This window comes from Taudactylus pleione, unplaced genomic scaffold, assembly GCF_031769625.1.
Source record: "Taudactylus pleione unplaced genomic scaffold, aTauple2 ptg000386l, whole genome shotgun sequence".
NCBI classification, from domain to species: domain Eukaryota; kingdom Metazoa; phylum Chordata; class Amphibia; order Anura; family Myobatrachidae; genus Taudactylus; species Taudactylus pleione.
Window position 1 is genome coordinate 17747988 of NW_028284787.1, and position 144179 is coordinate 17892166.

The window sequence follows — 144179 nt, forward strand, 5'->3', positions numbered from 1 at the left end:
TATTTTTATTGTTTGTGGAGCACACTTTGAGGGTTACACCACCCTTTAACAGACAGACGCACGCTTGTCGCTGCTGCTTTGAGGATGCAAGTGCGGCTACAGCCCACACAATTCACAAAGACAGAAAAAAGAAGAAGAATATTTTAATTGTTTGTGTAGAACACTTTGAGGTGTCACCACCCTTTAACAGACAGACGCACGCTTGTCGCTGCTGCTTTAAGGATGCAGGTGCGGCTACATCGCACACAAGTCACAAACACATTAAAAAAATAGTTTTTTATTTTTTGGAGCACTTTGAGAGTTACACCACCCTTTAACAGACAGACGCACGCTTGTCGCTGCTGCTTTAAGGATGCAGGTGCGGCTACAGCCCACACATTTCACAAAGACCAAAAAAAAAAGAACAATATTTTAATTGTTTGTGTAGCACACTTTGAGGGTGTCACCACCCTTTAACAGACAGACGCACGCTTGTCGCTGCTGCTTTAAGGATGCAGGTGCGGCTACAGCCCACACAATTCACAAAGACAGAAAAAAAAAGAACAATATTTTAATTGTTTGTGTAGCACACTTTGAGGGTGTCACCACCCTTTAACAGACAGACGCACGCTTGTTGCTGCTGCTTTGAGGATGCAGGTGGAATCTAGACGGGATTTGGAACCGAGGACACACTACCTCCATCAATTGTCTAAATCCCACTGCACTAATGTCGGATACCGGACGCACGTCTAACACCAACATAGCAGTCAAGGCCTCAGTTATACGTTTTGCTTCAGGATGACTGCTGTCGTACTTCATCCTCATCGCTAGGGACTGTTGGAGGGTCAATTGTTTAGTAAAAGTAGTGATGTTCCTACTTCCTCTCTGGGATGATGAACAACTCCCAGCAGCAGCAACAGCACTAGGAGGAAGTGGTTCTTGATCTTTCCCTATTTTATTTTTATCGGAGAAAGTTTGGTCCTCCATTTATGTTATATTGATATATATACGTGCGGCTAAAGCGCACACAAACACAGAAAATATTTTTTTATTTTTGCTGGAGAGTAGTGCACTTTGTGGGTTACACCACCCTTTAAGAAATGAGCCAGCCGGCTCTTTACTTATGGGACACAGGCGCACGCTTGGCGCTGCTCCTTTGTTGATGCACGTGCAGCCACAGTGCACACAATTCACAAACACAGAAAATAATTTTTTTTTTGGTTTGGACTGGAGTGTACTTTCGGGGGTTACAGCACCCTTAACGGTCAAGCCAGCCGGCCCTTTACTTATGACACAGGCGCACGCTTGGTACTACTTTGTTGATGCACGTGCGGCTACTGCGCACACAATTCACAAACACAGAAAATAATTTTTTTTTTGGTTTGGACTGGAGTGTACTTTCGGGGGTTACAGCACCCTTAACGGTCAAGCCAGCCGGCCCTTTACTTATGACACAGGCGCACGCTTGGCACTACTTTGTTGATGCACGTGCGGCTACTGCGCACACAATTCACAAACACAGAAAATAATTTTTTTTTTGGTTTGGACTGGAGTGTACTTTCGGGGGTTACAGCACCCTTAACGGTCAAGCCAGCCGGCCCTTAACTTATGACACAGGCGCACGCTTGGCACTACTTTGTTGATGCATGTGCGGCTACTGCGCACACAATTCACAAACACAGAAAATAATTTTTTTTTTGGTTTGGACTGGAGTGTACTTTCGGGGGTTACAGCACCCTTAACGGTCAAGCCAGCCGGCCCTTTACTTATGACACAGGCGCACGCTTGGCACTACTTTGTTGATGCACGTGCGGCTACTGCGCACACAATTCACAAACACAGAAAATAATTTTTTTTTTGGTTTGGACTGGAGTGTACTTTCGGGGGTTACAGCACCCTTAACGGTCAAGCCAGCCGGCCCTTTACTTATGACACAGGCGCACGCTTGGCACTACTTTGTTGATGCACGTGCGGCTACTGCGCACACAATTCACAAACACAGAAAATAATTTTTTTTTTGGTTTGGACTGGAGTGTACTTTCGGGGGTTACAGCACCCTTAACGGTCAAGCCAGCCGGCCCTTTACTTATGACACAGGTGCACGCTTGGCACTACTTTGTTGATGCACGTGCGGCTACTGCGCACACAATTCACAAACACAGAAAATAATTTTTTTTTTGGTTTGGACTGGAGTGTACTTTCGGGGGTTACAGCACCCTTAACGGTCAAGCCAGCCGGCCCTTTACTTATGACACAGGCGCACGCTTGGCACTACTTTGTTGATGCACGTGCGGCTACTGCGCACACAATTCACAAACACAGAAAATAATTTTTTTTTTGGTTTGGACTGGAGTGTACTTTTGGGGGTTACAGCACCCTTAACGGTCAAGCCAGCCGGCCCTTTACTTATGACACAGGCGCACGCTTGGCACTACTTTGTTGATGCACGTGCGGCTACTGCGCACACAATTCACAAACACAGAAAATAATTTTTTTTTTGGTTTGGACTGGAGTGTACTTTCGGGGGTTACAGCACCCTTAACGGTCAAGCCAGCCGGCCCTTTACTTATGACACAGGCGCACGCTTGGCACTACTTTGTTGATGCACGTGCGGCTACTGCGCACACAATTCACAAACACAGAAAATAATTTTTTTTTTGGTTTGGACTGGAGTGTACTTTCGGGGGTTACAGCACCCTTAACGGTCAAGCCAGCTGGCCCTTTACTTATGACACAGGCGCACGCTTGGCACTACTTTGTTGATGCACGTGCGGCTACTGCGCACACAATTCACAAACACAGAAAATAATTTTTTTTTTGGTTTGGACTGGAGTGTACTTTCGGGGGTTACAGCACCCTTAACGGTCAAGCCAGCCGGCCCTTTACTTATGACACAGGCGCACGCTTGGCACTACTTTGTTGATGCATGTGCGGCTACTGCGCACACAATTCACAAACACAGAAAATAATTTTTCTTTTGGTTTGGACTGGAGTGTACTTTCGGGGGTTACAGCACCCTTAACGGTCAAGCCAGCCGGCCCTTTACTTATGACACAGGCGCACGCTTGGCACTACTTTGTTGATGCACGTGCGGCTACTGCGCACACAATTCACAAACACAGAAAATAATTTTTTTTTTGGTTTGGACTGGAGTGTACTTTCGGGGGTTACAGCACCCTTAACGGTCAAGCCAGCCGGCCCTTTACTTATGACACAGGCGCACGCTTGGCACTACTTTGTTGATGCACGTGCGGCTACTGCGCACACAATTCACAAACACAGAAAATAATTTTTTTTTGGTTTGGACTGGAGTGTACTTTCGGGGGTTACAGCACCCTTAACGGTCAAGCCAGCCGGCCCTTTACTTATGACACAGGCGCACGCTTGGCACTACTTTGTTGATGCACGTGCGGCTACTGCGCACACAATTCACAAACACAGAAAATAATTTTTTTTTTGGTTTGGACTGGAGTGTACTTTCGGGGGTTACAGCACCCTTAACGGTCAAGCCAGCCGGCCCTTTACTTATGACACAGGCGCACGCTTGGCACTACTTTGTTGATGCACGTGCGGCTACTGCGCACACAATTCACAAACACAGAAAATAATTTTTTTTTTGGTTTGGACTGGAGTGTACTTTCGGGGGTTACAGCACCCTTAACGGTCAAGCCAGCCGGCCCTTTACTTATGACACAGGCGCACGCTTGGCACTACTTTGTTGATGCACGTGCGGCTACTGCGCACACAATTCACAAACACAGAAAATATATTATTTTTTTAGCATTTGGGGGGAGCACCCCCTGGACAACACTACAGCACCTCTTTAGGACTGGGACACTGCACAGGACTTTGGAGTGGACACAGCCCCTATGGAGAACTGACTGCACAACACAGTCCAGCCAGCCCCTATGGACTTTGAAGTAGTGGACACAGCCCCTATTAACAACAGCAGCACAGCACAACACAGCCAGCCCCTATGGACTTTGAAGTAGTGGACAACAGCAGCACTACACTACACTACACTACACAGCCCTAACTCCCACCCTCCCTCTTCACTGTCCACAGCCGAGTGAGAAAATGGCGCCGACGTGGGTACCTTATATAGGATCCAAAACCCGCGAGACTCGGAAGGCGGGATGATGACGTTTTGCCTCGATTTCAGATCCGAGTCAGGCGGGAAAAGTCGAGCCTGACTCGGATCGGACTCGGATCGGGGGGGCTCGGGGGGGTTCGGATTTCAGAAATCCGAACCCGCTCACCCCTACTATAAACTAGCTTTGCTTCACAAAACAAAAGACAGGTGAATAATGTCACTAGGAATTATCTGTGTGACCGGAGCCTCAGTAACAGAGTATGATCAGAACTCCCCAGCTTCTAATAACATTACATCCAGGGTGACCTTAGCCTTACATGTAAAAAATATGTTAATCTAAAATATGCAGCCAAATTTTCAGTAAGGGAATATGCAAAAATCGTTTGTAGCTCTAAAAAATCGTTCATTACATTTAAATGAACATAGGCCCTCATTCAGAGCCGTTTGCAAGCTTTTTTTGACTCGTTCGTCAAATTGCGAACAGGAAGTGACATGTGAAATGTGATTGACAGAACAGGCCATTTTTGGGCATTGACGGGGGTGGAGATGGGAAAAACGCAGGCGTGGCGAGGCGTTTTTGGGGCGTACATAAATTAGCTCATGCGAACGTCAAATGTGTTCGTACCAAGTCATACGTCACTGGCTGATCCTCTTTCCGTTCAAACTGCTCGCACAGCTTGGGGTGTGGATTACTCGACCACAATGGCGATGGTCTTGTCCTCCGGTCCGGGCCTCCTCGATGTTTCCTCGATTTATCACGGCTTGTCAGAAAAACAATCAACTTTGAATTGAAAACCAGCTTGTAATGTGTTTTGAAAAGAGTTTTTTTGGTTAGCACAAAACCGAACGCAGGTGAAAATCTCAGCTGCTAATTTCAGGATTACACAATCAATTAGCGTACATTTTTAGGAATGTTCTTTACAATTTTTATTTTAATTTGTGATATTGTAACAATATTGTCATCATGTTTGTGAGTATTTTAACATTTTCCTTTGGCCTGGCGAATTTGCATCCTTTTTTTAATTTCAAAGTGTTCCTTAAAGAAACCATTTTTTTTTTAACCCCTTTTTTTTGGGATTTCGTTTTTTGCTTGTGGGCCAGGATTAACTCTAAACCATTTTTCAAATAATGTCACAATACAATTGAGAACATTTGTATTTTTTTTTATTTCAACAACACATTTTGTAATATTTCATGTGCATTTGGCAATTAAAGTTTTTGGTCATTGTTAGCCAATAATAAATGAAAGAATTATCCAAAAAATATTGCCAGTTTTGGCAAAATTAAAAAAACACATTAAAAACAATTCACAAGAAAGGAGAGGGAAGTTTTGGCCCTAAAGGAATATGGGGCAAGCACAGAAGGAGTGTGGGAAAAGTAGCCAGTGCTGTCATCGTTTTTTTCCCCATTTGGCTGGGGTAGGGTGGGCGCCAGACCGGGTCCGGGATGTCCTCTGGCTGGCCTGTCCAGAGGCAGATGTTGTGGCCTCTGGACTAGGCACAGGGCTAGGCACATTTGGAGGAATGGCTGTTGTTGTGCCAGAGGTGGAGGATCCTGATGTTCCGGCAGGAAGGGAGGTTGGCTCCACCATGTGCTGGCGAATGAGCTGCTCCAGGGCATTGGCTATTCTTATGTTGGCCCTGGTATTTTCAGCCAGGGCCTGACCAATGGTCACGTTGGCCGCAGCATTTTGCTCCAGGGCCTCAGCCACCCGTAGCAGACTGGCGTCCATCCTCTGCAGAATATCCGTATGGTAATCCGATTTAAAATTGAGTTCTGTGAGGAGTGCTACTGCCTGCGAGGGGGATTGCCCTGGACTGGCTTCTGCAGGGTCCTCAGCCGGATGTACTGGTTCCTCCCCTGCAGAGCCAGCAGAAATTCTGTGACCAAGGCTCCCCTCTGGAGCAGACTCATCCGCCTGTGTCTCTGTGAGAAAAAAGAGAAAAGAGGAACATTAGAATCTACATATTGACACAAAAACATTTCAGAGTTGGTTATATCACAACATTTACCTGGGACAACATGAGGAGCCGCAAAGTCTGGCATGTCCGTATCCCTGTTGGACACGCCAAACACCTCCACATCCTGCACACACCCCTGTGCCAGCTCTTCCAAATCAGTCAGCTCCAATGACACAGGGGTGGCACCCCCACCTGTCCCCCTTGCATGTCTAGCCCTGTCAGCCAGTTTTTGCTTCAGCCGATATTTGAAGTCTTGCCATCTGTGGGTGAAAAAGTCAGCATTATTCCTGCATTATTGGCCCTGTATCCACTTTTTCTTAAATTTTTTTTTTAACTTACCGGCGTTTGACATCCTGGGCTAGACGGACCACCTCACCCACCTTATTGACAGCACTGGCTATCTCCTCCCACATTCTCCACTTCTGGCTTACACCCATATTCCTGTCTGCCTGTGGCAGGATGTCCACACACTTCTGAATCAAAACCTCCATCTCCTTTCTTGTGAATTGTGGCTGCCTTATCTTTTTGCCAGCTTTGGCCGGAATACTGGGCCCAGCAGCCTCTTCCATGTCATCCTCAACACCTATTTACATTAAATTATTTAAAATTTAGATGTCAATCTTTCACTATATTCTGGTTCTAAATAATCCTTGAATAGAAAAGAGAGAAATACTTACCGGGCGCCTCTTGGCCATTGTTTGGCTGTCTGTAGCCATTTTGCTTGTTAAAACTTGAACTACACCAGACCGTTTGTGTTTTTCCGTGACGTATTTATAAATGCGTCCTTATTATTCGACCGCATCATTGATTATGCGTTCCTATGATCCGTCCTTAATTTGAGTGGGAAACTAAACACTATTTATGGCTTTTTACGACTCGAGTCGAGGTGGCGGGTGTTGTTTTGTTGGAGGTTGCGTGGTTTGGAGTGTATTGTTGGAGGGAGTAGTGTTTGGAGGCGGTTTTTTGGAGTTGGTTCGAGGCGCTTTTTTTTTCAAATTTTCCGTTCGCATTTTTTGGTGTGGTTATTTTATTGGTGGTTTATTTTTGGAGTAAGTTTTTTCCCGTCATCCTTGTTTAAATTATGGATCTACAAAATAGATGTTTTTTTTCGTAAAATATTATGTATGTTTTTTTGTAGTTTTTTTTTGGCTGTGCCCCAATGAAGTTTTAGGACTGTGACTTATTTATCGTGTATTGGTAAGTTTTGATTATAACTGGATTTTAAAATGTTCATGTATTGTTCTTCGCATATTTTGGACTCAGTAAGTTTTTTTTTTGTTTTTTGGTTATGTTAAAAATGCGAACTATTTAGCGCACTTTTGTTTGCTTCTTCCCCCTTGTAAAAATGCTAACTATTTAGCTCACTTTTGTTTGCTTCTTCCCCCTTGTAAAAATGCGAACTACTTAGCGCACTTTTGTTTGCTTCTTCCCCCTTGTAGAAATGCGAACTATTTAGCACACTTTTGTTTGCTTCTTCCCACTTGTAAAAATGCAAACTATTTAGCGCACTATTGTTTCCGTCTTCCCCCTTGTAAAAATGCGAACTATTTCGCGGTCCAATTTTTTGGAGGTATTTTTATTTGCAAATTTTGTAAGTCCTCTCAATGTAGGTTTTCATTTTTTCAAAATGTGTGCTCCCCCCCTATAATTTTGCCCATTTTCTAAATTCTGAAGAATACAAAATGACCACCCAAAATTCTAAACTAATTTTTTTATGTTGAAATGTAGGTTGTTGCAATCATGACAATACCCCGGCATGTAAGCATCTTTGGATTTTAATGGAAAGATAAGTATTTTTTTTTTATTTTAATTTCAACATACATTAACTACATTACTTACCATTTCAGGTTGATGTTGGTCGTATTATTTTGGCCATGCTGTCGGAAGCCGACCAACCTCAATCTCGTCCCAGGCATAGGCATCATAGGTGTGCAAGACCCCAGATATATCGAACATGTGTCACCCTTTTTGGAATACCAGATGATGAGGTGTTAAGGCGCTACCGTCTTCCGCCACAAATCATCATAGACACTCTCTCATTAATAGAGAGTGATCTTGAGCGGCAAATTGATAGTCCTACAGCAATACCACCACTTACGCAATTAATGTCGGTGTTACATTTCTGTGCCTCAGGATCCTTTCAAACCACGGTGGGAATAGTTGCGGGAATCTCCCAATCCTCCTTTTCAAGGATCCGGAGGGCAGTGATGGAGGCCCTTTTCAAGCACCTCCATCATTTTATTAAAATGCCTTTGGATATGGCTTCCCTTAGTGTGGTGAAGGCCAATTTTTACGAAATAGCTGGCTTCCCACACATCATAGGGGTTGTGGATGGTACTCACATACCACTTCAGCCTCCAGCACGGCTGGAGGCAATTTTTAGGAACCGAAAACACTATCACTCACTGAATGTAATGGTGGTATGTGATGCCACCCTCCAGATCCTGTCCCTGAACGCAAAATTACCCGGGAGTGCACATGACTCATTTGTCATCCAGCAATCAGGGATTTGGCATAAATTAAACAACCTACAAGCTGGTGATGCATGGCTTCTGGGTAAGTGGAGACCTTTCTTAGATACCAATGCAAAGCTTGATACACAGTGATCCCGATTTTGTAACTTCTTTTTCACAGGAGACAGTGGCTACCCTTGCACGCCCTGGCTGCTCACTCCTTATTTGGCTCCCACACCAGGCCCACAAAGTGATTTTAATTCTGCACTTACAGCCACCAGGCAAGAGGTGGAGCACTGTATCGGCCTTTTAAAAGGCCGATTCAGATGCCTCTACCGCTCTGGTGGCGAGCTCATGTATTTGCCGGATATGGTTTAGAAAATTGTGGTCCTGTGTGGGATATTTCACAACATCGCCATAAGGAGTGGTGTCCCAATGCAGCCAGAGGATGCCTTGCCTGAGGATGGCCCCCCCGAGGTTGGTCGGAGGTCAGTATGTGGGGGGGCTATACGCGATGATGTGGTGGCCTGATTTTTTAGGTAATTATTGTCCCAAATGAAGTTATTTGACACAATGTAGACATGTAATACTTTAATTATAAATTTTAACTTTTTTTATCTTTTTGTGTTTTATTCCATAATATTTTTCGGAAAAACGATGACTACTACCTGATCCTAAAAATTGACTTCATGTGGACACATTGGATATAACTTCTGGAACAAATTTGTCGTCACCTCATTTGTGGAATCATGTTGGCATGCTACTTCGTAAAATAATTCTTGATTGTTGTTGTAATGTTTTTTTTGGGTGTAGGCTGTATTTTTGAGAGTATTTTCACTGTGTGTATTGATTGTGAAAAATCACTTTGTGTTTCTTATTTGTGACTAATACATTTTTTGTTAAGTTTAAACAAACATTTAATTTCTAAATTACATGCAAGTGTAACCTGGTTCATAAAAGGGAAACTTGCTTAATGGCTAATCCTGTAATTAATAAAATTGTTCAGTATTTTACCATGCTTTGTGGCTAAAAACAAACCCCAAAAGGTATTATGGTGAATCAGTATGTTTTCTAATCTCGGCCTAAGCAGGTTTCATTTAATATTTACCTTACCCACCAAATAATTTTAACAACAAATGCTGGTAATTCTACAAACCTATTGGTATTGTTAGGTGTTTAATGTGCCAGCTTACATAATTCAGCTTTCTACAATCTAAGTTACATTACTTTAAAAACTTGCTGCAATAGTCGACTTATGTAAGGTTAAACAATCTAATATTTACAGAGAAGGAATGAGTCTTTAAACCAAAATTTAAATTTTTTATTTTTTAAAACAGGAAAAATTCAGGGTAAAAAAAAAAATTAGTGGCGCAAGATACCCGACATCTGATTGAGGACCACCAGCAGGTCTATAACATGGCTCCTCAGCCTCTGCACACAAGCTGCTAACTTGGTCAGACGGCCTCTGGTCCTCTGTGGGTTAAAAAATTGTGGTGCTTAATAAAATGAAACCTTAATTTTTGTTTCCAAACAGCTTCAAAAGCAAATTGGACTTTACAAAAAGTGACAATTTTATTAAAAATTACAAATCAAACCAAAATTCTTTGCCAAAGTAAATTTAAAAAAATTACTCATAAAAATAAAATTTAAAAAAATGGAGTACGCCCAAAAACTACATTTGTTGGTACCATAAACAAGAGATACAAGTATGAGTGTTTGGACATGTGTGATATGTGTAAGGGGAAAACATCATAGACATTTTTAAAAAAGATATATCTAACAAACATTAGAAACACCTAAAAATGTAAAAATGCACAGGCAAAGGATAACATCCCCCAAAATCCAAAAATATTTAAAAAAAACATAGTTTAAAAAGGAAACATACAGTTCAAAATGACGCCTGGACCTGTAGCCCCACCATCGTCCACCTCGGAGGTAGGCCAATGCAGGTCAGATGAAGGAGGGGTTATTTAGGAAGGTGGTGAGGGGGTGTAAAAGAGAGGGGTGGGTGGAGGGGAGGGTGATGAAAAGAGAGAGGGGGGTTGAGGGGAGGGGGAATTTTGAGGGATGGGAATTATCCGAGAGGGAGGGGCGTCCGGGTCTGGCCAGGCTGGGGTGGAGGTTGAGGTAGGGGAAGGTTGGGGAGAGGAGGATTGGCTGGGAGTTGGGGATAGGGGACGAGACCGATGTCGTCGCTGGCAATGACGGCGTAGTCTGCGCTCTGCCCCTAAATGATGGATAACAATTTAACTTGTGTTTAATTTTTTTCCTTTCGAAAATCCTAAAAAAAAAAAAAAAAACGCGAAACGGTAAACATGCACACGCAGATATGTACTAAATAAAGAAACAGGGCAAGAATGAAAACATGCACACGCAGATATGTACTAAATAAAGAAACAGGGCAAGAACGAAAACATGCACACGCAGATATGTACTAAATAAAGAAACAGGGCAAGAATGAAAACATGCACACGCAGATATGTACTAAATAAAGAAACAGGGCAAGAATGAAAACATGCACACGCAGATAGGGCCGCAAAAAAAATCAGGAAACCTAAAAAAAATAGACTAACTTTCAGCTATACGCTGTATAAAACATGCCAGCAAGCGTGGCATGCGGCGTTGCAGATCGGACCACCTGCGCTCGAGCTGGCCGATCTGTCGGCGTGAGCCGAAGGAGCGCAGGTGGTGGCGAACCTCCACATAGGCGGAACGCTTCTCTCTATTGCTGATGGGGGGAGGCTGGCTGGTTATCCGCCAGTCCATAACCTCCGTAAGTACCAGAAGCTCCCGCCTGGTGAACGCAGAGGCTCTCATGATGGCAATGGTGTATTTTTAAAAAATCAGTTTTAATAAAGACCAGATAATAATTTTGATTGGCTAATGTAGTTGGAAAATTAACAGGAACCATTCTATTGGTCAGTGTATGAGTCATGTGTTCTACAGGCAAAAAAATCTAATGTGAGTTATGATAGGCTTAATGCAGTGACATGCGTTAGCTAATTTAAATAAAGAAATGAAACAAGTAAAATATGCGTAAGACAAAACACGGAAAACAATAGGCTAATTGGATAAAACATGTATTTTGGATAAAGTAAACCATTGTTTAAACCGTACGTATTCTGCGAGAAAAAAAAAACACGGACAAGAGTAAAGTTTATTGAAAAAGAAAAAAAACGATTTGCAAACATATGAAGAGCAATTAAGCTAATTGATATATTGATTGGCATGATACGATTGAAGTATGTATGCAGAATGTACGAGCAGGTAATCGAAATCTGACAGGCCCACTTCCGGTTTGTACTTGTGCGAGCGTTCCCTGCAAGCAAAATTGGAGATGTACGGTCGCAATTTGGCTCGCTCGTTAGCTAGAGGAGGGGTTGGGAGACTATGGGGCGGAAGATTAGCTGCGTACAAAATTACCAGCGAGCGCTTGAATTTACATTTTTCGGCACGTACGCCGAACGTGCGAACGGCCACTTGCGTCCGGGTCTGAATCAGGGCCATAATAAATGAACAACTTTAGTAAACGATTTTAGTTAATTTTTTCAAGGGAGAAAATCGTTTACTAAAATCGTTCATTAACTAAATCGTTGTGTGTGTATGCAGCTTTAGAATTTAAAACAGTTCTATTCTAATCAGGTGCCCAAAGAAAGCCTGATTTGTCCCCATAGGGATCAATTAGCAAAATGTGCATTTCAACAGAAATTCAATTAAATGACATGCATTTAGTTTTCAATAAAATTCTCTTCACCTGCTATAATTATTTTTAAAATATATTTCCTAATGTAATGATATTCTTTTTATGTTTTTTTTCTAATGTTTTTCATATCATTGAATTATTTCCATTATAAAATATATATATGTGTGTGTGTGTGTGTGTGTGTGTGTGTATATATATATATATATATATTTTAATGATTTCATGAACGATTGATCTGACAGTATTAAAATGAGTGAAATTGTTAAAATCTGGCTGCAAACACATCAGATTTCAGAGATCATTATCTGATATGCAGGAACGTGCATTGTTCATCGATGCATGTCCCACATGTCAAAGATATGAATGATTGAACGATTTTTACAATCGTTATCATTCACATCTGAAACAAAATCTGACTTTGTGTATGCAGCAGAAGAGCAGAGCCATAACTAGACTTTTTACGCACGCCAAACGCAATGTCACGTTTGTCATGAGATTTGAATTTCTCCCTGTATGAGGGATTATCTGGGCAATAGACAGTGCCAGAGTATAGGCTCCCAAACCATACTCTAGCATTACTACCTCTTGTTATCCCTACTGCTCATTCCTGACCCTTGGCTTTGCTTGTGATCTGAATGTCTATTCACTGTGACCTGTTTCTGTCTGATCCCTGGTACTGCTTCGTCCGGCTGGTTCTGACCCGGCTTGTTGACCACAAGTACGGTTACTATGTAGCCTACTACACTCCAGTGTACACCGACACCTGTATTAGGGAACCAAGTCAGAGGACTGAAACCTGCGTGTTGGACTCAGCTAAGTAGAAACCTCCTTACGGGGGTCCCTGGTCAGTGGCGAGCTGGGCCGGGGGGCAGGGTACCATGTTCCCCCCGGGCCGCAGCGTCATGCGGGCCGCGGGCCGGTGCAGTCTGTGTCACTGTGACACAGACTGCGCCGCGTGTGTAGCGCTGACCGGTAGGAGTCTGGTCAGCGCTACACAGCACAAACACACAGCTGCCGTAGCCGGCAGCTGCGTGTTTGCTGTAATCAGCAGCCGCTGAGAGTCTGTCAGACTCTCATCAGCTGCTGCTGCTCCCACTGCGGGAGCCATCTTCCGGCTCCCGCAGTGGGTAATGGGAGAGCCGTCGTCATGAGGACGTCTCTCCCATAATGCACAGCGGCCAGAGGAGCCGATGGAAGCGTCGGGACCAGGAGCGGGAGTTTCAGGTAAGTGTTTTTTTATTTATTTATTTTTTATTGTCTCTCTCTACTGGGGGCACTACCAAGGGAGGGTTTACTATGGGGGCACTACCAGGGGGGGGATTACTATGGGGGCACTACCAGATGGGGGATTTCTATGGTGGCACTACCAGGGGGGGGATTACTATGGGGGCACTAGAAGGGGGGATTACTTCTGGGGGCACTACCAGGGGGTGGATTACTACTGGGGGCACTACAAGTCGGGGGACTACTACTACTGGGAGCACTACAAGTGGGGGACTACTTCTACTGGGGGAACTACAAGGGGGACTACTACTACTACTGGGGGCACTACAAGGGGGGGCTACTACTGTGGGCACTACAAGGGGAGGGGACTACTACTAGGGGCACTGCATAGGGGGGAGGGGACTACTACTAGGGGCACTACATAGGGGGAGGGGACTACCACTGGGGGCACTGCGAGGGACCACTGCTGGGGGCTCTATATAAAGGACAATACTGGGGGTACTGCATAGGGGGGAGACTACATCTGGGGCCACTATTTAAGGGACATTGCATAAGGGTTACCACTATTGGGGGCACTGCATGGGGGGGTGGACTGCTACTGGGGGCACTGCATAGGGGGTACCACTATTGCTGGCACTATATAAGGGGCTTACTACTGGGGGCACAAGGGGCACTGAACAGGGGGGACCACTACTGGGGGCACTGCATAAGGGGGGGATCACTACTGGGGGCACTACTGGAGGCCAGCATAAGGGTGTTATCTCCTGTGGCACACGGGGGCACTGCATATGGGCACTATGACAGGGGGCTGCCCCTAATCTTTATTTTTACCTTACATTAATCCCATATGGGCCCGCCTCCTCCCTGAAACACTTGAGGGGGGGCGCCGCCATAGCACGGACGTTCTTCGGGCACCCTGGCTACACGCTACTCCTCTGCCAGGGCCGCCTGCATGCATTTGCCCCCCAGGCTAAAAGTTGCCAGCCAGCCTCTGTCCCTGGTGAATACTGCCGGTATGTTAGACCTTACACCTCTGTACTGGATCTTAGTCAATCCCAAAGTACAGGTAAGCATCTACTATCTATCTAAGAGTTTGTCACACTGAGGCCCTGATTCAGAGCCGGACGCTCTGAATCAGGGCCATCCTTCTTCATTTTTAGAGCAGCCTCCTGGCCGCTCATATAGCTGTGGGTGACCACCCACAGCTATAACGAGCAGCCAGGAAGATGGGCGCGATGGTCAAAACCATCACGACCATCGGACTTGCGACGAGACCCTTATGGTAGGGTCTCATTGCTGCAAGCCCTGGAGTGCTTTCAGCTCTATCAGAGCGGAGAGCACTCCCACTGACATCACTTGTGATGTCAGTGAGGTAGGCCCCAGACAGTAGGCATTCCCATGGGAACGCCTCAATCTGGGCAGCCACGCCCCCGGCACGCCCACCAAAGGGGGCATGTTGTCACTCACTATCGACAGCACGACCCCTTTGTAGCGAGACCCATAGCGACGGCTTGCCCGTCGCTATCCGGGTCTCGTGCATGCACATGACGGAGCCGGGTCCGTCGTGCGCATGCGCAGTGGGCCAACATCGACCTGCTTGCGAGCGCTCAGCACTCGCGAGCGGGTCTGAATTAGGCCCTCTGTTCTAAGGAACAAAAGTGAAGTAACTGATTAGTAAAAAGAGAACAGTAGTCTCATAGAAAACCAAACAGGTCTGAAGCTAAATATACTAAGATCTGTTAATGGCAGAGAATATAAGAACATAGGCCCTCATTCAGAGCCGCACGTTAACAACAGTACGCTCGTTGCGTTCCGATGTTGACTAACCGCGCATGCGTCGGTGTTACACTGCGCATGTGCGTACGGCAGATTGCAAGCTTTTTTTCTCTCGTTCCTAAAATAGCGTACAGGAAGTGACATGTCAAATGTGATTGACAGAACAGGGCGTTTTTGGGTGTTGACGGGGGTGGAGATGAAAAAACGCAGGCGTGGCGAGGCGTTTTTGGGGCGTACATACATTAGCAGATGCGAACGTCAAATGTGTTCGGACCGTCTCATACGTCACTGAAACATCCGCTTTCCCTTCAAAATGCTCGCACAGCTTAGGGTCAGGATTACTCGACCACATTGGCGATGGCCTTCTCCTCCGTCCCGGGACTCCACGATGGTGCAGCGATTAATCGCGGCTGGTCAGTAAAGTAATTAGTGTTGGATTGAAATCCGGCTTGGTATGTGTTTGGAAAGCAGTTTATTGGGATAGCACAAAAGCGTACGCAGGTGGAAATCAGAGCTGCTAATGTCATGATTACACAATCAATTAGCGTACATTTTTGGGGTTTTATTTTGGCCACAATTTGGTGGTTATGGCCTATTGTAACAATAATGTCATCATCTTTTAATTAGCTCCCCTTTCTTTTGGTTTACTGTGGAATTAGCATCGCTATGTGATTTTTTAAACGTTCCTTAAAGAGGCCTTTTTTTTTTTTAAAGAGGGTCAGTTTTTGCCTTTAAGGCCATGATTAAATGTGACCCATTTGTACAATAATGTCACAATACAATGTCAGTGTTTTGTTTTTAATTTATTGTTTACACACAAACAAATTGGCCTAATATTTTGTTGCCTTTTTTTGTGGCCAAGATATTTGATCCAAAAAAAAAAAAAACATAACTACTAACATAAGCGTAAATACAAAATTTAAAAACATTTCACAAGAAAGGAGAGGGAAGTTTTGACCAGAAAGGAATATGAGCCAAGCACAGAAGGAGTGTGGGAAAAGTCGCCATTGCTGTCACCGTTTTCTCGCCCGTTTGGCTGGGTGAGGGTGGGCGCCAGACCGGGTCCGGGATGCCATCGGGCTGGCCTGTCCAGAGGCAGATGTTGTGGCCTCTGGACTAGGCACAGGGCTAGGCACATTTGGAGGATTGGCTGATGTTGTGCCAGAGGTGGAGGATCCGGATGTTCCGGCAGGAAGGGAGGTCGGCTCCACCATGTGCTGGCGAACGAGCTGCTCCAGGGCATCGGCGATGCGGATGTTGGCCCTGGTATTTTCCGCCAGGGCCTGACCAATGGTCACGTTGGCCGCAGCATTTTGCTCCAGGGCCTCAGCCACACGTATCAGACTGGCGTCCATCCTCTGCAGAATCTCCGTATGGCAATCCGATTTAAAATTGAGTTCTGTGAGGAGGCCCACTGCCTGCGAGGGGGCACGCCCTGGACTGGCTTCTGCAGGGTCCTCAGCCGGATGTACTGGTTCCTCCCCTGCAGAGCCAGCAGAAATTCTGCGGCCAAGGCTCCCCTCTGGAGCAGACTCATCCGCCTCTGTCTCTGTTAGGAAATTGGAGAAAAGACTCACATTAGAATCTACATATTGGCACAATAGCATTTCTGAGTTGGTGACATCACAAGACTTACCTTGGCCAACATGAGGAGCCGCAAAGTCTGGCATGTCCGTATCCATGTTGGACACGCCAAACACCTCCACAGCCTGCACACACCCCTGTGCCATCTCTTCTAAGTCTGTCAACTCCAATGACACAGGGGTGGGACCCCCACCTGTCCCCCTTGCATGCCTAGCCCTGTCGGCAAGTTTTTGTTTGAGACGATATTTGAAGTCTGCCCATCTGTGGAATGAATTTGGAACCATTATCCTTTTTTTTACAATGGGGTTTGTTTATAGGATGGGAAAGTGTTTACTTACCGCCGTTTGACATCCCGGGCTAGACGGACATAATCACCCACCCTATTGACAGCAACGGCGACCTCCTCCCACATTCTCCACTTCTGGCTTTGGCTCATATTCCTGGCTGCCTGGGGCAGGATGTCAACGCACTTCTGGATCAAAACCTCCATCTCCTTGCTTGTGAAATGTGGCTGCCTTTTTTTTTTGCCAGCTTTGGCGGGTTGACTGGGGCCAGCAGTCTCTTCCATGTCATCCTCCTCACTTATTTGGGTAAATATGCAGATGTAGCCACTTCACAACTTGCACAATATTATGTTTTAAAAGAATCATTGACACAAAATTCATGAAGGCCTTACCGCCGCAATTTTGACCATTGTTTCCCTGGTTTGAAGCCATGTCTCTGCTTCCAGCATGAAATCATCCAGAAATTCTATGTGATTTCGTGACGTATTTATACATGCGTCCTTAGTTTGCGGCCGCATCATTGATTGTGCGTCCCTATGATTCATCCTTAATTTGTGCGGGAAAATAAACACTATTTATGGCTTGGTGTGTGTGGAGTCGAGGTGGGGTTGTTGGAGTGTTGTCGGTTAAGTGGTTTGGATTTTGTTGTTTGCGGTTGGAGGATTTGGCCGAGTTGGTTTTTTGTTTGTTTTTGCTACATTTCTTTGGTTTTTCCGTTCGCATTTTTTTCATTTTTTCCACATCCTTTCCTGATTTGGTAAGTTTTGTGCAGTCAAATTTGTGGCCAATTGGTGTATTCTTCTGTTTTGTGGTTCGTTAATTTGTTTAACACTCATTTCATCTTTTTTAGTTTTTTTTGGTTTTCGGACCCAAAGAAGTTTTTTGGGGAAATCTTATATATTCGAGTTGGGTAAGTCCATTTTTTGTCTTGCATTTGCGAATTAATTACCGCATTTTTGACTGTTGGTGTAGTGACTTGCATTTGCGAATTAATTACCGCATTTTTGACTGTTGGTGTAGTGACTTGCATTTGCGAATTAATTACCGCATTTTTGACTGTTGGTGTAGTGACTTGCATTTGCGAATTAATTACCGCATTTTTGACTGTTGGTGTAGCGACTTGCATTTGCGAATTAATTACCGCATTTTTGACTGTTGGTGTAGTGACTTGCATTTGCGAATTAATTACCGCATTTTTGACGGCTTATTCATCATATAATCCAGTTTTGCTTTTCCCTTTTCCATTTTTTGGGTCCATTTGAACCCTATTTGACGTACGGTGTGCAATGTCGTTTTCATCGATGGCCAAATGTGTGTTTCCGCTATTTTCTGTGTTGGCTTGCAACAATTTAAAAAAAAGTCTCATTGTTGGCTTTTTTACAGTTTATACGTATCATGACAATACCCCGGCATGTAAGCAGCTATGGATGGTATCAGAAAGCTAAGTTGTTTTTTGTTACTTTTGGGGTGGGTCAAAAGCCTTACATTGTAAACTTTGAATTTCAGGTAGATCTGGGGCGAATTGTTCTGGCCCTGCTCCCGGAAGACGACCAACCTCAAACTCGTCCCAGGCGTAGGCATCGTAGGCATGCAAGGCCCCAGATATTTCGAACACGTGTCACCCTTTTTGGAATGCCCGATGATGAGGTTTTAAGACGCTACCGTCTACCTCCCAAAATCATCATAGACACTCTCTCATTAATAGAAAGTGATCTTGAGCGGCAAATTGACAGTCCAACAGCAATACCACCACTGACGCAATTTATGGTGGTGTTACATTTCTGTGCCTCAGGATCGTTTCAAACAACGGTGGGAATAGTGGCGGGCATCTCCCAATCCTCCTTTTCCCGGATCCTGAGGGCAGTGATGGAGGCACTTTTCAAGCACCTCCATCATTTTATTAAAATGCCTTTTAGATATGGGTGCCCTTAGTGTGGCCAAGGCCAATTTTTACCAAATAGCTGGCTTCCCACACATCATAGGGGTTGTGGATGGTACTCACATACCACTTCAGCCTCCAGCACGGCTGGAGGCAATATTTAGAAACAGGAAACACTATCACTCCCTGAATGTAATGGTGGTATGTGATGCCTCCCTCCAGATCCTGTCCCTGAATGCTAAATTACCCGGAAGTGCTCATGACTCCTTCGTCATCCGGCAATCAGGGATATGGCAGAAATTAACCAACCTACAAGCTGGTGATGCGTGGCTTCTGGGTAAGTGGAGACCTTTAGTACATAACAATGTTAAGCTTGATACACAGTGTTCCTGATGTGGTCTATTTTTGTTCACAGGAGACAGTGGATACCCTTGCATGTCCTGGCTGCTCACTCCTTATTTGGCTCCCACACCAGGGCCACAAAGTGCGTATAATTCCGCACTTACAGCCACCAGGCAAGTGGTGGAGCGCTGTATCGGCCTTTTAAAAGGCCGATTCAGATGCCTCCACCGCTCTGGTGGCGAGCTCATGTATGTGCCGGATATGGTGTCGAAAATTGTGGTCCTGTGTGGGATATTTCACAACATTGCCATAAGGAGTGGTGTCCCAATGCAGCCAGAGGATGCCTTACCTGAGGATGGCCCCCCCGAGGTTGGTCGAAGGTCAGTATGTGGGGGGGCCATACGCGATGATGTGGTGGCCAGATTTTTTAGGTAAGTTTGAACAAAACTCCAGTGTTTATACCTAATGTGTTTGTGTTTTTTGGCGAACATCTAATTTATTTTTATTTTTCTCACCATCTTCTGTTTGTTCACATAATCTTTGGCACTCCAACGCTCACTACTTCCTGCTACCCTTACCAAACCTGGATCTGGTCCTTTTGGGCATATATTCTGGAACCCATATCGCAACGCCATGTTTGTGGAATCATGTTGGCATGGTCCTTCGTCAACCAGTTCTTGATTTTGTGTTTTTATTTAATTATTTCTTGGTATGTGTTGTATTTGAATTTATCACTGTGTATTTTTTTGGGGAGTGACCACTTTGTTTTCTCTGTTATGTTGTGAATAAATGTTTGAAGAGTGAAATGGTCTTCCTTTTTTGGGACGTTAACAGCAAGTGTAACCAGGTTAACACAAGTTACATTTGACTAAGGGGTAAACCAGTACTGACGCCAGTTGAGCAAAACTGAAATATGTTTTCAGCTTCCCAATCCACACCAAAAGGAAGCCTGGCCCAACCTTGGGATTTGTAAGATTGGCCTAAGCAGCTTGCGCACCAAGTAGGAACCTGGAAAATTTAGAAATCTGTAATTGACACTACACCAAAAAAGGGAAATGACATTGTTACTGTTATGTGTTTCTGGTGTCTGTTTGACATACAAAGACAAAACGCAATCTAACTTTTAAAAAAGGGAAATCCTTGCAGGAACAGTCTACTTATGTCAGGCTAAACTATCTTGGTTTTGGTTTTTAAAAATGAGCCACAACGTATATTTGTCTTAATAAATTTAATTGGAAAATAGAACCAAAAAAAAAAAACTAATGCCGAAGGAGGCCAGACAGCCGGTCGAGGGCCACCAGAAGGCCGATTACATGTTGGCGCATCTGCCCCACAACATCCGCCACCTCTTGCCGACGCCTCTGTTCCTCTGTGGGTGAGAAAAGTGTGTGGGTTAATACAACAATAGGGAATCCACAGAAATTTTTTTAAAAAAAACCAAATCACTCCTAAACCCAAAAACAAAAATAAAAAGGGTGGGCTGGCAAAAATACAAGGCCTAGGTACAAATTCCCACAGGTATGATATGTGTATGCTTAAATCACCAGGAAGAGGTAAAGGCAAACCTTCACAATCAACAAAAGTCAAGCCACAAAAACACGAAGAAAGGCACGACACATGATTACATACAAACAGTTTGTGCTTTAAAAAAAAAATTAAAAAAACATACCGGGAGACAAAACGGGAGCTCCGGCCAAACCTCCATGATCCTCCTCGGAGGATCCGTCATTCCCCAAAGAATGGGGCGGAGTTATGCTGGACTCCGGGGAGGGGGTAATTGGAAGAGGGGTGGGTGGAGGAGAGGGGGAAGTGGGACGGAGGGGAAGGAGGCCCGACATTTCCGGGAGAGGGTCTGGGAAGGATGGGGAGGAGTGGGGAATAGGGGAAAGATTTGGGGTGGAGTGTTGGCTGGGGGTTGGGGAGAGTGGGCGGGAACGCCGTCTGGACGGACGGTGACGGCGGAGTCTTGGCTGTCCCCCTAAAATATGTCAAAGAAATTGCGTTTAGTTTATGGACAAATCCGGGCAACCAAACTAAAAAAAATAAAATAAAAATAAAAAAAACAAAAAAAAATAGCAGTAGAATTAAAAAAACAGAAATAGAGGGGAAACATGCAGACGCAGATATGAGTACAAATAATAAATAGAACAGACAGGAAAACATGCAGACGCAGATATGAGTACAAATAATAAATAGAACAGACAGGAAAACATGCAGACGCAGATATGAGTACAAATAATAAATAGAACAGACAGGAAAACATGCAGACGCAGATATGAGTACAAATAATAAATAGAACAGACAGGAAAACATGCACACGCAGATATGAGTACAAATAATAAATAGAACAGACAGGAAAACATGCAGACGCAGATATGAGTACAAATAATAAATAGAACAGACAGGAAAACATGCACACGCAGATATGAGTACAAATAATAAATAGAACAGACAGGAAAACATGCACACGCAGATATGAGTACAAATAATAAATAGAACAGACAGGAAAACATGCACACGCAGTTTGCCCCACAAACACAAACATTAAAACCACAATACATAACACTTACTTGCCAGGATCTGCATGCGAAAGCATGCCAGCAAGCGGGGCGTTCGCCGTTGCAGGTCGGACCACCTGCGCTCCAGCTGCCCGATGTTGCGGCGTGAGCCGAAGGACCGCAGGCGGGACCGTACCTCCGCATACGCGGAGCGCTTCTGCCGGTTGGTCATGGGTTGAGGCTGGCTGGTGATCCGGCGATCCATGACCTCCGTAAGCACCAGCAGCTCACGCCTGGTGAATGCGGAGGCTCTCATGATGGCAATGGTGTTTTTTTTAAAAATCATTTTTTATAAAGTGTGTAAAAATTTTCTGATTGGCTAATGTATTTTGGAAATTAACAGGAGCAATTTTATTGGTTAGTGTATGAGTCATGTGTTCGACAGGGCCAGAAGTCTCTGGAGAGTTATGATAGGCTTGATGCAGTGACATGCGTAAGCGAATTTAAATAAAGAAATCAACCCAGGGAAATATGCGGGGATCCACAGCAATAGTACAATTGTTTAATTGTGGTTCACATGTTTTTTGAACAATAAAAGCGAATGTTTCATCCGTACGTATTCTGCGGGTAAACATAAACATGGACAAGAGTAAAGTTTCTTGCATTGTGTTGAAAAAAAACAAACAATTAAGCTAATTGATACATTGATTGGCATGATACGATTGATGGAGGTAGGCAGAATAAAGGAGCAGGTAATCGACATCTGACAAGGCCACTTCCTGTTTATACGTGTGCGTGCGTTCCTTTCAAGCCATTTCGGGGATGTACGCTCGCTATTTCGTACGCTCGTTAGTTAGAGGAGGGGTCGTCAGAGTTTAGGGAGGAATTTTAGATGCGAACGAAAATACGAGCGAGCCATTGAATTTAAATATTTTTGTACGTACGCCTAACGTACGTGCGCCCGCTTGCGAGTGGGTCTGAATGAGGGCCATAGATCTTGCCAATGAACTTTAAGGACAACAATTCAAAGAACTCAAGCTATGCTAAATGATGCAAGTCTTGACAAAATATTTTGGGCTAAAGCATTACAGAAAACTGTTTTCCTCAAAAATCGAACACCTACAGTGCACTGGTAAAATACCAAACATCATTCATTTACATGTATTTGGAATCAGAGCTAATTCTCATATACTCAAAGAGAGAACACATAAACTTGATCCAGCAGCCTTGAAATATGTCATGCTAGGATATTGTAAACAAAGCAAAGGTTGTGGAACATCAGTGACCGAAAGCTTATACTATTAAGACATTGTGTTTCATGAGACTACTTCAGCTAAAGACAAGCAGAGTATTGTACAGCCAAAAGAGACAAAGTATGTCAGGGATTGAGCCATTTACAGATAACCATTTGAAGAACAGGAGTTCCTTGAGGAGCAATAAAGGAAACCTCCAAGAAAGTATAGTGAGGAGTTTGCTGGACTTGTTCACTGTGTACCTCAGACAAAAAACCTTTACGGTTTCACATGTCCCATTAAGGCTGCTTAGACATGATCTGAAAATTCACAAACCTATTGAGTTTCTACCACTCAAACTCCAAAATGCAATAAAATTACAATCATTAAGGCTGACGCCTTAATAGACAAATTCCTTGCGTAATACAGATATGGTATGCCATGACACCATGTGGTTAACTGTAGAGTCAGCACTCTCACAGAGTGAGATTGCTATCACTCACAAAATGGTGGAGCTGCTAATTCACAGAATTGTGTGCTCATTGGAATACACACATGCCGTCTATGCTACTGAGGTCTGAGCAGTTATGTGGCACACACATCACATTCAGTGCCCACAATCTTCCCATTCAGTCACCACAATAATCCCTCTGTGTTCCAACATCCTTCTAACTCAATACATCTATCTCATTTATTATACACATTCAGCTTCCTAATTGCTAAAACTATCATACTCTGTCTATGCATGTACGCTAATTTCGCCTCCTTGCTCCTATAACTTCCCCAATCCCTAAAGTTGTGTGTTCTCCCAACTGTGCTAGTCTGTATTCCTCATCCACACCAATTTGTCTTTACCTATCTGCCCTGCTCTATCTTCCTGCATCCATGCTAATCTGTATTCCCCATTCATGTTGCTCTCGTCCCACAAACAGTGCCACTCTGTCTCCCCCCATGTGCACCACTGTTTTCAAACCATCTTCATCACTTTGGCTCACCCCCATCTGTACTGCTTAATCATTCCCTCTGCATACCCCATCTGTACTGCTTAATCTTCCCCTCTGCATGCTTAATCTTCCCCACTGCCCCATCCACAACACCCTGTCTTCTCCCACCATCCACCATACTCTGATCTCATCTGCACAGCTTTATATTCTGCTCAGACCTCAGTTGCATAGACTGCATGTGTGTATTCCAATGAGCACATCATTCTGTGAATTAGCAGCTCCACCATTTTGAGAGTGACAGCAATCTAACTCTGCGAGAGTGCTGAATCTGCAGTTAACCACATAGTGTCATGGCTTACCATATCTGTATTATGCAAGGAACACATCCATTAAGACGTTAGCCTTAATGATAGTAATTTCATTGCTTTTTGGAGTTTGAATGGTGGAAATTCAATAGGTTTGTGAATTTTCAGATCATGCCTAAGCAGCCTTAATGGGACATATGAAACCATAAAGTTTTATTGTCTATGGAATTTCATAGCTTTTTTAAAAATGTATTGACTATCAGGGTTTGGATGAGCAAACTGGGCCACCTGCAGGGGAGAATGGCAACAAAATGGTATACTAACACAAGTGGAAGAGGGGACAGCACACAGGAGGTGGTTTGGGACATGCAGAGTATGAGATGACGGCAGGAGCAGGCTGTAGGCATGTGGCATAGCAGCAGCAGCATTGGTGCAGAGCAGTGGCAGCAGTGCAGTGCAAAGGGGGTATCAGTGGGCAACAGAAGGCTCACTGGTAGTGCACATGCACTAGATAAAATAAAATCAATTAGTCACAGATGCACGAATACAGCAGTGAGATCCTTCTATGCATCTATGTTAAAAATTTAATGAGTAAAGTAAAAAAAGGGGCCCCCCTCCCCTAAAGCACAACCAGCATTGGGCTTTTAACAGCCAGCCCTGGTTGTGTTTAATTACAGGGGTGATAGCCCCGGGCTATCCCCAGCACCCCTGGGCAGTGGGTGCCAGGTTGATTATGTAAATTGTGGTGCGTATGAAAATATAAATATTGTCTTTTGCAGTAGTAATACAGGTCCCAGCAGGCATCCCCACACACTGGTACTTGGAGAACCACAAGTACCAGCAGGCAGGGCATCAAGGGCCCACTGGTACCTGTAGTAACCCTGCAAAATAAATATTAAAATAAAACAAAGAGACTGTTTGTTTTAATATTCTATTTTTCAGCACCTTCACCTGGGGGGCGGCAGGCTTTTAGCTCTTATTGATGGCTGCTGCTTCTCCCAGGATTTCCACGGCATCTTCACCTGGAGGTCGGATGCCTTTTTAAGCTCTTTTTCCTGGCCGCTGCCCATACAGGACTTCCCGACGTCTTCTTGCTTCAGCTGGTCTTCTCTCCAGCTACCCCGCTGATGAACTGAGTGAATGGCGCCTCACACTGGCTTTATATTAGCCAGCCGAGGGGGCAGGACAATGACGTTGTGAGCCGTTAATGGCTCGTGGCGGCTATCTTTGAATTTCAAAAATGGTGCTAAGGCGCCATTTTTGAAAAGGGCACACTCTGTTCTCACCATTGACGTCAATGGTAAGAACAGCTCATTGGCTGAGAGGCAGAAGGCTTGCCTCTCTCAGCCAATGAGCACTCTGCACTCGGATTTTTGAACAGAAATCCTGGGTGGAGCTGTCATTCGGGTAGTAGTGTTCTTAGAGAACACTACTAATGTCCGTGGGTCCGGGTATTTTGCGTTGTTTTTTTGCCAAGACTCTGGATTGCCTGAAGAGGACAGATCCACGCATAGGAGGAGGTGAGTATGGATTTTTTATTACAGGTACTCCATAGGATTATATACTTGGAAAAGAGGACAGAATGGCTGCAGGGATACATAGGTGAGTATGTGAGATAGTGTGTATGCATGTGTGAGTACATGTATGTGTGTGCATGTATGTTTTAATAACATTTTACTTTTCAATGTTGTGTGTGTTCTGTGTTTTTTAATATTGCTTTTGCTGTGGAACTACAGGTACCAGCAGGCCTGTAATGCCCTGCATGCTGATACTTGTGGTTCTTCAAGTACCAGCATAAGGGGTAGGCTTGCTGGGAACTGTAGTTCCACAGCAAAAGCCAATATTTCAACTCTTTACTTGTACCAAATTTTACACAATCAATTCGGCACCCACTGCTCAGGGGTTCTGGGGATAGCCGCAAGCTATCAGCCTGGGGTGTCCTGGAGAGGGGGACCACTTTATTTAGGGGGTCTCCAGCTCTCCAGGGATCCCCAGCCTGTGCTGACTAGTGGTAAGGGGTGATGCTTCGGCTGGGGGGACTGGTGAAAGGGCTCACCTGGCTGTGGCATCACTCCCCCACTAGAAAGAGTCTGGTGCTGGTTCTGGTAAATACATGGGGACCATACACATTTTTTCCAGAACCAGGGCTGGCTCAGAGCCCAGTGTTGGTTGCGCTGAATACCCCTTCATAATTTGTCCCCCATGTTTTGGCAACCAAGCCTGGTTCAGATTAGTCTGGTGCGGTTGTGCTTCATACGGGGATCCCTTATGTCATTTGTCCTCTGCATTTAGCGCAAACAGTACTGGGGCTCCAAAACCTGGTGCTGGTTGTCTTCGGGGAGGTGGGGCCAAGCCATTTATTTTTAAACACAGAAGCAGGTATCAGGGATCTTCCAGACCTGAGACTGCATCTGTGTGCTGCTACCTCCCCCGGGTCCTAACGCCTGCCCCACCACCAACTGAACTTCCACCCACACCGCCGCTAAGGTCCCCTACCATCCCCGGGGTCCTGGATGCTGCTAACGCCCGCTACACCTCCCGTGCCTTTCCCCTGGGTCCCGCTGCAGCTAACACCAGCTTCCTTACCCCAAGCCCACCACCAATCAAGCCCACAAATGACGGCGATCTTTGTGCACCCAAGTAAAGCCACAGTGAATACACTTGCTGGAGGCTCTGACAGAGGCTACTCAACAAGTTGAAATTTCCTATCTATTCAATGGAGCATTCTTGAGGTGCTAGTTTAAAAACTGTAACTTTCTAATCTACCTGAACCCCAAAAGCATGTACCCTGGCACAATAGCTACCTATTAAAACAAACCCCAAATCTAAACTTGCCCCCTTCCCTGAGTTATGCCTTCTCAAAAAAAAAACATAGACTATAGCAGAAAAGTGGTCCTAATTGAGAATGTCAGAAAAAAGTGACAGTTGGAGATTTAGATCACTCCCAAATCCTCATTTTTTATGTTTTTGCCGTGAAATTTGGCTCCGAGTGACAATTCTACCCGCCCATGCCAAATTTCAGCATGGTACCTCCTGTAGCTTTTGAGGTGTAGCCCCTTAAACACCATGCCTCCCCTCCAGAATTCTCTATGGGAGAATTGCAATTTTTTAGATGCAGCCTTAATATAAGGCACGACTGTGCCCTTATAATAAATAAATATATATATATATATATATTTAGGAAAGGACTTTGTGATCTATACTGTAAATGAACTGTGTGGTATGATATATTCTGGGTATGTGTGATACTAGGGGCTCTGGGCCTGATTCAGAGCCGGACGCTCTGACAGAGCGCTTGCTCTGAATCAGTGCCGGCCTTCTGTTTTTTTCGAACGGCCTCCTGGCCGCTCGCATAGCTGTGGGTGATCCACAGCTATAGCGAGTGGCCATGATGATGGTCGCGATGGTCAAGACCATCTCGACCATCGGGCTTGTGATGAGACTCTTGTGGTAGGGTCTTGTTGCCGTAAGCCCTAGAGTGCTTTTGGCTCTAACAGAGCCGAAAGCACTCCCACTGACATCACTTGTGATGTCAGTGGGGCCGGCCCCAGACGGTAGGTGTTCCCATGGGAACGCCTCCGTCTGGGCAGCCACGCCCCCGGCTGCCCAGCAAAGGGGGCATGCTGTCACTCAACATCGACAGCACTCCCCCTTTGGTATGAGACTCGGAGTGATGGTTTGCCCATCGCTATCTGTGTCTCGCGCATGTGCACTGGGCCACCATCGACCTGCTTGCAAGCGGGTCTGAATCAGGCCTTCTGTCAGGAGGCCTTTTGAGAAAGCCGCCTGGTGCAGAGAAATGCATTAAGGAGACGGGAGCACTGGCATTACATGCTAGGAGATTGGTGTGCTTTGTTGGAGATTACGGGGAAAAGTCATTGTAGCAGGTTGGGTGCTTGTTGCAGCCAAAGGAGGCTTTGTGTTACCGTGTCCAGAAGTTCACTCACCTCATGGGCAATTATTCTCATCTTCCATATAACCATCGGAGCTGCTGGCTATGCAAACACTGGGGCTCTAGGAGGAATCAACATAACATTAGTGTCCGTGGTGGGAGCATGTCCCTGTTATTACTGATCGGAGCACTGCATATTACTGACTGGAGGATTGGAGAATCAACTTACTGGAGTATCATGCAAATGTAGGCTGAGCGATTCACATGCCAGCCGATTATGCACTGTGAGTATAGTTGAGAAATTGCACTCCCAACAGTTCTTTGAATATTACCTTCCTACCTGCTACAATATTGCAATAACTTTCATATTGGATGTTATAAAGCTAATTTCCAACAAGCACTGACTGAACCCAGTGGATACAATTTCAATCAATCATTTAACACTATCCACGTGTTTGCCAGTGATTAATATATCGTATTGATTCATATCATTACAGCGATTCAAGTTATACATGTGAATCTCTAATATATGTTCTACAGGAATGGGATTGAAATGCCGGTGGCTGTTTAGCTGCCAGTTCAATCCCAGCAGTGTAAGCCCGACAGGAGGAAATCCCAAGAGAAGAAGGTAAGTCACCTAACCCTTCCCTCTCCCTCCACTAACCCTCCCTTAGGGGTGCCTAACCCTAAACTCCCGGGGTGGTTGTCATGCCTTCAGCATAGGGTTTGTTTTGTTGTACTAATTCACATTAGCAGCCCCACCTAGTGGTCAGGACAGCAGCAGTTTAAATCTGATCTATTTTGTCCTTCTTAACATTCCATAGCAGTCTAGCAATGAATTCTGGGCTAAAGGAGCTGTAAGCAGACATTTTCCTTTTCACATGGTCCCAGACAGTCATAATTACATATGCTCAGCCTGGTACAGCATCCAATGGTGAGTTCTAAGCTTGACCTGTGCCATAGATCTGCTTAACCAGTTATGTTATGCCTGTTGTGTTTCATGTTGTTTGCATATCCCATGTTATGTATATGTTTGCCTTGCATTCCCATGTACATATAGTAATTGCTTTTCATTGTTTGTTTTCAGTTTTAACATTACTTCACATCACTTGTCATATCATCACTTCTCACATTACTTATCATTTCTACGCAAGTTCTTCTATCGAATAATAAACTCAGTTCTTCAGATCACATCTGACTGGATTATTGGAAGATAAAGTATTGGTTATGCTGGCTGCTCCAAATTTGTCAGACACTTAGCTTTAGGCACCACTGTACTGCCCTGCACTAAGTCCCTCCCGGGGGTGCCTAAACCAAACCTCCTCCCTCGCACACTAAACCTAACCCTCCCAGGTGGTGCCTAGCACTAATTTCCCACCAGCGGCACCTAACCCTAACCCCCCATTCCTGTAGCCTAACCCTAACCCTCTCCACCAGGGGGTGCTTAAGCCTAAGTTCCCCCCTGCATTGCCTAAACCTAACCACCCCCCGTAGCTAAGTGCTAGGGACAGCCGGCCTCACCTTGATCGGTCCACCTAGACTGGTGGCATTTAGTCCACCGGTCTATGAACTACAACCTGTTTTATGTGTATTCAGAGGAATTTACAATTTTATTGTTATATGATTTTATACTAATTAAAAAGGAGATTTGGGGTTTGATTCAGACCCTGTACTCTAGCGATGTGTGCTCGGAAGCGGTCCGATGTTTTGCGAATGCACATGCGCATGCTTCGTTCTGCGTGTGTACGAACTACTCTGTGCGATCGCAGGCCAGTCGCTCGCTTAGCAAAGACAGCCCAGTGCAATGAGTGACAGGAGAGGTCATTTGTGGGTGGTAACAGGGACAGGACAATAATAACGGGGGAGTGGAGGTGCGAACGCAGGCATGCCTGTGTGTTTTAACGATGATTTTAAGGCAGTGTCATAGTACACGTCACATGCCTGTTTTTTATACTGAAGTCCTCACAGTGCTTGCAGCAGGGTAAGGCTACCGCAAGTGCTGCATTCACTACCGATGGTACTCGATGTACCAATGTTTTAATACACTTCCTGGAGATGAAGTGCGCTAGTGGGCGTCTACATACGCTAGTGGGTGTCTGCATACACAGAGCGATCACTCGCACAGCTAAAGTGGGTGTGCTTATTCCTTAGCATGCGCTTGCTTCCAATGGCGTCACTTTGAAAAATTTGCATATGCTGGATGCGAGCGATCGTATCTAGCGAACGGGTCTGAATCATGGCCTTTATCCCTTTTTGAGTGTTGTCCTGTGATAAGCGCTACCTATTCTTATCTTTGTTCATATCCTGCAATGTTCTGTACTGTAGATTCTTGCTCTGTACATACTGTTTCTGTTTATGCACTCTGGGCCTGATTCAGCAATGAAGGCAGTTGCTTATACACATGCAATCGGACAATTAATTTGCACTGCATATGCATCGGGACTGCGATTGCAGAGGCTACGCAGACCCATGGCAGAGTGATTAACAGGAAATGCTATTTGTGGGTGGTTACGGGGAGTGGTCGGGCGAACGCAGGCGTGCCAGTGCATTTCAATGCCATTGCATGGGCGTGCATAAATTAGCCACTGCAATACCAGATGCAGCCTGAGGACTCATAGTGTGCGCTCAAGTAAGCAATTCCTGAGTGAGGTCTGACCTGCCTTAACTGTGCATATGGGTCCGATGTTACTCAATGTTACAGATTTTTTCACTATGTTGCCCTTGTATACGGATGTGAGTTAGGGGAAGTGTGCAATCTTATGTTAGGCTGTGATCACATTTTGAATGCATATCACTGCTGATATTAGCAACTGCGTTGCGTGCGTGTAAGCAGAATAGTGATCCATGCTGAATCAGGCCCTCTGTTAGGTGCTGCAGACCAGTGGTGCCATATAAATAAAAGATAATAATAATAATAATAATATATTAATGCTGGGGCTGATGCAGTTGCAAGCAAGTCTGTCTTGTAGATGGATCTTGCAATTTTTAGTAATGGACATACTCCATGGCCATTTCTGGGTGACTCTGAGTTGATCGCATCTCGGGGCCTGATTCAGAGATGTATGCTAACCTGAAGGTTAGCGCACATCTCCGATGTTTGGAGGACTGCACATGTGCAGCAGGTGTACTGCGCATGTGCAGCATTTCGACTGCGAGCCCGCTCACAGTGTGTCCCTGATTGACAGGCTGCGGCATTTGGGAGGTGGAGCGGAGGCGTTTTCTAGCAGCATTCCCAGAAACAGGGCGTGTTGCCCCTGTTTTCAGGGAGGGAAGAGGCTAGGGTGTGCGTGGTTGCACACAGACTTCCTGGCCTCGCAAGCTGCCAGGACCCGGCTATGCTGCAGGAAGCTTTAGCTCCCGCAGCCTGGCCAATGAAACATTGACAACAATTGCGACTGATGGTCGATATTGTTTCGATGATGACCCCAGGCTGCGACCTGGGTCACACCGCTGGGATCGCGCAAATGCAGCAAGGAGGTGCGTGACACCTCCTTCTGCATTTACATTTTAAATGGACGGAATTGCATAGCCGCTTTGTGCGGCTGTGCAATCCATTCATGGGCCGTATTCAATTAGAGGCGAAAAGCCGTAATCGGCGAAAAAGTTTCGCAGATTGCTGCTTTTGGCCTGTACAGAACTTATCTCCAAATTCAATTGCAGATGGAATTCGCCTAAGCGGAAACTCAATACAATGTAATAGGCGAAAAAGTTTCTCCAAAGAATAGCAGGTGAAAAGAGGTGCAAAATCTTTAGTTTGGGGTACAAACTTGGGGAAATGACCCAGAACCCTTGGGAAAGTCCCCCAAAGGACAAATCTGGTAAAAAAAAAAAAAAAAAACACCCCAAAAAAGTACACCCCAGAAAGTAGTTTCGTTTTTGGGGCCAAAAAGCAAAAAGTGAGTGGACAAGCATAAAATCTAGCAAAATAGACTTCTTGGGGGGCTGCAAGGATGGGTCAGGTGATTTTAGGATTGCAGGTGCATGCATGCAAGACGTTTTTTAAAAAGTTGACATTAGAGGCACTTTAGAGACATAAAAATATGCTAGCACCTAATTTCAAGTACCCCAAATTTGACTGGACTACTTTTTTCACAAAAAATACAGCTTTATGCTATTCTTCACCACTTTTACAAAGATGCTAATGAGAAGCCATTTAAGCTACTTACATACCCCAAACACTTATATTAGGGCTATTAGTACACATCTACATTGATTCCCTATATTAGTTTATCTTTTTTTGGGGGTACAGACTGATGTACCCAATTCTTACAGTACTTTCCGCCTGTTCCGCATTCGCTGCTGTCCATTTTCGCTTGTTTAGGAATTGAATAGGGCGAAAAGAGGGGACGCGGATGAAAAGTTTTCGCCTCTGAAACAGGCGAAGGAGGCGGAAAGTCGGACAGGCAAAACTTATCCGACTTTTTGCCTCTAATTGAATACGGGCCCAACTTGGGATCAGGCCCTCAGTCACATATTAAATGAAAATAGGGAATCCTCACCTTCTGATTGGCCAGATAGTTCAAAAAGCCAGTTCTAAACATCTTTTTTTTTTTTTTTCTGGAAGTTTCCAAAACTGTTGCTTTATACTGCAAATCTGATGCTTTATATTCTTTACTATTGAAAAATCAGATAAGCGATATATATCATGTCAGTATCCAAACTTTTATATTTACTGCAGTTTTTCAGTGGCTTTGCCTTTGGTGAATCTGGCAATTTCCAAACGGCCAAAAAAATACCAGAAATGTATCATTTTTCCCAAGCAGCCCTTTAGTCTATTATACTATTATAGAAAGAAACAGTGTGAATGTATTTACTGTATGTATGTATGGCTACTGAAGTTCAGTACTTAATTCTCAATCTGGGTTTTGGAACTCTCTGAATAATAAGTTTCCAGAAAAGGGATGTCATAACAGTATTCATTTATATACAACACTTAAGTTATTGTGATAAGAGTTTTATGTGCACAATATATACCATGTACGCCCCTTCAGTCATATGCACATTACAATCTTTATTTAATTGCTCTAATGTAAATGTTTCCAGAGATTCAAATAAGGTTTAATGTGGTTTTGGACACACCAGTTATTGGCATGCTTTGTGCTATTATGTGGTAATGGGAATCTACTGCATAGTTTCTTGCCAACCCATGACAGCTGGATTGTAACCATCTGAGAACTCGTCAAAAGCTGTTTTACTATGTTAATAATACTTATTGTAAAAAATCATCTGGTAGACAGAATGCACCAAGCAAAATGTCCATTTGGCATGACAGACACATTTATCTGATGTAGCATTCAAGAAAGGTTCATCCATAATAAAACCACATTAGTCTCCATTTGATTTACCCACATGCAGAATATACAGTAATTCACCAAAACCAAAGATGTATATATACACACACTACGACGCATGTGTGGCTAATAAATATAATAACCAATGAGATGATTAGCTGGTGTATAACTAATATAAAAATAGAGTCGTGTGAAAATCTTCATACATTAAACAATTTAATAAACATCATAGACATAATAACATATAAGATAAAATGTAATTATATTCAATTACATAAATTGTATATAGGTAAAAAAGTGTAGTATATTGTATATGAATCAGAGGTATGTCTCTCACATTGATAATCAATCATATGCTGAAGTGGAAAAAGTCTCCTGTATATTTACCAGTACCACTCTCAAATGTGATGTGCAGGTGATATCCCAAGTGAATAAAGTTCTCTGCAGCCTGTGCAATTCTTGTAAGCTTGTATGAAAAGGAAATTCAGAAGCACAGTGGTAGTCCAAGTGCAGACAGTGTGGATGATGTCCAAGTGGGTTAATAATATCCTGCAGCTTGTGCAGTCCCTTAGTCTTGGTCTCTATTGTCCCAAGTGGGAACAAGAGTATCCAGGTGACACTGTTCGTAGTCTGTAATGCTCTGTATCCCGTTACTGCAGATGGCACACCAGTGAGAATGTGGTGATCTTTTCCAATATGGATATAAATGATCAGCAAACAGGAGAATCCAATGATCAATATGTGGAAACCTCTGTAGTAGTGTTCTGACGCGTTTCCCTGTACCAGACAGCTTTATCAAAGGCAATGAATGACAACAGTAATTCACCAGTAGATATTTGAACAGCCAACCTAATGGAAATGTAAACTGGTTTACAAAACACACATAGGTTAAAAAAAATGGAAAAACAAACAAACACGTATCTAAAAAACAATATACACTATTTAAACTGGATGATTTGAGCAAACACATACGATTGTATAATTTACTAAACTAAGAACTTTGATCAAAAATGTTTTTTATGCTAGTGAAACAGTCAGTTCCATAAATGTCTTCTGTTCCAAATATACAATTATACAATGTTTAATAATAATAATAATAATAATAATAATAATAATAATAATAATAATAATAATAAAATATTTGGCAATATTAGTAAAAACACTGTTTTCCTTAGATATAGGACCCATAATTTGTAAATGGATAATCATCACAACTGTATGTTTACTCAGGCCATACAAAGCATTACATGCTTCCTTTTACTGTAGGACAAGTTTATTGTAAATTAAAACTTATACACACATACAGTATCTTTTTAAGGTTGGGCCCGAAGTATTGGAAAATAAGCATTGCGAAATAAAGATTTCTGTTGTTATGGTAAATTAAACGACATATTAAATTTCTATAAACTTAGCATAGTACATAAATTGCCATTGCACAAATAGTTACCATATAGATGTCTCCTTATTTACTTATTTACTCCTCATTTACTGTGCCTTCAGTTGCACCAAATAGTTCCTCGCAACCTAGGTGTATGAGGACACATCTATAGTAACCTCATGACAAAAAGGAAAGTCATGGTAAAGCTTACCTACATTAACTCTCTTTCTTCGAAGTCCATAGGGTCCACAGGGAGACATTGGGGTGTTGGTGGGACCTGGAGGACCGGACACCAACAGCAAAGCTTTTCAATCCCAGGATGCTCTGGTCCTTCCCTCTATACCCCGCTAGCAGTCTGAAAGCACTTCAGTTTTGTTAACAAGCCCAAGGCAGGAGCAGGATTTGAGGGAAGGAAGACTGGTACACTGAGGAATCACATTCTCACGCAGTGAAAGGATCAAGTGACCAAGAGGAGAAGCCCATAGAAACCAGGTGCATCAGGGCGGGTGCCTGGTGGACCATATGGACTTCGAAGAAAGAGAGTTAACGAAGGTAAGTTTTCCCGTAACTCTCCTTTACTTTTTCAGGGTCCATAGGGCTCCACAGGGAGAAATTGGGGATGTCCCAAAGCAGTTGTTCAAGGGCAGGAATGCTCCTGAGCTGATAGGATGCTTCCTTCGGGCTTAGGGTTCGCCTGAGAGCCAAATGTATCAAAGGCATAAAAAAAAGGTGTGGACAGTTGACCAGGTGGCCGCCTTGCATAGCTGTTCAGCTGAGGCACCACACTGGGCTACCCACAAGGGACACATAGAGTGAGTAGAATGAGCAGAGACTGTAGTCAGCACATGAAGGCCAGTCTGTGTGTAAGCCTGTGAGATAGTTATGCGAATCCATCTGGCCTGTCTGTTTGTTAGCTGACCATCCCTTCTTTTGGAATTCCTATAGGACAAAGAGAGAGTCCTATTTCCTGATGGAAGTAGTACAGTCAACGTAGATCTTCAGAGCATGGGCCACATCCAAAGAGACTTCACCTGCCGAGAGGTCTGGTGAATTAAATACCGGAATCACAATTTCCTCATTCAGGTGGAAGCGAGTAACCACCATAGGAAGGAAGCCTGGGCATGTTCGAAGAACAGCCCTGTCATGATGAAAGATTAAAAAGGGGAGCAACATGAAAGTGCCCCTAAATCCAATACCTTACAGGTAGATGCTATAGCCAGAAGAGTCTTTGCAGTGAGCCATTTGATGTCCACTGATTCCAGTTGTTTGAATGGAGGTTCCTGAAGTGCTTTGAGCACCAATGACAAATCCCATGGAGCCACAGGAGGGACATAGGAAGGTTGTATATGTAGAACACCTTGCATAAAGATGTGAACATTCGGTATAGGAGCAATTCTTTGCTGAAACCAGATGGACAAAGCAAAGACCTGTACTTTAAGAGATGCTAGGCAGAAGCCTTGATCTAGGCTAGCCTGAAGAAAGGCAAGAATATGAGAAACTTTAAAGACTTGAGGGTCATAGTTTCTTGGAGCACAAATTCTGTATGCCAAATTCTGTGGTAAAAATCCTGGCTAAGAAAGGTTTACGTGCTCTGAGCATGGTATGGACTACAGAGCTAGAGAAACCCTTAGCTGTTAGGAGGGATGTCTCAAGAGCCAAGACATTAAATTCAGACGTGCTAGGTCTAGATGTAGACATGGACCCTGAGATAACAGGTCTACTCTTTGAGGAAGTTGAAGAGGAATGTCTATGGAGAGCCTGTGAAGATTGGAGTACCAATGATGTCTGGGCCAAGCTGGAGCTATTAACATGACTGTGCCCCCCTCCTGTCTGAATATCCAAAGCACTCGAGGAACCAGGTATGTTGGAGGGAAGAGATATGCCAAATGGATGTTCTATTTCACTGACAAGGCATCTATGAAGGCTGAGTCATGGTCCTTTGTTTTGGCTCCAGAAACTGGAAGTTTGTTGTTGTGTCTTGAAGCCATGAGATCCACTTCTGGAAGGCCTCATTTATCCACCAGAAGCTGAAAGACTTCTGGATGTATAGACCATTATCCTGTGTGCACGTCATGACGGGTGAGGAAATCCGCTTCCCAATTGAGAATCTCTGGGATGAACACTGCGGAGATGGCTGGGAGATTGAGTTTGGCCCATGTGAGAATGCGGGACTCTTCTGTCATTGCTGATTGACTTTGAGTGCCCCTTGGTGATTGAGGTAGGTCACAGCCGTGGTGTTGTCGGACTGCACTTGTTCTTGCCTGTTTTTCAAAATATGCTGAGCCAGATTGAGAGCTCTATAGATGGCTCAAAGTTCCAAGATATTGATTGGCAGCACTGCCTCGATGAGGACCATCGACCCTAGAAGGAGTGCTGGCCAGTTACTGTGCCCCACCCTCAGAGGCTTGCGTCTGTGGTGAGGAGAGCCCAGTCCAGGATTCAAAATGGAAGACCGTTGTTCAAATTGGAAGTATGTAGCCACCAGTCTAGGGACAGGCAAACCTCTGAGGGAAGGCTCATCTTCTGGGATCTGAGCAGATCAGGTAGCCCATTCTACCTAGAGAGGATCAAGTGTTGTAGTGGCCTGGAGTGAAACTGAGCGAATTCCACTATGTTGAAAGTGGACACCATTGATCCCAAGGCCTGCATTGCAGAGTGAATCAACACTCGGCAGTTGTGGATCAGTCTCCATAGTCTGTGCTGTAGTGCTGAAATCTTGTCCATTGTTAGGAAGAGTCTCTGAATGCGAGAATCCAGGAGGGCTCCAAAATGTACCATCCTTTGAGATGTTGTCAGGGAGGACTTTTTCCTGTTGATCAGCCAATCGTGCTGTTGTAGAAAAGCAATGGTTATATGCAGGATGGTGGTGAAGAGCCTCTGGGGAGCTGGCCAACAGCAAAAGATCATCCAGGTATGGAAGCAGTCTGATCCCTTGATGACGAAGAGATGCCGCTATTACTGCCATGATCTTGGTAAAGACTTGAGGGGCCATTCAGAGGCCAAATGGCAGAGCCTGAAATTGGTGATGCTGCTGCAGTGTTGAGAAGGTGCTTATAGGTACATGTAGGTAAGCGTCCTGAATGTCTAGGGATTCCATAAACTCTTCAGGCTCCATAGCAAGGATAATAGAATGGAGGGTTTCAATACAAAACCTGGGCATCATGATAAACTTGTTAAGAGATTTGAGGTTTAGGATAAGCCTATGAGATCCATTGGACTTCTGAAGTAAGAAAAGGGTGGAATAATAACCCTTGCCCCATTGTGAGAAAGGAACCCACATTATTACCCCTAAATTCAGTAAGGACTGAATGGCTTTTTGGAGCAGCCTTGGTCAAGTCCAATGGAGGTCCTGTGTAAATAAACAGTTGGGGGGGTGATCTCAAGAAGGAGGGCATATGCATGGTAGACTTCTCTTACCCAAGCATCTGACATGGTATGATGCTAAACCTGGATGAATTGATGAAGTCAGCCTCCCACCCTCAGAGCCCCCAGGGAGAGGACTGCCCTGTCAGGCTGCAGGCTTGTCTTTGGACTTGACAGGTGGATGTTTAGGAGCCCAGGCTTGTTTGGCCCTAGGCTTAGAAGCCTTGGCTGATGTCTGTTGCCATGGAAAGGACTGAACCTTGGCCTTGCCTTGAGGATGAAAGGACCAAAAGAATAATGTCCAAGGTTTAGCATTATATGTAGAGGGCAGGAATGCTATCTTGGAAGCCGCCAAAGTATTCACAAATTTTATTAAATTCTGGCCCAAATAAGATGTCTCCCAAATAAGTTAGAGACTCTAGAGCCCGCTTTGAGCACAAATCTGCTTTCCAGAAACATAGCCAAACAATATGGTGGGCCACTACTACAGTGGTGGATATCCTGGGGGCCAGGACAACTGTATCCATAGCTGCTTCTCTTAAGTAGAAGGCTGCATCCCTAATGTGAGATATGAAGGATAGTTGTTCCCATGAAACATCAGGGGGAAATGTCTCTTCTAGGGCCACTGCCCAAAACTCAATGGCTTTCGTCACCCTAGAAGGATGAGTAATAGCTCCTGTAAGAGAGTCATTTGATTTGTCTCCCTGTAGCAGTTTACCTTCATATGTTGCATGATGCTGTTGTTCCAGGTCCCTCAGTTGCTAGGTGATCTGCACGACTCAGGAAGTCACGTGTTATCCACAGCATGGCGTGATTGGTTTCTCCTCCTATTTCTACATGCTGGTCTTTTGCTGCCTTGCTGACTATAGCATTCCTGTGGATTCTCTTGGCTCAGCTGCATGGTAAGCATTATGTGTCTCCATGTGGTAGTGTATTCTTTCTGGTTCTCCAGCTGTATTACCTTGCCACTGGCTCCCAAGCATCTCCATCGGCTCCCTAGCCACACCAGCAACTTCCGCACTGCCACCAGCTCACCAGTCTCTCCAACAGCTTCCTAGCTGCACCAGCAGCTTCCATGCTGCCACAAGCTCACCAGCCTCTCCAACTGCTCCCAAGCCTAACCAGCAGCTTCCACATTGCCACCAGCTCACCAGCCTCTACAATGGCTCCCTAGTCACACCAGCAGCCTCCGTGCTGCCACCAGCTCACCACCCTCTCCATCCACTCCTTAGCCACACCAGCAGCTTCTACGCTGCCACCAGCTCACCAGCCTCTCCATAAGCTCCTTAGCAGCACCAGCAGCTTTTGTGTTGCCACCGGCTAACCAGCCTCTCCATCAGCTCCCTAGCCAAACCAGCAGCTTCCATGCTGGCACTGGCTCACTTGCCACTGCATCAGCTTCTCAGCCAGACCAGCAGCTTCCATGCTGCTGTCAGATCTCAAAGGTGCATCACCAGTACACAAACTTGTGTACTGGCCCTCAAGCCACACCATTGGCTCTCAAACCTGCATCTTAGTACACAAACTTGTGTACCAGCTCTCAAACCACACCATCAGCTCTCTAAACTACACCACAAGTAAACAAACTTGTGTACTGGCTCTCAATCCATTCCATCGGCTCTCAAAGCTGCTTCTTAGTAGACAAAATTGTGTACCAGCTCTCAAACCACACCATCGGCCCTAAAAAGGTGCATCTTAAGTATGCCCACTTGTGTATTGGCACCCTAGCTGCACCATCAGCTCTCAAACCAATATCTCAATACACCAACTTCTGTTACCAGCTCAAAGTCACATCATTGGCACCTTTGCCGCACTATCGGCTCTCAAAGCCACAACATTGTCTGTATCTATTTCTGCTGTTCATCTCACCATCAGATCCCATAGTATAGTCATGTGAACCGCTACTACCTCAAGCAGCGCTAAGACCAGGTGGCCACCTAAGTACCGGTGATCGTTTATAGATCTAAGGGAACAACGGGTGACTGTTAGTGGCGGAAGACCACACTAGCCGGGGTTCTAGGGGGTTTACACGGAACGAGCTCTGGGATTCATAACAATGACAAGTTTCTATACATCTGTCTGTAGTCACTCATGTGATCTGATTGAGGAAATTCTGGTAAAACCACCTTTTGTCTTTTAAAAGTGCATTCTTTTTCTTAGGAGCAGGTTCATCCTCTTCTATTTGTAAAATAGGTATTACCGCTCTCAAAAGAGCAGGTATATTTAGTTTAGAGGGTGGCTCCTATTCTCCTGAGATGGAGTCAGAGTGAGAGAGGTCTGTGTCTTCTGCTTCCCCAGATGATATGTCCAAGTCAGATAACTGAGAGGACTGGGAAGATAACAGGGCATGTTTATGAAATTTAGTAAGTAAAGGTTTTTCCTTTTACAGCATTTGCTGAAAAACCATAGAGCTCTGTACTGAAGTAGATAGTACGTCTACCCATGGGGGAGGTACAGGATTTGCAGGGAGTACCTGCTGTGGCCATCCCACTGGGGGAGCCACTATGGGGACTGCTATGTGGTTCAGAAGTTTTGTCAGCATTTGTTAAAAAGCCACCCAGGGTGGGCTCTGGGGGTGAGGCACCGGGACTGAGGAGCTTGGGGCTGTGTAGCAATTAATACAAAGACCATCCTGAATGAGGTCCTCTAAGGCTAAGCCTGCTGGACTTACATGACAACAGAGTAGGGGCAGCAGTCTCAGGCTGCTTGTTATTCTTTCCTCTGCCAGTCATAATCACAGCAATAATAGTATACAGTGCAGTGAACACCCTGCAGTATGTGTATTATTGCACAATGTAGTGTGCAACAGCGCTAAATATGGCACCGTGTAGTGTGCAACTGCACTCTATAGTATGTGATATTCATCACATTTCTATAGAAAAAGTGTGGTACAATGAACCCCTTATACCTTAGTATGTTAGGGTATATAGAATAAAGGAACAGTTATAAACTGACAGTATAGAAAAAAGAGAATAGTGCTAACACAAGTCACATACAAATTCAGAAAAAAACATTACATGTCTGCAGTGAGCACTAAAATCAACTACACAGCCCGCACTGGCTGGTAGGATATAGCGCTGTATAACCTAGCCCGTGGGAGAGTTATTCAAGGAGACTGGACCCAGTGTTTCCAGGATACCTGCTTGCAGAAATTGGCATCTCTGAAGGGGCAGAGGTAAGGGAGGAGCAGCTCAGGGATCACCAAGACTGCAGTGGAATGGCACACTGAGCTGGGATAGGGGCTGCAGGGATAGTGCCTTTAACCCCTAGCTGACATTAACCACCAGAACCCCTGGCCATAACAACTGCCTCTCTGCCAGTATATTGTGCCCTGGTGGTGTAGTGGAGTAGTGGGCATGCTAGTGTCCACATAAGCACCTCTGGTCTGTCTCCTGAGACCAGAGGCAAGACTGCACTAAACCACTGGTTCCCATGAACAGGGCTCTGCCTTACCTGTCCCCAGGATTCCGGGCTGCGGTCTGGGGTGCCTGCTAGCTAGTCCCCCTCAGAGCCCCACCGGGAGTACCTAGCAAAGGCATGGTGTCACGGTGCCGCTGAGGCAACACAGATGTCTGGAGGACAGTCTGGTGCTGCTCGCCCATTAATAAAAAATAGAAAATAAATTAAATCATAAGATGAAAGCTTAGGCTGCTTAATGCAGCTCACTGTTATAATGGTGGTCCAGCCAGGATGCTTCCTTCAGGCTCAGGAGCATTTCTGCCCTTGAACAACTGCTTTGGATCATCCCCAATGTCTTCCTGTGGAGCCCTCTGGACCCTAAAGAAATAAAGGAGAGTTATGGTAAACTTACCTTTGTTAACTCTATTTCTTCTAAGTCCATAGGGTCCACAGGGCACCTGTCTTGACACACCTGGCTTCTATGGGCTACTCCTCTTGGTTACTTGTTATCTTCTCTGCATGAGAGTGTGATTCCTCAGTGTACCAGTCTTCCTTCTCTCCTATCCTGCTCCTGCCTTGGGCTTGTTAACAAAACTGAAGTGCTTTCAGGCTGTGGGCGGACTATAGGGGGAAGAACCGGAGAATCCTGGTATTGAAAAGCTTTGCTTTTGGTGTCCAGTTCTCCTGGTCCCACCTACACCCACTGTCTCCCTGTGAAGCCCTATATACCCTGAAGAAGAAATAATGAATTATGTTTGTTTGAATGTAAAAAATCACTTACACTAATCCCTACCCCTAATGCTCCTTCCAGTGCCTAACCCTAACCTCCCTCATGGTAGCCAAACCCTAACCCTTCCCCTAGTGCCAAACTCTAACACTCTCATCTGGCAGCCTAACCATAATGCCGACATTCTGAGAATGTCTGGCTTTTACATGTTAATATTTCAGATGTCGACACTGACCATATCAACATTCTTAGATTGTAGGCATGTGACCTGTCAACATTTAACAATGTTGACATAATAACTGTCGACATTACTAATATCTAAAAAAAAAATTGTTGACTGAATGACTGCATCCCATTCCTGGGACTAACAGTAGTTTATCTGAGAACAAAGGGTTACCTTTTTTCCTTTCTACTTACAAAAAACACAAAACTTTCCAGCCTTCAATAACATAAAAAAGCAGCAATCTTTTTTTACATAAAAAAAAAATGATTATTAACAAACATACAATAGAGTCATTATTTGTAATCATATGAGTGGAACATAGTCATTTTTATACTTCAGGGGGAACAGAACATGCAGTTATAGTCTCAAATCTAATTGAGATTCCAGGAAAAATGTATCAATTTGCATAAATATTGTTTAAACCATGAACGAAATAAAACATAATCAACTAGATTAGATAAAGATATAAAGTATTTATCAGGACTCTGCCCCAAATTGTAAAACATACAATTAACATCATTTCATGCGCAAGTCACAGAATGACAAAATTAAATAATAAATTATCGCAGATCATTAATAGTTAAGGAAAAGTTAACATTTTCTGGAAAAAAATCCTTATTGAACTCAAATTGAATATGTTTAAAATGAATATGTATAGCTTTGCTGGGCGAGTTGAGTTTTCTATTGGTAAGAGGGCATTTAACAATTTAGCAGGCAAAATTAATGCACAGAAAAGACATATGCTCTAAAGAACTTGCAATTTAATTTGGAGTATGAAAAGTTAAATTAAATAATACATGACATATTCTAAACTGAAACAAAACAGCTTCATGTGGAAAAAATATATTTTATAATTTTACAGTACCGTAATTTCCATTGCCTTCAGGAGCCAGCCTAGTCGGTAAACAAGATCAGACTCTTTCTCACCCAGGATGCTTCTAAAATTTTCATCCACTCACTGGTCATCTCCAGATTAGACTACTGTAACCTCCTCCTATCAAGCCTCCCTAACTCCCATATCTTTCCACTCCAATCTGTACTCAATGTTGCTACTCGGCTCATCTTCCTCTCCAAACATTCTACATCTGCCTCCCCTCTTTTACAAGCCCTCCACTCACTCCCTTTTTCTTTCAGAACCCAATTCAAGGTTCTTACACTCGCTTACAAAGCCCTCACCCATTACTCTCACATTTACATCTATGACCTCATCTTCCTTCACACTCCTGTTTGCCGTTCAACTCTGCAAACTGCCTGTCATGCCAACTGATTGCTTCCTCCCACTCCTGCCTTCAAGATTTTGCTCGTTATGCTCCCCACCTCTGGAACTCTCTCTCTTTCCCCGTCAGACACTCAACCTCTCTACAATCTTTCAAATGGGCACTCAAGACCCACTACTTCATCAAATCCTTCCAGCTTTCATCCTAACCCACTGCTACATGTTCCTTCCTCCCTGTCTACCCCATCTGTGTCACTCCTGTTTGTCTGCCCCTCCACTGCCCCTCTTACGAGCAGGGCCCTCTACCCTTTTGTGCTTCTCTTTATTTTACTTTCATCTACTCCTTACACCCCACTAGAGGTGTATACTTGGTTGCTTACACCCTGTTGCTTATTTGAGTGTTATGATCACTAATGTATATAAACCATGTTCTTGTCCTGCATTGTATTGTATGGTAATTCACTGGCTTCTTATTCTCTTATTTGTTTATGTACTTTGTAAGGCGCTGCGGAGCACTTGTGGTGCCATATAAATAAATGATAATAATAACTATGTGAATATCTATTATCTGAATAGGAAGAGTCACAGGTATTGTGCATGAAGGTTGCTTAGTCAGTTGCTTACCATAACTAAAGTTTTTTGTGTAGTATTTATGTAGCACTCCCCGCTAAAAATGTCACTTAGAAACAATTGTTACTAATTGTAATTGTTAACGATAATACTGTTACAAGTCCAGTCCAGGATTTGTACATGGCTCAAGATTCTCCTGCTCCTAATCCTGTTCCCACTGGACATGCCCCCAGGAGATCTGGATGTCTGAAACCTGGGCTGGGTTCCTCCCATGTCACCTGATGAGTCCTTCCTCTATTTAAACTCACTGAACTTTTGCTGCCTCGCCGGCTATAGCGTTTACTTCAGCGCTCAGCTCTGCTGCATGGTCAGCATTACTTACTTTCTACAAGTCCTCCGTGTCTCCTCCGACTGCTAGGCCGCTCCAGGACACACTTCCTCTCTGCCGCCCTCGTGCTGCCTCCAGCTCTCCTAGCTGCAGCACCAGCTGTTGTCTGCTGTCGGCTGACACTGAGGGTGTACTCAGCTTCCTGACCGGCAACTCCTGCAGCGCTGCCATTCCAGCCTCCATCTGTACCCAGTTCCATCATCGGCACTCAGCCGCCGCAGTACTAGCAGTGCCTCCAGGACATCGGCTATCATCACAGCTCCTGCATCCTCTTGCTGTCATCGGCTCCTCAAGCTGCAGCACCCATCACTTTCCAGCACCATCAGTCATACCATCGGTCCAGTGGCAGTCATCATCTGCTTATTAGCCGCATCATTGGCCCATTGGCCGCAACATCGACCGACTGGTCACAGCATCAGCTCACCAGCCGCAACTTAGGCCCATTGGCTTTCATCATTGGCTTATTAGCCGCCTCATTGGCCCATTGGCCGCAACATCGACCAACTGGTCACAACATTCGCTCACTAGCTGCAACTTATGCCTGTTGGCCTTCATCATTGGCTTGTTAGCCGCATCATCGGCCCATTGGCCGCAATATCGACCCACTGGTCACAACATCAGTGCACCAGCCACAACTTAAGCCTGTTAGACTTCATCATCAGCTTATTAGCCGCATCATCGGCCCATTAGCCGCAACATCGACCCACTGGTCACAGCATCAGCTCACCAGTCGCAACTTAGGCCCGTTGTTCTTCATCATCGGCTTATTCGCCGCATCGTTGGCCACAACATCGACCCACAGGTCAAAACATCGGCTCACCAGCTGCAACATCGGCCCATTGGCAACTTTCATTGGCTCATTAGCCACACCATTAGCCCAGTGGCCACACCATCAGCATTAGCCGCATTATCGGTTCTTAAAGACCAGAACAACAAGATTCTCATCTCTCCCCGCATCATTTGTTCCACCACCGGCCTTCTTAGGAACTCCAGTTCTGACATCTACTTCCTGTCTATCTGGACTCTAACGGCTACCTTAAAGGTATAGCTAGAGACGTAACAAATACACACTTTAAGCAAATTATATGTTTATTGAACAGGAACGTTTTCTTTGCTTTTACTGTAGGATTAAATATAGTTAATGTTTCACATTAAAAATACATATACAAAGAAATACTTGTCTCCAGAAAGGATTTATAAGCTAACCGGTTCTTTGCTCCTAAAGCACAGGTTTTCAAACTCAGTCCTCAGGACCCCAAACATGCATGCATGCATGCATGTTTTCTAGGTTTCCTCACAGAATCACAAGTGAAATAATTAGCTCCACCTGTTAAAATGTGTCAGTGAGAAATGAATACACCTGCCAGGAAACCTGCAAAATGTGAGCTGTGTGGGGTCCTGAGGACCGAGGCACTGATTCAGAGCCGGATGCTGTGACAGAGCGCTCGCTCTGAATCAGGGCCGGGCTATTTTATTTTTTAGAACTGCCTCCTGGCCGCTCACATAGCTGTGGGTGACCACCCACAGCTATAGCGAGCGGCCAGGAAGATGGTCACGATGGTTAAGACCATCATGACCATCAGGCTTGTGACGAGACCCTTGTGGTAGGGTCTTGTTGCCGCAAGCCCCAGAGAGATTTCGGCTCTAACAGAGCCGAAATCTCTCCCACTGATATCACTCGTGATGTCAGTGGGGCTGCCTCCAAATGGAGGCATTCACAGGGGAATGCCTCCATTGGGCAGCCCTCCCCCACGGCCCACCCACCAAAGGGGGTGTGCTGTCACTCAACAGCACGCCCCCTTTGGTACGAGACCCAGAGCGACGGATTGCCCATCGCTATCCGGGTCTCGTGCATGCGCACGACGGAGCTGGCTCTGTCGTGCGCATGCGCTCTGGGCCACCATCGACCCGGTTGCGAGCGTTCAGCGCTTGTGTCAGGGTCTGAATCAGGCCCAGAGTTTGAGAACCACTGTCCTAAAGGAATGACTTTATCCTCTTGTTATAGCCCTATAATAAACAAATTCTATCACACTATTACAACTCTAGAGATTAGTAGTATATAGTAACTATTATACTATGTCCTTTTTAAAGTGAGTGTACCCTGTTTAACCCAGTCCTCTTTTGTTGGTGCACATAGATTTATGAATTTTCTCTTTTCATTAATACTCCAAATGGCTAACTGACCTCAGCAGTCTAAAATTTGGGGAACAGTATGGCGGTGGGTAGAAGCAGTGGATATATAGTTGTCACTAGTGAGCTCAATAACCAGGGTCATCTAGCTTAGGTACAATGGAAGCAGGCTGTTAGCAGTATGTGAGGGGATGCTGCGGACACTTATAACTAGGGGTGTGCACCGGCCACTTTTCGTGTTTTGTGTTTTGGTTTTGGATCTGGATCTTTCTTCGTGTTTTGGATCTGGATTGGTTTTGCCAAAACCACCCTTGCGTGTTTTGGGTTCTGGGTTTTGTGTTTTGGATCTGTATTTTTTTGAAAAAAAGCATAAAAACAGCTAAAATCACAGAATTTGTAGGTTTTTCTGCTCCTATGCTATTATTAACCTCAATAACCTTAATTTCCACTCATTTCCAGTCTATTCTGAATACCTCACACCTCACAATAGTGTTTTTATGTCCAAAAGGTTGCACCGAGGTAGCTGGATGACTATGCTAAGCGACACAAGTGGGCGGCACAAACACGTGACCCATCTAGGCGTGAAACTGCAGTGGCAGACAGGATGGCATTGAAAAACTAGGCCCCAAACTGTACATAATGCAAAGAAAAAAAAGAGGTGCAAGATGGAATTGTCCTTGGGCCCTCCCACCCACCCTTATGTTGTATAAACAGGACATGCACACTTTAACAAACCAATCATTTCAGCGCCAGGGTCTGCCACACAACTGTGGCTGAAATGATTGGTTCGTTTGGGCCCCCACAAAACAAGCTGGCAATTTATCTGTCCCTGCACAAACTGGCTCTACGGAGGCAAGATGTCATCCTCATCCTCCTCATCCACCGATTCCTCACCCTCTTCAGTGTGTACATCCTCATCCTCACAGAGTATTAATTCGTCCCTGCTGGAACCACAGGTCCCTCTGTACGTTCTGGAGGCTGGTCTCCCTGGAAGAGTTGATCATTCATTTTATGAACATCATCTTCTCCACATTTTGTGGAAGCAACCTCCTACGCCTTTCGCTGACAAGGTTCCCGGCTGCACTAAACACTCTTTCGGAGTACACACTGGAGAGGGGGCAACTCAGGTAAAATAGAGCCAGTTTGTACAGGGACCTCCAAATTGCTTCTTTTTCCTGCCAGTACAGGTACGGACTGTCTGACATGCCTACTTGGATGCTGTCACCGATGTAATCCTTTAACAGACAGACGCACGCTTGTCGCTGCTGCTTTGAGGATTCAAGTGCGGCTACAGCCCACACAATTCACAAAGACAGAAAAAAAAAAGAATATTTTTATTGTTTGTGGAGCACACTTTGAGGGTTACACCACCCTTTAACAGACAGACGCACGCTTGTCGCTGCTGCTTTGAGGATGCAAGTGCGGCTACAGCCCACACAATTCACAAAGACAGAAAAAAGAAGAAGAATATTTTAATTGTTTGTGTAGAACACTTTGAGGTGTCACCACCCTTTAACAGACAGACGCACGCTTGTCGCTGCTGCTTTAAGGATGCAGGTGCGGCTACAGCCCACACAATTCACATAGACAGAAAAAAAAAGAACAATATTTTAATTGTTTGTGTAGCACACTTTGAGGGTGTCACCACCCTTTAACAGACAGACGCACGCTTGTCGCTGCTGCTTTGAGGATGCAAGTGTGGCTACATCGCACACAAGTCACAAACACATTAAAAAAATAGTTTTTTATTTTTTGGAACACTTTGAGAGTTACACCACCCTTTAACAGACAGACGCACGCTTGTCGCTGCTGCTTTAAGGATGCAGGTGCGGCTACAGCCCACACATTTCACAAAGACCGAAAAAAAAAGAACAATATTTTAATTGTTTGTGTAGAACACTTTGAGGGTGTCACCACCCTTTAACAGACAGACGCACGCTTGTCGCTGCTGCTTTAAGGATGCAGGTGCGGCTACAGCCCACACAATTCACAAAGACAGAAAAAAAAAGAACAATATTTTAATTGTTTGTGTAGCACACTTTGAGGGTGTCACCACCCTTTAACAGACAGACGCACGCTTGTCGCTGCTGCTTTAAGGATGCAGGTGCGGCTACAGCCCACACATTTCACAAAGACCAAAAAAAAAAGAACAATATTTTAATTGTTTGTGTAGCACACTTTGAGGGTGTCACCACCCTTTAACAGACAGACGCATGCTTGTCGCTGCTGCTTTAAGGATGCAGGTGCGGCTACAGCCCACACAATTCACAAAGACAGAAAAAAAAAGAACAATATTTTAATTGTTTGTGTAGCACACTTTGAGGGTGTCACCACCCTTTAACAGACAGACGCACGCTTGTCGCTGCTGCTTTGAGGATGCAGGTGGAATCTAGACGGGATTTGGAACCGAGGACACACTACCTCCATCAATTGTCTAAATCCCACTGCACTAATGTCGGATACCGGACGCACGTCTAACACCAACATAGCAGTCAAGGCCTCAGTTATACGTTTTGCTTCAGGATGACTGCTGTCGTACTTCATCCTCATCGCTAGGGACTGTTGGAGGGTCAATTGTTTAGTAAAAGTAGTGATGTTCCTACTTCCTCTCTTGGATGATGAACAACTCCCAGCAGCAGCAACAGCACTAGGAGGAAGTGGTTCTTGATCTTTCCCTATTTTATTTTTATCGGAGAAAGTTTGGTCCTCCATTTATGTTATATTGATATATATACGTGCGGCTAAAGCGCACACAAACACAGAAAATATTATTTTATTTTTGCTGGAGAGTAGTGCACTTTGTGGGTTACACCACCCTTTAAGAAATGAGCCAGCCGGCTCTTTACTTATGGGACACAGGCGCACGCTTGGCGCTGCTCCTTTGTTGATGCACGTGCAGCCACAGTGCACACAATTCACAAACACAGAAAATAATTTTTTTTTTGGTTTGGACTGGAGTGTACTTTCGGGGGTTACAGCACCCTTAACGGTCAAGCCAGCCGGCCCTTTACTTATGACACAGGCGCACGCTTGGCACTACTTTGTTGATGCACGTGCGGCTACTGCGCACACAATTCACAAACACAGAAAATATATTATTTTTTTAGCACTTGGGGGGAGCACCCCTGATGGACAGAGCACCCCCTGGACAACACTGCAGCACTCCTTTAGGACTGGGACACTGCACAGGACTTTGGAGTGGACACAGCCCCTATGGAGAACTGACTGCACAACACAGTCCAGCCAGCCCCTATGGACTTTGAAGTAGTGGACACAGCCCCTATTAACAACAGCAGCACAGCACAACACAGCCAGCCCCTATGGACTTTGAAGTAGTGGACAACAGCAGCACTACACTACACTACTCTACACAGCCCTAACTCCCACCCTCCCTCTTCACTGTCCACAGCCGAGTGAGAAAATGGCGCCGACGTGGGTACCTTATATAGGATCCAAAACCCGCGAGACTCGGAAGGCGGGATGATGACGTTTTGCCTCGATTTCAGATCCGAGTCAGGCGGGAAAAGTCGAGCCTGATTCGGATCGGACTCGGATCGGGGGGGCTCGGGGGGGTTCGGATTTCAGAAATCCGAACCCGCTCACCCCTACTTATAACCCATTTACACCAGTGCTAAAACCCATTTTTTTGCAGGGTTAACCTGGGTTACTCCTTGGTGTAAAAGGGGAAAGGGTTGGATTGCTGGGTCGAGTGACCCGGCAATCCAACCCAGGTAACTTGCAGGGTTTAACATGGAAATGACCCATGAAACCCTGCCAGTTTCTGGTGTTCTGTGCATGCACAATAATCTCTGGGCACTAGAGTGTGCCTGGAGTCTACTGCGCATGCGCAGAACACCGGAAAAATTTTCGTGGCTGCCATTTTCCGGTGTTCTAAGCAGCGCTGACACCTGCCGTGGGACCATGGACAGGTAAGTTTAAAATAATATGGTGCAGGCTGTGCGGTGTGCGGCCCCCCGGACCCGGGGGCAGTGTGCCCCGCACACACTGCACCCAGTATAGATACGCCACTGGTATGGCAACAAATGACAATCGACCACAAACACTGGAAAAAAAACAAAAATGATCATTTAATCTAACTGGTTAAATCAAACGAATTTAACCAATTTGAACAATCATTTTTGTCTGTTTTCCAGTGTTTAGACCAATGGTTGAATGTAATTTGCTCCCATGCATTACCAGGTGTTTATTCCAACCAGCCAGATTGGACAGATACTTGACAAACCTCATCATGAAAGGGCTTGCTAAACTGGACAAGCGCCTGGATTGCAGCAGCTCTCTTAATTTTATTCCGGTAGTCTGGACTTTTAACTCGCCACAAACACTCATGAGCATGAAAGAGCTCAATAAACTCCGACACAAACTGCCTTACTCTTGCACTTGTCATTCCTGTTGGGACAACAGATTGTTTTCAATGTGTAAATAATAAATTTTTAAACATGTTAAAGTACTAATGTTTGACCGTTTCAATACATACATGAAGTGTACTTATTTTATTGTTACATTTTTGAAAATGGGGAAAACAAGCAATGTTTAACACTGTCATAACTTTTGCTTAGGCAGAGGGTACAATGCAGCTGTTGTGGATTTTAAACATTGATGGGCTTGTACGTTGGTGGTATAAGGTACATTGGTGGTGCAGGATTTAATACACATTGGTTGGGCAAGGGTTTAAACACAGTGGTGGTCCAGTGGTATGCATTGGTGGTGCAGGGTTAAAACACATTAGTAGCCCAGGGGTATGCATTGGAGGTGCAGGGGTTAATACACATTGGTGGTCCAGTGGTATGCATTGGAGGTGCAGGGGTTAATACACATTGGTGGTCCAGTGGTATGCATTGGTGGTGCAGGGGTTAATACACATTGGTGGTCCAGTGATATGCATTGGTGATGCAGGGTTAATACACATTGGTGGTGTGGGGATGAATATAGTCACTTCACAAGATCACATACAACCCCAGATAGACGATCATGGTGCTGCTCCCTGCTCTATTCTCCTACGTCATCTGTCACAAAATGGAGGAGGGGAGTGGCCAGGGACATCGTGCATCGCAACGTACTTCAGCAAAAGTGCGAACAATGTGTGTCACATTGTACACGATGGGTCAAAATCTTTCTGCAAAACCATTTGATCTACAATGACTATACACGATGATGGGGACGTACATCGGCATCGTAATCATGTATGATAACACCACTTTTTATACGATTGATCATTACAATCCATCGAAAATGGCCATATCATATAAACAATTGCGCCGTGTATGGGGGCCTTTACTGTATATGCTAATTACCTGTGCTCGTGATTGTGAATGTGATTGGTTTACTCTGAACACAGCTACTGCCCCAATAAATAGTTATCAACACTTATGCAACCAGGTTATTGTACATTTTGTATTCACTTCTTTTTCCTATTATCCTAAATTATCTATTTATTTCTCACCTAAATGTTGTATGTTGCAAGCAGTGGTGGATCCGTGGGGAAATTAGAGTGAACGCCCCCCCTCAGGGCCGGCAACAGAAATCACGGTGCCCGGTACATACATTTTTTTAGGGGTCCCTCCCCATCCCCAGTTGAAATAGAAGGTGACAGGGAGACGGTAACAGGTAGAGGAAAAGGGTGACAAACAAAGTGTAATAGGGAGAAACAGAGGGTGACAGGGTAAGGGTGAGAGGCAGTAGGTGAAGGGTAGGGGTAAGTGAGGGAGGTAGAGGAGGACGAGGAGGAGGACGAGAGAGAGAGAGATCTGACTTAACCTTACTACATTGTGATGTCAGGCCCCCGGCAACAGCAGTTTCAGGGAGGAGAGAAGGAGTAAAGAGGGCAGGAGACGGGAGGGGAGATTACGGTCTGTGGCAGTGTACAGAACTGCTGTCAATACCGTTGCAGGCCCCCTTATTACCGCGGGCTTCAGGTGCTATACACCACCTGACATGATGCAATTGGGCCGTTGATGGACCATACATGACTGTAGCAGAGCAGGCCATTGTTATAGCTGGGTTTGTCTCTGGGTCCCTCCAGGGCCCCTAGAATCTCGGGCCCTGGTATGGCTGTGCCACTAGTCAAAGCTGTAACTAGGGTAGTGTGACCAGTGCCATGACACAGGGCACCGCAGGGCAGGGGGCGCTGTTTGGGCCTGTCAATTTTCCTGTTTATTATCATTCTCACTTGCAGCTTCCTCTTGTTTTATCCCCAGCATCTCCTGGCTTTCCCCATCTCTTTTCTGGCCCTTCCAATTGGGGCAATGGCCCTTTTTCAGGTGCATTATCTTATGTCTCTATTTAAAAAATGGGGAAAGGGGGGTGCCAATGCTCTCTCTGGCACAGGGCACCAAAAAGTCTAGTTACAGCTCTGCCCCTAGTCCCCCCTGTTGCTGGGTCTGCCCCCCCCAGCACAGTCCATCCTTGATCATCTCTCTTGTATCTCCCCTGCATCATGCATTGAGCAGGGTGTGTGTCCTCCCCTAATTCTCATTCAGCCTGTGCTATGATTGCAGGTATGTCAGTGACAGACTGTCACCGGGGAGCCAGGGAGGAAGAGAGATCCATGTGTAACATACTAAGTCAGTGGAAGATATGTATTTTTATTATGCACACAGTAGGGGATGTTTGTTTAGTATATCAGAGATGGGGATGTACATACATGACACAGAGCAGAGGCGGAGATGTCTGTATTACGCCAGACCAGGTGCTGTACGTATATTACATGTATATTATACTAATGAGGTGATATTTGAAAATTATACAGAGGAGGTGTTATGTGGAACTGTGTATCTATTATACACAGATGTATCGGCCTTACACACAGCTCATGTTGAAGGGTTTGGTCTCTCACGCTGTTCAGGTAGGCTGGATCCTGTAATAACATATAAGATGAAAAGTTATAGGTTGCTTACCTACCACTCACACACTTCAGTAAACTCACAGACACACACTAGTACAGATACTACCAGACAAAAATGTGTTATGCGATTGCCAAATATAGTTTATAAAGTTGTTTAATTTAAAAGAAGGTCGAGAGAGCAATGCAGTTCCTGGAGGATTCTGGGAATTGTAGTTATAAGGCCACTCTGCAGTTGAAGCTGACTAAAGTAGAAAAACTGAGCTGTTCTGGCTGGACCTCTTCAGGGCATCACCACTTAATACACCTAGGGGTCTATTTACTAAGCAGTGTTCGGAGACAGAGTGAAAAGTGATAAGGTGCCAGCCAATCCACTCCCAACTGTCATTTTTCAAACACAGCCTGTGAGATGACAGTTGAGAGCTGATTGGCTGGCCCCTTATCACTTTATTATTACTTTTTACTCTGTCTACTAACACTGCTTAGTAAATAGACCCCCAAGTCACTTTGTATATCACTTTTCATGTTTATTATTCATGTATTTTTTCTCATATATTTTTTACCTTAATTACTATTTCCAACACTTATTAGCTACTTTTACACACCTGATAGTTTATAACACTTCACTGTCACTCTTTTTTTTGTGTGATGCCCTGGGGAGGTCTTTGGGGTTCCCTGACCATCGCGACCATCGGGCTTGTGACGAGACCCTTGTGGTAGGGTCTCGTTCATCGCAAGCCCCTGAGAGCTTTCGGCTCTAACAGAGCCAGAAGCTCTCCACTAACATCACTTGTGATGTCAGTGGGGCCGCCCCTAAACGGAAGGCATTCTCATGGGAATGCCTCCATTTGGGCAGCCACCCCCCCGGCCCGCCCACCAAAGGGGGCAAGCTGTCATTCAACATCGACAGCTCACCCCCTTTGGTGCGAGACCCGGAGTGAAATATTGCCCGTCGCTAGCCGGGTCTTGCGCATGCGCACAACGGAGCTGGCTCTGTCGTGCACATGCGCTGTGGACCACCATCGACCGGGTTGCGAGCTCTCAGCGCTTGCGACCGGGTCTGAATCAGGCCCTAAGACAGGATCTAGTCTAGTGCATAACTAAGACAGTGGGGATCAGGCAGTGGGTACTGGGGAAAAGGAGGGTCCCTCTCACCCCTCCTGTGGTTACTGACAGTGTTAGACTACATGTAGATCTCCAGTTGTTACCTGTGTGCATGAAGTGTCAGCTTTGCATCCAGATGTGTATGTCACTACTGTTTTAGCAGGGGCATTTCTAGAGAGGAGGGGGCCCATGTGCAGTCTCTGACATGGGCCCACACCTCTCTGTCTGGCGGCCGGCAGCTCACTGACCTGTGCATGTCCAGCGCTGGAGTTATAGACTCTGGGCACTAGAGTGCACCCAGAGTCTTAAGGCTGTGGTGGCCATTTTCCCTGTACTGCGCATGCGCAAACGATGGGAAAATGGCAGTGGTGGCCATTTTCCAGTCATTTTTACAGCACCAGACCCCCGCGCCGACATGGGACTCCGGAGAGGTAAGTAATAATGTAACACCAAGTGTTAAAAGATTCTGCATTTGCATGACACAGTAAGTGAGCCTATGACACAGTAAATGAACTCATATATATATATGTGTATATATGCATCTGTGTAGTAAAAGTTATTTTAATGATTTGTGTGTATAGGAATTAGGGATGAGTGGGTTCGGATTTCTGAAATCCGAACCCCCCCGAGTCCCCCTGATCCGAGTCGGGAACCGAGTCCGGCTCGAGTTTTCCCACCAGACTCAGAACTGAAATTGAGGCAAACTTCATCATCACGCCTTCCGGATCTCGCGGGTTTTGGATTCTATAAAAGTTCCCCGTGGCGGCGCCATTTCTCACTCCTGCTGTGGACAGTGAAGAGGGAGGGTGGGAGCTAGGGCTGGCTGGGCTGGGCTGTGTTGTGCTGCTGTTGTCCATAGGGGCTGGCAGGGCTGTGTTATGCTGCTGTCATAGGGGCTGGCTAGGCTGTGTTGTGCAGTCAGTTGTCCATAGGGGCTGTGTCCACTCCAAAGTCTATAGGGGCTGGCTGGACTGTGTTGTGCAGTGTCCCATAAAGGCTGTAGTCCTAAAGGGGTGCTGTAGTGTTGTCCAGGGGGTTATCTGTCCATCAGGGGTGCTCCCCCAAAGTGCACTCCAAAAAAAATGTAAAAACATTTTTTTCTGTGTTTTTGAATTGTGTGCGCAGTAGCCGCACGTGCATAAACAAAGTAGCACCAAGCATGCATCTGTGTCATAAATCAAGGGCCGGCTGGCTTGTCCATTAAAGTGTGTTGTAACCCCCAAAGTGCACTCCAACAAAATAAAAAATTATTTTCTGTGTTTGTGAATTGTGTGCACTGTGGTTGCACGTGTATCAACAAAGGAGCAGCGCCAAGCGTGTGCCTGTGTCCCATAAGTATAGGGCCGGCTGGCTCATCTCTTAAAGGGTGATGTAACCCCCAAAGTGCACTCCAACAAAAATAAAAAATTCTACTTTTCTGTGTTGTGAATTGTGTACACTGCAGCCGCACGTGCATCAACAAAGGAGCAGCGCCAAGTGTGCACCTGTGTCCCATAAGTCTGTTAAAGGGTGGTGTAACCCCCAAAGTGCGCTCCACAAAAAAATAAAAACAATTCTTTTTTTTCTGTTTGTGTGCGAAATGTATGCGCAGTAGCCGCACGTGTATCAACAAAGGAGCAGCGCCTAGCGTGCGCCTGTGTCCCATAAGTCTGTTAAAGGGTGGTGTAACCCCCAAAGTGTGCTCCACAAAAAATTAAACAATTATTTTTTTTCTGTTTGTGTGCGAAATGTATGCGCAGTAGCCGCACGTGTATCAAGAAAGGAGCAGCGCCAAACGTGCGCCTGTGTCCCATAAGTCTGTTAAAGGGTGGTGTAACCCCCAAAGTGCACTCCACAAAATTTAAACAATTCTTTTTTTTCTATGTTTGTGTGCAAAATGTATATGCAGTAGCCGCACGTGCATCAACACAGTAGCAGCGCCAAGCGTGTGCCTGTGTCATAAGTCAAGGGCTGGTTTGGACATCTGGTCCGGACTGAAGGACGTGCCAACAATTTCTGACATGTCTACTGTCACTGTATATGATACTGTCACCACTGACAGAATGGTTGAGGATTACATTGTACACAGCATCCAAGTATGTCAGACAGTTTGGAGGCCCCTGTACAAACTGGCTCTATTTTACCTGAGTTGCCCCCCCCTCCAGTGTGTACTCCAAAAGGGTTTTTAGTGCAGCTGGGAACCTTATCAGCAAAAGGCGTAGGAGGTTGCTTCAACAAAATGTGGAGAAGATGATGTTCATAAAAATGAATTATCAACTCTTCTAGGGAGACCAGCCTCCAGAACGTACAGAGGGACCTGTGGTGGTGGATTCCAGCAGGGACGAATGAATACTCTGTGAGGATGAGGATGTAGAAAACATTGAAGAGGGTGAAGATTCGGTGGATGAGGAGGATGAGGACGACATCTTGCCTCCGTAGAGCCAGTTTGTGCAGGGACAGATTAATTGCCAGCTTCTTTTGTGGGGGCCCAAACTAACCAATCTTTTCAGCCACAGTCGTGTGGCAGACCCTGGCGCTGAAATGATTGGTTTGTTAAAGTGTGCATGTCCTATTTATACAACATAAGGGTGGGTGCGAGGGCCCAAGGACAATTCCATCTCGCACCTCTTTTTTTTCCTTGCATTATTTACTGTTTGGGGCCTAGTTTTTCAAACTGCCATCCTGTTTGCCACTGCAGTGTCACTCCTAGATGGGCCACGTGTTTGTGCCGCCCACTCGTGTCGCTTAGCATAGTCATCCAGCTACCTCGGTGCAACCTTTTTGACTAAAAACAATATTGTGAGGTGTGAAGTGTTCAGAATAGACTGGAAATGAGTGGAAATTAATGTTATGGTTAATAATAGCATAGGAGCAGAAAAACCCACAAATTCTGTGATTTTAGCTGTTTTTATGCTTTTTTTCAAAAAAATACAGATTCAAAACACAAAACCCAGAACCCAATATACGGAAGGGTGGTTTTAGCAAAACCAATCCAGTTCCAAAACACGAAGAAAGATCCAGATCCAAAACCAAAACACGAAAAGTGGCTGGTGCACACCCCTAATAGGAATGTATATGAGACCTATGGCTACAGTGGAGGCAATTCCCTTATATGAGTGCTGACACCACACGGACATATAGGCAGATGAGGTAAGGGAACTGGTTAGACTTCCAATGTGGGGGGACTTACAGAAGCTTCTAGAGGTTGCATGCACAGTGCATAGTTCTGGAAGGAAGGCTCGCACGGCAGGCGGGAGAGGAGAATGAGAGGAGCTCGTGCAGGGGGAGGTTATAAAAGGAAGGGAGCGCTGCATCAGGGACCAGACGGGAGTTACCCCTCAAGTGCCCTCAGGTCTTTGTTCATAGTGACGCGCTGAAGTTACACAGGCGGACGGAAGCTGTGAGGCAAGATCAGAGGAGCCAGTGTGGGCAGAGCCATCAGGTTAACCTCAGAGAGAAGGGTACCTGAAGCGCTGTGAAACGGCTGCAGTGTGTGCCTCCGGGGAAGGTCCGGAAGGCGGCCTTGGAGAGAGGGACAGTGTCTGTCAGCTGGGGAAGGAGGCAGGCTATGTGACAGGATAGCCCTGAGTATTCAGTGATATCCCAGCCTACAGGAGGCGGTGAGCCTATCAAAGCAGTGCATTTATTTTACTATTGCTGACTTGATCACATCCAGCACCCCATATTATAATCAGTCAGAGAGGCATACTAACTATTTGGAAGGGGGACTGTAATTTCCACACTATTATTACTATATTAATTATAACAAGTACTACTAACTCACAGCATTAAAGGAGTCCTAAGTCTAGCTGACAGTAGTGTACATTTCAGTGAAGTGATAAAAAACCCATACAAAGAAGTATCATAAGCCATCAAGCAGCCGACATCTAGTATAACTCCCATATTGGAAACCAGTTCAGTCTGTGCACACGTATATCTGTGCATTATTACAGCACGCTCCCAGACTCCATCTGTGGGCTAAATTCATGGGGATATAAAGTTATAGCCTAAAGAAAGAGAAGCACAAAGCAGTTGACATATAGGAGGATTCCCTTCATTTAAGTAGCCTTCGCTAGACACTTTATTTATATGTGCTAGAGGGTTTTTTCCTACAACAAGAAGAAGTACGTCAATCTGTTAGCCTATGGACTGCAATTTACTTTCATACTACTCAGGATCCACCGTGCGTCTGGAACAGAAATTCCCATTAGCCAGCAAAGTCATTAACTTTATGAGTGATACCAGCTTTCGTAAATTTCCAGTCAGAGATTCCAAAGGAACATACAAAATTCTCTAGGCCAGCCTATTGCCCAGGATTACAATAAAGGAAAGGATTTTGATGTCTAGTTAGTATCTGTCTGCTGAGATCTAGTTTAACACCTTCAAGTCATCTGCAAAGGACTTTCTCTTTGTTGTCTTGTGAAACTATTCTCTTTTATCATAGCGTAACATTAAACAAGATACTAGGAAAAGAAGAGTATACTTATAAGACAACAAGTTGTATTGTATTAAAATAGATAGATGTAAGGAATTGTTGTTATTAACAAAATTTATTCATGTGATGAACCAATTCTTGTGTGATACTTCATAACATGCTTATACACTGTTGCTTTTAAACATATAAAAAGGAAAAAAGAATATATATTGTTTGTGCATAGTTACCTGTCTTTTTCTGAAGTATTGCTGTATCTGAGACAAACTCTTAAAGAAAAAGCCCAGGAGGAACATGAGTTACCGATTTCACTGAAAGGAAATGAAAATGTATATTATCTGAACACACCACACTACACTAACGATTTGGGTTTTCCCAGGTAGATCCATCCTGACCACAAAATACTTGGGTGAAGGCACTTATTAGATACAATGGTATAATAATTAACAGATGTGAAGGGGATTGGTAACTTAGTTACATCAGATAGGTAAAAAAGGGGTTACAATTCTATGGATGCAGGGTGTGTTGTGCCCAGGGGCCCATGTTCCCCGCACACCCTGCACCCATTATAGATACGCCCCTGGGTTGTTGTCACCCTGATGTTCCCACATGGTGTCACTGATAAGTCTATTTTGGAAATATCACTGATTTTCGGTACTTGGAGAATATGGAGTTTTCTATAATTGGTTTATATTTTTTTTAAATTGAAAACTTGCACAAAGCAATGCAACAAATACAGTATATACAGTATGTCAAACTGACAAATACAGTAAGCATGCATATACTTTGCAATGTCCAAATGCTAATACGTGGCAGTCTGTAGAATACAAGTCTAGTGATTAGGCAGTATTTTTTTTTAATTTTTATATTCTTTACTCATATTGAGACTGTTAGGAGTGTGAATTCTATGGAATACAAGTCTAGTGATTAGGCAGTATTTTTTTTTATTTTTTATATTCTTTACTCATATTGAGATTGTTAGGAGTGTGAATTCTATGGGCTTGGGGCTTGTTCACATGAAAACTAAATTCCTTTACATGTGATTTAGTGATGCATTTTTAACAGGTGTGTCAATGACAGGCTGTCACCAGGATGCTGGGGAGGGAGTGATCACAGCCGGCCCCCCAGCACCCTGCTGCTGCTGCAGGACTGACCGGAGACTGTCATCCTTGCACAGTGGCGCCGTCTTTGCACTACTGACACTGTGTAGGGAGATGTTACAGCCTCCGTCCTACCCCGCTGCTTCTGCCCCCACCCAGAGCAGAGGGGGGGGGGTTCTGCTGCCTTTGGACAGAGGGAGGAGGGAACTGGGAAATGGCTGGGGCATGGGGGAGCAGAGAGATGTCTGGTGCTAAAACTGTGTATTCACACATAGTGAATACATAAACGTATAATTTGTAGTAATCAATGTGACCACAAATATAAACTCTGTGAAGGGGTGGAGTTGGGACCAAAAAGGGGAGGTGCCAGTACAGGAAAGAAGAGGAGTCAGAATGAATCATTAAATTGCCCCCCTAAAAGAACAGTCTAGATCCGCCCCTGGTTGCAAGGTGGGAAAAGTCTGATGTGATTTATCTTGCTTTCAGCCTTGTCTCACAAAAGCTGCAACTTCAATATGAGTGTTTATGGGCTTTTTATATCCACTGTATCTATAGTGTGAAAACATTAACAATTCACTTTGATACTGTCAGGACGCGGCAACATGCACTCCATTACTTACCGCCAGTGTGCCCCAGGTCTCAATGCCAGCACCCCACAATCTCCCCACCATCTTGACGCCACCATGACACTTGGAGTCAGCTGACCTCAGATTCTACAATACGAAGTAGCAATTTGTGCAATGTTCCAAGCAAATTGCCATAGCAACTTTACCATTATAGCTGTGTCCCCTGGCTTCAGACTCCTCTAAAAAACTTGTTCCAGAAGTTCTGTTCATCTGTGTTGGTTATCCATCTGCTCCATTACACTGCCGGTGTAACCTGTGCTTTGCTACAGCAGCTATTCCACCTGGGGGCAGAACTATGAAAGACAATGGAGGTGCCTGCTGCCGGGCTCCAGCACAGAAGGGGCAGCTCCTCCATTGCCCACAATATATCCACCCCACTTAGGGCTGTAACTATGTACCCGGAGTGTACTGTCACGGCCGCCAAATACATGGCACCTCTTCCCAGCACCTGAGAAGCCACCATACACTAGTGCAGAGCTCCGTGTCAGACCATCAGCTGCTGCCTCTGTCTATCTTTAGCCTGTTCCTACTCATTGGTGTCACTGCTCCTTAACAGATTCTTATGTCAGTGCGACACGTCCAGTGCCCCCCTCACCCACATCCCTCATCTCTCTGTCTCACTCCTCCCTGGTGGCAGCCCTTGCCTCAGACCCATGCAGCAGTCCCAGTAGTCCTCATGCTAATTGTACCATACAGGTCACTATCTTATCTGTGACTATGCATACAGATGTGTCCCCATACATCTATCCTCCATGTCTACAAGTCACGTTACACATAACATATGAGCGCAGAATGACTTGGTTGCGCTGAGCATTTTTTCTGCAAATATTTCCCTTCAAATTCGTCTTATTCACACAGGAATGCAAATAGGACGCACAAGCAGCTTCTGCTGATTAAAATGATATGGGCATGCCTAGATTCTGTGTGCAACAGCAGCTGTATCTGCCTGCAAAATGCTAAATTACAATGTCAGTGGCTGTGATGGGGAGGGGGTCACCAAATTAAAACTTGCCTCCAAGCATCAGGGATGATCTTACGCCACTGATTCCACCATACTCTGCATTTAGTGTACACTGATGGATTCTTGTGGACTTAGGGCCTGATTCAGACCCACTCGCGAGCGGCTGTCCACTCGCAAGTGGGTCGATGTTCTGCACTGAGCATACGCACGACGGAGGGAGCTCCGTCGTGAGCATGCGCAAGATGCGACGAGCGAAGGACTTTCCTTTGCTCGTTGTTTCTGATCAAAGGGGGCGTGCTGTCGATGTTGATTGACAGCACGCCCCCTTTGGTGGGCGTGCCGGGGGCATGCCTCCCAGACGGGGGCGTTCCTAAGGGAACGCCTACCGTCAGAAGCCGGCCCACTGACATCACTAGTGATGTCAGTGGGAGTGATTTTGGCTCTGATAGAGCCAAAATCACTCCGGGCCTTGCGGTTGAAAACCTCAGCCGCAGGCTCCGGCTCGCAGTGGCGATGGTCGCGATGGTCACGACCATCGCGGCCATCAAACTGCACGCTCGTATAGGCTGTGGGTGGTGACCCACAGCTATACGAGCGTCCAGGAGGACGCTCCATAGTTATGGAGGACGGCCCTCATTCAGAGCGTGCACTCTGCTCAGAGCGTACGGCTCTGAATGAGGGCCTTAGACTCCATTCCGGTCGGTTCCAGTCTGGCCAAGTGCAAAGTCAATTCCAGCCTGACTCACACTCCATTCCAGCCGGTTCCAATCTGGCCAAGTGCAAAGTCAGTTCCAGCCTAACTCAGACTCCAAGTGCCTTGTTTATACCAATCTGTTTCTAGTTTGTAGTGCCTGCTCCAAACCAGTTTACACATTATCTCAAGTTTAGTATTCAGGCCTTCCTAGCATACCCCCAGACACAAGACCTACATTCCCCCACCGAGTTTCTGGCACAAAGTAACTTTCACTGAACCACAACCAGCATCACTCCCAGGTTCACAAGAATCTCCTGATGTGACAGATACAGTACTTTAACAAAACAGATTTTATTGGTCTCACCTACAAATAGCATATAAATTAGATATCTAACCTAGAGTATTGGAATAAGTCAATAACTACAAATTGTGTATTTTGCTCTGTTAGTACTAAGTGTAAAGGTCATAAGCGTAATGTTCTTATAGCATTCTGTAAGGAAATATATGATATTACCTTTCAGATACCTCTGGTGCATCATTAATCATTTAGACATCTTGTGGACTATAACTATTTGGTTAAATGTAAGAATATAACTATAATCTTCTGGGATAACAAAGCAATTGGAACTATATGCATAATACAATACAATACTGAGCATGTAGAGCTTCCCCAAACTATAGAAAACATATTGGAAAATAAGAGAATCAAACTGTGTTGTAATTCCTTAGGTTTCAAAGAAATCATTAAGTAATATTATTTATAAAACTAAATAAAGTAAATTTTTTTCAATAATATTCTACATCCATCCAAAGCAGATTACATTACCACTATGGGCCTGATTCAGAGCCGTTCGCTATTTGCGGTCGTTCGTTCAAAAACAAGGGGTGGCTATTCAAATGATCCGTTCGCAAATTGCAGTCTGTTCACACCTCTAAGTCTGAACGAGCGAGCAAAACATGCGCTCGTTTATTTGTTAAAAACGCCCCCTGGCCGCTCGCACCGTACGTCATGTCCGCTATTTATTAGATTAATCGAGTACATCGACCAGCGTATGAACTGCTCGCTATTCTTGTGGTTGGTTTTTGCTACCACAATCTTGCGAGCAGTTCTGGCTATAAAATAACCAAGTGACGTGGTCAATGACGCTGCTGTATTAATTATGCACACCCATAAAACGCCCGTTTTGACCTTTAAGCACGCCTGCGTTCGGATCTCCACTCCCCATTTTCAAGCACCTTCCCCTGTTACCACCCACATACGCCTCATTCTGTCACTCAAAATAGCAGGCATTCGCTATATTGCGAGCACATGAATTTCGGCCGCACTGACTGGTTCGCGCATGCGTATAACGATCCGTACGCATGCGCAGATGTGCGAACATCGCTCGGAACGAGCATACTGCCGCTAGCGAGTGGCTCTGAATGAGGGCCTATATTGGCAAATATATCAATAAATAAAACCCTTTGCAGCTACAATGAAATCTAATCTACAGTATGTGTATTAGACAAAGTTTTAGAATTTCTTTGCCTTGTTAGAATTTAGTGATATATATTTAATTGGACATGTAAGTTGCTACGGCATTGGCTAGTGACAGTATTGCATGCCAGTGTGCAAATGAATTATTCAGTGTATACTGCAATCCCAAGTGTTTGGCTGCAATTCCGTGGCATAAAATCTATTCATTTGTAAACATTTTGCACATTTACATAAAATATTAAGTCAGTAGTAGATAGCAAATTCAGAAAAGAACATAATTATATTCCATTTACTGTTGATGTATTAGCTAGCATTATAATGAATACATAGTAGATATAGGTCTGTTGCATATTCATTGTTGCAGCAACAGGTTTTACACCTTAGAGAATCTTTTGGAGTTCTTACTCCCCTTGCTCACAATAAATAAAGGGACCTTAGTAACTTTATATTTGGGAGTTCCTGCTCTGTTGTAGCATTGCTTGGGATCAGACGAAACATGTTTCTGAAAACAATAACAATTTAAATTATGCTGAGAATTTCTGCCCTGAAAACAAAGAGTTTGACAAGAACAATGTCAGTGCAGAATTCTATTTATCAATCTTTTTTTACTAAAATAATGTGAAAATGGGTGTTTTCCAACTCTTTTCACATTTTTTTAGTTTCTTACATTATTTAAATGTCTTACAGGGCTTTTGGATCAAGGAAAGAAATTGGAAGTGCTGCCAGGTGAGATCAACTCTACTTTACTAAATACTCATAATACACATGAAACACATATAAAATAATGTTCTAAATAGAGCAAACATGCATATAGTAGGGACTAGCGGGTTCGGATTTTGAAATCCGAACATCCCGAGCCCCCCCGATCCGAGTCGGGAACCGAGTCCAGCTCGGGTTTTCCCACCTGACTAGGATCTCAAATCGAGACAAAACGTCATGATCCTGCCTTCCGGGTCTCGCGGGTTTTGGATTCTTTAAAAGGTCCCCGCGTCAGTGCCATTTTTCACTCTGGCTGTGGTAAGTGAAAAGTGAGGGTGGGAGCTATGGCTGGCTGGGCTGTGTTGTGCTGCTGTTGAACATAGGGGTTGTGTCCACTCAGTCTATAGGGGCTGACTGGGCTGTGTTGTGCTGCTGTTGTCCGTAGGGGCTGGCTGGGCTGTGTTGTGCTGCTGTTGTCCATAGGGGCTGGCTGGGCTGTGTTGTGCTGCTGTTGTCCATAGGGGCTGGCTGGGCTGTGTTGTGCTGCTGTTGTCCGTAGGGGCTGGCTGGGCTGTGTTGTGCTGCTGTTGTCCATAGGGGCTGGCTGGGCTGTGTTGTGCTTCTGTTGTCCATAGGGGCTGGCTGGACTGTGTTGTGCAGTCAGTTGTCCATACGGGCTGTGTCCACTCCAAAAGTCTATAGGGGCTGGCTGGACTGTGTTGTGCAGTGTCCCATAAAGGCTGTAGTCCTAAAGGGGTGCTGTAGTGTTGTCCAGGAAGTGATCTGTCCATTAGGGGTATTCCCCCAAAGTGCACTCCAAAAAAATATATATTTGTTTTCTGTGTTTGTGAACTGAGTGTGCAATAGCCGCACGTGCATCAACAAAGTAGCGCCAAGCATGCGTCTGTGTCATAAATCGTTGGCCAGCTGGCTTGTCCATTAAAGGGTGCTGTAACCCCCAAAGTGCACTCCAAAAAAAAATTTATTTTCTGTGTTCGTGAATTGTGTGCGCAGTAGCCGCATGTGCATCAAAAAACTACTGCCAAGCATGTGCCTGTGTCATAAGTAAAGGGCAGGCTGGCTCATCTCTTAAAGGGTGGTGTAACCTCCAAAGTGCACTCCAAATAAAATAAAAAATTATTTTCTGTGTTTGTGAATTGTATGCACTGTGGTTGCACGTGCATCAACAAAGGAGCAGTGCCAAGCGTGCGCCTGTGTCCCATAAGTAAAGGGCCGGCTGACTCATCTCTTAAAGGGTGGTGTAACCCCCAAAGTGCACTCCACAAAATATAAACAATTCTTTTTTTTCTGTGTTTGTGTGCGAAACGTATTTGCAGTAGCCGCACTTGCATCAACAAAGGAGCAGCACCAAGTGTGCGCCTGTGTCCCATATGTAAAGGACCAGCTGGCTCATATATTAAAGGGTGGTGTAACCCCCAAAGTGCACTCCAACAAAAATAAAAAATTATTTTCTGTGTTTGTGAATTGTGTGCACTGTGGTTGCACGTGAATCAACAAAGGAGCAGCGCCAAGTGTGCGCCTGTGTCCAATAAGTAAAGGGCCGGATGGCTCATCTCTTAAAGGGTGGTGTAACACCCAAAGTGCACTCCACAAAATATAAACAATTCTTCTTTTTTTCTGTGTTTGTGTGCGAAATGAATTCGCAGTAGCCGCATGTACATCAACAAAGGAGCAGCACCAAGCATGCGCCTGTGTCCCATAAGTAAAGGGCTGGCTAGCTCATCTCTTAATGGGTGGTGTAACCCCCAAAGTGCACTCCAACAAAAATAAAAAAATATTTTCTGAGTTTGTGAATTGTGTGCACTGTGGGCCTAATTCAGACCTGCTCGCGAGTGCTGAGTGCTTGCAAGCGGGTCGATGTTGGCCAAGTGTGCATGCGCACAATGGAGGTGGCTCCATTGTGCGCATGCGCAAGACCTGAATAATGACGGCCAAGCCGTCATTATGGGTCTCGCACCAAAGGGGGCGTGCTGTCGATGGTGAGTGACAGCACGCCCCCTTTGGTGGGTGTGCTGGGGGCGTAGCTGCCCAGACAGAGGCGTTCCCATGGGAATGCCTATCATCTGGGGCCGGCCCCACTAACATCACAAGTGATTTCAGTGGGAGTGCTTTTGGCACTGTGTTTGTGTGCACCTTAGCCGAACGTATATATCAATATAAATAAATAATAAATGGAGGACAAAACTTTGTCCGATAAAAATAAAATAGGGAAAGATGAAGAACCACTTCCGCCTAGTGCTGATGCTGCTGCCACTAGTCATGACATAGACGATAAAATGCCATCAACGTCGTCTGCCAGGGTCGATGCTCAATGTCATAGTAGAGGGCATATAAAATCCCAAATGACAAAGTTCAAGGTCATGCCTGGGTAGAAGACCAAACATTCCACCTCTTGGTCTGGCAATATTTCCATACAAATCCAGACAACAACTGTCTTGCCATATGTACCATATGAAAAGGTGAAATAAGTAAGGGTAGGGATGTTAACCACCTAGCATCATCCTCCTTTATACATCACCTGCATCGCGTTTATAAAAAGTTACTGTCAAGTTCAGAAACTTTGGCTAAGACCGTAAGCAGTCCAGGGACACCTAAATCCCTTTATTCTGTTGTATCCAAACGCCTGCAAACCACACCGTCAACTCCCTCCTTGTCAATTTCCTCCTTAGTTAGGATCGGAAGTAGTCCTGCAGGCCATGTCACTGGCATGACTGACTCTCCTATCCGGGATTCCTCCGGAGGATCCTGCATTGCTATGCCTCATCCCAGAGAGGAAGTAGGAACACCACTACTTTTACTAAACAATTGACCCTCCAACAGTCCTTAGTGAGGAGGATGAAGTACGACAGCAGTCATCCTGAAGCAAAACGGATAACTGAGGCCTTGACTGCTATGTTGGTGTTAGACGTGCGTCCGGTATCCGCCATTAGGGCAGTGGGATTTAGACAATTGATGGAGGTAGTGTGTCCCCGGTTCCAAATCCTATCTAGATTCCACTTCACTAGGCAGGCGATACCAAGACTGTACAAAAACATCAGAAAAAGTGTCCTCAGTGTCCTAAAAAATGAAGTTGTACCCAATGTCCACTTAACCATGGACATGTGGACAAGTGGAACAGGGCAGACTAAGGACTATATGACTTTGACAGCCCACTGGGTAGATGTATCACTTTACGCAGCAACAACAGCAGTGTCACCAATAGCAGCATCTCAGAATTGCCAGCTTGTTCCAAGGCAGGCTACACTGTGTATCACCGGTTTCAGTAAGAGGTACACCGCCGACAACCTCTTAGAGAAACTGAGGGAAATCATCGCCTAGTGGCTTACCTCACTTAGACTCTCCTGGGGATTTGTGATATCTGACAATGCCACCAATATTGTGCGGGCATTACATCTGGGCAAATTCCAGCACATCCCATGTTTTGCTCACACAATAAATTTGGTGGTGCAGAATTTTCTGAAAAACAACAGGGGCATGCAGGAGACGCTTTTGGTGGCAAAAAAAAATTTCAGGCCACTTTCGCCATTCAGCAACTGCATAAGTAAAGACTGGAGTGCCAGCAAACTCTTGAACCTGCCCTGCCATCACCTGAAGCAAGAGGTTGTGATGCGGTGGAACTCAACCCTCTATATGCTTCAGAGGATGGAGGAGCAGCAATTGGCCATTCAAGCCTATACATCCACCTATGACATAGGCAAAGGAGGGGGTATGCACCTGAATCAAGTGCAGTGAAGAATGATTTCCGTGTTGTGCAAGATTCTCCAGCCCTTCGAACTTGCCACACGTGAAGTCAGTTCAGACACTGCCAGCTTGAGTCAGGTCATTCCTATCATCAGGCTTTTGCAGAAGCAGCAGGAGAAAGTGAAGGAGGAGCTAAGATGCAGCAATTCCGCTCGGCATGTTGGACTTGTGGATGAAGCCCTTCATTTGCTTTGCCAGGATTCCAGGGTGGTCAATCTGTTGAAATCAGACCACTAAATTTTGGCCACCATGCTCGATCCTAGGTTTAAAGCCTATGTGGTGTCTCTCTTTCCGGCCGACACAAGCCTGAAGAGGTGCAAAGACCTGCTGGTGAAAACACTGTCAGCTGAAGTGGAAGGTGACATGTCAACAGCTCCTTCTTCATTTTCTCCCGCAACTGGGGCTGCCAGGAAACAACTTAGGTATCCTAAGAAACCCGCTGGCGGAGATGCAGGGCAGGCAGGACCAAGTTTGGACTTATGGTGCGGACTGAAGGACCTGGAAACAATTTCTGCCATGTCTACTATCACTGCATATGATACTGTCACCACTGACAGAATGGTGGAGGATTAAATCAGTGACAGCATCCAAGTAGGCATGTCAGACAGTCCGTACCTGTACTGGCAGGAAAAAGAGGCCATTTTGAAGGCCCCTGTACAAACTGGCTCTATTTTACCTGAGTTGCCCCACCTCCAGTGTGTACTCTGAAAGAGTGTTTAGTGCAACCGGGAAATATGTCAGCGAAAGGCGTAGGAGGTTGCTTCAACAAAATGTGGAGAAGATGAATTATCAACTATTCCAGGGAGACCAGCCTCCAGAACTTACAGAGGGACCTGTGGTGTGAATTTTAAAGTGTGCATTTCCTGTTTATACAACAGAAGGGTGGGTGGGAGGGCCCAAGGACAATTCCATCTTGCATCTCTTTGCATCTCTCACCTCTGGGCACACATGTACTCACCTATGTATCACTGTAGCTATGTCCCCTTCTCCAGTAGATTATCCAATCGGTATCCAAACGGTACCTGTGAAAAAAAACATACTCACCATCTCCAATGCAAAGTTCGGTCCTGTTCGATCCAAAGTAGGCATCCATGGTCTTGGCAAAAAAAACAAGATCAGCGAGCCACAAACTGAAGTAGAACGGTACTTCCTGAATGAGAGCTTAACGGTGGGATTTCACCATGGAAATCCTGCCACTGAGCGTTCATTGGCTGAGAGAGGCGAGCCTTCCACCTCTCAGCCAATGAACAGTTCCCACCATTGTAGTCAATGTTACACTACACCACATAATCAACCCAGCACCCACCGCCCAAGGGTGCTGGGGATTGCCCCGGGCTATCAGCCTGGGGTGCCCTGGAGGGGGGACCCCTTTATTGGGGGGTCCCCAGCTCCCCAGAGATCCCCGGCCTGGGTTGAATAGTGGTCAGTGTTAATACTCTGGCTGGGGGGCCTGGTAAAAGGCCTCACCTGGCTGTGGCATTAGCCCCCCGCTAGAAAAAGTCAGGTGCTGGTTCTGGAAAATACAGGGGGACTCTATGCATTTTTTCCTCCTGTAGTTCCAGAACCATGACCGGATCAGAGCCCAAGTCTGGTTGTGCAGAATATGGGGAACCCCTATGTTGTTAGTCCCCCATATTTTGGCAACCAGAGCTGGTTCTGACTAGCCCAGTGCTCATTGTGCTTACAAACAGGGGACCCCTACATCGTTTGTCCCCTGTATGGTGCCCAACCAGCACTGGGTCCCAAAAAGCATGGGGCTTGCTCTTTAGGGGGGGAGGACAATGTTTTTTTTTTACAACACTATTTATATATTTTTATTTTTCACAGATGTACGGATGGTTCTCACTGAACCATCCCTGCATCTGTGTTTATTTTATTAAAGACAGATGTATGCAGTATGGATGCAGTACGGATCTCCCCATGCATGCATCAGCCTTTTTTTTTTACAAATGATGCCACTCGGACGTCGTGTGCATGATGCATCATATCGTGAGATCACTTGTACATCGTGTGTCATGTGGCCGGAGACTGCCAGGGAGCTGCTGGGGAGTTCAAGGGAAATCGTAAATTGAATCTTATCTTATGCTGGTCGTACTAGTGTATGGCCAGCATTTCACTCAACTGTCCAGAGGAGACTGTTGCTGAAGGCAAACCTCTGGAGGAGTCTGCCAGCTGCTGTGTGGACCCACCAAGGACTTACCACTGGTGGTGCTGGAGTCACTGTGAAAGAAGGGACCGGAGTTTAGCTGCACATTCTTCCCTTGATGTGAGAATCCTGGAGTTGGATGGCTGTCTCTGGAGTTGCCCGCCATTGTACTTCTGATGCTGAGGAGGAGCATGGGTGTGAAGACTTGCCACAGCTGGATAGACCCCTGTGGGATAACCGGGCAGTTACTGAGGGTCCTACTGCTGCTTTGGGAAGATCCTGCTGCTACTGCACTGCCAGAGTAATAGCCAGCTATTGAAGTGGAATAAAGGACCCAGCCAAGGGAGAAGTGCCTGCCAGAACAAAAGGGCCCCCGGAGCTGTCAGGCTTCCCCCACCTTTGCCCACTGAATGTTGGGTAAGGAGGAACGATGAGGACCATGGATGAAAAAACTTGTTGCGGAACCTGCTGCCTGAACCACTAGACCACCTAAGGGGATGGACTGTGAGGGACCCACTGGAAGAAGGTGCCCTGCCTATGGGATTTGCAAAGGAAACCCCCTGCCTCAAGACCCAGGGACCCCTGTTGCTGCTGTTCAAAGAAGGAAGAAGTGCCACAGGACCCCGGGAGGGCTTTGCACCAAGGGACCCGCCAACTCTGATTGGACCTCAGAAGAAGAAGACTGCTGCCACGGAGGAGGAGGGGAAAGCAACAGTGGAACATCTCCCAGACTCTAGTTCCACTGAGCGTAGCCCATTGGTTCTTCTGGAGGAACCCATGCAGGTTGGGAAATCTTGCCTTCCAGTCGCAGAGAGAGAAAGGAGGTTTAAAAACAGACTTTGTTTGTATTGTGGTGAACCAGGTCTCCTTCTCTCTGGCTGTCCAAAATGTCTGGGAAATGAAAAGGCCTAACTGATCGAGGGGTGGTCAGATTAGGTACATTTCAACACACCCCAAAGAACCATGTAGTTCCTCATTTCTCCATTGATGTGACACTGGTCCTGGGAAAGTCCTCTGAAGTCAATAGGGCTTTTCTGAACTCAGGTGCCGATGGCAACTTCATTACGGCCAAGAAAGTTCAACAGCTGGCAATTCCTATTATGCCACTACAAACACCTCTCAGCATCATCTGAGTGGATGGGAATAAACTTCCTACAGCGACCATCCGCTCTCGGATGACAGAAGTTATCATGCAAGTAGGGGCCCTCCATCAAGAATCAATAGCATTCTACATACTTCCATCAGCTGAGAGTCTTGTCATCCTGGGTCTTCCTTGGCATCGCAAACATTTTCCTGTGCTAGATTGGGAGGAACCTCAAATCCTGGCGTGGGGTCCTCGATGCCATGGCTCCTGTTTGTCATCTGTCAAACCTCGTCAGCGAGCCATTCGGAGTTCAGTCATCTCTCCAGAAGTTAAGCTTCCAGCTCCATACCAGTCCTTCTGAGATGTGTTTAGTAAGAAAGCCGCTGAGCCACTTCCTGCTCATAGAGACTGGGATTGTGCTATTGATCTATTACCTGGGAAAGAGCCACCTTGGGGAAGAACTTTTCCTCTCTCACTTCCTGAGTCCCAATCAGTGACTGAGCATATCCAGGAGAATCTGGATCGTGGTTTCATCAGAGAGTCCAAATCAACCACGGGTGCCAGTCTATTCTTCATCAAAAAGAGGAGGGAGGTCTGAGACCATGTATTGATTACCAGGGCCTGAATGCTATTACCATCAAAGACTGGTTTCCATTACCTCTGATATCCAAACTCTTCGATCAAATTAAAGGAGCAAAGATTTTTACCAAGCTAGATCTTCACGGGGCCTACAACTTGATCAGGATTTGGGCTGGAGATGAGCGGAAGACAGCCTTCAATACTCATGATGGTCCCTTCGAGTACCTGGTCATGCCTTTTGGGTTAAGCAACGCTCCAGCTGTCTTGCAAAAATATATGAATCACATCTTCAGAGATTTGCTCTATAAATACATGTATCTAGATGACATCCTAATATTCTCAGAGGATGTGACAAGTCATTGCCTGCATGTACGTGAAGTGCTGACACAACTTCGGGCCAACCAGCTGTTTTGAAAACTTGAAAAATGTTCCTTCAAGCAAAAGGAACTAACGTTTCTGGGATACATTGTTTCTGGTTCCTGCCTTCAGATGGATCCTGCAAAGCTAGCTGCCATTACTAACTAGCCTCACCCTGTCGGGTTGAAAGCAATGCAGCGCTTCCTGGGATTCTGTAATTTCTATTGCCAGTTCATCAAGAATTACTCAATCATAGCAGCTCCCATTAGTGCACTCACCAAAAAAGGACAAGATACTCGGAGATGGTCTTCCGCAGCTGAGAAGGCCTTTGTTCTTTTAAAACAGTGCTTCATGTCAGCCCCTATTCTAAGACAACCTGACTGCGATCTGCCTTTCTTCTTGGAGGTGGATGCCTCCATGGTGGGATTTGGGGCAGTACTGTCACAGAAGGATGAGTGGGGCAAGTGGTACTCTTGTGGGTTCTTTTCCCATAAGTTTTCTGCTCAAGAGAAAAATTATGCAGTTGGGGATAAGGAATTACTTGCCATTAAGCTAGTGTTGCAAGAGTGAAGATATTTGCTGGAGGGGGAAAAATTTCCGGTGACGGTCTACACAGATCACAAAAATCTCACTTATCTCAAAACCGCTCATTGTCTGAATTATTGCCAGTCCAGGTGGTCCCTGTTTCTCAACCTATTTAATCTGGTTATTACCTATCATCCAGGTTACAAGAATGTAAAAGCTGATGCCCTGTCTCGAGCTTTCAATGTGGCCCAGGAGGATGAAGTAAAGGAAGACAAACCAATTTTAAATCCTGGGTGCTTTGTTGCAGTCACTAAGGTCAAAATCCCACCAGGGAAAACATTTGTAACACCCGAACTCCAGTCTAAGTTACTCCAGTGGGCCCATTCTTCTCGTTTTTCAGGTCATGCAGGATTGGGAAGAACTCTTGGGAGGGATACGGTCCTGAAGAGCATTGTTGGGTTAGGTCTTCAGATATTCATGCACCCCAACTCCTTCGGAAGTTTCATTCAAGTTCCCTGGCAAGCCATTTGTGGGGTGTTCGGTGCCCACCCCTAGAAGGGGGGGGGTAATGTCACAATGCTGCTGAATCCAGGTTGCTCCTACCTGGTCCGGCGATGCTGGAGTCCGGGCTGGTGTGTGACAGTGGGCGGGAGATCCCCGGCACCCACTATCAGCTGCTCCTCTTCTCCCCTGGCGGCTGTGTGCAGGCGGCCACGGCTTCCTTAGAAGAGTGCGCGCCGCTCTGTTAAAGCAATTATAGGGACAGGCACCAAAGTAGGGAAGCGCTGATTGGGGCTAGTTGAACTCTGACCTATAAAAGGGAGTTCATGGGAGCTCTCCAGTGCCAGAGTATAGGCTCCATTACCATACTCCAGCATTCCTGTGCATATCCTGATAATTGGTTCTGACCCTTGGCGTGTTTTGTGACTCTGATTCTGCCTGACCCCTGGCTCTATGTTGATATCTGGTTCTGACATCAGCTATTCCCTGTGACCCGTTTACGTCTGCTCCCTGGTCCTGCTTTGTCCATTTGGTTCTGATCCAGCTAAGTCGACTATGCTCAACTCCTGTATAACGACCAAGTGCCAGCACCTGTATAGGGAAACCTAACCTGAGAGCTGCGACCTGTGTGTCGGACACAGCCAAGTCCATACCTTCTTGCGAGGGTCCCTGGTGAAAATCACCGGCACATTAGACTCCATGTCTCAGGAATAGGTCTAGCCAATTCCCTGAATACGGGTAGCATCCACCCGTGAGTTTGTGACACCCAGTTTTTTATGCAATGTAGCTGTAATCCCCATTGGAGTGACACAATCCAAAAGAGATTACTGTTGCGCTTCATGATTTCATTGATGTAAATTATGCTGTAGTTTCATATAATTCCCCAAAGTGTATGCAGCTTGGGTGTAGTGCCCTTTGTATGTTAGTGTCAGCCTATAAGCAGAACCACCGTGTCCCTACTCAAGTTTCAAGGTCGAACGTAGTGCAACTGGTTATCTCAATTTTACTAGCAGGGGTTGTGTAGCGTAACTTCAGTGCCAGCCTATACTCTATACCTTGCTGTAACCTGTTCTCCCTATTGTCATGGCAGAGTTTATTTGTAATAACATTGTATTTATTCATGTACTGATATTCTGCCTATTGATAATCATGATTTGAATTGTCATTGTGTATATAATAATGTTGTAGTCACTATTTAATACCCTATGATTTTTTATCAATTTTTTTTTTATTTATAAAACATTTCAGGGGCATATCTATAATGGGTGGAGAGTATGAGGGGCACATGGGCCCCTGGGTCCAGGGGTACACAATTCGCACACCCTGCACCCATACTTCCAAATACTTACTTCCGAAGTACCATGTCAGCTGGAGAAGCAGTACACAGAACACCTGGAAAATGGTTGCAGTGGCCACTTCCTGGCATTCTGCAAATGCACATTAGGGAAATCGCTGGGAAAATGGCTGTGTGCCATTTTCCCAGTGTACTGCGCATGCGCAGTAGACACCAGGCACAGACTAGTTTGTGTCTGGAGTCTTCTAAATGTGTCACTATGACACGGCCACCGGAGAGAGAGTGGGGGACCCCGGATGCTGAGTGAACATGGGCCCCCTCCTCTCTAAATACACCCCAAAAACATTTGTAGTTCTTATTTTAGAGACATGTTGTAGGAATTTTGCCTTTAATCTTGTTTTATTTTTATGTGTATATTCTGTATATTTGTGTTATCTAACATTTTTTTATTATTTTTGCAGACCAGCAGGACAGAAGACATCCCTTCATCACAAGAAGTTACAATGCAAGAATCTGGAAGGCATTCAAGGAAGCCAAGGAAAATATACTTCAGTGAATCTGATAACAACGCGCTCATTGAGAGAATCTACTGACATTACGACAAAATTTAGGGTCATTGCACATAAAAATACTTCAGCCAAGGAGAAGAGGAATATCTGGAACGGGGCAGCCTCCAAGGTGACAGCATCCTCCGGAAGACAGCAAGATGACGATGTGTGCAAGAGAAGATACACAGACTGCAAATGACAAGCCAAGGAGAAGATGAAGAAGCAATGAGACAATTAAAGAGGAACTGGAGAAGGACCACAATTGAATATTTGATGGCTTCCAAGAGAGGAAAAGATTTGGGACCATATGAATCCCATTATGGTTGCTGGCGTTCGAGGATTGCTGGACAGTCATGATCATTCAACACATTGACAAAGAGGTAAATATTAAAGGTTATTTTCCTTTACAATTTTCTTAAAAAAAAAAATTATTATACAAAATATTTAAATATTTTTATTTAGACCAATCAACGTCAACCAGAAGAAGCCACGAAGAAACTGGACAAGGAACAGAAGACCATTGGACCATACAAAGAAAAAAAGGAAGAAGAGCACAAGTGCCAGAAACCCAAAGAAGGATTCAAAGCCGTAAGCATAGTTAATCTATTATATATTTTTAAAAAAGGTTATTTAATTTTTGTTTTGTCATCTTATTCTTTCCTAATAGTATAGTTCCATTGAAGGTAAGTATAAGGTATTTTGTACTTTTTAAAAAACCATGTGATCTTAAAAGATTTTAAACCAGGTACATTTTTTTCTTGATACTACGGATGTATGAAGAAAAACTACAGAGAAGGAGACACATCGCAGAACAGAGGATAGAACAGCCCAAGTACAGCCAAATGTCCAGCGTGATGAGGCAGCTGGACAGCAACATGAGAAATGGATCACCGCTCCCCAACTTGTTGCATCTCCAGAACCTATAGATGAAAATCTTCAAGTTTTGGAAGGTATATAATTATTTAAAAGTACAAATAATAGTGTTCTCTAAAAGTGATATGTATTGACATTTTAAAACTCAATCCTCCATTAAAATAAACATATTTGATTTTAAGTATTTCCATTATTGACAACAGTTAACTTAGGGCCTGATTCAGACCCACTCGCGAGCGGCTGTCCGCTCTCAAGTGGGTCGATGGTGTGCAGGCGCATGCGCACGATGGAGGGAGCTCCGTCGTGCGCATGCGCGAGATGCGACGAGCGAAGGACTTTCCTTCGCTCGTTGTGTCTGATCAAAGGGGGCGTGCTGTCGATGTTGATTGACAGCACGCCCCCTTTGGTGGGCGTGCCGGGGGCATGCCTACCAGACGGGGGCGTTCCTAAGGGAACGCCTACCGTCAGAAGCCGGCCCCACTGACATCACTAGTGTTGTCAGTGGGAGTGATTTTGGCTCTGATAGAGCCAAAATCACTCCGGGCATTGCGGTTGAGAAACTCAACCGCAGGCTTCGGCTCGCAGTGGCGATGGTCGCGATGGTCAAGACCATCGCGACCATCAACCTGCACACGCGTATATGCTGTGGGTGGTGACCCACAGCTATACGAGCGTCCAGTAGTACGCTCCATAATTATGGAGGTGGGCCCTGATTCAGAGCGAGCGCTCTGGTCAGAGCGTCTGGCTCTGAATCAGGCCCTTAATATCTACCTTAGTATGATTGATTTATCGCCTGTGCTCAAACATGGAAATACCTAAATCCTTTTATGTTGAGGTGAATTGAGTGACCAGTTTGAGATCCTAATGTTATAGGGTTTAGAGAAATTAATTAATTTTATTTGAAAAATTTACAGCTGTTGTGAGCTCGGATCACCAAGGACCAGGACAACAAGCTTTGGAGGAACCTAGAAGAGATCGTACAGATGAAGATGTGGGAATAGTTATAACAAATACAGTGGAACAGACAGGTTTGATTTCATTGTATAAATATTAATATATTATTATCTCTAAAAATGTTATGAAATTGCATCCAAATAGCCCCGAAAATTGTTTGGGTGCTAATAGACATCTGTGATTGTTGCAACTTATCCCCTTTTTTTGCTGATGTTTTTATCACCCTATACTATTATTTCAACCAAAATAATAGGATATTTTGGGTGAAAACACATAGGATATGTGATAAGGTGGCGGATCTATGTGTTTTAGCCTTTTCAGGAGTTATAAAACAACACTTTTCGTGGATTATTTTTTGGGACACATCACATACCAAAAAAAACCACGTTAAGTGCCTGCCCTTCGGGTCTAATTGGTTACGTGGATCCAATAGCATCGGGACAATGTACCGGTCTAATGGGAAATCGTCCTTATTTTATGTTAAAATCTTGTACAACAAACAGAATTTAAAAAATGTGTTTTTATAGATAATATTGTATGTTTATTTATAATATATACTATTCATGTTGCTTTTCCTAAAGAATCAGGATATATTTAATGTTTTAGGTATTTATATAATTGATTGGATATTAATACTTTATCCTCGTAACATTGTTCTAGAAGTAACCAATGAGGTCATGTAATGATAATAGCTATTATTGCTTCTGTAATAAAATTTATGTTATTATATTTGAAGCAGAACACAGTCTGGCTGGACAATCAACAAGTAAAGGAACAGCATCAGCCATAGGACCTTTCTTCAGACCGGATCTCCTGGAAACAGATGAAGAGGATGATGTGGACATGGCAAAAGAGCCAAGAAGAACAACTACATCTGTTGGTTAGTGAAATTTAAAAAAACTTTAATGTATTTTACTGATTGTTTTCTACATTTCCTTGATGTTAATATAGGATATTACTGGGTTTATTGTGGAACTGCACCAGGCTAATATCTATCTATCTATATATATATATATATATATATATATATATATATATATTTATTTAAAAAACAGACTAATTCTATAACACTAATGTATTTGTTAACATAGATCTTTAAATTTCATTTTTCAGTGAACAATTTCGAGTTGTTGCAGATGTTCAGCAAGGTTTACCTCAAGCACAAGTTTAGAGGATTCACGAGATTGCATTAGAGATTGAAGATTGCCAGAACACATTCAGGGAAATCATCGATAAAAGATGAACAAGAACAAGACAATGGGAAAAGTATTGGATATCGTTCATGACCCGCATATTTCCGGATCACACGGCATTGAAATAGTCACGTGGTGCGGCTAGCAACTGCACTCGGAAGGATTACAAACGTTTTGGGAAGTGCTGGGCTCCGTTATGGAGTTGCATCCGGAAGGACTATGTGGAGTCCTTGGAGTCCAAATATTGAGTCACGTGGTACGTCAAATGATCGTACCCGGAAGTACGTCATGCGCTCCATTCAGTCACGTGACATGTCTGGTGAGCGCAACCGGAAGCACTATATGCATTCCAAATAGAACGCGAAAAACGAGTATTATATAATTTATGGAGTAGAACACTAATATTAATTTTCTAATAAAGAGATCTAAAATTGGAAGGTGCTTATAATATGTAATTATGCATGCATGTGAAACATATAAGGTTTTTACCCACTTCCTGTCATTAACCAATGGGAGAGAAAGGTGGGGTATATTAGAGGGGGATATCCATCATACCAGCACACCTTGACAAAGACTACAATTGTTGAAACGCGTTGGTGTTCAAGGGGAAGGTACAACCACAAATGTGAGGAGCTGTTTGGCTACATCAGTGATCGTGAGGACAGGGGCTTTTTCTGGGATTGCATCCTGATTCACATGTGTTTGCTGGTGTACAGATACACCTCTCCATCTGGTACGTTAGCTAAACCCTTAAAGTGCTGGAGGAAAATATATTTAAAAAAAAAAAAAATAATAATTTCTTAAATAAAAAGATTGTACTTCACTATATTTGGCAATCTTTTTTCTTTTATATATATCTGGAATATATGCCTGGTGGCAATTGATGTGAAAAAAGAAAAGAAGAACCACCTACAAAAGGGATCTTCATCGAAAAGAATTTGCAGAAGGGAACTATATTTGACTGTTTATATTGACCTAGAAGGAAGCGCTAAGACTTTATTGTTTTTGTTGGATGTCTATGTATATAGAGTTTTGTGACCTCTATTTATTGTCCTAGCTGCATCCCATATTGAAGCGCACTGTTATATAATTCTTTTTTTTTGTATCGTTCATGAAGAACAGAAGCAGAGAAAAGCATCAGGAAAATAAAGAGATAATGAAGAATATCGCAGACTAGATGAATATAATGACCATCGCACTCAATAAATTAGTAGAAAATTCTGCGTGTCAAGCCGCCAGCCAAACACAAACAGTGACAAGCACAAGCCTCATCGCCACATCTCTATAACAGATAACCTCTAATATGATGCACTTCCTAGGACCACAGAGGACATCAACATATCCGCCAAGTCAAGGACCCTATGCCCACGCAACACCACAGCCGCGGTGTGGCCAGGAGGCCCATCATTTTCAACACTACCCTGGAGCATACAACTACCAACTGGTAGCACCAACACCACCAAGAAGAGAGGAGGATCAAGAGGAGCGGCCACCCTGATGATTCCTCGTTAGAATCTTTTATCATGTGATATTGTTCTTTTTTTATTTTTATTTATTAAATGTTTTATAAATTAAAGTGTCATTTTTTTCCCAAAAAATTATAACAAGTACATTTAAGGGAGTTAGGGCATTTGGTAATATATATGTGTGTATGTATTAAAGTGGGTAGGTGAGGAAAGCTTCCTTATTTTGGTTACGTTCAAACATGGGCCATTAGGAGAGCATTCTGAACCCACATTTTTATTATGTTTCTCACAATGTACAATTATATTGTAATGTATGTACAAATTAATTGTAATACAAATAAATGTGCCACACTTTCCTTAAATGAGCCCATATAGGTGGTGTTCTTTCCAAACATCCAGATCGTTAGAAGAAATAAAGATAAGAATTAATTGCTATCCTCTGCAGACCTAACATTGGTTAGTACTCATGCAATTTATAATGTGTTTTTAAATTCTAAATTATTATTTTATTTTAATCATGGTTATCTCCAATAAAACCTCAATAGACAATTTTTTGTTTATGAGAATTTTTTATTTTTAAATTTGACTAAACAATATTACCATCAAATTATCTTGAGGCTGAAAGTTTTGGAATCACTAGGGTATTTCCTTTTAACCCATTACACTTATACACACAAATGAATGCTGAAAAGGTAAGTTTCTACTCATTAACACAAATCTTTAAAATAATTTCTAGGCTAATGATTCCCAAAACAATAAACTACACACACATGAACTAGATGTTAACTGTTTGAGGATTACTGGCCATGATAATGATTGTAATACACACTAATATTCTACCGAGTAGCAGAACTGGTAAGTACCCATAGACACTGACACTTCTCTTATATCAGGGCTTTCCAACTATGGTCTTCCAGGCACAAATTTGGTTGCAATGATAGTTTTATTTGAGCACAGGTGTATTACAAAAAGACATAGGGCCTGATTCAGACCCACTCGCGAGCGGCTGTCCGCTCACAAGTGGGTCGATGTTATGGACTGACCATGCGCACGATGGAGGGAGCTCCGTCGTGCGCATGCGCCAGACGCGACGAGCGAAGGAAAGTCCTTCGCTCGTTGTGTCCGATCAAAGGGGGCGTGCTGTCAATGTTGATTGACAGCACGCCCCCTTTGGTGGGCGTGCCGGGGGTGTGCCTCCCTGACAGGGGCGTTCCCACAGGAACGCCTCCCGTCAGAAGCCGGCCCACTGACATCACTAGTGATGTCAGTGGGAGTGATTTTGGCTCTGATAGAGCCAAAATCACTCCGGAGCTTGCGGTTGAAAACCTCAACCGCAGGCTCCGGCTCGCAAATTCGATGGTCGCGATGGTCTCGACCATCGCGACCATCACAATGCACGCTCGTATAGCCTGTGGGTGGTGACCCACAGCTATATGAGCGTCCAGGAGGACGCTCCATGAAAATGAAGCCCGGCCCTCATTCAGAGCGTGCGCTCTGCTCAGAGCGTACGGCTCTGAATGAGGGCCATAGTAATTTATTTAAGTTTTTTAACTATCTGCTCAAATATAGATAACTTTAAAACCTGGTCTATGGGCCTGATTCAGCAATGCATGCAAGTGCACTGCTGAATGTAAATTCCAGAATTTCTGGTATCTATTCATGTGCAGGACCCAATCGCACAGAGCTCCTCGAATGCCTCTGCTTGATTGACAAACAAATGCATATAAAGGGCTGTGAGGGGCAGGGTTGTTCGGCATTCGTGTCCAACCCCATTTCCAGGATTGGCCAACCCTAGGACTTAATAGATACATGCAGTGTCCCGGGCTTGCAAGCTGGCCAGCCGGAGTAAGCTGAGGCTTACTCAACTGCCCAGAGGACTGGTGCCATTCATCATCGCAAACATATACCACCAATGGTCAGGATGCTGGGATCGCAAATGCAGAAAGGAGGGTCATACAACTCCTACAGCATTTACATAATAGCAATGTTCAATATGCAAAGCTGACATGCATGCAAATTTACATTTGCAATCTTTGCTGAATCAGGCCAGATAAGTGTATTTTGTAGTCTAAAGTTGGGAAACACTGTCATACATAACTATCATTTAAAATAAAGTAAACTCATAATTACAAACCTCAACAAGCTTAACCAAAATTATGATATTTATAATTATAACAATTGGTAAAAAATATTTTTTTATAGAAAATAAAATAGCTTTCATATTCTTGAGGTTTGTAATCTGGGTATCGCAATAATTACTATGTTATCACCTAATAACTAAATTAACTAATTTTTTTTTACAGGAATATACCTTAAACACCTATTACCTAATAATTTGATGCTCTAACATCTTTCAAAATCCGTTAAAATATAAGTAATTGAGTTTTTTTAGTTTATTAATTATCTTTAACGATAATCTCTACCTCTCCTGGTCAATGTTAGAGTATCATTTACCCTATTTATTTTGATCTCCCTAATAACACATATCACTGATATGGTAGGTAGTACACGCTCTATGCATAACAAACAAGTTTCACTTAAATATTAAATGAACATAATAGAATAATACATTTTTAATAAAATCTTTTTATTTACAGATACTTGCAAAAGAACATATTTTTAAACAAACAGAAGATTCAAGACCATTAACAAAGATTTATTGCAGTAAAATAAATAAAATATATTTTTAATAATTTTTTGCATTTTTCCATAATTGCCTTTTTTTAAATTACTGTAATCAATAAAAGTTTTGTTTTCATCGATTATCTTCTTTTGAGTTTTTTTTAAAAATAATATGTTAAATGTTATTATGGGACATATGTATTAATAATTGTGGTGCGGCCACGATTATTAATATTTCAAAATTACATGTGGAGATTTAAATTCTATGTACTACCTGGAACTCGCAGGGATAGTGGCTGTTGTTATCACTGTTCCCGCAAAATATATCCCTGGCATTTAGGTAGTCTTTCACTAAAATGAAATACTTCTTTGGGGGAAGCTGACACTGTGCATGTGCACAGCAACAGCTTAAAGATTGGGCAAAGGGCTGTAGGAAGGAGATCAAAAGATATGCTCTGAGAAGATTTGTTTATTTGGAGTTTAGTACATAGTGGCTTGATTGTGCTATTACTGGGCACTGTAATTTGAAATACAAATTATCACTTTGCAGGTGATTTCTGTAAAATGTCCTGCATTGTGCTATAAGTATCTAGGATTGATAGATTAAATTATGCATAAACTACAGTTTCAGCATAATTTGATGTCAAAAAGTGCCATGATACTGTCGAAACTGGATAATTGGCGAAGACAGAATCTGTTTGCAATTGGAATCTGCGCAATGCTATCTTGTAAAGGGCGACAAGACTCCATCTTAGAAATAAAATCTCACAACACTGTTTTGAAAAAAAGGTACATAGTCAGCCTTCCTCAAACACAGGCAGACAGTGTTTAGCACATAAACACTAACTTATTAGCATTATGAATCCTATACAAAGCCCATCCTGGAGAAAATCCCTATATCATAACACGACACAATATACTGTGGTGCTATGAGCATTTTTACATAAGAATATATGAGCTGTGGCAATTGTAATGTAGCCTAGCTATGGAGCTACACAATTGAGTCCATCCCCACAACCAAAACAAGCAGAATAAAGAGTGAGGCTCCAACTGCACTGCTGGAGCCTCCACCCTGTATGAGAACTAAATTCACTGTATAAACACATTTTGCAATTGCAGTTTAAAAACATCAGAAAAATACATGTGTGCTTGTGTGTGTGTATAGATATATATATATATATATATATATATATATATGCTGAAAAATAAGAAAACGTGCGCCTAATAGTGTAGTATTTAAATAAAAAGCTGATAGTGCTCAGTATAAGTATTGTGCTTACCAAACAATAACTTTCAATAAAGCTTATCTGATGTCCAGGTCAACTTCCTTTGGTCAGGAAACAAAACTGCCAATAAATTCCAGATAACAATCCAAGGACGGGTACCCTCTTACAAGGACCTTTAAATAAAAGGGCTCAAGCCAAGCCCACAAACATAATATAGTGTAGTATTTTCTTTGACCATTAGAGTGGCAAATAGTAATAATTTCTGCGTACCAGATAGAGCAAAATGTAATGCATATAACAAAAGGCTTCTCCCTGTTTTGTGAACTGCCAGAAGTCACCTTCTACTTTATATATCAGGGGTAGCCAGCCTCGAATCATAAAAGGAGATAGAACTCCGTAAATACTTTAATTATCCAGACAAACATAAATAACAGAATTAAAAATATATATGAATATTGCTTATCTTAGGTAAAAAGCAGAATAGAGTCCACTCTGTTGGAAGTACAGGAGAACCAGTTTTTTCTTATTTTTCAGCACCCTTGTTTCTCCGTTTACCTTACGGATTTTTAGAAGATTGCGGCCACCTGTCATCATCAGGAGTGTTGTTTCACATTTACAAGTGCAACAAAGAATTTATTAATGACAATTTTTGTTATAAGACTTTCCACAGAAGGTTAAAAAAGGTTGTGCGCTAGTATTTCTTTTCTGCAATACATATATATATATATATATATATATATATATATATAAATATATATGTGTGTGTGTGTGTACATGTGGCCCATCATGCATGGACTTACGTGTATAATATCACACACAGACTTATATTTGAAAAGTAGCAAAATTCCCTGCAACTCATACACACAATGTTAAACAGAACACAGTCAGCTTTTTAGTGATCCTTCCCAAAATCATACTGGCATGGCCACACACACACATAGATGCCCTTCCAGCTTAGTGCAGGTCGCTGAGTGCCCCACCGACCCTCAGATGCACAATGCAATTCAGTGCTGTTTCTCCCGCATACATACATTTAAAAGCAATGGTCCCGTAACGCAAAAAGGATAATTATTACTTGATTTAAACGCAATGTCAGTGTATAAAGAAATTAATGTTTTCTGTAACTATTGCTTAGTAAATGACAATTGGACTGTGTTTGGTGCCGTACTGATCTACTCAGAACATGCGGCTATGAAATATGAATGTTAGAGAGAATAACTTCTTGAAATGTTGAATGCCATAGTTTAGACTAGATTTATTATGCAGCGGGAAAGTGGACACAATCAAGTTGTTGGAGGCTGGGTTGTGTCTTTGCACTGACCTATGAATTGTACCGTAATGGAAGAAGCAAGAAGAGGAGCCAATGAGAACCTGCCAACGTATTCTATTGTATTGCTTATCCCAGTATGGGTATATATGTGAGTGCTCTGAAACAAGATGCCAGTCTGCAGTGTTCCTGTTATGCTGTTTGATGGAGGTCTCATTATTGATGCCGGTAACTGGTCCCAGAGCGCACGCGTATGTATTAACTGTAACTTATGACCTAATGTTTGTACAATTTATTTTGCGCTCATTGTTAGATCATAGCGTGGTAACATCTGTACTTTTACCTGAATAATAATCTTTAGCGCGTTGGACCGCTATTCAACTGTCTTAGAGTTTTATTAATGGTATAATTAAACACAGCGCTAATTAGCGACATCTTGTGGTTTTAGAAGGTATAGGCAGGTTTTGTCTTAGAGGTTCTAGGAAGGTGAATCTTAGAGGTTTATAGGCAGGAATGTACTAAAGGTTTATTTACAATTCAACAATTGGGGCTTGTAGGTTTATCACGTTATCTGATACATGGTAACACTCGGTCAGTTCTCTCTCAGCAAAAGGGTGGAGGTGCCTTTTGAGAGACGCATTAGTCTTTCATTACCACAGTGTTGCTGAGAGCGTACTGCCGGTTATTGTGTAGAGGAAGCACTGATCAGAATCCAGGGACAAGAGAGGAAAAAAGTTTTTTTCCTCTGTTGATAGAACCTTACGTTTAGAGGGGTGCCGCAGTATTGAGTACGCAGCTGAGACGCATTTTTGCGCACGCAGTTAAAAAGTCAATATACGGTTGTGTGGCAGTCACATTATTGTGTATGCGACTGGTCGCACAACAGCGTATACGTACTTCCGGTTGTGCTGCCACGTGTTTAAACAAAGCCATTGAGGTTTACATTTTGTTCTATTACCAATATCTGGGTTAAAAGTGTATTTTTCTGTGAAGGAAAAAAAGTGTGTAACAGTGAATACTTGTTGAACAAAGTTAAGGGTATCATATGATCCTTAAGGGCTAGGTGCAAGGGTTAGCCTAGCCGCTCGGTAAGCAGCTTTACTATTCTATACACAGTAGCAGGTGTACATGTTGTCTTTGTGGTATAGAGGTGCGTGAGAGTAGCCAACATATAAACTCTCATAGGTTTTGAAGTTGCCTTACTAAATCTTATCTGGGTGTGGAAGTTGCCTTTTTCAAATCTTTTCCAGGTGTGGAAGTTGCCTTACTAAATCTTATCCAGGTGTGTGGGCGCCGCCGACTTAAATCATCCACAGGTAAGTGAAAGTGTCTTGATTGTCTTTCACCGGCTTAAATCTTTATTAAAAAGCATAGGAGTTGTCTCAGAATGGGAGCCACACAAACAGTAGAGATGTTAGGCAATGATGTGCTGCTAATGGAGGCTCTGATTGGATCGGCCCATCGTATTATGCATACTAAGTATGGTACTTATGCAATAAGGTATTGTGATTTATGGTTTAATATGACTAGGAAGAGTGTTAGACCATTTCCCAGAATTGGTAGTTTTGATAAAAATGTGTTAGACAATGTCCGGGATCACATCAGTTTGATGCGCTCTTGAGAGAATAAGGTTAAATATTTGAATGTTTAAAACTATGGCAGCATGAGGGAGAAATGTGGCTGAAGAATGTACCCGCGACGCAAACAGGTGTCGCGGGCACAGTCTCGGGCAATGCGCCGGTGACGCTAAATAGCGCCGCGGACGCATCGCTTGATAGTGCGCACGCACTGCAAGGTAGTGTCGCAGAAGGTAGTACAGATGGTTCACGTGCACCACCGCTGCCCTATGCGGATGGGGGTGTAGGTGCAGTCAATGTAAAAAAAAACCATAAAAATGTAAAAAGCAACTTGTACCCTCTCTTAAGCAATTATAAAGAAAATGTTTATGATATGGATGATGTGCCTATTGTAATGTCTGCCATTTCCCATGATGTGCAAATGATAGATGCTGCATCACCACAATCACGGGTGGTGCCTCCATCTCCATTGGTAACAGCAAGGGATGTGTTAACACACTCTGCACCCATAGAGGAAGTTGTTAATACCATATGTAGCAGCAGATTAAACCCCCAGCCAGGTAACCAGGTCAAAGGTAGCAGCACTACTGGTCTGCATCCCATTCGGACAATAACTGTTCCGAATGGAAATGCAGATGCAAACGGTATAGTGCCCATAAGGGAAGTAGTAATGCATTGTCCTTGGACAAGAGCAGAACTAAATTCCATCATAAATGATTTCCCCGATCCCAAAAAGGAATTAGCCAAATGTCAAAGATTTTTGAGAAATTTGGGTAGTTCACATGAACCCACTAATAAAGATTGGCGTGTGGTGTTAATGGCCTGTCTGCCACACAATACCGACGTTACAAAATTTATCACGGATTGTGTATTGGATGGTGATGTCCCCTTAACAGATCAAGTAAACCAAGGTAACTTTTCCCGTATTGTAACTCAATTAGATATATACTTTCCAGTAGTAGTTAACTGGAACAAGATTTTCACCATTAAACAAAAAGAGAGTGAAACTGCAGAAGATTACTGCGATCGGGCTCTGCAGGCTATCACCCAGTACACTGGGATAGAGGATATTAAAGATAGCACTTACCACAGGGGGATGATAGTTACGGTACTTGTGGACGGTCTGAAAGAGACTTTAAACACTCGGCTTCAGACCTCACAGCCTGGCTGGTGGGGATTTACAATAGATACCCTCATAGAAACCACCATTGAACATAATAAGAACATCTCCAAAAAGAGAGAAGCCCAGAGCGAGAAACTAATGGCTTTCAGTATACAAGCTCTGGAGGGAGTGACGGTAACATCACAGCCAACAGATACACTTGCACTTGCACACACACTCGCTTCTGAACAAGTATGTGCTCTCACTAACCCCACTCAACAACAAACACAACTCTATCCCACTAACCCGATGCAACCACAGGTCCCAGGCTATCCACCAACTTCTTATCCCCCACAATACCCTTACCCTCCCTATCCTTACCCATATCCACCACCTTTACCCTCTGTACAAACCTCAACACACACCACATGTCTTCACCCGAAACATGAACCTGTTTTAACTGTAAACAAACAGGACACTTAAGTAGAAACTGTACAGTAAAAGGAGTAGGGATCCCACATCAGGGAAGACCTAGATATCCCCATAAGGCCAGCAAATGTTCAGCAGGCACCAGCTCCAATTGTAGCCGTAAATGTGTTATTGGAGAATGGTAGCCAATGCTAGGGGTTAGGTCATACCTGTAGTCTACAGATGGTCAGATTAACGGGAAGTACTAGGGAAGAACCGGTCATGATGGTTGATGTAGCTGGTACTGAATATCCTTTTCTTGTAGACACAGGGGCAACCAGGTCAGTGCTAAAATCTCCCGTTAATTTGCAGGTGACCAACGAGACAGTACCAACCATGGGTGTAACAGGTAAAGTGGAACATTATCCTTTAACAAAGTCCACAGAGGTTACTATTGGGCCGTTGCATACCAGGCATTCTTTTCTCCTGTCTGCTGCGACTCCTTCTAACCTACTGGGCAGAGACTTGTTATGTAAGATGGGATGTGTTATATATTGCACCCCTGATGGTGTATTTTTAGATATCCCAGAGAGAATGGAATACGAGGTGCGGGATATGTTAGACACTCCTCAAAGGATAATGTATCACTCTACAGTTTTAAATGAAACTCCATCACAGGTAGATGAAATGTTGTCCTAATTCCAGATTCCCTTTGGACTAAAGATGGACAGGACACTGGATTAATGGCAAACGTAAGCCCTGTAATGGTAAATTTAAAAAGCGGAAGGCAAGTCCCATAAATTCCCCAATACCCACTAAAACAGGAGGTAGAGTTAGGGGTGTATCCCATAATTGAGCGGTTATTGCAGCAGGGAATTTTAGTCCATACAGCAAGTGTAGCCAACAGTCCCATTTTTCCAGTGAAGAAGGCTGGTGGGAGGGGTTATAGGCTGGTACAAGACCTTAGAGGGGTTAATAAGGTGGTAGAGAGCCAATTTCCCGTAGTGCCGAATCCAACTGTCATCCTTATGCAAATTCCACCAAATGCAACCCATTTCACTGTCATTGACCTTTGTTCTGCTTTCTTCTCTGTACCTCTTCATCCTGACTGTCAGTACCTATTTGCATTCACATACAGGGGTGTACAATACACATGGTCACAATTACCCCAGGGTTTCATAGACAGCCCCAGTATCTTTTCCCAGGAATTACACGATTGTTTACAGTCTTTTCAACCTGCCAATGGATCTATTCTAATTCAATATGTAGACGATTTATTGCTATGTTCTGACTCATTTATGTCATGTTTGAATGATACTAAACTTTTGTTGCTTCATCTCTCACAAACAGGACACAAGGTTGCTAAGGACAAACTACAGCCGTGCCAATCCAGAGTTAAATACTTGGGACACTGCCTAACCCAGGGGCTGCGACATCTCACTACAGATAGAATCCAGGCTATACAAAACATGACACTGTCACGTAACCAACAGCAAATCCGTACCTTCTTGGGAATGTGTGGATATTGTAGAATGTGGATCCCAGGATTTTCTATTTTGGGCTTACCTTTACAGGAATTAGTCTCTTCCTCAAAGCCCAATCGTGTCATACACACAGAGGAATCAGAACAGGCTTTCCTTAATCTTAAGGATAGTCTGACAAGAGCTCCTGCATTGGGAATACCTGATTATGAAAAACCTTTTGATTTGTATTGTACGGAAGTTGAAGGTTGTGCTGCAGGTGTCCTTACACAAAAACATGGGGATGCCAGTAGGCCCATAGCATATTACAGTGCACAATTGGACACTGTGGCGAGATCACTCCCAACCTGTTTGAGAAGTGTAGCAGCAATGGCTCTATTGGTCAGCAAAAGTGAGGATGTGGTATTGGGCCATGATATGATTGTCTATACCCCACATGCTGTGTCTGTCCTGTTGAACTCTGCCCAAACCAGACATGTATCCTCAGCTAGATTCACCAAATGGGAACTAGCTCTAATAGCACCCTCAAACATCACTATAAAGTGGTGTAATATGTTAAATCCATCGACGTACTTACCGTATGTGCATAAGAATGCACAAAGGGTGGAGGATGAGTCTCTGGTAGAAAGTGAGTTTTGCAAAGGTATTGATACGCATGATTGTATGGATTATCTTAACCAGACCTTTACCGCTAGACCTGACATACGTGACATACCTTTAGAAAAATGCAGATGTGACACTTTACACGGATGGGAGTTGCCATAGGCAAATGGACACAGGTGAGTTATGTACAGGTTATGCTGTTGTAGATGACACAGACATCATAGAAGCTGAACCTCTTGGTCCTCCTCACTCAGCCCAAGTGGCGGAGTTAGTAGCACTGAGAAGAGCGTGTGAATTGGCAGCAGTCAAATCTGCCAACATTTACACTGACTCTAGGTATACATTCGGGGTGGTTCACGATTTCGGAGCTCTATGGCGTCTGAGAAATTTTATGACAGCAGCAGGCAGACCAGTCGCACATTCCAGACACATAAAAGGATTATTAAAAGCAATTCAGTTGCCCAAAATGGTAGCAGTAATAAAGTGTAAAGCCAACACATATGAGGAAGATCTGGTATCATTGGGCAACAACAGGGTGGATGAAGCTGCCAAGTGGGCAGCAGGTTTAAAAACAAATGTACCCATAGAACAAGTAATGGTTTCCAAACAGTTGACATGCAGAAATTAATTGAGATGCAAAATTTGTGTTCTATCCAAGAGAAAGCAACCTGGAAGTCTAAGGGATGTGGGCAAGATCCCTCTGGACTCTGGAGGGACGGACAAGGTAAGCCGGTGGCACCTAAGGTGTATTACCCAAGCCTGGCAGAGGCAGCGCACGTACTGACTCACTTGGGAAAACAAGGTATGTGTAAGTTAGTGAAGGCATATTGGTGCGCACCGGGTTTTTCTTCACAAGCAGAAAGAGAGCAATGTCCTGTCTGACCTGTTTGAGGAAGAACATAGGGAAAACGATCCCTACCAAACCATCCCACATTCCCCCGACTGATGGCCCTTTCCAGGTAATACAAATTGATTTCATCCAATTACCACCCTGCAGGAATCTCAAGTATGTGTTAGTTTGTACCGATGTATTTTCTAATTGGGTAGAGGCATACCCAGCGGCCACTAATACAGCTGTATTCACTGCTAAAAAGATTGTACAGGAATTTGTATGCAGGTATGGTATCCCTAGAATGATTGAAAGTGATAGGGGTACCCATTTCACCGGGGACGTCTTCCAGATAATGTGTAAATTGATGGGTATTGATAGCAAACTCCACACCCCATATCAACCTCAAGCCAGTGCCAAGGTGGAGAGAGTGAATGGCACTATTAAAAACAAATTAAGTAAGATCATGGCTGAGACTGGACTAGCATGGCCAGAAGCACTACCTTTGGTCCTACATAGCATAAGGACCACTCCTAGGCCTCCACTTAATCTGTCCCCATTAGAAATACTGTTTGGTAGACAACCTCATTTAATTATAAGCCCACAGGAAGACCTGAAGAGTAACAGCGAGGTCACTGTTAAGTATCTTATAACAATGAGCAAACAGTTGCAGCAACAACAGCAGAAATTGAAATTGTTGTCACCCGATATGCCAGAGATAAACTGTCATGATGTCAAACCTGGAGAATATGTTATGATCCAAAAATTTTTACGCTCAGGTTGCCTTATAGATCGATGGGAGGGGCCGTACCAGGTGCTGTTGATGAGTGCCACATCCTTGAAGGTGGCCGAGAGAGATACCTGGGTCCATGCCACTCACTGCAGAAAGGTTAATCAACCGGTGGAGAAGCAGGGCAGAGTTGAAGCAGATAAGGAGGATCTGGCAATTGCGAACCTGTTCCGTGAAAATTAAAAGGTGACAGTGAGAAACCTGAGCTAAAAGAAAATTGTAGATCAGTGTCACAGCAAAAGAACCGTTCTGCTGTGTTCATGTGTGTACTCTTCTTTCAGAATTTCCATCATGATTGGTTTATCTGGAGATTCCTGGTTCTTGTGATGGAGGATAGATGGAGGAGGCGGGAGCTGATGCTGGTGTAATGGAGTGAAATCGAGAGGAGGAGTGCTATACCAAACCAGGGGAGTGCTGGTCCAATTTCAGTACAGTAAATTGTTGTGAAAATATGAATAACAATACTAAGGAAGAACTGTATTACAATCCTGAGTTATGATGTAGTGTATAACAATGTACTGTTGTGCCCAGCTATAATGTGGCATCACAGCATTATCTCTCACGCGATGCATGGCGCGCCACACACCACGCCATGAGTCGTGCCACAAAGACAGTTTAGTAATGAAAATAGTCATTACGTGTAATACAACATTTTGCCCACCAGATGTAACTTTTCCTAAACTACATAGCGCATGCATCTGATTTCATTACGTGTAATACAAAATTTTGCTCACCAGGTGTCACTTTTCCTAAACTACATAGCGCATGCGTGTGATTTCATTATGTGTAATACAACATTTTGCCCACCAGGTGTCACTTTTCCTAAACTACATAGCGCATGCGTGTGATTTCCAATGTACCGTACGGTATGTTCTGTATCACCGCCCGATGATTGTTTGACAGAAGCGGTGATTCGGTACACTATACAGTATTACAGCGTTTTCCACATGGAATCAGGAATGTACGGTATAATAAAGTGGTAGAAGAATGTCTAATCCAGTTTGAAATCATTAAGCTCTGTATTACCCACTGACTGTGCGGTTGAAATCATACTGTGTTTGCGCAAATGTAAATACTGTCGGCACTGTCCCAGACTTAGACATTAGACTTTACAAAGTACAGAAATCTAGTAATGGGTGAAGCGTGTTGCCTAGTGGTCTTATGCCTAGTTTCACTGCTTCTCCCCTCTTCTTGTTCCGTGGGTTCGAGACCTTGAAAATACAGTATGTTTTTTTAATTTATTTTTAAAATCTTCACTTAAAATATTCAGTATTCAATACAGTACATGTGGAGCGCATGCCTGCCCAGTGCTTCGGGAGTCAAACAGCGAAAATAGGATTTTCATTATTGTACATACAGTACTGTACCTTAGAACGCAAACTTGCGTCAATGCCGGCGCTGACATAAACATGGACATTATAGTGATTTATTAAGTGGCAATGGGCCCTGTTAAAGAGACTGGTTTCTGTATAACAAACTGACTGCGCGTTTACACCGCAAAATTGCGTCAATGTCTGTGCATGCCCAGTGGTCGGGTTTCAATCATAATGGAATGTGTGCCGCATGTCCAGTGGAGCCAAGCCATACATTAAGTAGCGCTATGCCATGGCGCATGCCCAGTTGTCTGTATTGCTAACAGTACTGTTGAATCTTCACACTTGTGCCATTCTGCACTCTCCGAGACTTACCGCACAGTATACACAATAGTAAATTCATGACTTCATAAAGTGCTACAGTAGTGGACTAACAGAAGTTTGTAGGGAAGGCTGTTTATTACATACTGACTGTGATGTAGAGCGCAAACTTGCATCAATGACAATGCTGTCCTAGAATTTGAAACTTTAGTAATTTAATATGTTCAGTAACTGAAAGCTGACTCTGTATAAGAGAGGGGTCCCTATAGTACAAACTGACTCCGCATTTAAACCGCAAATTGCATCAATGTCAGCACAGTTTGCATTGTGGTAACTTATACCCAGTTCTGATGGGTTACAGTACAAATAGGATCTCTGGCGCGTGCCCAGTGGCGGGGTTGCAATGCATTGCCAGTGCTGCTGTGCCATAGCCATACCCTTGTAGCGCTATGGCTATGTACGCCATGGCATACAGTATGGAAGATCATACTGTACAGTAGCGGGTCATGATTCACAAACAGTGAAAGTGTGTTAATATTATTATTACACTGACTGTGTAATAATAATATTAAACATAAAAAGTGTAACCTTGACTGTCTAATAATAATGAAAAAAAAGTTTAAGCTTCCAGGTTTCGAACCCGGAACCGGGTTGTACAGACGTCTGCAATGTAGAAGTTCGATTTCTTACCTCTACGCTATAGACGCCTGAGTACTTCATCGTATGGTACTGTAGATGTCACATAAAGTACTGTAGAGGACTAGGAGAGACTTGTGAGCAAGGGCTTAGGTGATCCGCCTTGCTTACACTTCTCTCCTTATGTACGAGACCTTGATAATTTAATTTATTTTTTTAATGTTCACTATAGTACAGTAGTTCAGTCTTGTTATCCAACCCTTACAAAAATCAATATATTGTACTGTAGATGTGCCCAGCTACAGTACTGTAGTTTGTTGCTCCATACGGTACGCCATACAGTATACCGCATTGCTAGTTGCGTGCTACACTGTGGCATATTGAGTCTCATAGCACTGCGCATGCCCAGTTGTCTGTATTATACGGTACTTACAACTGTAGTTGTAAGTACAATACGGTAGACATTGTAGTGATTCCCTGACTCTAGGAACTACTGTACAGTACAGTAGATGCAGTAGTCTAGGGGGCTAATGCCTAGCTCTACTGCATCTACCATTTTCTTGTCCCGCTGGTTCAAGACCTTTAAAGTATTTACTGTATACGGTAATTTTATTTTGTTTTAAATCTTCACTAATACATTATCCAGAAATTCTGGTATTTCTATGCCACAGTACTTTATGACAAAAAAGTGTAACCTTGACTGTGTAATAATAATAAAAAATAAAAAGTGTAACCTTTCAAGTTTCGAACCCGTAAAAGGGTTGTACAGGCAATGTAATGTATTGGTTTGATTATTTACCATTACACTACAGCCGCCTGCAATACCAATGTTGCACCTGGCTTGAGTGTTTCCTACAATACTGTACGTCATCGTATCTCAGGCGCATGCCCAGATGTACGGTATACCCTTGTAGCGCTTTTTTTTTTTTTTTTAAGTCTTCGCTACTTTTGTTCAGTATTGTTATTCAACCCTTACTAAACTCAGTACATTTTATATATTAAGGGGTAAATGTACTAAGATGGGAGTGCTATTAAGAAGTATTACTGTATCTTCTAGATGGTGCTACTGTAGATAAATGAGAAGTAGAATCTGATTGGTTGCTATGGGCAACATACAGTACAGTAACTTCTTAAATAGAACTCCCATCTTAGTAAATTTACCCCTATAAGTTTCACTTTTTCCCCCCAATTTTTTTTCTTCCGCCCCCAAAATGAAAGTGAATTTTTATTGTGTTCTGACTTTTTTTTTTTTTTTAAAGTTACGCAGTTTACAGTACCTTTAGGGGACTGTCTTAAGGCTGCACGTTGAAGGCTTCCCGCAACATTGCACCCCTATTCACCAATTTTTTCCGCCTGCTATTCATACAGTAGGCGAAACTTTTTCACATACTGTCTTACTGTACATTGCATTGTCTTCCCGCCTACGGTAGGCGGAAAAGCTTTCAAATTGAATACAGCGATAGTTTTACGCCTGGCGAAATGACATAATCTGCGAAACTTTTTTTAGCCAATCACGTGTTTTTGCTCCAATGGGTGAAAAAGTGCCAACCAATGTTCTCCCAACTGTCATCTCACAGGCTGTGTTTGAAAAATGACAGTTGGGAGCTGATTGACTGACAACTTATCACTTTTTTATCACTTTTCACTCTGTCTCCTAACACTGCTTAGTACAGTAAATAGACCCCTTGGAGTGAAAAGACGAGACCGGCTAAAAAAAGTAAATAGACCACCCCTAAATTGAAAACGTCCCTCAGTGTATACAGTACTGTATGTCTACTGTACTGTATTCTACTGTAAGTGCCGGGCAGCTGTGAAATCACTGTGATGGGCAACAGGGATACTGTACAGTATATGACTATGGGCGGCAACCCCCATTGGCCCCTGGAGAGTGAAATCCTGTCCTTTAGTACGATACACCCCTGCATCTGTGTGTTATTGACTTTTTGTACCTTTTTAATGACAGATGCACGTGTTGGGTCTCAGGCGCACTTAAAGACTGAATTACATACAGTACAAACACCAACTGTATAAATTAATGAAATTTTTTATTTAACCTACAGTAACATGCTGTACAGAGGGGGGGGGATTCTTTAGCTATCGACCCCCGTAGTCCTCTACTGTCCCCCGCATCTTTCTTCTGCCGCTGGCATGTCCTGGAATTCCAAGCTGGACACAGACATGACTACTGTACAGAACCTAGGAGGAAGGAGATGACGTGAGAACAGTCCTTCCTCAATGCCGACCGATACGCCCTACTGGACCGAGGACTACAGTACACAAAAAGATTAGGCTTTTAAGTTAAAATCATCATTGGCACTTTTGGCCTCAGATCCAGAGTTTCACCTATACCAGGTGCAGACTCTACCTTGCATCGGAGTGCAAGGTCCACTGTATGCCCTGAAGAAAGGAGGATAGGTAGAGACAAACAGACAGTAAAAGACAGACACACAGGTTCTCACCAGAGATGCTCTTGTTCTTCATCCTGCTTGATCCCACACACCCTGTACTGTAGGAGAGAGAATCCGCTGTGCAGGGCCCTTCCCTGCTCTAACAGTGTCACACTAATCCACTTCTCCACATTAATATATGCCCTAACTAACCAGACTAACAAATTTATTAATAACTAATTTGTAGTATAATTAAGCCTGGTTGTGAAATACTGTAAGCAGTGCCCCTAGGCCCACAGCCCATAATATAATGATAAAAAAAAAATACACCAGCTGTCATTTTTAGGGTCGAAAGTGAAAATAACTCCAAACCCCCCCCCCTACTGAAGCAGCACGTGGCACTGGGTTTCCCAAAGAACAAACTGGCAGGGAGCTAGAAGTATCAGAAGATTCATCTGAATACGATAACAGAGCACTAACATTATCAAAAATGCTTTTCTCACCATATCCTGATGTCGAAGGGACCGCCGCTCCAACCATACAGTAGATGTACAGTAGAAGCTTGTCTCTCAATGCACGGTGCACCCACTACTGTACAGTATTGTATGTCTGCAACTATGGATGTGGATGTTGAAGCAACCACTAATACTGTACTGTATATGAACCAAAGGAACCTGAAAACTTGAAACATCTGCATTACAAACGGCAACATCAAGCGCAGTATCAGAAACTGGCAGCTGAAGCACAATCTGTGATGATGCCAATGTGTGCCTTGGAACAGGGGTCAATGTACAGTAAAAGTAGGTGTAAGGAAAAGAGGAAAAGTATGAAGTACAGTACATAAGGTACAGTAAGGGAAAGTTATTGTAGATAAAGAGCTTATAAAATAAATTAGGAGAATACTGTATACTGTATAATGTAGGGACAGAAAGCACAACCAAAATACTGTACATACAGTATGGACACAGTGTACAGTACTTAGCAGTCCAGATCACAAACTGAAAAGAGGAAGTTAAACCCCTCCTCCACATTACTAATTATATACAGTACAGTATAAGCTACATAGCAGTTGCTTGACTGTTTCTTTCAATGACAACTGGTAAGACTCTATGGAGATGATCAATATAATTGTTACACTGGGCACGTGTCAATACTGGTCTCCAAAACTTCATTATCCCATCCAAAAGTTCCTGTTTAGTTGTTTTAGAATACATTGGATTTGTAAAGCTGTACGCTCATCATCCTCACAAGTCAATTTGTGCACAATCTTTTTGACGCTCCTACAGTAGAACACATACAGAGCATATAGCAATTATTGGACAGTTAGTGTTGAAATTGGAACACAATACAGTAGCAATCTAGCAACATACAGTATACTGTAATAAAAAAAAGGTTGATGTAAAGTACCTACTATGTGCATTTAGAATGAAATCTATATCTGGTCCGCGTTCTCTCAAATGCATGATAGCGCACAGTCTGTAAACTAACAAGAACACCACACTCTTTCAGCCAGGCATGGATCTGTCATGTTGTTTTGTGTTCTTTTTTCATGCTTGCAATTATCTTGCTGATGGCTTTGCTGATTTTTGCCATGTTTGACGACAAAATCTGTGTAAAGAACAAGAGAAATACGGTACAGTACTGTTGCTGAGTATACAGACTGAGTACAGTATACAGTACATAATTTAATGTTCAGTATCTTAAACACATTCTTACTGTACATCAGCCGTAACATGTGTACACCGGTATATACTGTACAGTATAACCAGCTAGTAAATTTCATTTTGCAGGCTGTGTTTAATAAATGATAGTTTTGAGCTAATTAGTGATATATATTTCCCAATTTAATTTCACATCAAGCTTTCATACAGTATGCCCCTTAATACGCAAATATGCATCTACCGTATGAAGGAGACAAACAGGACAATAAACACAGCAATATTGCAACTGAAACTAAGATGGCCGCCGAGCAAAACAAGATGGCGGCGGGGACAGGACGGTCACTCATGGGAGACTATGAGGGGCAATGGGAGGCTAGGAATGATCTGTGTGTGTGATAGTTACTCGATTCACAAATAAGCCTCTATGGGGATGGGTGAAGGACGGGGCATACCAAGGCAGCGGGATGATAAACACAGCAATATTGCAACTGAAACTAAGATGGCCGCCAAACAAAACAAGATGGTGGCGGGGACGGGACGGTCACTCACGGGAGACTATGAGGGGCAACGGGAGGCTAGGAATGATCTGTGTGTGTGTGATAGTTACTCGATTCACAAATAAGCCTTTACGGGGATGGGTGAAGGAAGGGGCATCCGAGGCAGCGGGACGATAAACACAGCAATATTGCGACTGAAACTAAAATGGCCACCGAGCAAAACAAGATGGCGGCGGGGACAGGACGGCCACTCACGGGAGACTATGAGGGGCAATGGGAGGCTAGGAACGATCGGTGTGTGATAGTTACTCGATTCACAAATAAGCCTCTACGGGGATGGGTGAAGGACGGGGCATACCGAGGCAGCGGGATGATAAACACAGCAATATTGCGACTGAAACTAATATGGACGCCGAGCAAAACAAGATGGTGGCGGGGACAAGACGGTCACTCACGGGAGACTATGAGGGGCAACGGGAGGCTAGGAACGATCGGTGTGTGTGATAGTTACTCGATTCACAAATAAGCCTCTTCGGGATGGGTGAAGGACGGGGCATACCGAGGCAGCGGGATGATAAACACAGCAATATTGCAACTGAAACTAAGATGGCCGGCGAGCAAAACAAAACGGTACCGTATATGCATTGAAACATCGCTACGCAAATCAGCGTCTAACACAGCAAACTGCAAAATGACCGTGAACCTTAACATAGCAAGCTACCGTACTTACAGTACCAGCGAGTTGATACTGTAGGAAACAGCTGTAGAAGCTCAGGGTACAGCAACTAAGGTGACTCGGAAGTCAACATCGACAGCTCGCCCCCTTTGGATCGAGACCCGCAACGACTGGCGCTGTCAGTCGTAGCGGGTCTCACGCATGCGCACGACGGCGATGGCGCTGTCGTGCGCATGCTCTGTGGGGGGCCATCGACCCGGTCCCAGCGCATCTGCGCTAATGACCGGGTCTGAATGACCCCCATAGTACGGGCAGCATTTGCTCTGATGAGCTGCATTCTCTATGATGATGATAGGTGTGTGACAATACTGAATTGCCCACGGGTCATTCTTGAACAGGGAACTAATTCATCCCACATTTTCATGACAGTCAGTTGAACAATTAAGACTATCATTCCAGACTTCAAAGCTGCCTATTACTATACCATCATATAAGGAGATTACTTAATTTCTAATAGTCAGTTATTATCTGGATACATTAGAAGGAACTGTGACAATATTACTAACTAAAGAGCACATATATTAGCTATATATGAAATATACCATAACATGTGTTATGCGGTGTATGCTGCACTGTAATAACATATGGGAGCGAATATAGCGAATAATGGCCCTCATTCAGAGCCGCACGTTAACAACAGTACGCTCGTTGCGTTCCGATGTTGACTAACCTGCGCATGCGTCGGTGTTACACTGCGCATGTGCGTACGGCAGATTGCAAGCTTTTTTTCTCTCGTTCCTAAAATAGCATACAGGAAGTGACATGTCAAATGTGATTGACAGAACAGGGCGTTTTTGGGTGTTGACGGGGGTGGAGATGAAAAAACGCAGGCGTGGCGAGGCGTTTTTGGGGCGTACATACATTAGCAGATGCGAACGTCAAATGTGTTCGGACCGTCTCATATGTCACTGGAACATCCGCTTTCCCTTCAAAATGCTCGCACAGCTTAGGGTCAGGATTACTCGACCACATTGGCGATGGCCTTCTCCTCCGTCCCGGGACTCAACGATGGTGCTGCGATTAATCGCGGCTGGTCAGTAAAGTAATTAGTGTTGGATTGAAAACCGGCTTGGTATGTGTTTGGAAAGCAGTTTATTGGAATAGCACAAAAGCGTACGCAGGTGGAAATCAGAGCTGCTAATGTCATGATTACACAATCAATTAGCGTACATTTTTGGTGTTTTATTTTGGCCACAATTTGTTGGTTATGGCCTATTGTAACAATAATGTCATCATGTTTTAATTAGCTTCCCTTTTTTTTTGGTTTACTGTGGAATTTGCATCGCTATGTGATTTTTTAAACGTTCCTTAAAGAGGCCTTTTTTTTTTTTTAAGAGGGTCAGTTTTTGCCTTTAGGGCCAGGATTAAATGTAACCCATTTGTACAATAATGTCACAATACAATGTCAGTTTTTTGTTTTAAATTTATTGTGTAAACACAAACAAATTGGCCTAATATTTTGTTGCCTTTTTTTTGTGGCAAAGATATTTGTTAAAAAAAAAAAAAAAGCCATAACTGGTAACATAAACGTAAATACCAAAATTAAAAACATTTCACAAGAAAGGAGAGGGAAGTTTTGACCAGAAAGGAATATGAGCCAAGCACAGAAGGAGTGTGGGAAAAGTCGCCATTGCTGTCACCGTTTTCTCTCCCGTTTGGCTGGGTGAGGGTGGGCGCCAGACCGGGTCCGGGATGCCATCGGGCTGGCCTGTCCAGAGGCAGATGTTGTGGCCTCTGGACTAGGCACAGGGCTAGGCACATTTGGAGGATTGGCTGATGTTGTGCCAGAGGTGGAGGATCCGGATGTTCCGGCAGGAAGGGAGGTCGGCTCCACCATGTGCTGGCGAACGAGCTGCTCCAGGGCATCGGCGATGCGGATGTTGGCCCTGGTATTTTCCGCCAGGGCCTGAGCAATGGTCACGTTGGCCGCAGCATTTTGCTCCAGGGCCTCAGCCACCCGTATCAGACTGGTGTCCATCCTCTGCAGAATCTCCGTATGGAAATCCGATTTAAAATTGAGTTCTGTGAGGAGGCCCACTGCCTGCGAGGGGGCACGCCCTGGACTGGCTTCTGCAGGGTCCTCAGCCGGATGTACTGGTTCCTCCCCTGCAGAGCCAGCAGAAATTCTGTGGCCAAGGCTCCCCTCTGGAGCAGACTCATCCGCCTCTGTCTCTGTTAGGAAAAATGCGAAAAGACTCACATTAGAATCTACATATTGGCACAATAGCATTTCAGAGTTGGTGACATCACAAGACTTACCTTGGCCAACATGAGGAGCCGCAAAGTCTGGCATGTCCGTATCCATGTTGGACACGCCAAACACCTCCACAGCCTGCACACACCCCTGTGCCAGCTCTTCTAAGTCTCTCAACTCCAATGACACAGGGGTGGGACCCCCACCTGTCCCCCTTGCATGCCTAGCCCTGTCGGCAAGTTTTTGCTTGAGACGATATTTGAAGTCTGCCCATCTGTGGAATGAAATTGGAACCATTATCCTTTTTTTTACAATGGGGTTTGTTTATAGGATGGGAAAGTGTTTACTTACCGCCGTTTGACATCCCGGGCTAGACGGACATAATCACCCACCCTATTGACAGCAACGGCGACCTCCTCCCACATTCTCCACTTCTGGCTTTGGCTCATATTCCTGGCTGCCTGGGGCAGGATGTCAACGCACTTCTGGATCAAAACCTCCATCTCCTTGCTTGTGAAATGTGGCTTCCTTTTTTTTTTGCCAGCTTTGGCGGGTTGACTGGGGCCAGCAGTCTCTTCCATGTCATCCTCCTCACCTATTTGGGTAAATATGCAGATTTAGCCACTTCACAACTTGCACAATATTATGTTTTAAAAGAATCATTGAGACAAAATGCATGAAGGCCTTACCGCCGGAATTTTGGCCATTGTTTCCCTGGTCTGAAGCCATGTCTCTGCTTCCAGAATGAAATCAACCAGAAATTAAATGTGATTTCGTGACGTATTTATACATGCGTCCTTAGTTTGCGGCCGCATCATTGATTGTGCGTCCCTATGATTCATCCTTAATTTGTGCGGGAAAATAAACACTATTTATGGCTTGGTGTGTGTGGAGTCGAGGTTGCGTTGTTGGATTGTTGGCGGTTAAGTTGGTTGGATTTGGTTGTTTGCGGTTGGAGGATTTGGCGGTGTTTGTATTTTTTTTGGTTTGCTACAGTTGTTTTGGTTTTCCGTTCGCATTTTTTTGGTTTATTTTTTGCCATCGTTTCCTGATTTGGTAAGTTTTGTGCAGTCTAATTTGTGGCCAATTGGTGTCTACTTCTGGTTTTTTGTTTGATATTTTTTTTTTAACACTAATTTCATCTATTTTAGTTTGTTTTGGCTTTCGGACCCAAAGACCTTTTTGAGGGAAATCTTATATATTCGATTTTGGTAAGTCCATTATTTTTCTTGCATTTGCGAACTAATTAACGCATTTTTGACTGTTGGTGTAGTGACTTGCATTTGCGAAATAATTAACGCATTTTTCGAGGCTTATTCATCATGTAAACCAGTTTTGCTTTTCCCTTTTCCATTTTTTGGGTCCATTTGACCCCTATTTGACGTACGGTGTGCAATGTCGTTTTCATCGATGGCCAAATGTGTGTTTCGCCTATTTTATGTGTTGGCTTGCACCAATTTGACAAACATAAAATCACCCTCTAAATTTTTGATGTCTCATTTTTGGCTTTTTTACAGTTTATACGTATCATGACAATACCCCGGCATGTAAGCAGCTATGGATGGTATCATAAAGCTAAGTTGTTTTATGTTACTTTTGGGGTGGCTCAAAAGCCTTACATTGTAAACTTTGAATTTCAGGTAGATATGGGGCGAATTGTTCTGGCCCTGCTCCCGGAAGACGACCAACCTCAAACTCGTCCCAGGCGTAGGCATCGTAGGCATGCAAGGCCCCAGATATTTCGAACACGTGTCACCCTTTTTGGAATGCCCGATGATGAGGTTTTAAGACGCTACCGTCTACCTCCCAAAATCATCATAGACACTCTCTCATTAATAGAAAGTGATCTTGAGCGGCAAATTGACAGTCCAACAGCAATACCACCACTGACGCAATTTATGGTGGTGTTACATTTCTGTGCCTCAGGATCGTTTCAAACAACGGTGGGAATAGTGGCGGGCATCTCCCAATCCTCCTTTTCCCGGATCCTGAGGGCAGTGATGGAGGCACTTTTCAAGCACCTCCATCATTTTATTAAAATGCCTTTGGATATGGGTGCCCTTAGTGTGGCCAAGGCCAATTTTTACCAAATAGCTGGCTTCCCACACATCATAGGGGTTGTGGATGGTACTCACATACCACTTCAGCCTCCAGCACGGCTGGAGGCAATATTTAGAAACCGTAAACACTATCACTCCCTGAATGTAATGGTGATATGTGATGCCTCCCTCCAGATCCTGTCCCTGAATGCTAAATTACCAGGAAGTGCTCATGACTCCTTCGTCATCCGGCAATCAGGGATATGGCAGAAATTAACCAACCTACAAGCTGGTGATGTGTGGCTTCTGGGTAAGTGGAGACCTTTAGTACATAACAATGTTAAGCTTGATACACAGTGTTCCTGATGTTGTCTATTTTTTTTCACAGGAGACAGTGGATACCCTTGCATGTCCTGGCTGCTCACTCCTTATTTGGCTCCCACACCAGGGCCACAAAGTGCGTATAATTCCGCACTTACAGCCACCAGGCAAGTGGTGAAGCGCTGTATCGGCCTTTTAAAAGGCTGATTCAGATGCCTCCACCGCTCTGGTGGCGAGCTCATGTATGTGCCGGATATGGTGTCTAAAATTGTGGTCCTGTGTGGGATATTTCACAACATTGCCATAAGGAGTGGTGTCCCAATGCAGCCAGAGGATGCCTTACCTGAGGATGGCCCCCCCGAGGTTGGTCGGAGGTCAGTATGTGGGGGGGCCATACGCGATGATGTTGTGGCCAGATTTTTTAGGTAAGTTGTAACAAAACTACAGTGTTTATACCTAATGTGTTTGTGTTTGTTTGCGAACATCTAATTTTGTGTTTTTTTTCTCACCATCTTCTGTTTGTTCACATAATCTTTGGCACTCCAACGCTCACTACTTCCTGCTACCCTTACCAAACCTGGATCTGGTCCTTTTGGGCATATATTCTGGAACCCATATCGCAACGCCATGTTTGTGGAATCATGTTGGCATGGTCCTTCGTCAACCAGTTCTTGATTTTTTGTTTTTATTTAATTATTTCTTGGTATGTGTTGTATTTGAATTTATCACTGTGTTCTTTTTTTGGGAGTGACCACTTTGTTTTCTCTGTTATGTTGTGAATAAATGTTTGGAGAGTGAAATGGTCTTCCTTTTTTGGGACGTTAACAGCAAGTGTAACCAGGTTAACACAAGTTACATTTGACTAAGGGGTAATCCAGTACTGACGCCAGTTGAGCTAAACTGAAATATGTTTTCAGCTTCCCAACCCACACCAAAAGGAAGCCTGGCCCAACCTTGGGATTTGTAAGATTGGCCTAAGCAGCTTGCGCACCAACTAGGAACCTGTAAAATGTAGAAATATGTAATTGACACTACACCCAAAAAGGGAAATGACATTGTTACTGTTATGTGTTTCTTGTGTCTGTTTGACATACAAAGACAAAACACAATCTAACTTTTAAAAAAGGGAAATCCTTGCAGGAACAGTCTACTTATGTCAGGCTAAACTATCTTGGTTTTGGATTTAAAAAATGAGCCAGAACGTATATTTGTATGAAAAAATTTATTTTGAAAAGTTAACAAAAATAAAAAAACTACTGGCGAAGGAGGCCAGACAGCCGGTCGAGGGCCACAAGAATGCCAATTACATGTTGGCGCATCTGGCCAACACAATCCGCCACCTCTTGCCGACGCCTCTGTTCCTCTGTGGGTGAGAAAAGTGTGTGGGTTAATACAACAATAGGGAATCCACATTAAAAAAACAAAAACACAACGAAATCACTCCTAAACCTAAAAAAAAAAAAAAAAAAAAAGGGGGTGCTGCCAAAAATACAAGGCCTATGTACAAATTCCCACAGGTGTGATATGTGTATGTTGAAATCACCAGGAAGAGGTAAAGACAAACTGCGAAATCACCAAAAGTCAAGCCACAAAAACACGAAGAAAGGCACGACACATGATTACATACAAACAGTTTGTGCTTTAAAAAAAAACAAAATAAAAACATACCGGGAGCCAAAACGGGAGCTCCGGAAATGCCTCCATGATCCTCCTCGGAGGATCCGTCATTCCCCAAAGAATGGGGAGGAGTTATGATGGACTCCGGGGAGGGGGTAATTGGAAGAGGGGTGGGTGGAGGAGAGGGGGAAGTGGGACGGAGGGGAAGGAGGCCCGACATTTCCGGGAGAGGGTCTGGGAAGGATGGGGAGGAGTGGGGAATAGGGGAAAGATTTGGGGTGGAGTGTTGGCTGGGGGTTGGGGATAGTGGCCGGGAACGCCGTCTGGACGGACGGTGACGGCGGAGTCTTGGCTGTCCCCCTAAAATATGTCAAAGAAATTGCGGTTAGTTTATGGACAAATCCGGGGACCAAAACTAAAAAAAAAACACAACCCAAAAAATAAGCCAAATAGGAGTAGAATGAATAAATCAGAAATAGAGGGAAAACATGCACACGCAGATATGAGTACAAATAATAAATAGGACAGACAGGAAAACATGCACACGCAGATATGAGTACAAATAATAAATAGGACAGACAGGAAAACATGCACACGCAGTTTGCCCCACAAACACAAACATTAAAACCACAATACATAACACTTACTTTCCTCGATCTGCATGCGAAAGCATGCCAGCAAGCGGGGCGTTCGCCGTTGCAGGTCGGACCACCTGCGCTCCAGCTGCCCGATGTTGCGGCGTGAGCCGAAGGACCGCAGGCGGGACCGTGCCTCCGCATATACAGAGTGCTTCTGCCGGTTGGTGATGGGTGGAGGCTGGCTGGTGATCCGGCGATCCATGACCTCCGTAAGCACCAGCAGCTCGCGCCTGGTGAATGCGGAGGCTCTCATGATGGCAAAGGTGTTTTTCTTAAAAATCATTTTTGATAAAGTGTGTAAAAATTTTCTGATTGGCTAATGTATTTTGGAAATTAACAGGAGCAATTTTATTGGTTAGTGTATGAGTCATGTGTTCGACAGGGCCAGAAATCTCTGGAGAGTTATGATAGGCTTGATGCAGTGACATGCGTAAGCAAATTTAAATAAAGAAATGAACCCAGGGAAATATGCGGGGATCCACAGCAATAGAACAATTGTTTAATTGTGGTTCACATGTTTTTTGAACAATAAAAGCGAATGTTTCATCCGTACGTATTCTGCGGGTAAACACAAACACGGACAAGAGTAAAGTTTCTTGCATTGTGTTGAAAAAAAACAAACAATTAAGCTAATTGATACATTGATTGGCATGATACGATTGATGGAGGTAGGCAGAATAAAGGAGCAGGTAATCGACATCTGACAAGGCCACTTCCTGTTTATACTTGTGCGTGCGTTCCTTTCAAGCCATTTCGGGGATGTACGCTCGCTATTTCGTACGCTCGTTAGTTAGAGGAGGGGTCGTCAGAGTTTAGGGAGGAATTTTAGATGCGAACGAAAATACGAGCGAGCCATTGAATTTAAATATTTTTGTACGTACGCCTAACGTACGTGCGCCCGCTTGCGAGTGGGTCTGAATCAGGGCCAATAATAGTTCAACTATATATATACCTATCGCACATTAACACAGTGTGTGTTATTGTGTATAAGAAGGAGTAATATATACCACACAGGGATAGCAACAATTGTCTCCAGTTATTAAACTGTTATATATTAGAGATACTGTTGCTATTGTCCCTCATACTGAAACTAGTAATCTACCAACTGTATGATCCCGATATATGGGAGCAAATTATGTTGGTATAACAACTGTACCTGCATGTGTTACCCATATCCCTATTAATATATGCTACATGGTGCGCTTTTTAGTGCACATGATAGAATAGATTACACTGGGTAGGGACAGCATCCATTGTCTCATAGCATAATAATAGTTGCATTAATTTAGAGACATTCATATTGCTGCCCCTTACAGAGTACTATAGGGAATTTTTGGGTTTATAGGATTAATCACTTGTTCTTATCCAGATATTCAGTTTCAGAATCATTACTTGTGTGTATATATATATCCAACCGTCATGTATGGATAATACTCTTGACCGATCAATCACGAGGAATAAGAGACATGGTTACTCAATAATTTAAATTTATTACACAACATAAACAGCAGCATCTAGTGAGTAAAGTCTCTTATTATTTTATTACCACTTTCTACCTTTGCTCACTACTTCTTTATTCTATATTATTTTAACCATATTTCACAGAACAAGGTTTTAATACATACCAATAAAGGTTATATTTTATTGTAGATTTATTGTATTTGTGCGCCCATAGAGGACATTCTCTTTTTCCAATTCTTTTGGAATATTGGTTTGGTACTACTTATTTTTGTCCTAGGCAGCACCCCCAGACCTTACAGTGAGCTTTGGATTGGTCATTATTGGGGTTTCATTGATAATTAGTTAGTGCAGTGGTCCCTTTCCCCTTTCCCTTTAATTGCAGGCACACAAGTGGCAATGGCACTGCACATGCACTAAACACCAAACACCGGCTTCTAGGGACTGCATCGGCTGGAACCCCTATAATCCGGCTAGGGATGTCCGATAGGCAGAAGAGTGGCTTCCCACTGGAAGCACACCCTCTACTAATCACAGCCCAGACTGGCAATCCCAGGGAAAGAAAATACTTCCCCCTGAGACTGCCTGTTGCCTGTGTGACTGGCAGGTAGCACTTCCAATGGGAAACCGCTGCACGTCATAGTGTAGCCAATGCACTCATGGACTGCATCTGGCTCAGTGAGATGGTGGATTTTACTGGGGGGCTGTAACCCTGCAGCCCCTAAGTAAAATCTGCCACTGGCCCTCATACACTATTGCTAAAGTCACGCAAAATAGCCCCTCTCGATGAGCCATGCAACTCATAGGTGCCGAGTGTCTTTCCCACTCAAATATATCTGTCATATTCACATAAATAAAACAGCTGGTAGAAATAAAACTACTTTACTTGATTACACTGTTCAATTTGATATGCAACATTTATACATTAGTGTGCAAATCAGTCGGAATTTATATATGAAGTGCTACAATATAGCGGCCCTGGGTTTTTTAAGTTTCGCAAAATCTTTGTACTTGTGTAAAGCCAATTTCCGTGTGGTAAATGTCACAGCCTACCATATCTAGGACACTGTGAGCGGCTTTTCGCTTTGTCTTTGATGAATATTAAAAATACAAAAACATTTAAAGTAAAGTATTGTATGCTATTAAAGTACATTATGCTATTACTCTTGGAGCATCTCAGTTGTGCTAGGTGTCTCACACCGTATGGTGTATAGATGCAAGTTGTATAAAGACACATCTGTAGTAACCTATGTATCAAATTAGCATGTGCTTCATAGCAATAAATTCTCCTTACAGTTTGTTGCCAAAACATGTAAAACAACATCTAGATCATACAGCATACCTTCCAACTGTCCCAATTTCAGCAGGCCAGTCCCAATTTTTAAGCACTGTTCTTGTGTCCGGTGCAGTGAAACTGAGTGGATGCCTCACGCATGAGCGCGGCATCCACTCAGTGCAGGGAGATGGCTTGGGGCAACCCAGCAGCTGATGGAGGTCCCGAGTTCAAATTCTAAAATTTTGGGAGGTATGATACAGTAGATGATAAAAAGTAAGTCACAATAAATGTCATCTTTACTGTTGCCAATTTTCAACATTTCCAGCACTTTCCTAGAGCAAGTTTATAAACAAGTTAAATGTACATAACTAGAAGAATATATTGGAACTGATCCAAGTCAGCACTGATGATGATTACTAATAGCAAACCAGCTGCTCACATACAGTAGGGGGAGATTCAAATAGCCCCAAAAATTATCTGGTGTGAAAAAAGGGAAGTAGCCTTGGTCTTTATCGCTTGAGTCTATTCATATAAGCTCCCTCTTTCCCCTTATACCCTTGTTAACACCCATTAAATGAACATGTTAACAGGCATTAAGACTGGTTATTGGGTGTTAACATACTGAATCCATGAAAAGCTATCACCCAATAACAGCACAGTTTTTGGGGATTTATTTTTGAGTTTCATGAGATATCCCCTTTAAGTGGGGCAATTGAATAGCCCACAGTGATCAATTAGCCCATGATAAATTCCTGCAGCTAGTTGAATCTCCCCAATAGAGTTGATCACATAGCATAATGCATACAACCGTGTATAAGGGCCCATCTTCTTCCATGCATGCTTTTTTAGCAACGCTACATCCTGAAAGTGTGTATTGTTCTACCTGCTGCTGTAATGGACAATGATAATTATTGTATAGTGTATAGGGACTGGTCAGCAACAAAATTACAAATACAGGTTGAGCCTCCCATATCCAAATATTACGAAATACTGATTTTTTTTTAGCAGGACTGAGATAATGAATCCTTTGATTTTTGTTAGTTCAATGTACACAAACTTTGTTTAAGGCACAAAATTATTAAAAATATTGTATAAGACTTCCGGTTCCGGGTTGCATGGTCAGAACTCTGCACCCAAGCTCCAGCTCAGAGCTCTGCACCCATCCCCGTCTACTAGCCTTTTAATGGATGTTTACAGTCTCTACAGACAGCCCAACTTGTGGCTCACCTCTCCCTTGTCTCCCCCATGATAGCGATGGAATGCTATTTTTGGCAGCCGCATCAGGAGAAACAAAGGGAGGGTCCCTGCATGGCGGCGGGGAAGAAAAAAGATGCCACTCTCCAAGCCAACAATGACCAGAACACTTATGTAAGTCACAGCCATGTAAAACAAGTGTCCCATTCAGATGATGCTCTGGTCACCTACAATGACATGGCAGAAGCTATAAAAACCACAATAAGCCCTCTGTTACCACAAGCTGTGACAGAGATCACAGCACAGCTGCAGCAATTAACGCTGAGAGTCACAGTTATGAAACTAAAGCTGAAGCCTCACTACATGAGATTGATATTCTCAAAACCTCTGTTGGAGATCTGCACACTGAAAGCTGCAAGATATGGAAAAAGCTTGATGAAGAGAACAGGGGGTCAATTTTCTACAATCAAGATTGGGTGAGATTGCAATCTCACATGAGTTTAGGCATGTTTTTCATATCGCAAATTTACTTAAGACAAACTTGTGGGAGTTTGGAAGTGAGTTCTCTCTTTTCACAGTTAAAACTCATGTGAGATTGCAAACTCAAAAAACTCACCATTGGCCAAATTAGGAAGAACTTTAAGTGAAAAACATGCGACTCGCAAATTTACTAAGAATCGACTTTCCAATCTCGTGTGAGATTGTAGCAAACTCACTGTGAATTTTAAGTTTTAAACACTCACCTCCTGAGCTGTGAGTTTGGCAGAAACATACACAGATCAGTGTGATTTGTGTATGGTTCTGCCTGTATACCTAATATAAAGTGTTTTTATAAAAAAAAAATTACATAGGGTCCCCACCCCAAAGCCTAACCAGCCTCAGACTTGGCGGCCTGTCCTGGTTCCTAAAATTACGGGGAACAAAATGAGTATGGTTTCACCGTAATTTAGGTACCAGCACCAGGCTGCAGGGCCAGTCCTGGTTTTAATCAGAGGGGGAACAAATGCGTAGGGCCCCCCCTATAATTAAAACCAGCACCGGACCCAAAATTAAATGGGTGTAATGATATAGCCCGGAGACCCTATTACCGGGTTTCCAGGGCCAAAGCATTCCCACCCCAAGTTGCTCAGGCCAAGCTGGGGATCTCAGGGGAGGTTCGGGTGAGTTTGGCAGAGAGAAAACACTGCTATCACAGGTGAGTATTCTCATCTAAACTCGCAAATAGGGGGAGAAATCTTGATCTGCTTCACCATTGGAAAACTCACTTTCAGCTAAACTCACTTCTTAGTAAATTTGTGAGTTGTTAAAGGGTAAACTCACCTTAGTTTTAGTGAAAAAAAGTGAGTTTAAAAAAATAAAAGCTCGACCAAACTCAATTCTTAGTAAATTTACTCCCAGGTCTCGAAGAAATAATGTACGTTTGGTTTGACTACCTGAATTAGTGAAGGGGACAGCGCTGGCTCATTTTGTGTGCAATACACTCCTCACCATTTTAGGAATAGAGGAAGAATGCAGATACCTAGTCATTGAGATAGTCCATAGAGTTGGCCCTACTCCTGCCTCATCATCAACCCGCCCCAGGGTAATATTATTTAAATGTCTCAACTACCTTCATAAAATTGCCTTTTGGTCAGCCTCCAGGAAAATAAAATGCATCATGTGGGAAATTCACAAGCTATACATCTTCCAGAATTATTCTGTGGAACTTACAAGGGCCAGGAAAGCAATCACACCTGCCTGTACACAGCTTATTAAAAAGGGTTGTAAATTTGGACTACTCTATCCAGCTAGGCTCAGGATCTATGACGACTCCTCCTATAAAGATTTTATGAGTCCAGCTGATGCCATAACATTTCTTCATGAAGAGTCTGCCCCCAAATCAGCTGACATTTCTGATCTTCCACCGCTGGAAAATTGAATTACAAGAGATGCTATTTTATATCCTCTAACAAATGTTTACAGCCCTCTATTTCTATAAGTCACCTTGAAATATAAAGATGAGATCTGTCATGACTAAAGTTAATCCCATCAGCCCATGCTGGGACTTCAGTTCGTGTATACATACAGTCAGGACCATAAATATTGGGACATTGACAGAATTTTAAAATTTTGGCCTCTATTCACCACCACAATGGTTTTGAAATGAAACAAACAAGATGTGCTTTAACTGCAGACTTTCAGATTTAATTTGAGGGTAATTACATCCAAATCGGGTGAACAGCGTAGGAATTACAACAGTTTCAATATGTGCCTCCCACTTTTTAAGGGGCCAAAAGTCATGGGACTATCAACTCAAAATCTATTTCATGGACAGGTGTGGGCTATTCCCTCGTTATTTCATTATCAATTAAGCAGGTAAAAGGTTTGGAGTTGATTCTAGGTATGACATTTGCATTTGGAATCAGTTGCTGTCAACTCTCAATATGAGATCCAAGAGCGTTCACTATCAGTGAAGCAAGCCATCATTAGGCTGAAAAATCAAAACAAACCCATCAGAGAGTTAGCAAAAACATTATGTGTGGCCAAATCAACTGTTTGGAACATTCTTAAAAAGAAAGAACGCACCAGAGAGCTCAGCAACACCTAAAGACCCGGAAGACCAAGGAAAACAACTGTGGTGGATGACAAAAGAATTATTTCCCTGGTGAAGAAAAACCCCTTCACAACAGTTGTCCAAATCAAGAACACTCTCCAGGAGGTAGATGTATATGTGTCAAAGTCAACAATCAAGAGAAGCCTTCACAAGAGTGAATATAGAGGGTTTACCACAAGATGCAAACCATTGGTGAGCCACAAAAATAGGAAGACCAGATTAGAGTTTGCCAAACAACATCTAAAAAAGCCATTACAGTTCTGGAACAACATCCTATGGACAGATAAGACAAAGATCAACTTGTACCAGAGTGATGGGAAGAGAAGAGAAGGAAAGGAACTGCTCATGATCCAAAACATACCACCTCATCAGTGAAGCATGGTGGTGGTAGTGTCATAGCGTGGGCATGTATGGCTGCCAATGGAACTGGTTCCCTTGTATTTATTGATGATGTGACTGCTGACAAAAGCAGCAGAATGAATTCTGAAGTGTTTCGGGCAATATTATATGCTCATATTCAGTCAAATGCTTCAGAACTCATTGGATGGCGCTTCACAGTGCAGATGGACAATGACCCAAATCATACTGCAAAAGCAACCAAAGAGTTTTTTAAGGCTAAAAAGTGGAATGTTATGCAATAGCCAAGTCAATCCCCTGACCTGAATCCAATTGAGCATGCATTTCACTTGATGAAGACAAAACTGAAGGGAAAATGCCCCAAGAACAAGCAGGAACTGAAGACATTTGCAGTAGAGGCCTGGCAGAGCATCACCAGTGATGAAACCCAGCATCTAGTGATGTCTATGCGTTCCAGACTTCAGGCTGTAATTGCCTGCAAAGGATTTGCAACAAAGTATTAAAAAGTGAAAGTTAGATTTAGGATTGTTTAGTTTGTCCCATTACTTTTGGCCCCTTAAAAAGTGGGAGGCACATATGGAAACCGTTGTAATTCCTACACCGCTCACCTGATTTGGATGTAATTACCCTCAAATTAAATCTGAAAGTCTGCAGTTAAAGCACAACTAGTTTGTTTCATTTCAAAGCCATTGTGGTGGTGAATAGAGGCCAAAATATGAAAATTCTGTCAATGTCCCAATAGTTATGGACCTTACTGTAAATATACCTTTCTATCTGTTATGTTGTAATATTTGAAATATGTTGCTCTGGGGTGAAGTGGGAATCTCCTATTTCCTCTCCGTTTACTATTGAATATTTTGTTCCAAGATCCTTCATATGATGTTTCATATACGGAAGTTGTTTCTTCACATTAATTTGTGGCATGACAATTTGATTACTTCACCTAATTCTATTTGCGTGTCTCCTTTAGTTTTCTGTTTTATATTGTTACTCTTTTAGAATACTATATGTATTTCAATTCTGGGTCTCTAGATACATATTGTATATTTCCTCTGATACTGTCTAAGATATGACCGATATTTAAATCAATTGACTCTTGGAATATCAAAGGAATAAATTCTTCAACCAAAATACGTAAAATGTTATTGTATTTGCAAAAGCAAAAAGTATATATTATCTTTCTACAAGAAATGCACCTTATTCCCTCCAAAGTTATTAAGATTCAGAGATTACAATGGTCTCTCATAGCAGCTGCCTCCTATAACTCGAAAGCAAGGGAGTGGTAATCTTATACCCCTTTTACACCAAAGATAAAACCCGGGTTATCAACCCGGCCAGCTCCTTGGTGTAAAAGGGGTGAGGGTTGGATCGCCGGGTGATGTGACCTGGCAATCCAACCCAGGTAAATAGCAGGGTTTAACATGGGCGTAGCCCGTGAAACCCTGCTGTGTGTACGGCGCACTCCAGGTCTTGATGACCTGCAGTGCGCCGCAAGCCGGCCGATTGGTCTGGCTTCAGTGGCGCTTGGAGATGACGTCATCTCCAAGCATCTACTTTCAGGCCGGAAAAACTATGTCTGCCTTCGGGTTCCCAGAGCCATTCATTGAGATACTTAAAATTCTTTATTCATCTCCCCAGACTCAAGTGGCCTGTAATTGTTTTCTTTCATCTCCATTTATAATTCAAAAGGGCACAAGACAGGGTTGCCCCCTTTCATCCCTTCTCTTCGCAATACTGTAGCTATAGAACCATTAGCAATAGCTCTTCGTGCATCTCCTACTTTTCATGGTATACATATTGACAATGTGGACCTCAAAATAGCACTATTCGCGGATGATATACTGCTATTCCTGACTGACACAGTATCCTCATTACCTGAAATTCTCAGACTAAATTCTTCATTTGGTTTATTATCTGGTTATAAAATAAAGTTAGATAAATCAGAATTTATGTGGTTGGGACCCCCAAACAGCTACCTCTTAGTCATGCCTGGCATTAAGCAGGTTTAAAGAAACTACATCTCACTTCAGCTATTTGGGTATACAAATCCCCTCTGACCTATCCAAACTATATCTCCTAAACTTTAAAATAGCCCTTACCAAAGTTATTTCCATTCTAGATCATAGGAAACTTCTTCCTCTATCTGTAATGGGTTGTGCAGCAGATATAAACAGTATTATATTCCCCAAAGTATCTTATTTCATGCAAATGATTCCTCTGTGACTTCATAGAACAGATCTAAACACTCTCTCCAGCACAATATCCCGTTTTTTGAGGCAGGGTAAAAAACTAAAGATTGCATTTTCTAAGCTTATCTCCACTCGTAAATTACGTGGAATAGGAATACATGATTTTCATTATTTTTCTCTATCAGTCTTCTATAGATACATTAATGACTGGCTTAAGGCAATGAGCATATTATATACAGATTATAACCTCTACCTAGCAATATTCACATCCTACTCTCCCAGTGCTTTACTCCATGCAAAACACTGAAATACCCCCTCTATTCAAAACAATATATTTTTTAAAGATACATATTATTCATGGCTAACAATTAATAAGAAACTAGGCAGATCATCACATAACTCGCCTTTTGTTCCCATATGGGGCAACCCCTCTTTTCTACCATCCTTATCCAATTCAAAATTCTACTGTGGCATGACAAAGGACTCCAATTGACATCAAAGTTCTATAATCCTGGAGGCACTTTCCTACAATTCTCGTCATTATAGAATTATTATCAAATACCTAATACTCACTTCTACATGTACTTACAAGTTCATCATTATGTAAACTCATTACTTCCAGTGGTACCCTGTTTGAATACTCCAGACTAGGGGTGTGCACCGGGCACTATTTGTGTTTTGTGTTTTGGTTTTGGATCTTGATCTTTCTTCGTGTTTTGGATCTGGATTGGTTTTGCCAAAACCACCCTTCCGTGCTGGCAAAAAACAGCTAAAATCACAGAATTTGTGGGGTTTTCTGCTCATATGCAATTATTAACCTCAATAACCTTAATTTCCACTCATTTCCAGTCTATTCTGAACACCTCACACCTCACAATAGTGTTTTTATGTCCAAAAGGTTGCACCGAGGTAGCTGGATGACTATGATAAGCGACACGAGTGGGCAGCACAAACACGTGGCCCATCTAGAAGTGACACTGCAGTGGCAGACAGGATGGCAGTTTGAAAAACTAGGCCCCAAACAGTACATAATGCAAATAAAAGAGGTGCAAGATGGAATTGTCCTTGGGCCCTCCCACCCAACCACAAACTGGCTCTACGGAGGCAAGATGTTGTCCTCATCCTCCTCATCCACCGATTCCTCACCCTCTTCAGTGTTGTGTACATCCTCATCCTCACAGAGTATTAATTAGTCCTCACTGAAATCCACCACCACTGGTTCCTCTGTACGTTCTGGAGCCTGGTCTCCCTGGAAGAGTTGATCATTCATTTTTATGAACATCATCTTCTCCACATTTTGTGGAAGCAACCTCCTATGCCTTTCGCTGACAAGGTTCCCGGCTGCACTAAACACTCTTTCGGAGTACACACTGGAGGGGGGGCAACTCAGGTAAAATAGAGCCAGTTTGTACAGGGGCCTACAAATTGCCTCTTTTTCCTGGCAGTACAGGTACAGACTGTCTGACATGCCTACTTGGATGCTGTCACCGATGTAATCCTCCTCTATTCTGTCAATGGTGACAGTATCATATGCAGTGACAGTAGACATGTCAGAAATTGTTGGCACGTCCTTCAGTCTGGACCAGATGTCCAAACTGGCCCTTGACTTATGACACAGGCGCACGCTTGGTGCTGCTGCTGTGTTGATGCACGTGCGGCCACTGTGCATACATTTTGCACACAAACACAGAAAAAAAGAATTGTTTATTTTTTGTGGAATGCACTTTGGGGGTTACACCACCCTTTAGCAGACTTACGGGACACAGGTGCATGCTTGGCGCTGCTCCTTTGTTGATTTACGTGCAGCCACAGTGCACACAATTCACAAACACAGAAAATATTTTTTTTGTTTTGTTTAGAGTGCACTTTGGGGGTTACACCACCCTTTAACAGATGAGCCAGCGGGCCCTTTACTTATGACACAGGCGCACGCTTGGCACTACTTTGTTGATGCACGTGCGGCCACAGTGCACACAATTCACAAACACAGAAAATAAGTTTTTATTTTGTTGGAGTGCACTTTGGGGGTTACAGCACCCTTTAACGGACAAGCCAGCCATCCCTTTACTTATGGGACACAGGCGCATGCTTGGCGCTGCTCCATTGTTGATGCACGTGCAGCCACAGTGCACGCAATTCACAAACAAAGAAAATAATTTTTTATTTTGTTTGGAGTGCACTTTGGGGGTTACAGCACCCTTTAATGGTCAAGGCAGCTGGCCCTTTACTTATGACACAGGCGCATGCTTGGCGTTACTTTGTTGATGCACGTGCGGCTACTGCGCACACAATTCACAAACACAGAAATTTTTTTTTTTTGGAGTGCACTTTGAGGGAGCACCCCTGATGAACAGATCACCCCCTGGACAACACTACAGCACCCCTCTAGGACTACAGCCTTTATGGGACACTGCACAAAACAGTCCAGCCAGCCCCTAAAGACTTTTGAGTGGACACAGCCCCTATGGACAACTGACTGCACAACACAGCCCAGCCAGTCCCTATAACAGCAGCACAACACAGCCCAGTCAGCCCCTATAGACTGAGTGGTCACAGCCCCTATGGACAACAGCAGCACAACACAGCCCAGCCAGTCCTAGCTCCCACCCTCACTCTTCACTGTCCACAGCTGGAGTGAGAAATGGCGCCAATGCTGGGACCTTTTATAGAATCCAAAACCCGCGAGATCCGGAAGGCGGGATGATGATGTATTGGCTCGATTTCAGTTCTGAGTCAGGCGGGAAATGTTGAGCCTGACTCGGTTACGACTCAGATCGGGGGGGGCTCGGGGGGGTTCAGATTTCAGAAATCCGAACCCGCTCATCCTTACTCCAGACCCCTTACTTACCCTCTTCAACTCATGTCTCAATGCCATTTTAAAACATGATTTCTTTATCCCACCCTTATCACCATCTCACCTAACACAAAATGGGATAAATTGGTCAAGTCCTGGAACAAATACATACCTGTTATTTCAGACATCTCAATCTTGACCAAATATTATGATCAGACTATGAAAATCTTACAGTCTGCCTATTTGCAAGTGGTACATGTACGCACCTTCACAGAGCATATATCTCTCCTAGTCGATGCAGACATATGATAACAACAGAACCTGGATCTTGCCCCAAATGTCACCATCATGATGCCACTTTCATGCATTGTCTTTGGGAGTGCAGTAAAATTAAGAGGTTTTAGAAAAAACTATTGCTATACATTAGAGAACTATTTTCACTTCCCCTACCTCTGGATCCCTTTGCTTGTGTATGTGCTGTATTTATAAACTGGGACCTTTGTCCTGAAAAACATAAGTTAATTCCATTACTAACAAAACTAGTTACTATGGCTAAAAAGCAAATCTTACAACATTGGATATCTCCTTCATCACCTTCTCTTTGTGTATTAAAACAGAAAATGTTACAACTAATGTATTTTGATATAAGGGATACCCTTCCTTATGTGGAAAAAGGAGTCATACATTTTCATAAGAAATTGGGTTTCTTTATTGATAAACTGGATACTGCTGTTCAAACCCAAGTCTTCAAGCTCTTCGAGAACACAGAATGGTACTTGCATCGACATCTTCTAATGGATGAAAGCTAAAGATACTCTATAATACAGAATAATAATAGTCTAGTCACCTAGAAAGAAATAGACATAGTCACTTGTTTTTATTCCTTCCCTCCCCTTCACCCTTCTTATTGTGTATTCCTTATATGTTTGTTTGTTTGTTGGTCAGTCCATTAGTTTTTCTTGTATGATTTTCAAAATCTACAAAGGTGCAGACTGCGCTAGTAGAAAAGACAATTTATTACAATGAAAATAAAAATAATAATAATAATAATGATAGACATATTAAAAAATATAAAAAAAAATAAAAATAAAATAAATGTCAATATATTCAATTAAAAAATTAACATGACATTAATGATTACCGGCCAGTTAAACCTCCGTTCAATATATATCCAACCTTAAGGGATTGTTAGAGAATAGTAATTCACATATATCCCTTATAGAACCTCCGCTTGGGAGAAATAAATCAGTTTACAGCTGCAGTCTTAAAAGTGACAGAATGCTGATACATAGTTGATATTTCAATCAGCTTGAAATTAGTAATAAGCCAAGCAAATGTTCATGCATGGAGCAAAAAGTGGTGGTTAGTTTGCTGAGATAGTGAGCAGGATTTTGTAGGGTTATTTGCAGAGAGGTATGTTAGTAGTAGCAATATGAATATAAATGGGAGTGCTTATTCATTCTCCATACTCATTCAAAAGCCTCTATTCAGCTTAGTGCAGTCTTTGTGTAATGAAACTCACATTTTTCCGCTTCAGTACATTTTATTCTCCCGGGAGATAAAAGAATGGTGTATACCAACTAGTTATAAAAAGGGGTGCACAGTCCTTTACGCGTTTCTTTGTCTTTATGTGCAATCAGCGGCATCCTCAGAAGGAAGCCACTGTCACTTTTAAGACTGCAGCTGTAAACTGATTTTTTTCTCCTAAGTGGAGGTTCTATAAGGGATATACAGTATGTGAATTACTATTCTCTAACAATCCCTTAAGGTTTGATATATATTGAATGGAGGTTTTACTGGCCAGTAATCATTAATGTTATGTTAATTTTTTAATTGAATATATTGACATTTATTTGGTTTTATTTTTATGTCTATTATTTATTATTTTTTTTTTCATTGTAATAAATTGTCTTTTCTACTAGTTCTGTCTTCAACTTAGTATATTTAGTTTTCTGTATAGGGGTGAAGCATACACCTATTTTGATAGCAGCTGTAAGATTAGATATTCTTTAATTGTCCCTAATGAACAATTAAAGGAAATCTAATCTAATAGAGGAGATTTAATTAGAGCGCCTGTTCTTTCTTTCTTTTTGTATGATTTCCCCCATTCGTACACAATCTCATTGTATTTTACTATGTACAATATAATGTTTGAGTTTGTTATTCTTTTAGGTCACTTATATGTTGATAATGCCATTGGATATATAATGTGTACTCTTTTATAGCTTACACATTGACTGTTTACTAACACAATTACCTATTTCTGATTTTGTATGCAAATTCCTTCTCATTACTTACTACTTGAATATGATATATCTTTGATTATCTTTCTATTGAATGTAAATAATAAACAAACTTCAAAAAATAAAATAACATTTTGTATAAAATATTTATTTATTTATTAACAGTTTCTTATATAGCGCAGCATATTACGTATAACCATATAACCTTTACGGTGTGTGTATAAAGTGTTAAACATAAATTAATTTCATGTATGTACACAAACTTTGTTTGAGCCACAAAATTATTGAATATTGTATAAAATTACCTGTAGGCTGTGTGTATAAGGTTTATATAAAACCTAAATGCTTACTGTGTTCAGATTTGGGTCCCATTCCCAAGATATTTCAATAATTATATGCAAATATTCCAAAATATGGAATATTCCAATATCCAAAATAACCCTGGTCCCAAGCATTTTGGATATAGGAGACTCAACCTGTATACTATTAAAAAGTAACACATATTTCAACAGCTAAGAGGCATAAGTCTACAAAATCTTTATCAAAAAACAATGAAGATTTTTTTACCAACATCTCTAAAAGGTGCCAATGTACACTATAACCACAAAAACTCAACAGATAATTCATAATTGCCAATATTAGCTTTTTGTTTTAACACAGTAACGCCTCTGATCAATGTTAATACTTAACCCTTACTCTATTCTTTTTTTTACTCAAATAGTTTTTATTAGGAGAACAAGTTTCCAATATACATCAGATAAAACATTAATAAACATAGTTTACAATCATAGTAGCAAAAACATTATATAATTCGAAATTGTATATAAGGAAATAGAGAATAGCATACAATCAAATAGGGGATCTATAAAAATAAAATATAATAACATAATATAATATAAAGTAAAATAAGATAAGATTAAATTAGGATAAGATTAAAATAAATAAAAATAATGCAAGCATTACAAAGAAAAACAGCATCACGGTGCAATATATTATGGGGAAAAAAAGGGAGAAGTTAAACAACAGGTAAAGAACAAAACTACATATGTACACAACCATTTTTTAAGGAAATAAGTGTGAGGTCATCCATATTCACCAATATTGGGACAGATTGGAACTATTGTTAAACTAGCTGTCTATGGACGTCATGTGGGCAGATGAATCAGTAAAGTCAGACCAAGGTCGCCATCTTATCAGTGGGGATGAGGATGAAGTAGAATATTTAAATCCAGAGATTTCCATTTCAAAACTTCTCTGAATTTTAGATTTTATTATCGAGAGAGATGGGGGCTTAGGTCTTTTCCAGAACTGTGCCAGAGCCACACTTGTAGCTATCAGAATATGTCCAACAATAGACTTATTGTGGGATTGTATTGAAGGGGGAAAATTATGTAGGAGTGCAATTTCTGGTAACTGGGGAAGGGTCTCCATAGTGACCTGGATAAGTAACAGGAATACTTCTGACCATAGGGAAAGTATATTAGGACAAGTCCAAAAAATATGTAGCAGAGTATCATCCAATCCACATTTCCTCCAACACAGTTTAGAGGAATCAGGCCAGATTCTATGTAATTTGGCTGGAGTGTAATATAAACCATGTATTAATTTATAGAGCATTTCAGAATGGTTCAAACATTTGGACATTTTGAAGATGTTCATGAATAAAATAGACCAGTCTTCATCAGTCAGAGATATATTAAGGTCTGACTCACATTTGGTTTGTATGGATAGTTTTGAATCTTCTAACAGGGTCAGAAGCTTATTATACCACACAGAAATGCCACTCTTATGGCCGACAGTAGATAGTTTGGAAAGTATATAAGGAGGTGGAGTAGGAGGAGGTGATTTGGGCCAGAGTTAGAGAATACCCAGTGTCTCACTTGCAAATATTTAAAGAAGTCATTCTTAGGAATGTCATACTGATCTTGTATTTGTTGCAAGGATTTAAATTGATGATGGGAATAAAGCTCTTTAACTGTTGTGATACCTTGTTCATGCCAGGAAGTTAATGCGAGGTTGTGTATCAGTTTTGAAAGAGCTAATATAGAGGTATGAGATGAGGGAAAAGAGAATTCCCCATGTGAGGAAATCAATTTGTCCCAAACTATGAGGGTGTCAAAAATGCTGTTTGGAATTAGGGATTGAGGGAGGGGCAGTTTTAATCCACTTGATGTCTCGTAAGGGGAAAGTTTGACATGCAGAAACTTCAATAGACACCCATGGTTTAATCAGTGGAGAGGCTAACCAGTCTTTCATCTGGTCTAAGATACAGGCTTGTTGATAATATTCAATACTACAGGCCAACAATCCTCCTCTGGATTTGGACTTGGATAGACAAGATCTAGCTATACGAGGGCGTTTACCCTTCCAGATAAACAGGGACATAACTGCATAGAATTTTTTCAATAGGCTCAGTGGAACTAAGTATGGGATGGCTCTAAATAAGTACAGAATTTTAGGGAGGAGCATCATTTTTGCAGATGAGAGACGGCCCATCCAAGAGATTTTGTAATTAACCCATACTTTGGTAAGTGCGGAAAATTGTTATAGCAGGGGCTGGTAGTTACACGCTATGACATTCTGAAGGATTAAAGGAATATTGATCCCAAATATTTAATAGATGACATCTGCCAGGCATAGGGGTATTGGTTTTGAAGTCTACTTAAGGAAGTTTGATCAAGATTGTAGGCCAGTGCTTCCGTTTTGGAGGTATTTAGTTTATAATATGAGGATGCAGAATATTCTTGTAGGATATTATGTAGAGCAGGTAAGGAAATGCCAGGTTTTGTGATGAATAAAAGGACGTTGTCAGCAAAAAGACATATCCTATGCTGCTTATGTCCAATAGTGAAGCCTACGAAGGAAGGAGAGGATCTAATTTTTTCCGCAAGGGGTTCCATGACTAATGCAAATATTAAAGGCGAAAGGGGACACCCCTGTCTAGTCCCATTAGAGATATTAAAGCTGTTGGAAAGAGACCCATTACTGTAAACTCGAGCTGAAGGGACAGTGTAAAGATTCAGGAAAGCTTTCAAAAACAAGCCAGAAAAGCCAAACTTGGCCAGGACCTGAGACATGAAAAGCCAGTGTAGCCTGTCGAAGGCTTTTTCTGCATCTAGAGATAATAAGATCATAGGCACGGGACAGGCAGCTTGGGATTCCAGAAGGGAAAAAAACTCTTCTGGTATTATACGGGGCTTGTCTCCCCAGGACAAAGCCCACCTGATCTAGAGATACTAAGTTAGGAAGGATAGGATTTAATCTGTTAACAATTATCTTTGCATATAGTTTAATATCTGAATTTAATTAAGCTATCGGTCTGTAATTTGAGCATAGTGTCAAGTCCTTGCCAGGCTTCAATATTGTGATCATTTGGGCCTCTAACATTTCTTTAGGAAAATAATTATTAGAGATATCATTGAAAAAATTTTCTAAGCTAGGAGTTAAGGTAGATTGAAAATGTGTATAGAAGCAGTTAATGAACCCATCTGGGCCAGGTGCTTTATCTCTTTTAAGAGATTTAATCACTCTTAGTACTTTATTTTCATTTCATGGGACAGAACAAGCTTCTGCTTCCAGGGAGGAAAGACACGGAAGATTAACAGAGTCTATAAAGGAATTGATCACAGATTCTGAGGGCTGTGGAATATGAGTATCTTGAGAAAGATTATAAAGTTTTTCACAGTATAAAGCAAATTGTTGGGCAATATCTTTAGGGTTTGATATTAAGGTTCCATTGGGACTAGAGAGACTTTTAATTCTATTAATGGCGTTTTTCCCTCTCAGTTTATGAGCAAGCAGTCTATTAGCTTTATTTCCAAGAGAGTAAAACTTCTGATTCTGTTTAGTGATAGCACATTGAATTTGGGAGAGGTGTAAATTATTTAGTTTCTTCCTAGCCTCAAGTAAGGCAGAGAGAACAAGAGAATCATTTGGGTTTTGTTTATGTTGTGTTTCTAATTTTAACAAATCAGATTGATTTGGGAGATGCACTTCTTAGTTACTTTTCTGAATCTTTACTGCGGCTTGTATAGCTGCCCCCCTCATAACCACCTTGAGTGCACACCAATGGTTTGTGGCTGAAGTATCATTGGGAAAATTAAATTCTACATAAGATTTCAACACATCCTTCATAATGCGCGAGCCATCATCTAGTGAAATATACTCTTGTAAATGCCAAGGTCTAAAGGGGGAAGACTTGGGAAAGGGGATCCAAGACCATAACAGGGGAGCATGATTGGACCAAGTAATTGGTAATATATTGATCTGGGGAATGAACTGAAGAGACCATTTGTTGGTCAAGAGCAGATCTATTCTAGAGTATGATTTGTAAACTGCAGAGTAAAAGGTGTAATCTCGTGTTCCTGGGTTTTTGACCCGCCATACATCATATAGGTCAAATTCAGCCAATAAATGCGAAAAAGAATGAGCTAGGGAGCGAGCCATGTTAAGTGATTATTTATCTAGGGAAGAGGATTTGTCCAATTTAGGGTTGGGTGCAATCGTCCATAATGAATAGAGCTCCTTTTGTAGTCTCCTGTAGTTTAAGTAAAAACTTTTTAAGAAAGCTAGTTTGCCTTATATTAGGAGCATATATTGACACAAGGGTGGTGTATTTAGTACCGATCTTCCCAACCAAGATAATGTATCTACCACTGTAATCCACCCATTTACTCTCTAATTTAAAGGGACAAGATCTGCTCAAGAGTATGGCTACCTCATTTCTCTTAAATGGACCACAAGAGGTATAACAGATCGGATAAGCATTATTAGTAAACTAGGGGGTGGAATGCAGTGGGAAATGCAATTCCTGAATTGCAACTACATCAGCCCTCTGGTCTGAGAAATATTTTAATGGGAGACCACTCTTTTGGGGTGAATTAAGACCTTTAACATTGATACTTAAAAAATTGACCATGGGGAGGAATTGGGTAAGTGTGGTGTGAATAGTCTATAGATGGACTCACATAGCAATAGATAGTACATAAATCACATACATAAGAAATATAAGAAAAATGATAAAAATAAACAGGTAATAAGAAAAAAAAAATCACAAAAAACAAAGGGGAAAAACAAACCGAAATAGCTTCCATTTAGGAGCTAAAGTTTCTATTATTGAAACAAAACATGACAGAAAAGTTCGAGGTATGGGGGAGCGGGCTCAGAGAGAGAACCACCTGATACCCCACCTTACAAATAATTCCTTCTATTGTAATATTAATATATAATTTAGCTATCAAACAGCAATATTTAGTACCACCTATCAAATAAGATAATAAAAAAGATACAGTGTAATGTAATGTAACCACTAAAACAACCAAGAACGATAGGAAGAGAACAGTTCCCAAAATAAAGGGAAGACTATTTAGACACTATTTAGTCTACCAAATATCCATTTAACTATTTATCGATTTACCGATGACATTGTATATTTGCTTCATCTGTTCAATCTGTAAAATAACTTCACAAATATAACATACAGTATATATTCAACTGTAAATAGTTGAGTGAAAAACCCTAAATATAGTACTTCATATATCCGTAAGCCTAAAGTATATAAGAATTACATGTTTAAAAGATAAAGAACAGAAAGAGCATATTATATAGTATAATTCTAAATATCACATAGGATGGTAGAATGACATTGAGTAATTGTAGTGATTCTATACCTCCAGGGATCACCTCGGCACTGTGGACCACTCAGGGGTATAGGTTTGGGAGGTATATTGGTAGAGTTATTAATAGTAACACCCCAATTTTGAGGAATCGCTGGTCCATCTTCTGGAGAGTGTATGACTGTATAGGAGCCATTTCTTGTTGCAATCAGTTTAGTCGGGAGTCCCCATCTATACTGAATGTTTTCTTTGCTTAAGGCCAATGTGATTGGGAGGAAAAGGCATCTTTTTGCAAGAGTCACTGGGGAAATGTCAAGGAAGAGTTGGAGATTGTCCAGACATTCAACTGTAGAAGAGGAAGGAAGAGCAGCCTTGAGTATATGTTCCTTAATATGGAAGAAGTGGACTCTAAGGAGAGTGTCTTTAGATGATTGAGCTGGAGCTTGTTTGGATTTTGGTAGTCTATGAATCCTATCAATCAGGAGATCTGAGGGCGATGTGTTAGGAAGAAGTTTGTGGAAAAGTTCCGTGGCATATTCATATAACTCAGCATTTGTAATGAAATCTGGAAGGCCTCTTATCTTAATGTTGTTGCATCTGGAACAGTCTTCAAGATTGGGGGAGGCAATCGGGACGCCGACTGCCTAAATACCAGGAGCCGGCTTCCCTACTGTCATTTCCCGGCAAGGGTGAAATGCCGTGCATCTAGATGTAGACTCCTGCATTTCCCCGATGCCGGGACACGGGCGCCCAGCATCCCAATCATAGGGATGCTGGGCGCCGCGAGCGGACAGCCACAGGGGGGAGGGTTAGGTTTAGGGCTCCCGGGGGAGACTTAGGGTTAGGCACCCCCCTGGGAGGGTTAGGCTAGGGGGAGGGAGGGTTAGGGTTAGGCACCCCCGGGGGGGACTAAGGGTTAGGCACCCCCCGGGGGACTTAGGTTTAGGCAGCGGGGAAGGGGGTGGTTAGGGTTAGGCACTTAGAGGGGGGATTAGGGTTAGGCACTTGGGGGGGAGGTTATGGTTAGGCACCCCTAAGGAGGGTTAGGGTTAGGGGGGTTAGGGGGGTTAGTAAATACTTACCTATCCACGATTTGGATTTCCAGTGCTGTCGGGCTTCCACTGCGTCGCACTCTGCTACTGTCGGGCTGCCGCCAGCCATGGTTACCTTGTCTCATATAGAAGCCAAGTCTTCCTGCAAGGAATTATGTGCTGAGATTAAATCATTATGTGAAGCTACCAGTTCTTCCATTTTAGATTCCAAATGGTCGGTGCGATCTCCAATTTCACATATATCTGCTCTTAGTGATTGAATGGTAGATTTTAATTCTGAAGTTATTTCCACATTAAATGATGTTAACATAGTATGGATAGATTGCAGGGTAACCGGACCGTCCAGAGTGTCCAAATCCTCCTGGGAAGGCAAAGAAGGGCTACTCACTTGTTTAGGCAAGGGCTTTGGAGAAGTAGCAGACTCAGGTTTAGGTTGTTGAGGGTGACTTTTAGTAGAGGTAGATGAGGATCCAAAATAGTGGACAGGTGGAGCCGATTTGGCCACTTAGTGAAGTGATCTAATGAAGTGGCGCTTCTAGTTTGGAGTGTTGGGTAGATACAGGCAGTGGTGGAACATCAATCTGTGGTTAGTGGTTACATTAAGAAGGATAAATTAGATCTTCATGTTGAGAAATTTTAGAGGGGCATCAGGGTCATCACAGAAGAGCTTTATCAAGGAGACATCGTGAGCTACAGCTTATTTGGGCTCCTCAGCAGCCCTGTAGAGCCTTTGGAGAACAGTTAGGCATGAATAGTAAAGGATGTAGAGGCGACTGGTTTGTGTGATTGTGGGATGATCCAAAATGGTGCCTGTTAGAGGTCTGTCACTCACTGTAGTGCCCTCCACAATTAAAAGGGGGTCAGAAGCCTAGTAGAGATAACCCGGGCCAGCCAACAGGTCACTTGTTATGGCCTCTGACAGCTATGGTACCTCAGTAAGTGCACAGGGAACAGATTTAGGGGAGTTGGGAGTCAGAAGCCACAGTCCAAAATGGCGAACACGGCTATAACAGCAGCAATCGTGTACCTGATGGTGGAGGTGGCTGCTCGGAGTGACCTGGTGATGTGTCTTCACTTCACCTGGGATCAGGCTTTTCTTAATGACAGGAGCTAATGGAGTGTTGCAGAGGGTGGAAGAGGAGCCAATATGGCATCCTCCCATGTCTCGCTGCCTTTTTCTGGGGTCTCCTGGTGATGTAGGCTGTCCAAACCACGTCTCCAGCCAGGTAATGTGGATCCTGATGGGGTGAGGAGTTTGTGGCGGCATCCAACGGCAATTGGCGGCAATTGTGATAATGTCAGGCTCTGCTCCGAAATCGAGATCGGGGTCTCTGGAGACGGAGTAGGCCGCAAAGGCCTTGGAAGTATAAGTCCATCTTGGGCACCAGTCAGGGGGTCAGCAGGGCTCCATGCAGGTAAGTAAGGGAAGAGGAAAATCCAACCACAAGCACTGCGAGCAGTTCAGACGCCTTTTGATGTACTCGATTAATCTAATAAATAGCGGAGATGACGTATGATGCGAGCGGCCAGGGGGCGTCTTTTCAAAATAGCGAGCGAATGTTTCGTTTGCGCGCTCAGACATAGAGGCGTCAACAGACTGCAAAGAGAGAGCGCTCAATTTAAATAGCCGGCCCCTTTTTCTGAACGAGCGAGTGCAAATAGCGCCCGGCTCTGAATCAGGCCCTCAGTTCGATAAACCATTATGTATTTAGGTATAAGTGAAGAAGAATTCATATAATTTTGTGTGGGATGGTAAGACTATTCCCTCTCTTTCTATGCAGGGAACACTACTGTAAATACCTCATACTCACCCATTAATCTCATTGATACATTCCCATTCTGCAAAATGGAATCTTGTTTCTGTATTTCAGTGCACAACTACCGATTATGGGCCTGATTCAGAGCCATTCACTATTTGCGGTCGTTCGTTCAAAAACAAGGGGTGGCTATTCAAATGATCCGTTCGCAAATTGCAGTCTGTTCACACCTCTAAGTCTGAACGAGCGAGCAAAACATACGCTCGTTTATTTGTTAAAAACGCCCCCTGGCCGCTCGCACCATACGTCATGTCCGCTATTTATTAGATTAATCGAGTACATCGACCAGCGTATGAACTGCTCGCTATTCTTGTGGTTGGTTTTTGCTACCACAATCTTGCGAGCAGTTCTGGCTATAAAATAACCCAGTGACGTGGTCAATGACGCTGCTGTATTAATTATGCACACCCATAAAACGCCCGTTTTGACCTTTAAGCATGCCTGCGTTCTGATCTCCACTCCCCATTTTCAAGCACCTTCCCCTGTTACCACCCACATACGCCTCATTCTGTCACTCAAAATAGCAGGCATTCGCTATATTGCGAGCACATGAATTTCGGCCGCACTGACTGGTTCGCGCATGCGTATAACGATCCGTACGCATGCGCAGATGTGCGAACATCGCTCGGAACGAGCGTACTGCCGCTAGCGAGTGGCTCTGAATGAGGGCCTATGTGTAGTCAGCAAGGAACGCACTAATTTCATCCACTCTTCCCAGTCAGTGCAATCTTTGCAGCTCCCAGATGTTGTCAACTAGGACTGCAAATCTATGCAGTTCATCATAACATAAGCTCAAGTGTGCAAGGTAGGCATGTGACAAGAGAATTGCTCTGAGCTTGTGCACCTTTTTAGCATTCATAAATGACATCTATTATGTTCTGTTTAATGTAATCAAATTATGCAGTCTCAATACAGTTTCATTCATAGTGTTAGTGTAATTACGCTATGTGTTTTATGGTGTTTTTTCCAACTACAAATAAACTGTGTTTGTTGACTATACATCAAATCATACATTTGTCCAATACATACTCCAGATGCTGTTGTGATATTACTGCATAATTAAGTTGTACGGTATGATTAAGTTGTACAGTTTTCCCTTTTCACTGATTGCAAAGGTTTGTATTTTTCTTATTTGTCCTGATGTGAGATTTGCTCTTTCATGGTTTGGTGATAATATTAATCTTGAATAATTGACAGATTACCATGTTATATTTATCTTTCTTCTGTGAACTTTTTATGTACTAACCTTTATCCAACCTTCTTATATAATTCTCTTAGAATGAGATCACTCTTCCATACTAGGACAGAATACATTTCATTTAGCTGGTACTGATTAGATCAATATTTTATAGGTTTTTGAGTTATTAATTTTTTTTTAAAACTGAACAAAACTGTAATATTTGTTAAGAAATGTTACTGAAATAGTGTTTTTCATATTGGTCTCTGATGCCTATCTTCTTGGAAAAATATTTCTAAATAGAATGGTCGATAAAGTAAAACTATTACGGTACTTCTAGTTAGTTTTCTCAAACATTTTTTTTATTAAACTTCTGTGCTCTATCCTTTACATATACAGAATCGCTTTTTTGTATTTTTTTTTCAGATTAAATCAACAAGTTGTGTTATGTTATTCTGACAACATGAAACCAGTTTTGAGCCAATGAACATAGGGCCTGATTCAGAGCCGGATGCTATTTGCGCTCGCTCGTTTAGAAAAAGGGGCTGGCTATTTAAATTGAGCGCTCGCTCTTTGCGGTCTGTTGACGCCTCTATGTCTGAGCGAGCGAACAAAATATGCGTTCGCTATTTTGAAAAGACGCCCCCTGGCTGCTCGCATCCTACGTCATCTCTGCTATTTATTTGATTAATCGAGTACATCGAAAGGCGTCTGAACTGCTCGCAGTGCTTGCGGTTGTATTTTCCTACCGCAATCATGAAACCAGTTCAGGCTAAGAAACAACCAAGTGACGTGGTCGATGACGCTGCTTTGTTAATTATGCACACCCTTAAAATGCCTGTTTTGACCTTTTGGCACGCCTGCGTTCGGATCTCCACTCCCCGTTTTGAAGCACCTTCCCCTGTTACCACCCACAAACGCCTCATTCTGTCACTCAAATTAGCAGGCATTCACTATTTTGCGAGCACACAATTTCCGACCGCAATGACTGGTTCGCACATGCGTATTACAACCCATACGGATGCGCAGTTGTGCGAACATCGCTCGGAGCGAACGAGGGGCCGCTTACGAGCGGCTCTGAATCAGGCCCACAGTTCAGATTGTACTGTACTGCTTGTAACGCTTTTGAGCATGGGATTTCAATACTACAGTATTTTGTTAAATAGCTATTACTTTCATTTAATCATACAGAATTAACCCATGCCATATCAATGTAGAAGAATGCAAGGTCACAAAGGCAAAGGTTGATGCAGAGTGAGCACAATGCCATTTTGATTATTTTCATTTCTTTATATGGTGCTGCAAGTTTATTGTCGTAGACTATACAACAAATTGCATAGGTACAAAACTGTAACAGACATGTATACAACTTTTAATATTTCAATAATTACATGGTAGATATTGCATAATTATGTAGAATAAACAAAAAGGAAAAGGCCCTGCTTGTCAGGTCTTATGTTTTGTTTGAAATCGCTGTGCATATGACCATAAAATTGCTGCACATATTTGCAACTATGCAGACTCACATGATTCTGGCATTTATATCAACCTCTAGAGGCATTATTGGGGGTTGCTTTCATGACTGGAGCTATCCTATTAATCATCACTTTCTCCTTCATCCACTAGGGGACACTGGAGAATATACAGTTGGTATAGACGGGTGTGAGAGTGGAGCCTGGCACTTTAAATTTCTTCAGAAGTGTAGTTGACCCCTCCCCCTCTATACCCCACCTGACTTCAATTTAGATCATGTGCCTGAGAGGAGCGGGTGCACAGAGGACTGTCTCCAGCCCTTTTTACTTTTTTATTTTATTTTAATTTTCTATCTATTCTATACTACATGGGTAGCCGCCGGACTCTAAGGACCCACCACAGCGCATGCACTCGTGTCTGGGCCACACCTGGCTGCTATCAGAGTGGGGACCTGCCACAGTGCATGTGCCCATATCCAGGTCCCTAGTCAACTGCCTCTAATGACCCACCATAGCGCATGCACTAGTGACCGGGTCCATGGTTAAAAACCCTGTTGCATGCGCTCCGTTGCCAACCATGCACCAGCGGCAGGACTAGTAGGTATGCCCCAGCCCCATTTTTTTGAAAATAGGATGGGTGATGTAGCGATGTAGCGTGGGTGTCCCAGAGAGAACCATGGTGTGAAAGTCCGAGCAGCAGCATACTTCCATGTTATGGAGGCACATCAATGACAACAGCCCATGTCTGGTAGGTAATAAGAATGAACTTTTAGATTAACACACCAATCAATGCAGCAACAGAGATGGGTCACCTGCGAGAATTAAAGAGACGTGAAAACCCTTAAAGCCAGGTCAGACATGGAACCATGATAAATGGCCTGTGCCACAGACCTCTAAAAGAGGGTGTATAATAATTGGACCCAGCAGCAAGGATCAACAGTGTAGGATAAAAGGTCCAATGTCTAAAGGAAGCCAGAAAGAAAATGTAAGTTAAGGCATGAGAGTTAGGCTCATAACTGTTTTATCTGTTTTCTCAGCAAATTGAACCTCTGTATATGTATATGAGGTTGTACCAGAGCACCACCTCATATACATATACAGAGGATATAGCTATATATGGCTATATATGTTTCTGAGCTCTGAGTCTGCCATTTTACCGTACAACCCCACTGGAACTTGTGTTCTTTTTCAGTAAGCCTTCTTCTTCTGAAGGTTTCTTATGCTTACGTTTTACCACCTTGCGCATATTTAATTCTCACATAGGGACAAGAGTCCTAATCTGTGTGGTGTTTGTATGTTCAATTAACTGCGGGGTAAGCTCTGCGTCTATTAGCAGTGTGTTTGCATAGTTGTAAACTTGTGCAGAATGTACATTTGACAAAGCTGTATTATTTGTATATGGTTGGCAGCAGGTGCAAACTGCTGGTGATTATCTGATTGTGAATGCACTGCTGTCAGAGGAGCCTATTTTGTTGCTCGGGCATATACTGTATTGTGCATTTGTGTATCAGTATTAGGGATGTGCGCCGACCCCCGTGTTTTGGTGTTGTATCTGGATCTCCCCTGGTTTTGGATCTTTTGAGAAAGTCACGTGAGCGTGACAAAACACGTTAAGGGCTTCTTGGACTTCTGACCTCTAGAGACACCGGAGTGTCCGGCCGCTCCAGCTACCTTCGCCGGCTTCTATATACTGCACCTGTGCTGTGGAGACAAGCGGAAAACCTTGGTCCCGATCGCAGAGACCGCAATTGTCCACATCCAGGGACACCGGAGTGTCCGGCTGCTCCAGCTACCATTGCCGGCTTTCATAAATTACACCTGTGCTGTGGAGATTAGCGGAATACCTTGGTCCCGATCCGCATCGTCCTCTCGTCCCATCTGGACCCATACCGGACTCCAGCACGGTTGCTCCAACACCCACTGATCTCCGAGGACGCTCGTATAGATCTAGTGCACTTTTTCACAGCCGTCTGCCATTACACGCACTCTATCTACAGCACAGACTTCACAAGTCCTTGCTGAATTACCGGGGATATACGGCAATATCACCACTCCGGGACTCATTCATCTAACTGTGAGTTGATCCCTGTTTATTATCTACGGGACCACATACATACCTATTGAAGTTTGTGCCTGATGTAGGTAATCATTCAAGTTCTGTCCACCTCACTGTGAGTATATACTTACCACTTTACATACTACTAACGGGAACATTCCGTGTGCTAACTGAGGAACTGCGCCCTATTAAAGGGAACATATTCTAACTTCCAACTGACTATGTTGTGCTAAGGAGGCCTATCAACTTCTAAGATATCCTCTTTTTTTTGCACCCACACACAGCGGTTTACTTACAGTGTGTTAATTGAGGATTTGCACCTTTATTTAGGGATTACCTCCATATCTCCAATAGACTCTGTTGTGCTGAGGAGGCCCACTACCTACTCAAAAGGAACTTCTATCATCCCAGTTTTTTACCAGCTGTTTTTTTCTTTTTATAGGAAACGACACATTGTTTCATGTTATGGTTTCATTTTGACATTGTATATTTTTTTATTTCACTACGTGTTCCTATCATTCTATTTGTATAGATTTTAAATATACCCATTCATTAATATTTTTTATCTTATGTATTTTATTGTGCATTCTATACTTTGATATTCCTTTGCCAAAACCTCACCTCGTGTTTTGTTTTTCGGTTTTGGTTTTGGATCTGGATTTTTTTTTAAAAAATCATAAAAACAGCCAAAATCACAGAATTTGGGCCTGTTTTTGTCCCTACAGTATTATTAATCTCAATAACATATATTTCCACTCGTTTCCAGTCAATTTTGACCACCTCACAGCTCACAATATTGATTTTTTTTTCATCTAGTTAAGGGCCAAAAGGTTGCATCCAGCTAGCTGGCAGTCATGATTCCTAGGCGGAATCAAAACTGAGTGATAAATTGAGTTGAGGACTGTGCAAAGATGATGTTTGGGGTACCCCTTGATGATTGAAGAATTGATAGCTGATAATTGATACAATCACTGGCTGAAGTAAGAGAATTGCTACTCGATAATTGGTGCAGCCATTGGCTGAAATAAGAATAGTTGATACTTGATAATTGGTGCAGCCATTGACTGAAGTAAGAATAGTTGATAGTTGGCGCAGCCACTGGCTGAAGTAAGAAGAGTTGATACTTGATAATTGGTGCAGCCACTTGCTGAAGAATTGATAGTTTATAGTTAATTGTTGATGCAGCCTCCGGGCTGAGTAGTAGTGGAATACAGAGCTATGATTTGGAAGGAACCAGTCCTGCAACAGCCTTGAGGGCTGGAACTCTTGGCAAGTTGTGGCCGTTACAGCCTGAGGGAGTGACAACAGGTGGCCTTTGGGCTGTGAAGCAGGATGCAGCCTTTGGTATATATAGCAGCCTTGAGGGCTGAGAACCCTTGGCTGAATGTCACTGTTGTGCAATTTGTGCCGCCGGGTTGATACAACTAGCAGCAGTTGGTTCAGAAGGGGCTATCTGTGGCCATTACAATTTCTGGACATTCATAAACCATAACATTAAAAATATCAGGCAGCAATGCCCCAAACAGCACATAATGGAAAGGAAAAAGGTGCAAGATGGAATTGTCCTTGGGCCCTCCAACCCACCCTTATGTTATATATATGAAAAAGGACATTCACAGTTTAACATACCAATCACTTCAGTGACAGGGACTGCCACTTGTGGCTGAAATGATTGGTTTGTTTGGACCCCCCACAAACCAAGATGCCAATATGCAGTGGACATTAGTGGCAATGTTCCCATACACAAACTGGCTTTACAACTAGGTAAGATCAGATGTCATCATCATCATCGTCATCCCTATCAATGTGTACATCCTCTTCTTCACACAATATTAATTTGTCCCCACTGGAATCCACCTTTTCAGATGCTTCTGTAGTTTTTTTCACAATTGCTGGTAAAGATCCTCTTCATGGACTTTGTAATTCATTTTATGAACATCATCTTTTCCACATTCTGGGGAAGTTATCTCCTACGCCGATCACTGACAAAGTTCCCGGCTGTGCTGAAAACTCTTACAGAGTGCACACTGGAGGGTGGGCAACTTAAGTACAGCAAAGCCAGTTTGTGTGAGGGACTCCAAATCGCCTCTTTTTCCTGCCAGTACTGAAAGGGACTAAGTGACTTGCCTATTTGGATGCTATCCCTAAAATAGCCATCCACCATTCTCTGAATGATTACTGTATCAGATAGTCATGGTAGACATGTCACTCATTGTAGGCAGTTCTTTCAGACCCAACCAGATGTCATTAGTTTTTGCTGACTGATCTTCATCAACACCAGCAGTGGGTCTCCTAGGAAAATGTAGTGTTTTCCTGGCAGCTGCAGAAATTGAAGGAGGAGAAGATGCTGTGTCACGTGCCGCTTGACCTGACAATTTTTTCACCAACAGCTTTTTGCATCTTTTCAGATTTATGTCCGTTAGAAAGAAATACACAAGTTATGACTTAAACCTAGGATCAAGTATGGTCGCCAAAATATAGTGATCTGATTTCAAGAGATTGACGACCCTTGGATCCTGACAAAGCGAGTGAAGGGCTTGATCTACCAGTCCGACATACCTAGAGGAATCACTCCTTTTAAGCTCCTCATTCAGTTTTTCCAGGTGCTTTTGCAAAAGTCTGATTAGGGGAATGTCCTGACTCAAGCTGGCAGTGTGTGAACTAACTTCACATGTGGCACATTAAAAGGGTTTGATAACCTTGCAAAACATGGAAATTATTATCCACTGCACTTGACTAAGGTGCATTCCTGCTCCTCTCCCTATGTCATAGGCCGTAGTGTAGCCTTGGATGGCCTTTTGCTGCTCCTCCATCAGCTGAAGCATATAGAGGGTAGAATTCCACCTAGTTACTACCTCTTGCTTCAGCTGATGGCAGGGCAAATTCAGCAGTTCTTGCTTGTTATGCAATCTTCGACTTGCAGTTGCTGAATGCCAAAAATGTCCAGAAATCTTATGGGCCACCGAAAGCATCTCCTGCATGCTCCTGTAATTTAAAAAAAAAATTTGAACCACCACATTAATTGTGTGAGCAAAACATGTAATGCTCGCACAATATTGCTGGCATTGCCAGAAATCACAAATCCTGAGGAGAGTACAAGTGGGGTAAGCCATTTTGCAATGATTTCCCGGAGTTTTTCTAAGAGGTTCTCAGCGGTATGCCTCTTAGTGAAACTGGTGATACACAGAGTAGCCTGCCTTTGAATGAGCTGGCATTTGTTAGATGCTGCTGTTTGCACTTTTGGAGGCAATACACCTACCCAGTGGGCTGTCACAGTCATGTAATCTTTAGTTTGCCCAATCCCACTTGTCCACATATCTGTGGTTAAGTGGACAGTGGGCACAATGGCATTTTGGAGGACATTAATAAGGTTTTTTAATGTCCTTATACAGAATGGGAATTGCTATTCTAGAGAAGTGGAATCTAGAAGGGACATGGTAGCGGGGACACAGGACCTCCATTAACTGTCTAAAACCCACTGCTTTAACGGCGGATACTGCACACACATCTAATACCAGCATAGCTGTTATGGCATCAGTAATCCACTGTGCAACTGGGTTTTGCTGTCATACTTGTTTGCCAATGCAAAGGATTGTGTGACAGTCAATTGTTTGGTTGAACTTGAACTACTAAAAGTAGTCTTCTTATGGTCCCCTTTTGGGATGAAGATCCACTCATAGCAACAGCAGCAGCAGCAGGTGTAACACTCAAGGATCCTTCTGAGGAACAACGGATAGGAGAGGAGTCAGTCCTTATGATGTTGGATTCAGGACTACTTCCGATCATGAATGAGGATGCTGATGATGATGCAGGTGTTGGTGGTGGAGATTGCAGGTACTTGGATCCAGATAGAAGGGAGCAGCTAGGTGACACTGGACTGATTGTTGTTCATTTTTTTATCCCCAAAGTTTCTATACCCTTTCCAATTTGATGAATGTGCTGCAAGTGATGTAACAGGGAGGAGGTTCAAAGATGGTTAAGGTCCTTACCTCTACTCACTGTTACATGGCAATGGTTACAAATGGCTTGGCAAAGGTTGTCCGGACTTGGGTGGAAATGATTCCACACATGAGATGTGGATTTTTTGGTCCTTTGGCCAGGCATGGCAACAATGGGATTTTTCCCACCATGGGCAACAACCGTTGCCTGATTTACAGTTTTACACAAACATCCTTGGCATCAACATCCTTATCATCCTTGTTGTTATCTCCAACTACATACGTATCCTCCTCAACCTACTCGTGCAATTCCACAGAAGCATCCTCAATTTCTACATCAGCATATTGATTTATGCTGCTCATCCCCACATTTGCAGAGAGCACACAAATGGTGGAAGGAGGATCCTTTTCAAGTACAGTATTAGAAAAGTCAGGCTCACACATGGCAACCGCGGCTGCACTTGGACTCTCCTAGGGGATTTGTGATTTTTCGGAGCACACATTTGGTTCCGGTGTCTTTCTCGTCTTTATTTAACATTTTTTTGTACCTCTCCTACAAGCAGAGGGGCTTAAATCTTCACTAGAACCACCAGTCATAAATAATAAAGGTCCAGGCCTTGTCCTTTCCTTGCCACTTCATGTAGTGAATGGCATATTGCCAATTTTTGGTTTCTCTAAAGCTGACTTAGGCCTGATTCAGAGGTGCTCGCGAATAGCAAGTGCTCGCTCTGAATCAGGGCTACCTTTTTTTTTGCCCAACCTCCAGGCCGCTTGCTAAGCTGTGGGTGACCACCCACAGCTTTAAAGTGCGGCCAGGTGATGGTCTCGATTATTGTGACCATTGAGCTTGCGAGGAGACTCTTGTGGTAGGATCGCAGTGATGTCAGTAGTGCTGCCCACAAACAGCAGGTGTTTCTTCGGGAACACTCCCGTTTGTCCAGCCACCCCCCTACCCACCTACAAAACGGGGTGAGCTGTCAAACAACATCGACAGCCACCCCGTCTTGTAGCGACCCCCAGAGCGAATGAAGTTCTCACTCACCCCGGGGCTCGCACACGCGCATTGCGCTATGTGCTCGCGAGCGGGTCTGAATCAGGCCCTTAGCTTTAGAATTTTTTTCTTTAACAGGGTAAAAGTTTATTTTTTTAGTCTGGCTTTTTGGCCTGACTTAAGCCCTGGTACATCGGCCTTCATAGATGATGCTGACGGCCTTGCATCATCATCATCATGACTGCTGCTGACACCTACAAGACTGGTATGTGGATCCTGCTCTCCTGTCATGTGACTGTCCTCCATACTCACTGCGGTCTTACAGCAGTGTCACTAAGCAATTATAGCACAGCTAAGTTGCGGCTAAAGCACACAATCAACCACACACACAAATTATTTTTTTTTCCACTGGTGGTGTGGCTAACATGCACACACAAAAATTGTTTTATTTTTACACTGGTGGTGTGGCAGGCTAACACACACACACACACAAAAAAAATATGCTTTTATTTTCACACTGGTGATGTGGCTAACATGCACACACAAAAAATTATTTTTATTAAACTGGGGGTGAAGAAGAGCACCCCTGATGGACAGAGCACCCCCTTGATAACACAGCAGAACAGCCAGCCAGCCCCTATGGACAACAGCCAGCCAGTCCCTATGGATTAAAGCCAGCCCCTTTGGACAGGACAACAGCCAGCCAGCCCCTATATGGTATGGACTATGGACAACACCCAGCCAGCCCCTATGGACAGGACACCCTCAAAACAGCCATCCAGCCCCTATGCACAACAGCCAGCCCCTATTGACTACAGCCAGCCCCTATGGATAGGACAACAGCCAGCCCCTATATGGTATGGATTGTGAACAACAGCCAGGCAGTCCCTATGGACAGGACAACCTCACAAGTCCCAATTATGCACAACAACAGCGCAGCACAGCTCCCAGCATAACATCACAAGTCACAATTATGCACAACAGCAGCACAGCACAGCTCCCAGCTCCCTCCTTCACTCTCCACAGCTGGAATGAAAAATGGCAGTGATCGTGGGACCTTTATACAATCCACAACCCGTGAGAATTCAACAACGGGATGATGATGTTTTGCCTCGTTTTGAGATCTGAGTCGGATGGGAAATCCCGAGTGGCTCAGATCTGCCTCGTATCTGCTAAGTTTGGGTGGGTTCGGTTCTCAGGGAACTGAACCTGCTCATCTCTAGTCAGTATTATGCTTTTTTGTGATTGTTTTATATGAAAAAAATTGGCGAAAGGTTCAGTAGTTTCTGCTGTATTAGAAAGTTTTTTTTCATACATTTTATTGTTTAACATCAAGTGTATTTTTAAGCAAAACATATGGTTAAAAGCATTGGGACATATTTGTACTGCATGTGATGTATGCTTGGCATAAACCAGGCACATATGCAACCAATATAGTATACTTCTCAAGATAGGTTTAGTATATGGGAATAAATACTCTATTTCTCAATTTTTTGGGGCATAAACGAGGAGCATTTTGCAACTAACTCTGCACTAACCCCGGTGTGTGTGAAAGGCATATGCATTCACTTATGGTGCACATGGCATGAGATTTGTGAGTCCTAACTTCCTTGTCCTGACTTGAGATTTGTTCTTTCATGGTCCTGTGAAAACATTAATCTTTTGAAATAACAGAAAGACTGCCAGATTACTGTGTAAATATAGAAAGCATATATTTAATTTTCCCCTGTGAGTTTAGTATTTACTAAACTTTATCCAACCTTCATACATTTCTCTCTGAGAATAAATATCACACTTCCATTTTAGGACAGAGTATTTATTCTTTAGCAGATACTTGTTAGATCAATGTTTCATAACTTTTTAGTAATTTTTTTTCAGTTCCAACTGGACAAAACTTATTTCAGATACATCTGTTTCAATTTATATTCCATCTTCCTGAAATATTGCTTTTTATGCTATTCTTTGATGCCTATCTTATTGTAAAAAGTATTTTCTAAACAGAATTGTTGGGAACTTGCAAAACTGCTACAGTAACTTTAGTTATTTTGCTTAAACATTTATAACTGAAACTCCAAATAGTCTTTAAGGGACAGAGGGCCTGATGCAGACCCGGTCGCGAGTGCTTAGCGCTCACAACCGGGTTGATGGTGGCACAGAGCGCATAAGCACGATGGAGCCGGCTCCATCGTGCGCATGCGCGAGACCCGGATAGCGACAGGCAATCCGTCGCTCCGGGTCTCGCACAAAAGGGGGCGTGCTGTCGATGTTGAGTGACAGCATGCCCCCTTTGGTGGGCGGGTTGGGGGGTGGCTGCCCAGATGGAGGCGTTCCCATGGTAATGCCTACCATTTGGGGACAGCCTCACTGACATCACAAGTGGTGTCAGTGGGAGAGCTTTCAGCTCTGTTTGAGCTGAAAGCTCTCTGGGGCATGCGGCCATGAGACCCTACCACAAGGGTCTCATCACAAGCCCGATGGTCGCGATGGTCTTGACCATCACGACTATCATCCTAGCCGCTCGCATTAGTTGTGGGTGGCAACCCACAGCAATGCGAGCGGCCAGGAGGCCGCTCCATAAAAAAAAAAAAAAGATGCCCTGATTCAGAGCGAGCTTTCTGTCAGAGCGTCCGGCTCTGAATCAGGGCCAGATTCAGTTATAAGCAATGTCCCGCTGGAGCCTCATGTGATGTATGACTGTAAGTACTTCCAGGTTATTTAGTTGTGCCTGCACCTCTATGAGTTTAGGGTTCTAGCTCCCATTTTACTGCTGCCACTGGGGTAGCAATTTTACCACTCCAGAGTCCTTTTTTTCTCCAGTATCCTGGTACTCATAACACAGGAATGAATGGAAGGGCCTCAGCGCTGTTTATCCCAGTCCTAGTTGTATTTGGGAAATAGAGGCGTCCCCCTGTCACAATATTGGACAGATTCAATTAAACGGGGCAGCCACCGGGACCTGTTTCAGCAGTTTCAGTGCATTAACATAGGTGTGATCAGAATCTTCCTATGCAATGGTCAGAAAAATGTGTAACGTGAGCTGTCAACAGTAACTCGCATTTAATTGAATCTGCCCCTATGAAATGAGGACACCATCATGTCGTATTCCATGTTATAGTGATCATGGCCCTGCTAGTATAGCCTGCTGCTGAGTTTTTGAGGAATAACTGTGAATCTTATCTATAAAATTCATTGGTCTGTTTGTTTGCTCGGGTATGCATTCAGACACCCCTGCACCAATTGGGATGAAACCAACACAAGGTGGTCCATTTGGATCCTGGCCAGGTTTTAGGGGGGTTAGGGTCCCGGTTGGACCTCCTGTTGGTGTACGCTGGGCAGAACTTTGACCTGGGGAGCCTGTTCTGGACCTTCCACTGAATGGATTTGAATGAAAACTTCACAGAGGGGTAACTTCAAGATTTAAACCCAGGTAATGCTGGGTACTTCAGCTAGTGTAATATACAGTAATTAATGTCTTTCTCAATATACTGTAATAATCCACCTAGTATGCAGTGCTAGAACTACAAGCAATAAGTATTAATGATATTGTGGATTACATAATAACATGAGGAAAATAGTAATGTATCAACAGTGCAATGCAAAAAATTTTTGACAGGTCCAGTCAGGGCCGTTACAAGGTGTCTCGGCACCTAGCGCTGTCCCATGTTACTGGTATGCAGTCAGGATGGCGACGGTCTAAATGCCGACCGTTGGCATCCCGACTGTCTAATCCTGGCAAGGGTCTAATGACAGGCATCTAAATCCCGATGCCTGTCATTTTACCTATGCCAGGAGTACCAAGCCCAGCATCCCGATCGAAGGTAAGCTGGGCACCGGGCATGGACAGCCGTGAGGGGGGAGGGTTAGGTTAGGGGCTCCCGGGGGGGACTTAGGGTTAGGCACCCTCAGGGAGGGTTAGGCTAGGGGAAGGGGGGGTTAGGGTTAGGCATGCCCAGGGGGAGGTTAGGGTTAGGCACCACTCCGGAAGACTTAGGTTTAGGCTGCGGGGAAGGGGGGGTTAGGTTTAGGCACTTACAGGGGAAGTTAGGGTTAGGCACTTGGGGGGAGGTTAGGGTTAGGCACCCCTAAGGGAGGGTTATGGACAGGGGGGTTAGGTTAGTCAATAGAAAAATACTTACCTGTTGTGATTAGAACTGCCGGTCTTCCAGCATCAGCATTAGAACCACCGGGCATGCGTCCAGCCACTCCTTCCCCTCACTGCGCCCTCCCCCAGAGCATAAACTAATAACATAAGCAGGTGGGTGGAGGGCGGAGATCTTCAGCCGCCGGACCCCGGTGCCCCTCTGCGGCTGCATTCATGGAGTGTGGCTGGAGCTGGTACTGGGTCCAGTGTCCCTTTAACTCTTATTACAACTGTACTCCTTTTTAACTCATCTCTTCTAATAATTAAGTACTGTGAACTATAAACTGTATACTTTCCAACAGGGGGTGGCCAGAAATTTTTGGGGCCCATAGCAACATTTCGAAGGGGCCTCTGTTTCATTGCTTCTAGAGAGACAACTCTCCTCAGCAGTATTTAATTGTATGCATCATTATAGTAGCCTAGTTCATTTTTGGAACCATAGTAGTGCCCTAGTTAATATTATGTCCCACACTAGTGTCCTAGTTTATTTTATGAACCACAGTAGTATCCTGTCCTAGTTCACATGATGTCATTATGTCACATTGTAGGGCTGCCGTACACATTATGCCACAAAGTACCCCCAATTCACATTACCACATACTGTATAGTATCCCCAGTTCATATAATGCCACATTACTGTATACCCTGGTCAAATTATGCAACACTATAGTGCCTCCGGATCATATTGTGCCACATTACAGTTCCCTCCAGTTGAAATTATGCCACATTACAGTGCCCCCAGTTCATAATTTTACACAATATAGTGCATCCACTTCATATTGTGCCACATTACAGTAACCCAGGTCTTACTATGTAACATTTAAATTAGGAGTGAGCGGGTTCGGATTTCTGAAATCCGAACCCCCCCGAGCCCCCCCGATCCGAGGCCGATCCGAGTCAGGCTCGACTTTTCCCGCCTGACTCGGATCTGAAATCGAGGCAAAACATCATCATCCCACCTTCCGGGTCTCGCAGGTTTTGGATCCTATATAAGGTACCCGCGTTGGCGCTATTTTCTCACTCGGCTGTGGACAGTGAAGAGGGAGGGTGGGAGTTAGGGCTGGCTGGGCTGTGTAGTGTAGTGTAGTGCAGTGTAGTGCTGCGCTGTGCTGCTGTTGTCCATAGGGGCTGTGTCCACTCCTTTAACGTCCATCGGGGCTGGATGGACTGTGTTGTGCAGTCAGTTGTCCATAAGGGCTGTGTCCACTCCAAAGTCCTGTGCAGTGTCCCAGTCCTAAAGGGGTGCTGTTGTGTTGTCCAGGGGGTGCTCTGTCCATCAGTGAAAAAAATTTTATATTTTTTCTGTGTTTGTGAATTGTGTGCACTGTGGCTGCACGTGCATCAACAAAGGAGCAGCGCCAAGCGTGCGCCTGTGTCCCATAAGTAAAAGGCCGGCTGGCTTGTCCATTAAAGGGTGCTGTAACCCCCAAAGGGCACTCCAAACAAAATAAAAATATATATTTTTTTGTGTTTGTGAATTGTGTGCGCAGTAGCCGCACGTGCA